At 40.9% G+C, this 118,501-nt stretch overlaps 4 protein-coding genes across 10 annotated transcripts; 2 read left to right on the top strand and 2 right to left on the bottom strand.

Moving 5' to 3' along the window:
• Positions 1-17,748: 17,748 nt before the first annotated feature.
• Positions 17,749-53,881, bottom strand: LOC131250885 (uncharacterized). 6 transcript variants are annotated; one of them, XM_058251264.1, is made up of 20 exons: positions 53,662-53,881; positions 53,497-53,569; positions 52,295-52,417; positions 47,996-48,165; positions 45,233-45,382; positions 44,369-44,515; positions 43,486-43,546; positions 39,344-39,669; positions 37,963-38,094; positions 30,168-30,284; positions 29,518-29,604; positions 29,278-29,406; positions 29,074-29,194; positions 28,839-28,964; positions 23,404-23,538; positions 21,628-21,779; positions 20,953-21,093; positions 20,151-20,474; positions 18,732-18,875; positions 17,749-18,135 (listed from the first exon to the last, which is right to left on the bottom strand). In XM_058251264.1, exons 1-19 carry the CDS (start codon positions 53,722-53,724, stop codon positions 18,741-18,743), a joined length of 2,712 nt encoding a protein of 903 aa, XP_058107247.1. In that variant the 5' UTR covers positions 53,725-53,881; the 3' UTR covers positions 17,749-18,135; positions 18,732-18,740. The 6 variants fall into 6 exon arrangements, with proteins under 6 accessions (XP_058107247.1, XP_058107248.1, XP_058107249.1 ...); XM_058251265.1 differs by lacking the exon at positions 37,963-38,094; XM_058251266.1 differs by lacking the exon at positions 44,369-44,515.
• A 3,179-nt stretch (positions 53,882-57,060) lies between these two features.
• LOC131250886 (chromatin-remodeling ATPase INO80) lies at positions 57,061-86,996 on the bottom strand. Its single transcript, XM_058251270.1, has 22 exons — positions 86,648-86,996; positions 86,367-86,454; positions 84,859-85,736; positions 83,585-83,785; positions 83,338-83,448; positions 81,429-81,856; positions 80,669-80,777; positions 80,324-80,404; positions 79,667-79,839; positions 79,454-79,579; positions 78,714-78,875; positions 78,559-78,616; positions 77,828-78,058; positions 75,716-75,862; positions 74,713-75,273; positions 73,856-74,113; positions 73,236-73,343; positions 70,745-70,839; positions 70,450-70,606; positions 68,939-69,139; positions 60,694-60,846; positions 57,061-57,913 (listed from the first exon to the last, which is right to left on the bottom strand). The coding sequence occupies exons 1-22, from the start codon at positions 86,705-86,707 to the stop codon at positions 57,581-57,583; spliced, it is 4,719 nt and encodes a 1,572-aa protein (XP_058107253.1). The 5' UTR covers positions 86,708-86,996; the 3' UTR covers positions 57,061-57,580.
• Positions 86,997-106,239: 19,243 nt separating this feature from the next.
• LOC131250884 (putative disease resistance protein RGA3) lies at positions 106,240-109,940 on the top strand. The gene has a single exon (XM_058251263.1). The coding sequence runs from the start codon at positions 106,421-106,423 to the stop codon at positions 109,634-109,636; it is 3,216 nt and encodes a 1,071-aa protein (XP_058107246.1). The 5' UTR covers positions 106,240-106,420; the 3' UTR covers positions 109,637-109,940.
• A 2,638-nt stretch (positions 109,941-112,578) lies between these two features.
• LOC131250883 (putative disease resistance protein RGA3) lies at positions 112,579-115,626 on the top strand. 2 transcript variants are annotated; one of them, XM_058251261.1, is made up of 2 exons: positions 112,579-114,060; positions 114,759-115,626. In XM_058251261.1, the coding sequence occupies exons 1-2, from the start codon at positions 112,860-112,862 to the stop codon at positions 115,451-115,453; spliced, it is 1,896 nt and encodes a 631-aa protein (XP_058107244.1). In that variant the 5' UTR covers positions 112,579-112,859; the 3' UTR covers positions 115,454-115,626. The 2 variants fall into 2 exon arrangements, with proteins under 2 accessions (XP_058107244.1, XP_058107243.1); XM_058251260.1 differs by having other exon boundaries at positions 114,693-115,626.
• Positions 115,627-118,501: the final 2,875 nt, after the last annotated feature.

Below are 118,501 nucleotides of genomic sequence, written 5' to 3'. Positions count from 1 at the left end.
GTTGGATTTGACCTTTCTTAATGAAAAAAACCGTTTATTTAATAGGGGCTACTTGGATTGAGGGAAACATAAAAAATTATTGCATTGATTATTTCAATCCTCTGATCATACAAAGGTAATGGTGACTGTTCATTTTCAATGCAAAATAGCCAAATTATAAAATGGTTAAATAATCCAATCGAATATTTATTTTTGGGTGTATTTCCATAGAAAAAAGTTATTTTTGTCATATAAACGGTTTGGATCGATGGATGATAACTCAAATCCAATGGGTAGAGTCCCGACGTGTCGTATTAAATACATCCGCATGTGTTCGAGCAAAACTTCTTTTTTATTTCCTGATAAGGTTAGCTCTAATACGTCTCCAAGTAACCGTTGGACATGGATCATGTTCGGTGATCCAAGCCGTTGATCTTAAATTTTATATAGCTGATGGGAGTTACTTCGAAAAAATTCAATATTTCGATAATCTAAGGACAAATCCAGGGGCCCACAAAATAACGATTAAAGTAAAAGTCCATATTTTTCAAATGATCAAAGATTTGAAATATTCCAATAGAGAATTTTTAGTTATTCCCCATCCACAGTGAGGCCCATAATATAGACGGTTTAGATCATTGGAAATAAGCCCAGATCCAACGGTTATAATCCTGAGATACCCTATAACGGTCCGTCGGGACGTGTCGTAGTAAAACCTCAATTTATCATCCATGTAAGAGAAAGGGTTCGATTTTTCACGTTCTTCGGTTGGGCGGTGACATTAAATTCGGATGTTGCCAGCTTCCAACGGTCTTTATTGCTGTCTCGTGCCTTTTGCAATTGCTTTTCTCGTGGATACATGATCGACTTTTGTCTGGCCCACCTAACTGACACGTGGAGCCCATCGCAGATGGAAGATGTCCCAAAAAAATCTCAACCATCAGATGATCCTAGCCATCGATCTTGATGCAATTGCTAACATTCTCTATACGTACATCCTACTATACTCGATAGTACACGTGGCAGACATCTAAATCAAACTAAACCGTCCATTTCGTGTGTCCCAATTTAGATGCGTTGTAGAAAAAAAATTACACTAAACCAATGTTCTCAGTTGCTGATTATTGGACATTCAGTGGACGGCGAAATGAAAATTATTCAAGGGTCTATTTTTTCAGAGGGTAGGAGCCTCGAATCGATCTGATTTTGAGATGCTGACCTATCTGAAGTGGGTCCCGTAATTTGAACGGTTTGATTTGAGTTGCATCCATGCCACCAGCACAATCGAGTGCAGGCATATGCTACAGTATAATGCCGACGTATAACAACCTAGCTGGACAGGTGTACAGAGCTTTGCCAGCCTCACGTGCAACATGTGTACCCGCAGTTTGACATGCAGCACGTGTGCCATCTGGCACGTTTAAGACATTCAAATGACCACATTTTCATGGCTCAGATTTAACACGCTTTCATCGATGGCACGTGTGCGAAATGTAGTGGTGTGTACGGTAGGGATGGTGCAGGACTATCTATTATTCTTTTTCACGGACACGTGTTGTGTATTAATCACCACGCTATGGCCTAGAGAGTAAACTCTGTGGGCCCACCTTTATGTATGTATCATTATCCACGCCGTCCATCCGTTTTTCCAGATAATTTTAGAGCGTTATAACAAAATTGAAGTATATCCAAAGCTTAAATGGACCACACCACAGGAAACAGTGGTATAATGATCTCTACCGTTGAAACCTTTCCAGACCCACAGTGATCTTTATTTGTAATTCAACCTGCCAACAAGTTCACAAAGACAGACGCAGATAGCATCCTACCCGCCCATATCTGTTGGCTGGCACACCGTAATGTATCTATCTATCCATGCTGTTCATCTCTTCTCTCCTATCGTTCTAAGCTATGAGCACAAAAATGAGGCAGATCCAACTGTCTATTATCAATTGGACCACATCACAAATAACTCTTACATTTATTGGAACATCCGTTCAACTATTAGTGCATTTAATGCAATCCAAGCTTGTTATTTAACGTGGTCTACTAAAGCGTTCGACCTACTTCATTTTTACCTTCCTCATTTTTTAGCACATGCCTTAAAATAAAATAATCTAGTAGAAGGGATGTACCGCGTGGATAAACAAAAACATTACGGTGAGCTGGCCCGCAAAAGTAGCAGGACGCAATCCGCTGCTACTTTTCTCAAGGAGAAAATAAGAATAACTGTTTAATCCAAAAATTCGTCAACTCTATAAAGTTTTTCAACCGTAAGCATTTACTTTTCTTTCTTGTGATGCGGCCTACTTGAGCTGGGTATATATTTAAATTTCTAAAATGATACAGAGAAATGGGATGACCTAGATAATGTACATTGATCACGGTGGGCCCATATGCGTGGTGAGTTACTACACAATCCGCATCCCTACACCTGTCATTGAGGGAACTATGCAGCAAAAAGCACTGGGTCCCACCATGATGTATGTGCTCGATCAAGTTCGTCCGTTGCTTGCAGCATCTCATGTTTGGCCGTGATAAAAAAAATAAAATTAGGTAGATTTCAAACTCAATTGGGCCACACCATAGGAAAAAGTGGGGATATAGATGGCAACCATTGAAACCTTCTTAGGGCCACCGGTATTTCGAATCTGCTAATATTCTCCTAGCACTCAACCTTTTGCTTGATCAAGTCCATCCATTGTTTACAACATTTCATGTTAGGACGTGATTTGAAAAATAAAAAATAAAATAATAATAATAATAATAAAAAGACAGATTTCAAACTCAACTGAGCCACACCATAGGAAAAAGTGGGGATACAGATGTTCACCATTGAAACCTTCTTAGGGCCACCGGGATTTTGGAATTGATGATATTCTCCTAGCACTCAACCTCTTGAAGGGGTCGGATAGTATATCAACATGACAGAAAAATCAAATCGCTCCAAAATTAAGGTGGTCCACTGCATTAAATCATTCCATAAAATTTCTCATGGAAAGATAGACTCGAACACACAACTTTTCGCTCTAATACCATGTCAAACAAGCAATTACTCTAAAAGCTTAAGTTATCAAATGATTGCATATCAAAGTATATCAAAGGACCTTAATACTCTAACACCATGAATAATTTTACTGCATTTTCTAACTAATTTATCTTGGGTTTAACAGATGAACACTCCTATGATAATTTACCACCATTTGAAAGATCCTAGACGTTTGATTAATTATCCATAAAAATAAAAATAACGATAAAAAAGTCGACGTTTAAACCAAGAGTTAAATAAAGAAAGAGTTGAGTTATTTCAATTTGAGGATTCTTTTATTCTTTAATGGGTATCGACCATCCACCAAAGTGCCATCATATAAATGGTTCGGATTATTGAAACATGACCTAAATCAAAGGGCAATAATCTTAGGGCCTATTTGGGAGCATGGATTTGGAACCCATGGATTTGAAATCCTCCTATTGTGTTTGGCACCTGATTGGAATCAATTTTAATCCAAAAGTAGCTATGCCTGCTATATTAATGGAGATTTAAATTTAATTATTAAAGCAACTTTAATATTTTTAATTAGTGACCTATGTAATGTTTGACACAATGGTTGTGATAAGCCCACTGAAATATATGCTTTGCCATAAAATGATGAAATTCTAAGTCTCGAATGGGCCACAAGCACAAGATCATGTCCGAGTGACTAACCAACGATTTTTAACTGTTGATTTACATGGACAATGTTTAGATAGTGTTGATCATCATATTAAAGTAATTATAGTGATGCAATTGAAAATCTAATTATTTTTTTATATCATTAGTGGGCCATGTGCCCAATAGAATAATAGTACGGTAACACACATGTTACACATGCAATTATTGAATGGATTTTAGATGTAATCCAAGCTCTCGTGGTGGATTTTGAAACCTCATTTACTATATGTTGCCAAACAATAAGGGATTTGAAATCCCCTCAAACCCCTCCAAATCCATGGTGCCAAATGATTACCTAAGTTATAAAAATATTTAGAATTATTACAATAAATTTATCGACAAGGCAAATTAAAGAATATGATTATTATTTTTAACATACATGCAATTTAAATGATTTAAATCGACATAATATATTCCCACAAGTAATTCATGAGTGAGGATATATACTCATGACCCATAGTAGACTATGTGAGTTTCAACATTGAGGTCATGGGTTTCGAATGCCCATGGGGGGTACACCAATATCTTGCAACACATTGTTACAGGAGATTGGCCCTAGCTTAGCTCTAAGCTTTGGCTCTAGCTCTAATTGAGCTGAAAAGTCCCTATGGCTAGCCAAGGTTAACCTTATAAATAAAAGAATTAAGTAATCAAAGATTTAAATAGTGCAATCTTTTTTATTATTATTATCCTCATCCACAATAAGCCTCATCATGTAAATGGTTTGGATTACTAAAACATAACATGGATTCAATAAATGTTTTTAAACTATACATGTATACTAAATAGAAATTTTGCATCGGTGTCTTTGAACTGTCTATTTATTTTATATAATTATAACCCGAAGTAGATTCCGTCAAAGGGCCGGCCAGGCCATCCATCATTAGCAAGTGACAATAAGACTATATTTCAAGTTCGAGTCTATTCCTTGTATTAAGATTCTCGTTGCTAAGTTCTATTTTAAGTAGGATATTTAGTTATGAAGCAAAATTTAATTAAGTTAGATTAAGAAAGTGATTTGTTAAGACTTTTTTTTTAATATCAGAATTGTAGTGTTGGTAAGATTAGAAGATAAAGAATTTTCTTCTATATAAGCGTGGGTTAATACAAATATTGTAAAAGTTTTCTCTTACTTTTTAAATAAAGTAGTTTTGTATTTTAGTTTTTCTTTTTCTTCTTTTCATTATTTTCCATTCTCCTCCGTGGATGAAGAGACTACTCTTCATAACTTTTGTTATTTTTTTAGAGTTTCCAGCCCAAGTTTTGGGCAATAGTAGAAAACCCGCCTCCTTGGAATAGAGAGAAAAGTGGCTACTTGGTGGGCCACATCTTGATGTCCATGCCAAATCCACTCCAACCATTCAATTCACCATCTCAAATTAACCGTACATCACAAAAATCAGAGCGGTCCTTGATTCAGCGGCCCGCATTGAAACTGAGGTGCTACCTTTGATTTTTACATGGCCCATAACCACAAAAAATCAGGCACAATAGTGATTTAGGTGGGCTACAGTAATAAAAACTGTTTTGATAGTAGCATTGCCCTGTATTCTTTTCGACTCGTGCGTTCACTAGAATCACAAATTGATATATAGTATGGTCCCTAGCCTAAAATGGCTTGAAAAAGTGGTAGCCCGGATGGATTTGACATACATCTCATGGTGGGCCACCTCAAATTTTAATGGAGGGAACAAGTAGGCTTAATGCAATCATGAGGTGGTTGCAAAATCTTTTGGTCCATTTTGGATGATTGTTTTTGGGGATGAGCCCAAACATAAGGTAGATCCAAATCACAAGTGGATCACATTATAAAAAATATTAGTGATTGAATGACAGTATGTTCTCTTTGTGTTATTGGATTGTTATCCTATTTTCATCTTTGTGTGCTTCTGCGGTCTCCAACATACTCAACATTTCAAAATTTATAGGGCTCCTATAGTAGTAACCTTTACAGGTAAAACCGCTTCGAATCTAAGTTGATGGTTGTGTTTTACCTTTTTATAAATGTGTGACCTAATCAACCGGTTGGATGGCAAAACAAATATTACAATGGGACCCAAGTAATTTTTTATGGTATGTGTTCAATTGACACTATTTTCCTATTGTGGGGTCCACCTTATATTTGGATCGTCCTAATTTTCTGGCCCATCCATTGACAAAATTATTCACGAATGATGACGGTTATGATCAAACAAGGACATCATTGTGGGGCCACGGCAATAGGTTCGGCATCCATCCCTAGCAGGACATACATTGTTAATTCATTTCAAAAGTAGGGGTAAAATCAGCTTTTCATAATGAGCCGTTATCATAACCATTTTAAAATCGTGTACAGGTATTTGAAAAGGGTTTAAAAGCAAGCGGTTTTTTGACAATGGCCCAAAACTTAGGTGGCCTTGTGATAAAAGCTTTATTTTCTACACCTCTTGCCCAGTAAAGGGTCCCACACATTCGCCTTACAAGTTCAGTTTTAAAAGAGGAGATACGAAGATGTTAAAATGTAAATGCAAATGCACGTGAATGGAGAGGAGAGGAAGAAGACAGATATATCATATAAGTTAAGAGTTATCATTTTAATTGAGATTGTAGAAGCCCTCAGCAAGTGCAATAAAGCTCATGTACATGCCACATATGTGCCAATATTACACATTCATCCATCAAGTTGGTCCAACTTACACCTTTTCCAAAAATAAAATATGGTTCAATTGGTATATGGCCCCCAATATTGAAAACAAGGGATGGGTTAGATTGCTTTAGCGATTTTTTATTTTATTTTATTTTTTTAAGTCATACATTTGTTTTGCAAACTATAGCCACCTAACCTTTAATCAACGTGAATTTTGGGATAAGACGTTGATATAAGGATGTGGTTTTGAAGCATGGATTGGATCTTAGATATCTATTGTGGCACATGTGTGGCATGTATACAAGCTTCATTACACACATGCAGGCTTGTCAAAGCTCTTCCACTAACACATCAAAAATATAAAAAAGTAAGAAAGGAAGTGAGAGAAGTTTTGCCAATCTCTTGATAATATTAATTTATCAAAATTTTATAATATTATCTTGAAATTTACAAAATCTCAGCAATATGAGACGGAATTTTTTATTTTTTATTTTTAAAAAAACACTTAAAATTAATATAAAATTTACATTTCAATATAATTTTTTTCAAAAACTATTTTATTAATTGATATAATTATCATTTCATTCCACTTACTTCCGTTAGGTTAAGTGGGTGTGTGAGCAAATGAGTTAGTTATTTGGATGGGCCCATTGTGATGTTTCCGTAAAATCCACTCTAACCACTTGGTGGGTCATCTCATTTAAGGCTAGGGGCTAAAAAATCATCCCCATTTCATGTTGGGCTAAGGGCCAAAAAATTATCACCATTTAATTGATTTCAGTGGACCAAATGATTGGAAATTGTGTATGGGACAATGATCATCATCCATACCGTTTCAGTATGACTCGAATCACGAGTGAGCTTGAATTTTAGGCCTCATGCTTAAAATTTGCCGTGCCCAATGATTGAAGTGGATTTGACATAATTATCATGGTGGGCCTCGTAAAAAATCAAGTGTGGATGTCTCTTCCAGGGTATTAGATGGAATTAGGAGGTATAGAATTGCATTTGGTCCCGTGCAATTCCATCTAGCATTTGGAGAGGATGGGATTAAGTGGGAAGTAATTGCATTTAGTCTTATGGAATTGCATTTGATCCCATGTAGGATTTTCATGAATTTTCTAATCTAGTACACATGTGGGCCCCACATTAATGCATGAGTTTATCCATGTTGTCCATCCATATACACCATTTACACAGGACATTCTGCTTATATATGTGTACAAGTGAGCGACATCTATTGCAAATTTGGTCCGTTGATTATAATTCCATGGTCCACAAAACATGATTTTGCTTAATCCCATGTTTTCCCATAACAAGAATTTTATCTGAAATATGGGATTGGATGGCTATAATACCATGGTAATTCGAGACATACAATCATTGAGCAATAATGATGTTAATCTCATCTAATACCATTCAATACCATCCTGTTCCACGAGCCAAACACGCCCTAAGTCTAAACTAGGATTGTGCATCTAATGTTCGAGGTGTATTTTGCATACACATTGCAACGGACACCACCAAAAATCAAATGTGGGCAACCCTCTCCAACTAGATAAATATATTATTTAGAAAACAAGATTGTACGGATACTCGGCCTGCCATGTGTTTACCTAAATGGATAATGAAGGATACAGTTTGGAGAGAGACGTGCACCTTTGAACCTTGCAAGGCCCACCATGATAATTGTATAAAATCCATTCAAGCAGTGGATTCCATAAAGAGATTTATACACGTGGGCCAAAAATCATACTCATCTAGCATTCACACATGGGCCACATTAATGAAAACAATTTAGAGTGCAAGCATCGCCTTCTATACCATCTTCAATCATGTGGTCCACCTAAATCATAAATGAAGAGGATTTTTTAGGCCATTGGCCTAACACATGATTACCCATATTTGCTCCCCACAACTTTAGTGGTTGAAATTTCTCAGGAGATTATCAAAATTGGAGGTTTTTTTATTCTCGCATGATGTTACTTGAGAATCTGGTCAAAATAAAATATTTATTTTAATTTATTAAATTAATTTAAAATTTAAATACATGTTTATATAATAATTTTATTATAGTATTTACTATTATTCTAGTTAATATCACGATATAAATGCAAAAATACAAGATTTTAAAATCTGCAGAGATTTTCAAAACCTTGCAGTAGTATCATGATAATATAGTTTAAAATATCGGCAATAATTATTACACGGGTCCATATCTATCCATTTTGCATGGACAATCTAGACGAATACGTTCCCAAGAATGCAGATTGTTTTTTGTTTTTTTAAATTTTATTTTTATTTTTCACACACGCGCACACACCCGCACACACTCACACTAGTGGAATGCAGATTGGGTCACTGAGATCGAAATGATGGTGTATGGTCTGCTGTTATTGTGCCCAAGGTCTGTACTCTTTCTATTTGGATTTCGGTTTATACAAGTGGGACCCATTTTCAACTGATCCAAACCGTTGAATTGATAGGCCCCACTCTGGATGGACGATACACCAAATATCTCTTAGATTGAAAGATCCCATCTCTTCAATAGGTGACCCGAAATGTAGACGGTCAGTAACTTCACAATCGTCCATATTCAACTGGTTTGGATCAGTTGAGGGATTCTTTTTTGCATGGGCCAATCCAGGTGAGGACCATCACACCAACCATGCCCCACCGTTCAGGCTTTCAATTTGCACACGTGAGGCCATTTTCAGCTGTCCATGTTCCAACAAACAACCAACGAGCGGAACACGGGCCACCCTGATGGGTTTTATCCACACCGTCCATCCATTTTTCATGAACATTTTATGGTATAAGCCCAAAAATGAGAGAGACTTAAGAGTAAAGTGGACCACACGGTATGGATTAAATGATTACCGTTAAAAATTTCTTGGGCCATAATCAAGCTAATATTTGTGTTTTTCCTTCTTCATTCATGCCTGTTTATTCTCATGAACAGTTTGGATGACAAATAAATATCACTGCGGCCTAGGAAGGTTTCAACAGTGGATGTCATTATCACCATTGCTTCATATGATGTGTTCTACTTGATATTTGGATCTATCTTATTTTTTATATCATACTCTAAAATAATTTGAAAAAATAGATGGATGATGTGAATAAGACTGATATATTACAGTGGCCTAGGTGGACCACAAAGTGGGGATTAAACTTCCACCATTAAAAACTTATTGAGAGATGAAGAAGTTACGGATCAAGCTGATATTTGTGTTTTACTTCATCCAGTCCACGTGACGTTATGAATATGTTGTATGGTAAAAAAAACATCAGGTTAGCTATTTAGAAAGGTTTCAATGGTGGGTGTCATTATCAATGCAGTTTCCTTTAGTGTGGTCCACAGTCCACTGGAGCTGTGGACCTGCCTCATTTATCGGTTCATTCCTTAAAGTGATTTGAGAAAAGTAGTGGACAACGTGGATAAAACACTTACATCAAAGTGGACCCCACTGGGCCCTGCCTTGATGGATTACCATCCGCGCGGTGTAGGACGCAATCCGCGTCCCCTCAGCCATTAGGACGCTGTCTGCGTCCTACCCTGCCCGTCTGGGCAACGGGTGAGAGCTCTGAGTTTCCACTTTGATGTGTGGGTCTTATCCACGCTATCTAATTATTTTTTTCCATCATTTCAAGACATGAATACAGAAAATAAAGCAGATCTAAGCCGACTAAACATTTGCAGTTGAAAACTTCTGATAGTTATAGAATTTTTGGATGGAGCTGATTTTTTGTTTTATCTCCGTTCTGGTCTACGTAACATTATAAATAGGTTTGATGGAAAATAAACATCACGGCCGGCCCTATAAAAGTTTCACCGGTGAGCTGCTTTCAGTGGTGTGGTACAGTTGATGCTTGGATCTGCCTCATTTTTTAGCTTATACCTTAAAATGATTTTATTTTTATTTTTATTTTTATTTTTATTTTTATTTAAGTATGGACGGTGTAGACAAGACCCATACATCACAGTGGTCCCTCAAAGCTCCTGCCAGCTGGTGACGGCAGGGGTATGACGCAATCCGCGTCCCAGATATTAATGGTTGGCCGACATCGAAATGGTCAAAAGGAAATGCAGCAACGTCTCCATCGATCAATCCCATCACATGAACGCTTTGGATCACCGAACTGTGGGCCCCACTTCTACGAAAGCCCATTACTGCACAAAAACTCGCTGATAGTGGTTCTATACAAATGCTTCTTCACTACAACATAACGGCCTTCCAAGTGGTGGTCACAGATCAGTCATACAAACCATTGATATGGTGGGCCTCATGATAGATGGCCACAGCACCAAAAATCTCCTACATTGAAAATTCCTAACTCTATAGCAAGCAGCACAACAAATAGACGGTTATGGATTCACCTGCTCAACTCAGCCAAAAACGTCATATATTCTATATCAAGGATCCTCCAATGTGGGGTGTTTTTGGTGTGTGGGCCATCAAGAGAGAGGCCCCTCATATCAACGGTTTGGATCACTTGAAAATTTCAGCGTACTATACAAACTCTGGAAGGGAGCATTGCACAGTACCTTTAAAATACTAAATGCTCCCATCTGCAAAGAAGAGGCGGTAATAAATGAAGATTGCTATGTCCTCGTTGGTATGATCCAATGCTGGTGGGGCCCATAGATTGAATGGTGCGATTCGTATTTTCAATTTTCCCGAGTAGTGGGCCATGCTTCTGTAATCCAAGCCGTTGATTTGATGGGACACATCACCGACGACCAATGCACAAAGAAACCTCCAGATTGTGGAAGCGGATTGCATCCTGCCCGACCTGGAGCCTACCGTGATGTGTGGCTCTTATCCACGCCGTTCATACATTTTTCCAGATCATTTTAGGGGATGGACCCAAAAATTAGATAGATTCAGACATGAAGTGGACCACACCTCAGGAAGCAGCGGTGATAACAACACCAGCTGTTGAAACCTCACTAGGGCCCACCTTGATGTTTATTTGCCATCCAACCTGTTCGTAAGGTCACATAGGCCTTGATGAAGGGAAAACATAAATTTCATCTTGATCCAAAACTTCTGTGGCCGTGAGGAAGTTTTTAATGGTGGTCATTCAATCCCCACCGTGTGGCCCTATTGAGCTTTGAAAATTCCTCACTTTTGAGCTCATAATCTAAAATAATCTTTAAAAATAGATGAACGGCGTGGATAAAATCCATACATCACGGTGGGCCCCACAAAGTCCCTGACTGGACCGATTCCAACCAAGCCGAGGCAGGACTCAATCTACTTCCCCCAGATTGCGAGATCATAGCCGTAGATAAATTCGGCCTTTTTATTGGTTGAATGGAAACCATTCTTTCTAAGCCGTTTCTTTGGTAGTCCGCCTTTTGGGAAGGTTTAAATTTTTGTTGTCGGTCAGATTTTTGGCGCATGGACCATTCACAGGGACGCTCGTAATATCAACGGTTTGGATCAGTGGATGATGGGTCCCACTTGTAGAAAATAGAATAGACGAGTGGGCCCACCATCAATTTAAGTGCATGTGTTATCCATTTGCCTCGAGATGGACAATGCAACTACAGTCGCTTTCTTCGATCTAAATGCTAAATTGATGGTGCATGATGGGCTAGGCTTATCCACCGAGGACGGTGGATCCCTGTGGGGCCCACCTTGCTGTATGTACCTTACATCCACGCTATCCATCCATTTTTCACAGATCATTTTAGGGCATGAGCCCAAAAATTAATCATATCCAAATGTGAGGTGGACCACACCACTGGAAAACTTGGTGATTGACTATTTAAAACTTATGTGGGCCACAAAAATTTTGGATCAATCTGAAATTTTTTTGGTCCCTTCATCCAGGTTTTTTTGACCTTATCAACAGGTTGGATGGAAAATAAACATTCCGGTGGCCTCCAAGAAGTTTTTAATGTTCAGTATTCAATCACAACCGTTTCCCGTGGTGTGGTCCACCTAAGATTTGGATCTGCTTCATTTCATGGATCATGCCAGAAAATAAATGATCTGTCAAAACGGATTGAAGGCTTGGATGTAAGGCAGATACATCAAGGCGGGTCCCACAATCAGGGATGCACCAAACACATGGGCCACAGGCACCCGGTTTGTCTGGGTGACCCAGACTTGCGGAAAAGGCGTTCTTTATGGGTAGAGCACATGACGTGGATAAGACGATCTGAACCGTCTGATTTCGACAGTCGAATTTTGGGTACGGTCCATCTTCATTTTAGCCATCCATTTGATCGACACCAGATGTTTAGAAGCACTCCATGATTGTGATCTCGGTTTACGATCCATCCGATGTGTGACCCATGATTTGGATGGTGTGGATTCGGGTTCAAGGATATATGATCTTCCATCCGAGGATAAGTACGGTGTCCTCAGGTCCTTAGTTTGTACAAGTAAAGTCCATGGTTTGCTGATCCAGACCATTGATAGTGATGGGCCATTCCAACAAGATCTCCTTAATCAGATAAATCTAACCGTTGGATTGGCTGCCTCTATACGGTTAGATAAACAACGGTCCCACATTCAACTTAAAGAAGCCAACGATTGGATGAGATTTTCTAACATCAAACATTTCGTGGCAGGGCCCCATGAGATCAACGATCTGGATCTCTAAAGCATGGCTCCACTCCTACAAATTGAAAAACCGAGCATGGTGTACGAATCCTCGGTGGAGGATCGTATTCCTCTATACCGAAAACCCGGCATATCCTCGCGCATGGGATATGCTAACTATACTCTGGTTTTCAGTTTGTAAGCGGGGGGCCCACAGTTCAGTGATCCAGACCATTAGTTTGTTGGAAACCAATATGGATTAATCATGACCCAAATATCTCCTCCAAAATACAATCCTAAACCTTTCAATTTATGGCCCACATGTAGATAATTTAGATAAGAAACATCAACCGTCCATATTCAAGTCTATGCAAATCCCTGGATCAAAGGAGTACACGTGACTCGGTTACCGTCCAATCAGGACCGTACAACTAGTGGGCCCTACTATGGACGGAAAATGTTTCAAAAAATACAACCATTGCTTTTAAGTACTTCTGTTTTCTGCCATTGCTTTAAAGGCTGATTAGATGGTTAGGATCATCCGAGAAACTTGAATTGTAATTCATTAGACATCCAAAATACGACCAAGTAGATGGGCGGTCCCGATTGATAAGTCACCATGCCACGTGTACGGTAGGGTTCCGGTACTACTGACTCCACCGTTTCATCTGCCTCCATTAAGTGCCCCATCATCTTGAAACTGACGGATTCGGATTGGGTGGTGACCTCAACACCACCCATCTAGCTGGTGGAAAAGATCTGTGGGCCCTACCATGACTCATGTGTTTTTATCTACTAACTGTGGGCCGTTAACTGAATTTCGTTCTAACCGTCCATGAGGTGCTTCCTAATCGGCAAGTTTTGCAGAATCAATTCAGTGTAATTATCGGTTTGTCATCCATTTATAAGTGGGAACACTATTTCTACGGTTCGAATTGAGTTTCGTATACTTCATATGAACAGTTTCTAGGTGAATGAGTATGAACTATCATAGGTCGGCAGAGCACCAAATTTTTGGTGCGTGTGTTAATTTGCTTTAGGTGGCATTAATACAAGCCGAAAGTGGTTTCTCCATAAGAAAACGCATTTATAAGAAAAATGATACGGTGCATGCGTGTATGGAAACCTTTTCCGTGCGCCTAGTTGTATTTGGACGCTTTGGAACTCACATCACCTATCCCGACCGTCCATTAGGTCAAATATGCTCTTTACAGCCTTCTTAGTAAAATCATACTCATCTGATGATCCAAATCTTAAAGTCAGTGGCATGAAAATATGGATGGACAAGATCACTCTAGAAGATAGGTCCAGTCACGGATGTTTAGGACGGTCGGATTATTGTGATTTATATGAAAGTCGAAGAAGAATATATTGAATCTAATGGACGGCTCAGATAGATGAATTGATGCCAGATGGTTCAAATGCAACGAGGTGCATGGGAAGGTTTACATACCATGAACCAACATGTCACTTCTCCTGTGCGTTTGTCACAACTTACTATGCTTGCAGGTTTGCCTTGGAATGTCCAAGCCATTCTTCTCAAATCGTGAGGATGGATCATAGCCTCAAAAAATAATCTTAACGGTTTGATTCGTCCATTGTGTTTCACATGGATCGCTGGCCATTTTCTTTTTTAACTGCTAGTTTTTATAAACTCCAACTGCACGGCCATGATCATTCACTCGGTTAAAACTAAATCTGTGGTCCATCCACAACCCGACCTCTGATTTGGACAGTCCAGATTACTTGCATGTGTGCTGTGGCTGTAATGAATGAGTTGAAACATCTTTCTTAATTGTGGCAACTATACTACTGAAAGAAATTCCTCCTGTGGTATTGTCTAGTTTTAGGAGCGTTGGACACGTGCAATGCACGTGGAGAGAGTAGTGAAGAGATGGAGCAAAAGGGTGCACTGAAAGATTTTAATGGTAGGTGAACCATCTCAACCTTTTCCTGCATTGTGGCCCACTCGAGCTGTAGACATGCCACGTGTTTCAATTCACGTCTCAAAAGGACAAAAATGCCCTCCTCAAAAGGTCCACACGCATCTCATTTCACGCCCCCTCCCACGACTAATTGCAAGGATAAAATCGGGACACACGCTATCACACGTTCTCTACAGTAAGGATGCGCCGCCTACGTCTTTTCCTCTACAACTATTGTAGAATACGGACGCGGCTTCGGTAGATCCCTGTGGGGCCCACCTTGATGTATGTCTTATATCCACTCCATTCATCAATTTCGCCAGCTCATTTTAGTACATGAGCCAAAAAAAAATTGCAGCAGATCTAGATCTCAGGTGGACCACACCAAAAGAAACAGTGGTGATTGAACATCCACCATTAAAAACTTTTTGGGGGCTACAAATGTTTTAGATCAAGCTGATATTTTTGTGGTCTCTTCATCCAGGACTATCATGTTAGATAGATGGAAAATAAACATTAGAGTGGCCTGCCCATGAGAGGCTTTTAATGGTAGGCATCCAATTACCACTGTTTCCTGTGGTGTGGTCCACATGAGATTTGGATCTGCTTCATTTTTTAGATCACTGCTTAAAATAAGCTGTTAAAACGGATGGACGGTGTGGATATAAGGCACATACATCACAGTGGCCCCACGAATTGGATCCACCAAAACTGCCTAGGTAGAATACGAGGTCATTCTACAATTTTACGTGGACCTCATGATGATGTAGCGACCACGTCCCTTCAGCAAAGGTAACGGTTGGGATGGTACACCCACCATTAAAACCTTTCAGATTGTGTATGAAAACCCAAATACCATTAAATCCCTTCATATATGAGCCCCACCATGATGAACGGATGCCAAAAACACAGGCCATTCAAAAAATCAAGCGGTCCACAACACGTGGATTTAGAGATTTTGGCCTTTGGTCATGATTTTGCATCGAGTGGCCCACCTTAGTTTTGGATCCACCTAACAGTGGGGCCCACCTCTGTGTTAATTATATATCTAAGCTGTCCAACTGTTTATCCAGCTTATTTTAGGATAAGATACCAAAAATGAAGCAGAATTAAATTTTACGTGGACAACACCAAGGGTCTGTTTGGGCGGTGGGATTAGAGGGGATTAGGTGGGATGGGATTTAAAAAACATAATTATTACCCATGGCAGGGATTGTTCCCTAATACCATGGGATAAAATTAATGCCATGATTTGTTAATAATATGGTGGTATATTGAATGAATATACCCACCATCATTTGAAATTACTAAGAATAACACATCGTGTTATATCTAAACTATTCATTTGTTTTGTAACCTCATTTTATGGCATGGGCCTAAAAATGAGGTAGATCCAAAACTTATGTGGCCCCAAAGAAGTTTTCAATGGTAAGTATTCAATCCCTGTTGCTTTCTATGGTGGGGTCCACTTGAGCTTTAGATTTACTGATTTTTTGGCCCATGCTTTAAAATAATCACCATAAATGGGTGGACGGTGTGGATATAGCCCACACATCATGGTGGGACCTACACAACTTGCTAAACATTGAGTGAAATTGGCACAGGACCCAATGCAATTCCATTTAATGTAATTCCAAGCTTTCCCATTCCTCCCAAACATAGAGTGGAATTGGCACACGACCAGATGAATCCCATCCCACCTAATCCCTTCTAATCCCACTGCCCAAACAGACCCCAAAGGAAACAGTGGTCATTGAACGCTCAGCGTCCATCATAATGTTTATTGACCATCCAATCTGTTGATAAGGTCACACAAACCTGGATGAAAGTAAAAAAACAAATATCAGCTCGATGCAGAACTTTTGTGGCCCACAAAAGGTTTTTAATGGTCAATAACCACTTTCCTGTAGTGTGGTCCACCTGAAATTTGCATCTGCTTCAGTTTTGGAAGCCTGGCCAAAAATAATCTGGAAAAACAGATGGACGGCCTGGATATACAATGCATACATCAGGGTATGTCCCTACGGTCAGAGTCTCACCCACATTGCTGCGAGAAGTGCAAAGATGATCTGTGGCACTCGTGTGAACATGGAACCTCTGTGCGACATCTAAGACCATTCATCTGGTGATGTTCCCCTTGGATATGTCGTAGAGCAACAATTACAATCGTTTACTCATTGGGTGGGCCACAACCGTTGGAGAAAAGTTGAAAGAGTATCATCAACCATCAATAGTCGGCGAAGGGTGATCCATACACGAGTACATGACCATTTTACATTTTTCATGCATACAGAGAGGGTGGGCCCACATGCTCTCTGATCAAATCAACGGCTCCGATAACCACCATGTGTACAGCAGAAGTTTTGATGCACCATACCAACATACCTAAAAAGCAAATCCAACCAAAAATTCCTGCTTTCATGCAGTAGAATTCACCAAAAAGGGCCATCGACGACAGGTAGTTCCTGTTGGCTGAAGTTACGTGGGGCCCACTATGATGTCCGTGAGAAATCCACTCCGTCCATTGTTTTCGCCAGCTCATGTTATGACATGAGCCCAAAAATGAGGAAGATCCAAAACTGGGCCACACGACAGGAAGTGGGGATGAAAATGCCCACCATGATGTTTATATGCCATCTAGAGTGTTCATTAAGGTTATTTCTGCTGGAATGAACTGAAAACACACACATGTTAGCCTAATCCAAAACTTCTGTAGCCCCACCAAAGGTTTGAAAGGTGGGCATTTCCATCCCCACTGTTTCCAGTCATATGGCCCAATTGACTTTTGGATCTGCTTCATTTTTGGGCTTGGATCCTAATATGAGCCAGAAAAATTGATGGACAAAGTTGATTCCTCACGGCATCATGGTGGGCCCCACATAGCTTCCATTAACAAGAACTTCCCGTTGGCTGGGGGCACAGGCAATTCACGTCCACCTTTTGCAATTGCTAACGAAATATAACTTACGACTATAAAACCAAAGGCCTCGCCCATCTGACTATTTGGCTTGATGGGCCATCTACTCCTATCTGTTTTACAAAATTTTCAAAGGACCAAGCATCCCCCCTTTCAGCAAAGCAATACACAGCCCTTCAAAAACCAAAGTAAAATGGGAAAAACATGTACCTTATGTTCCTCTGATCGCTCATTACTTGAAAATTTACATCCAGCTACCGCTCAGCTTTCCTTAGAGACTCTGTGGCAGGGTTTAATGATGTTGGCAGCCCACCCCATTGCACCTCTGCCAGCTCCCCCTTTCTGAAGTAAAAGCCGCTGTCATTCTAATTCTCTCTCTTGGCCAGGGGGTTGCATCCTTCCATCATAACAATGATCTGAATTAACAATATTGGCTTTATTATTACAATAGCAGATATTTCCGAATGCTACAATGATTCACATGGGGAAAGATTGAAGTGGTGAGTCATGGTACATGTGCGTGAGATCTGGACCAATGGTTAGGTGTGCCAGATCATGAACATTATCTGGTGCGTTAAGTCCGGCCAGTCAAATCATCAGGTAGGCAGAACTCATGAAGAAGACAACCAGCGACTTATATTTAGCATACACGCATGTCCCTAAGCTTAGTTGACTCCATCTCCATAAGGGAAGCATGGTCCATGAGATTTCTTAATAAACCTCAATAACGCGAGATTTTGTGGCCATGATCCTAACAAGGTAGCCGTACTTTACCTCCTTTTCAGGGAGATCTAATGCTTATTTTGGTTTGAACTGCTTCACACCTAAACAGGAGTGAGCTAGATTTGAGCTAAACTTGGAGATGGAAAAAAGTTCTATGATTGGCGGCCCACCAGACATCAACACTCCTCTCTTTACCCAGGCTCTTGAAACCAAGGCGTTCCAACAATGCACATAGAAATGCAGTAACTGCAAGAAATTGGAAAAGAATGATAGCAACTCGAAGGCTCACACTGATAAGTCATTCCACTTCTGAAACTTTCTTAAGATCATCAGCATCCCACGAGTGTAATCTATCCGTTTCAGCCCTCAGCCGGTCAAATGCAAGCTGTATTTTGTGTCTTTCTCGAAGAGTCATATTGCTTTCATTTAAAGCCTGCATTAATCATGTAGGAAAGGTTTGTCAATGACTCAGAATATAAAACTCAAACATTAAGTGCAAGATACAAACCGCAGAACCACATCATATGAGTACGTTTCGGATATTAGAGTATCAAACGACATAACCTGACACCAGGCACAGTGCTTTTAAATGTGCAATTACAAAAGAATGAGCCCCAACAATGCCCCCTAATCACAGGATGTGAATTTTACAAAAAGGTTATCTTGAAAGAAGCCACTAGCCACTATTCACTCCCACCCTATTTTACAAACGCATCATTTCTTTTTTTGCACGGTTGCATTACTGAAAGCAAAAGAAAAAAGAAAAAAAGGTGTATTCATTAAATAGAGTGGGTGCAACTAGTCCCTTCCTGATTTATTTATTTTTAAGGATAATGGAAAATTTTATTGAAGGCCTGAAAGCAAACGCCATGAGAAAAGAATAAAAGGGAAAACCAAAAGGATTACATCCCTAAGACTGCCAAAATAACATCCTGCCCCACATTTTGGGTCACAGCCCACATCCCCAATGAACAAACAAATAAAATAAAAGATATGAGAAATCTTCCATGTGCATGTGGGAAGAAGGCATGCATGAGTTTGATTGGTTCACATGGGGGGTGGACCAAGGACAGAGAGCACTGTTTCTGTGAGCCAATCAAAGCAAGTATTGCACCTTTCCCGCCTGCACGTTGGATCACCATTTGTCTGAAAGATAGAGCCATTAAAGCTAACTTCCAGTGCCCTTCCTACAGATGAACATGTGTATAAATTAAAATATACAAATGATGCAGTCTTTAATGCCCATCACAAACAGATAACCTAGCTCTGTGCAGCAAAAGGTACTCTGGTTGTCAAAATGAAGGATTTTTTTTTTGTTTAAAGATGCAAGTCCTCGACAACTTGTTGACCGTTGAAATATGTTACGCTCATGTTACTTATATTGAAATACATCCATACATGCAAATTTATTTATTTTTCCTTTGAATGATGAAGGATAAAGCAAAACACATCAAAAGGGAGAAGGCAATCCCTTGATAACTAAAGAGGGACTCTCACTAGACTATCCACAATCAAATTCAACTCTCTGCAAATCCATACATGTGTAAGTCGACACTTTTCATGATAAAGGAATGGAAAGTTAGAAGCGTGATAAGAAAGGCAAGATGACACCACATGACACCACCTGAATGGAACTTACAAGCATGATAAGAAAGGCAAGATTAGAATGTAGCTACAACACATCGTGCTTGGTGTGCAGTGGCATTACCTGTAATTTGAGTATATTCTGCAAAATACGCTTTACAGCTTCTTTACATGAAGAAATACACTGTTGAATTTTCACATCCTTATGCATGAATAGTAGGATGCATGTGACAGCATGGACCCTACTCGATGGTTCAAAAGAATATTGCTTGTTCTGGCCAGAAGGAAATGTTGAATGAAGTTCCATTATTGAGGACCCCAGCAAATTCAGCACAAGATCCAAGAGTTTCTTGCTTCTACACAGCAGGAAGATGGCAGGTCGGATGTAATATTGGAAGATGCGTTTCTGGTCGGACTCTGCAGTCTCATCATCATTCTCTGTTATGTACTGATCAAAATCAAGAGAGAGCACCGTATAAAAATTTAGCAAAATGTAAATTATTTTTGCTGAAACATAACTAAAGAAAACAGCATAATCCCAAATAGATTCCAGCAATGGCCAATTTGTGGTAAATAAAATTCAAAGAACAAAGATAATAGTCAATTCTCAAGGAAAGGGAGTGGAAAATCATGTAAGCGCTGTTTCAATAGCCCAGCAAATCGATGATGAAATCAGAAATATCCCGTAATGGTCAAGGAATAAGGCGAAAAGGATTGAGCAGTTTAATTAAGCACAAGTATGCCATCAAAAGAAATGTTACTAATGCAAGAGCATACGACGAAGAAAAAACTTCCCAGAACACCTCACAATAAATCAGGACAAAATGAAACGTTGAAATTTCATCGCCCATCCAAAACAGAGCAGCTGTATGCAGAAACTTGTCAAGAAACAGTAGCTACAGATATTGAATGGAATGAATACTCACCGACGCAGCGCTAATAAAGTAGTCAGAAAGGGAGTAGCTTAAAGTTCTAATACTCTCCTCTGTAAGTTTTGTGGGTCTGCAGTCCAGCATAACAATCATTCTCAAAATACCACGCATATTGTCTAAAGACGGCTTGAGGGACTGAAATTAAGACAAGACTATTGTAAGGGACATATTTCAACTTTGCACTAGAATCTGTAGTTGACAAATTGATATCCATGACACTTTGGAGAAGGCGGAGAAGGTGAAGATAACAAGTTTAAAAAGATTTGGTGCTTATTTGACACTGACAAGGGGTGCCAAAGAGGATTGCCTATGTTGCTTGCTTCTTGCGCCTCGCCATGTGGTGATACAAACACTGTTTGTCAGTATGTCCCATTCTAGAAGATCCATGTGGTCAAAGATCTTCACTAACCAAACAAAGAATTGTTTGAAACAACTATACACATTTCAAAACCTTTTATGGATGGCAAAGATCTCTGATCGTGGGATTTTTGCCATGTGGCATATTCATGATGGGAGATTGTAAATAAACAGTTCTGATCACCACGTGACAAGGCAAAAGAGGTGAGCAACAATGGGCGAGCTTCTCGAACATCCCTCTATTTCCGCATAAATGAAAATTGAAATAGTGATAAATGGATAACAAAAGGGATAGATAGCTGGTAAACCCACCAACACATTGACTATGACTTTCTGCAATATCTTAAGAACAAGAGCATTATCACCCATCTGAGAAAGGCAAGAGCAAACTGCATTGCTGATGGCCTCAAAAGTTCCGCGATTTGAGATCTTTTCCTCACTCTCTCGGCCAAAACAAACCTTGTCTGAAAAGATAAACAAAAATAACTTGGATTGGCATTAAAGAAACTCCTATGCACTTCTCTGATGGATATGAAGAAGCAAATGAAAAAGCTATTTCAACATAGTGATATTACCTATAACGACTTGCAGCTGAAACACTTACTCTTTCTACGTTTTCTATTTTCAAAAAGATCTTTTTAAAAAAAAATAAAATAAAATAAAATTTTTGAAAGACGAAAAAAAAAAGGATCATGTTTGTTTTACACTAATAAAGCAACTTAAGCTTGCAAATAGGAGCATACCTAGTAGTGGATGTCACTCCACTAGAGAGAAGCATACAGTGGGGGGAATTTCCATTGCATATCTAGTAGTGGCTGTGTAAATGGTGTGATATGTAATACACTGTGTGCAAGACCTGAGCTATTAATGAGGTAGGGCCCACAAAAACTGAGTGGGGAAGCTTGATTTTGGTAGGGCATGAACATACCACCTGATGATGGAGCAGATCACACATATTCAGATGATGCAATTGATGGGACTGACCATGAACATGATTGGGCCAGGAATCCTCAGGAGTATCAATTAGAGTGCCCACTATGAACATGCCCTAGCCCAAAAATGAAGCTGGAACATTCCCGAAGTGGACCATGGAAATACATAGACAATTGACCTTTTCTTCTAACTCCATTTTTTTAGTACACATAATCCACCTGATTTCTGGACCATCCTGATTTTGGATTGGAGAATGTTCCACCTGATGAACAGACCAGATCTTGCACCTCTCATGGGCACGTGCGCAGCAAATCTACAACCATTTGCTTTGCATCCTTGTGATAAAATAAGAGCGCGGATGAAGCTAAGGAAGGTGGAGGTAATTGTTTGTTTGAAATAGGGAGTTAGTTTGATTTTTTTATTTTTTTTTTGAAAGAAAACTGAAATTTTATTAAAAGAAAACAAAGAACACAAAAAACAAAAGGAGGCGCCGAGAAGGCGGCCCAAAGGTTATATGAGAAACTCAAGATTACAACCCCTTAATTTAGATACACAAGAAGCCCATTCAATAACCAACATCCTAGCCCTAAGAGAAGTGGTCTCCGCCGATTTCCTCTCATTTACAAAGCATCTAGCATTTCTTTCCTCTCAAACAGCCCACAAAAATGCTAGTAATGCCATCCTCCACAATATTTTCCTCTCTTTCCCAAGCCCCACCCTGTGCCACGGAACCAAGAGAGAATCCACTGATTCCAGAAAAGGTCACGAAACATGGAACTGACCCAACAAATCCACCCAAATCAACCCGACACAAGGGCAATGCACAAAGGGATGGTCCACCATTTCCTCATCACGCATGCACTAGATGCACATATTAGGGATCACCAAAGCCCTTTTCCGAATGTTATCAATGGTAAGGACTTTCTTTCTACCAACCACCCGAGGAGATTAAGGAGCTTTGGGGAGTTTCAACGTTTCACAAGGAGATTACGGTGAAAATACCTTTCATTTATTACAATTTAATTAAGGATAAATTGAATAGGCATAAAATCTTTTCGTAATTATCAGTAGGAAAGCAATGTTGAATGGATAGAACTACAAGCAAAGGTAATTTACAAGGGAATAAGAAGAAAAGTAGGGCGGTCTAAAACTTACCAGGAAAAACTTTGAAGCGTGCTAATAAAGTGACCAAGAAACTGATGTGCTCTGTCATCTGGATGTGTCCAGCTTTATAGGCTGAATCTAGAATCTCTATGATCCGGAATATTACATATGGATCCAAATTATCACCTAAGTCGAGTGGCTAATTAATGAGAATCCTCAAATTTTGATTAACAAACAATGTAAGCACGTAAAAAAATATGAGAGAGAGAGAGAGAGAGAGAGAGAGAGAGAGAGAGAGCATAAACAACAGAAGTTAAAAGCATGTATACCATTTTTATTTATTTATTTAACTTTAAAGCATGGCATGTCAGAATTGTTACAAATGAAAAAGAAAAGAAAAAAAGATCTAGTTGATGCATGTAATCAGGCTAATTACATTTTGTTGATCAAAAAATAAACCACATCAAAAGAAATATGGTGCTACTGAAGTTTCATAAGCAGTATTAATGGGCTGAATGCTAGGTACACTAACAAAGAATTTGCAATCGCCCCGCTGCTTGTAATATGGCTCTATGATATATCAACTGACATATATTGGAGATAGGATAAAGGTTTTCAGATACTTAATTGTTAGCCTAAGTTTTCCTGCTGCTAGTTTAGATTAGGAAAGAATGACCTACTAATAGTTGGATGGATGTGCAGGGGGGGTGCGGGGGAGCTTTCCTCCTAATGTTTGCTTGCAGAAATCTCAGTCATTTCCAAAAATGGGAGCACTCCAGTGGTACTGGGCAGAAGTGGCCCCCACACGATATATTCGCAACATCCAACCCATCCATCAGATGTGTCTCCTCACATTAACCCCAGGGACCAAAAAATAACCCAAACTGAAACTTAGGTGTGCCACACCACAAGGGATGAGTTGGGAGGGACAGCCACCGTTGATTTAGGCGGAGGGCCCAAGGAGTTGTGCATATGGAGTCCAAGCCGTCCAGACCCTTCGTCTGCCCTGGGTCAAGGATCAGGATGAAAAATCAGGACCCGGATTTCCTGCGAAAGCCTTTCACAGGAAGTTCTTGCACAAGGATTCTAGGTGGGGCCCACTGCGACGTTTGTGAGAAATCCAACCCATCCATCTGTTTTTTATCTCATTTTAGGACATGCGACCAAAAATAAGGTGGATCCAGAACTTAAATGGGCCACATGAGAGGAAACAGTGGGGATTTAGTGACCACCATTGAAATATTTACATGGCCACAAAAATTTTGTATCGGTCTAAGTTTTTGGTGTTTTCACTTCATCTCAGTAAAAATTACCTTATAAATGGTTTGGATGGCATATAAACATCAAGCCGAAGCCTAGGAAGGTTTCAACGGTAGGAATTCCTTTCCCCACTGTTTCCTCTCGTGTGGCCCATTTGAGTTTTGGATCCACCTTATTTTTGGTCGCATGTCCTAAAATGAGATCTAAAAACGGATGGACGGGTTGGATTTCTCACAAAACGTTGCAGTGGGCCCCACTCAGAATCCTTGTGCAAGAACTTCATGTGAAAGGCTTTCGCAAGAAATCCACGTCCGAAAAATCAGGCTTCTCTGCAACTTCGGTGGGCCCCATAAAAATCAAGGGTGGGCAATCCATCCCACCTTGTTCCCTATGATGTGGCCCAGCATAGTTTAGGATTGTGTTGATTTTCAGGATCTGGGGGTAACTTGAGGGGGCGCATCTGATGTACTTGTTGGATGTGATACATAAACTACGTGGGCCTCACTTCCACCCAATACTACCACAAGCTTACAATGATAATGGTACCACCGGAGTGAGCTCCCTTCCAAAATAGCCTAATTGTAAGGTCAAACTAAATAAGCCCAACTTCAACTATTTTTCCTCCTCAAGTGAAAGATTTTGGGCCTACTCATGTTCAAAATTTGAGCTTAGGAAGAAGCAATCTCCATAGCTGGAAAAAGCCTCATGGTCATTCTATCATCAATCACTCTCTATGGAAATACTTTTTTTTTTTGTTAGCTTGTTAGTACACCCCACTGTCAATTCACACTTCGTTAGCCACCCCCACTAGGGATCGATACCAAGACCTCAGTGTTGAAACGAGGTATCTTTCACTCAGTCTACCACTTGAGCTATGGATCAGGGTGTCTATGGAAATGCTTCAATGGGTACTTGTGAAATACTTTGATATAATTCTTTCTGACACATTTTGCTCCCTTTCCAACATAAAAATTCTAGTAAAGGCACCTAAATGCCAAAATGTAAGGCATTTTGCCCACTTGCCAAGTTAAAAATATTGGTGAGAGCAACTAAATTCCTATCTTTGAGGTAGGTGCCCATTTTTAAAGTTAAAAAACTGGGTAAAGTAATCAAAATAACAATACTTGAAACATTGTCACATTGTGCTCACTTTTCTGGTTAATTATCTACGTAAGGATACCTAAACGCCTATCATTGAGGCATTTTTCCAACATTCTAACTTAAAAATCTAGGGAACGGCACCTAAATGCCTATCCTTGAAGCATTTTTTATTGGTTGAAGTTAAAAATCTAGGTAATAGCACCCAAATGCCTATCCTTTAGGCATTTTGTTGACTTTTCAAGTTAACAATCAAGGTTAGGGTACCTAAATTCCCATTCTTTACATAAATTTGCCCACTTTTCAAGTTAAAGATCCGATATAGGTACCTACATTTCAATTTTTGAGGCATTTTGCCCACTTTCCAAGATAAAATTTCAAGTAAATGCACTAAAACCATGATATGAATATCAGTATTGTATCAGCCGATGTGGCCGTATACGCGATACAGGGTTGTATTGGTCCGATACGAAAAAATTGACGCCCTTTTTTTAAAAGGCGAGAAACACACACACTCTTACACCCCACGCACACATGGGTTCTCGAACCCATGATCACAGAGATGAGACACACAGTGTCTAACCCGGCCAATACACCTATAAAAGCCCAATTTTGATTTGTTTTTTTTTTTCAAAATTTCACACGTCTTCTCTTTTTTTTTCAATTACACCATAGAAGAAACTTGAAAACTTATTTTAGGCTAGATCTATACCTATTCTGGGATCAAAACAAATGATATAAATGGAATTCGACAAATCAAAGCGAAGTGGACCATTATGGGAAAAATCGAAAAGAAGTGTGAACCTTCACTTTCTTTTTTATATTTTCATCTTCTTTTTGTTGTATTTCAATGTAATGGGCCATTATTCACCAAATCATGCTTGATTGTGTTTAATTAGGGCCCATTTGGTTGACCTTCAACAAGTCAAATTGATTGATGACATTCTCATCAAAGAATAGTCCGATACACCATTCAATACATGGTCAAAATACAAAAGAGATAGATTATTGGATATATCATTTTCCCCTTAATTTTCTAATATTTTTTCATATTATTTTACTTTAAAAAATTTATGACCGATACAGCCCTGATATCAATACGCGACGCCGTATCGTATCATTTTTCCGCTAGGCCGATAAGCCGACCGATACCAACATTCAAAACCATGACCAAAATGCCAATCCTTTGGGCATTTTGCCCACTTCTCATGTTAAGTATCTAAGAAGGGCAGTGGTAATCCCTGAGGCTCTTTACTCTTTTCAAGTTAAAATCTTGGTACGGGACCTAAATACCTATCTTTGATGTCTTTTCGCACTTTCCACGATAAATATCAAAGTAAGGGCACTTAAATGCCTATCATTTAGGCATTTTTCCTACTCTCCAAGTTAGAAATCAAGGTAAGGGCATCTATATGCCTATCCTTGAGCCATTTTGCCCACCTTTTAAATTAAAAATCTAGCTAAAGGCCCCTAAATGTTTTCCTTGAGGCATTTTGTTGATTTTGGAAGTTAAGATTCGGGCTAAAGGCACAAAAATGCACATCCTTTAGGCATTTTATCACTTTCAAGTTTAAAAAAAATATAGATAAGGGTAAGAAAATTCCTATCCTCAAGGCATTTTTCCCACTTTCCAAGTTAGAAATAAGAAATAATGCACCATGAATAGGCATTTAGGTACCCTTACCATCATTTTTATCTTGGAAAGTTGGCAAAATGACTCAAGGATAGCATTCAAGTGCCCTTACATAGATCCTTAACTTGAAAAGTTGGAAAAATGCCCAATGGATTAGCATTTTAGTCCTCTTAACTAGATTTTCAATTTGAAAACTGAGCAAAATGCCAAGGATAGGCATGTTTAGATGCTTTTACCTATAATTTAAACTTGAAAGTGAGCAAAATGCCACAAGAGTTGGCATTTTGGCATTAATGCCTCTAGGATAGGCATTTACGTAGCCTTAAACAGTTTTTTTTTTTTAACCCAAGAAGTGAGCAAGATGCCTCATGAATTGGCATTTTGATGCCTTTAACAACATATTGAATTTAAAAAGTGGGCAAAATGTCTCAAGAATATAAATTTATTCGCCCTTACCCAGATTTTTAACTATAATAGTGGGTGATATGCCTCAAGGATTGGCATTTTATTTCCCTTACTGTAATTTTTATCTAAGAAAGTGAGCAAAATTCTTCAAGGATTGGCATTTTGCTACCCATTCTCAGATTTTTGAACTTGAAAATTAGGCAAAATGCCACAAGGATTGACATTTTATCCAATTTTGTAACTTGTAAAGTGGGCAACAAGCAACAATTGGCATTTATGTGCCCTTACCAAGATTTTTAACTTGAAAATTTGTAAAATTGCCTTAAGGTTAGACATTTTGGTTCACTTACCATAATTTTAACTTAAAAAGTGGGCAAACGCCTCGAGTATGAGCATTTATACATCCAAATTGTAGGCCCAAGGTTTTGATATGAGCATCATACCAATATTTAAATCACCGGGGCCCACAAGTCCAATCAGCTGGTCCTATTTACCAACTACAAGAGGACGTCCTTATTCAAAACAGTCCAGACAGGTTAAGTCATTTGTTATTTAGTAGTTTCTTTCTATATTTAATTAATAGTTTCCATTTGGTTAACAAGTAAGCGTCATGATTAAATAAGGAACTCTTATGTAAAGGGCCTGTAAATACATAGCCAATTGTTTGAACCAGACATGAACTTTTGACTGAATAGAAATTTCTTTGAGCTTCTTTTATATTCTAGTTCTAAGAGTGATTCTTCTTCTCTTTTAAGCCCTCTTAATCAAATTGATGAATATTTGCTGCATATTGGAGGAATTCAACCCTAGAGTCTGGTATATATATGCTTGGGTTGATTTTCTCTCAAATTTATCTGATTAGAGCTTCCTTGCTGCATCACTCAATAATAATTACCAAAAAAAAAACCCACATGCAGCATGTGAACCATAGATTCCTGATACCAAAGAGCATTATTTCATTCAGGTTCATGCTACATAAAAGATGTGAACACATGCATTTTGCCTTGAATTTGTTCGTTTATATCTAACAAGTTTCCCTGGATAATTCTAAAGCATTGTGAGGAATGGATTCATGGGCTTGAATACTCACATAGGCAGCAATAAGCTAATGACTCAAGTAAACATGGATCAAACCATGAGAAGTAATATAGACAGCAGATGGCAAGTTCCTGACAATCTTTGGGGAGTTTTAGAAAAGGGCCATAGTGTATTGTTCCTGCCACAACAAATGTGATTACAAAGAAACGAAGCCTGAAAGAATTGCACTGCAACTACAGATGCTTTAGAATAACAGAACAAGAATACTCAAGTGCCTTGATCTTTACCATCGTCCAGACGTAAACTGTAGAACTCTTTCAACAGGCATTGCATGTTATCATACTCCTCAGCAACAGAGGAGTTCATTGGAGCACACTGACCCAAGCGAAGTTGGAGATGCAAAACCACCTGTAATATGGACAAGCATTTTACTACTACACTGAAAATTTGGGGTTTAAGGAGTCAAATTGTAGCATGATACAAATGCATACCTTTGAAGCAGAAGCCTGTCTATCCCCTAATCTCAACAACAATTCAGGCAGCTGCCGTATCCATATAACCTGGTATCCTATGATGTCTGGGCTACTCGCATCTAATAACAGTGTATGTTGCCTTTGTGTCTAGCAATGAGAAGATGAGAAACAAAAGAAAACATATACGTCACTGAAAATCCACTTGAGGAGCTTAGAAGAAGTATCATTTCTGAAAGTTTTAAAGAAACAGGAGTTTACAGGAAGCAGCATTTCTTCTATTGCAGATAGGCATGCCAAATTCAATGTAGACTCAGGTTTGCATCCAATGAAAGCTTTAGTGAAGGCCTGAAATCCCACTTTAAATTATGTTAATAGTATCTTCAAAAACAGCAATAGAATCACTTGGCGAATGATTTCTAAATTTTACTGAGAATGAGAATTTTGAAATTTCCAAGAGTTAAAGGACTTCAGAAAGGGTATATAATACATTTGAATGAACCTCCGCAGTCACAGGCAGGCAGAAGGTTTTCCTCAATTTGATATGCCACTTGTTTACAATAGACAAATACTACTTGAGAAGCGGAAAACTGATAGCTGCTGATTCTGGTTTCATTTTCCGAGCTGCCAAAACTGCTAGGTCTTTCAAAATTAGGTTGCCCCCACTGACATATCAAACCAGACGCTGAGTTGGAGGCACAATTAATCACAGAAATTTAGATTTTACTTATTTTGCTGGGTGCATAATAACTGTCGATAAACATACAGAGCCTGACAACACCATGGCATTTATAATTTTTTGGCCTCTAAAAAAAATAAAAAAAAATAAGGTGATTTGATTAATGTTTCATACCCTGATTTAAAATATGCCAAAATTCACAAACCAAAGATTTATAGAGTTAAAGAACAACCTCCACAAGGCGATATTTCCAATGGCCTGGTGCTTGTGATACAAGTCTTGGAACAAATGGAAGAATTGAAACTGAATGCTTTTCGGGCACTCTATTAGACCGTGGATCACTCGTACTCTGCCAAAAAAGTATAGACCAAATTATTTTCCACCAAACAAGACTACCACATGAAAGAAATATACCTTTACAAGCATGTGAGAATCCAAATGATGTATTGTGTTTGGTAAATCAAGCTAAATGCATATTTAGCAACAGAGCATCTAATCAGTAGGGCTAGCATGTGAATGAAAGCTAAAATACTACCTTCAATTACATAAATATGAAAGATAAGATGTGATGAAAGGACTAAAATGAGGCATTTTATAAAATGTGATGAAAAGACATACATGACGCATTTTTCAAACAATATTTCACTTAAATTTTGTCTTACCGCAATTCCCCACTCGTTAGGCGAGCTGGTAGAGACAGTGTAGTGTGTGTGTGTGTGTGTGTGTGAGATCCATGTTTCAATCCTTGGTAAGATTACCTTTCAAAAAAATAAATAAATAAATAAAACAAACAGTCCATGGCTATTAATTCAATATTTCTTCACCATCATCGTAGTTGTCATTGTCATCATCATCAATGCCTTGCCAAGCTATTGAGGCTGCTTTCTAGCTTGGTCAATCATTACTAGTTAAGGGCCAATCATTATCAAGTGAAAAGGCCTTCATGTCACTTCTCACCCCCTCGATCCAAAGTCCCTTTGATATCCTCCCATCCTCTCTCAGGCCCTGCAACATTGATCAAAGTTTCCCCTCCTTGCCAAAACTGCTTCCGGTTTACCCCCCTTTGGGACTACTCTTAGGCGGATTTATTTATTATTATTATTTTTTATTTTTTTTTTGAAAAGGTGAAATTATATTAACAGAGAAAGCAAAGGACAGAACAGAAGCTAAAAACAGAACAGATGAAAAAGACAAAACAACCAACAAAGAGTTCCCTGAACTCTGAAGCCCCACCCAAGGCTCAAGGAGCCCAATCCTTTATACACCTCAAAACTATACATAGATCCCACCCAAAGACGAGGACTTGTCCACAAAGCATCGTCTATTCCTTTCAAGCCAGAGGGACCAACAACTAGCGAGAAAGGCAAGCTTCCATCTCTTCTTACCAAACTTTCCCCCTCCTCCAACTTCCCAAGATCGAAGATTGTCGTGAATGCGATAAGGAACCACCCAAACTACATCAGCCTGCTAAAGGATGCCATTCCAGATAGCCATGGTGAACGGACAGTGAATAAGGATAGATCAACAGATTCAGCGTCAGCCATGCACAACAAGCACACATTTGGAAGCCAAAGGCCGCATTTCTACATTTGGAAATACATCCTCACCATTTGCTCCCAAACCCCAACCGACAAAGCATATAATCCAGGAATTTCCAGTTAATGTGGTCATAAGCTTTTTCGATATCGAGTTTACAAAGGATGCCTTTTCTCAAAGCCCTATGATACAAGTCCAAACATTCATGAGCCAAAAGGGCAGAGTCAAGGATTTGCCTCCCAAACACAAAGGCACTTTGGAAAGTAGAGATAACCTTGGCCAGGACATTTCTGATGTGAGAACTTAACAGTTTAGAGATAATCTTATAAGGACTGTCAATGAAGCTGATAGGACGGAAGTCCTTGAGGCTTTTAACACCTTCACGTTTAGGAATCAAAACAATGAAAATAGCCCCCATTTTTCACAGAATCCTGCCAGATCTGAAGAACTCATTAACGAAATCTCCAACATCCCACTTTAGGAGATACCAAAAGAATTGGAAGAAAGCTAGGGAAAACTGTCGAGGTCGAGGGCTTTGTCGCTGCCAAGGTCAAACACACACCTTAATCTCTTCCGGAAGGAAGGGGCTTTCCAGAAAGGCTTTATCTTCCGGAGAAATCTGGTTGGAAGGAAGATCATCCAAACAGGGCCTATCGATTTTATCTTCAGCAAGCAGGGAAAAGTAATAAGAAACAACAACATCAGCAATGGAGTTTTTCTGAGACAATCTCTCGCCTTCCACAACGATGGAAGAAAAAGAGTTGCACCTCGCTCAAGCACTAGCTACATGGTGCAAAAATCTGGTGTTCCTATCTCCCACTTTGAGCCAAACAACTCTCGAACACTGGCTCCACTTGCTTTCTTCCTTGGCAAGTCTACTAGAATAGTCAAAAAGATACTTAGCTCTTAGGGCATGTTCTTCCTTCGAGAGGGGAGCAGCTTCCTCCTTGATATCGAAGGCATGGATCTAGGACAGCAAAGAGCTCATCTCTTTTTTCCCTTTGGCCGATGATTTAGCGGTGCCACACCTTCAACTTATCTTTGAGCATATGCAATTTTTTTAAAAGAATAAAACCCAGGTTCCCTTTCACCAAGAAAGAAGACCACTAGTCTCCAACCAAGGATCGAAAGTTTACTAGCTGAAGCCAGGCGAGCTCGAACCTAAAAAGCTTAAAGGCCCCAATTAATTTCATCTACCTCCAAAATATGGGGCAATGGTCAGACGTCGGTTTGGGGAGCCCTCTTTCCTGGGAAAACGGAAACTTTTCGATCCAATTAGTGGAAACCAAAAAACTGTTGAGAAGGGACATAGCTGGGGAACACGGCCATTGGACCAAGAAAATTTGATATCCCCCATGGGATGGTCTACTCGGTTATGCATTTGGACCCACTTAAGGAATCCTCTCATGCTCACGAAGATTTCCCCATTATGCTTTTCATGAACAAACCTGGTAACGTTGAAGTCTCTAGCGATGCACCAGGACAACTCGCCCAAAAAGCATCCCGATGAGAGGGACGAGTGGGCCCACGCACCCTAGAGAAAACACAGTGGAACTCCAAGGAGATAACGGTAAAAACAAAGTTAAAGAACCCACCGTCCAATAGTCCTTTTTCCAAAAAGTCAGGTCCCAGAGGACAAGGATGCCTTCCACATAACCCACGGCATCAAGAGCTTCCCATTTAGACCCGATGCAACTCAGATGGATCTAACCTTCTTCCTGCTCACCGAACTCAGCTTCGATTCTTGGATAACTATGAGTCGAGCCTTCTATTTGTTTAACATTTCCTTAACAATGGATCACTTTAGAGGACAACCCAAACCTCAAACATTCCATGATAGGATCTTCATTAGGGAAACCATCCTCCCCTTTCTACCCTTCCTAGTTGATCTAGGAATAGAGATTTCCCCAGATTGCAAATCAACTGCCAAGTTTACAAGCTCCCTGTTACCTTTAATTAATCTAGTTGGTCCTATTGGCGAAGTAAACTAGGAAATACCGATCCCCCTTTCTGCCATGAGGTAGAACAGGGCAATGTAGTCCTCGTCTCTTTCTCCGAAAACTACTCCAAGCAGTCTACCAACATGGCGAATCACGTCCTTAACCTAGCATTTCTTTTTTATGAGGGCCAAAAGTTGCTCAATCTAGGTTGGAGTTATACTTGGAGAGGGAAGAGATCCTGGTGGCAGAAAACTGCTAGTGTAATCAAAAGATGCTCTGATTAGGGAGACAAGCAATGCCTCCCGCACTAGATCTTTTTGAAATGACTCCAACGCCAAAGAAAATCCAATACCGGATGGGGAATTATGATGGGAGCAAGAAACTAATGCCAGAGAACCCATTGCTTTAGAAAACAGGGGTTTCGAAGCAGAAGAATCTTCAAGGATACGGAAGGAGGGTGGAGAAAAGAGGGGTATGGTATCTTTCCTGGATCTAATCTTCCAGATATACAAGAAGGGAGTGGGGAAACATACGGAATATAAGGAGAGACCTTTGGTTAGTTTTAGTGGTTGGATCTTCAAGATAGTGAGGGGACAACGCCGATGTGGCCTCATCTAGGTCATCCTCGGGGTAATCATCAGGCGAGGAAGAAATTGTATCTGAGAGATAGGCCGAGGATTCCGCATCCAATGACAAATACCCCTAGTCTACTGGCAAGCTGACGTCGGGGAACAGATTCTTGAGACCTCCGAGCAGAGAGATGGAGCCACACGTCATCAACGTCTCACTGACAGAATTCAAATGCCTAGAGCATGTGTCTTCTCCTCTTGGATGTTTGAGGCAAAGGTTCGTGGATGATAGACACGCGTCTCCTCAAGCCCCGCATCGCAGGCTATCGGGCTCGAAGAACAAAGGAAACCAAGACACGTTTCTCCTTCATTAAAGGGGGTTGCAGGGCGGAATACATGGATGGTCGACACGTATCCCCTTGAGCCCCGTGCCACTGGCTTTCAGGCTTGATGGAAGAAGAGATGTAGGACATGTGTCTCCTTCATTAAAGGAACGCTACAACGGGGTTTGGATGATCACGTCCGAGAGGTTAAATGAGGCCTGCTGCAGGATGGAGTTGTTGTCCTGATGTCTATCCAGAACCAATTCCTGATCCTCGGCCGGTATATTCAGTAATTTCCTGCCACATGATAATTTTGAGGGGAATGTGGACGACTCGGATGATGTTTGGAGGGGCGGAGGAGGAATATCAACCATCCAAAACTCTCGCTGAGAGTTTGAGGATTGCGCTACGCACGGGCGAGGATCGGGTCTAGCATCCAATTGCAAGGGTGGGCAGGAAGACATGAGGCACACATCCCCCAACATGGATGCATGTGTCTAAGGGATGGAGGCTGACACACGATAGCCATGTACACCACGATCCGCACATGGGTCCGGACACGGTTCAGATGCATACAATTCACGGTGCGAAATTAGACAGGGCATGAAGGTGGCCAGATAAGGAATTGCAACGTCCACAGGCACCGAGGAAGACCCTCCATGAACAACAGCACCCATCGACTCTCTCCTAGCTACGAAAGCTGGTGAGCCCTCTCTCAGAACCGAGATGTGGAACTTCACATTGCCACCCATCACCATTACCTCCGATGGTAGAGGACTTGAGTTGCCGACCCGATTAAGGAGCTTAGCCACCCGGAGCTCCTTCCATCTCTCTGACACCCCATCGATAACCATGGTCTCTCCGATAACAAAGTCCAACACTCATAACAAATCGAAAGACCAAAGTTCCATAGGGATTTTAGGGAAATGAAACAAAATATCAGAAAACCCGAACAAGGACCACTCCTACCACTTGAATATGAAGTCCACCAGGTCCACTTGGTGGACTTTGCTAGTGAAAATGATCTTGTCTAGATCTTCAAATTTCCTGAGGGAGACCCAAATAGACTAGTGATCAAAGTGATGGAGAATAAAATCCTCAGGCGATAAATGGCAATAAAAACCAAACCAGGTGATTAGATCCGACAAAGAAAACCCTAGGTTAATCGTCGCCACCAAACTCCATTGGAGACCTTCCGCTGCCATAGAAATCACTGAAGGTGAGACAGGAAGAATAGGGTTGGAAGTCCCAGGTTAGACAGAATGAAAGGATGTTGAGCGGTTGAGGGATGGGAAAGAGGCTTTAGCATGGTCAGGTCAGGGTCAAGTCTATCCGAGACCTCAAGGTGGGAGAGAATATGCTTACTCCCCATCAAGGCATCCCTGAAAGACAACAATGGTGCCCCTAAGGTTCTCGCGCCACCTAAACCACCCTCCAGGGGCCCTAGGGAGGTGGCGGCGACTCCTTCCCTCGTCAAGGCATGGTGAAGACAAGACCTCTTGTGGCCTCCCTATTTTTATTTTTATTTTAGAGAGATAACGATTACTTTATTAAAAAAAAAAAAAAAACAGAGGAAACAACAGGGAGGTGTACAACCCGCTAAGATAGCGGGGCGATTACCCTCCCATACAAAACAGATTACAACCCTTTAAGTTTACAAAAATAGAGGCTCACTCTACAATATATTGCTAAGCTCTAATGATCACGGACTACACCGAATTGGAGACATCGTTGAAACACCTCCCATTCCTTTCTTCCTATATTGACCACCAAACAGCCAAGAGGGCTATTCTCCAAACTGTATTCTTTTCCTTGCCTAGAGTGGACCCATGCCAGGCTTTGAGCAACCGATCCGTCGAATCGGGGAAAGACCAGGAAATACTGAATGAATTTAACACAAATTACGGCCTCCCTATTGATCTCCACAAGTCCATATTACGCTTTTTTAACACAAATAGCCTTACCCAAAAACTTACCGTTGAGGCAATTAATGACACATAATAGATCAAAGACTTTCCCCATCCTAACAAAAGTGAAACCCCATAAGGAAGGAGAGCCTTTATGTCTTGGAATTTACACTTCTAGGACCTTACCAAACCTCCTAAAACCCCTAGAGAAATTTATTTCATTCTAATCAAGGGGAAACCTATCCACATGGAGGGTCGGGAGGTCAAGGAATGGAGGATCCCTTTTTTCTACTCCGAGAGGGGTTACTATTTCTTCCACTCAACTTCGTTCACTCTTCTTTTTTCTTGATCCACGATTGCCACTTGAGGAGGTTTGCTAGCCAGGTTGCAATTAGGCAGTCCATCCGTAGGGGAAGAGGTTGCCACATACTCCATCTTCCACGGACCTAGTTTAGAATTATCTCTGTATGCTACCACCTCCCCTATGCGCAGAGGGCCTTGCTCGAACACCATTTCATTTGCAGGTGGGGGTAATTCTCTAACGACATCTTCCATATATGCCCATCTCCATATTTCTCAATGATCACAATGTCTCTGTCTTTCGAACCTTGCAAAATAATTGTCGTCTTCTCGAATGCGGCCCTCCATTTCCAGCCATTGATCTCTACGCTTTCTTGCATCAAGATCCCATCTCTCTTGATCCAATGGTTCGTAACCTTGAAAAAAATCCCATTTCCCCTTTGCAAATGAAAATAAGTAGTCAATCTGGTTGTAGGGGCATGTTTTACATAAGTCTAAAAGAGAAGGCGGGTTTGTAGACTCTTAGGCTGATTTGATTACCTCATTCTTGATGCTATCCATGCTAGTCTACTCACATATCCATTTCAACATCCTCATCTTTGCAACATGCATAGTCTGCTCATGTTGCCTCCCAGCCATAGGTTCAAATTAGGACATGACTAGAGCTTCAATTTGACCAAGCGGGTCAAGATTTTTTTTTTTTTGAGAGATAAGAAATTTCACTATTACTATAAAATATATAATATAATAATATATCATATATCATACCTAATATAATAATATATAATATATTATATATTATGTTTTTATTTTTTTCAACCATACAAAAGAGACATTCATCCACCGCCCCGTCTTCTTCTTCCACGAAAGATCCATCACAGCCATCATCACAGAAGACCCATCACCAACTTCTTTGCTTCTTCTTCTTCATGTCAAGTGTGTATGCCTTTTTTATTTTTTATTTTTGCCTTTTTTATATTCCTTTTACTATTTACCATATGATTCCTATTATTTTAATTAAAAGATAGAAGTATTGTTTAGCTTACGCTACATGCTATAGGGCGGTGATTGCTACATTTTACCCTACACACTATTTAAAACACTGCTGCATTCTTCACTTCACTAATTTAACATTGCTTGACAATAAAAAAAATGGGGGAATTGCCTAAGCAGTAAGAGGTTTGCTAGAAAGGCTCAATGCTCACCTCCATTTTGACTGGTGAAGGGCACTTGGTTATGTATTAATCAAAACCAACAAAAGGGGCAACATGGAGGATAGCATTTGGTGAACAATTCCCAAAAGTGAGTGCTAGCAGCAAACATCAAGCAATAATTCATAAACATATGATGGTGAAAATATAATAATTATGTGCTTATAATTTATAGGTGCTTATAAGTGTACTCATGCTTTGATAATAAATAGCAAGACAACACAAAGGTATATGAAAAGACCTGCAGCAACAAAACGTGTTCTACAAATCCAAGAAATTTCTCAAAAAGAACAGTAGGAGATCCAATCCATTCATTGAGTTGAAGGAAGATTTCAGTGATTCCAACATTCAATGCAAAATATCTGCGGTCTTCCTGCAACAAAGCTAAATAATTAGGGTAAATCAAGTTATGCCATCTTCAATCAGAAAGTAAAACAAAAACTAGATGAGAAAAGACAAAACATTAATAGATGGTACGGACCTAGATACTGAGCATAGGAGGAATTTACATATAATCATGATGGTCACACAGAAAGGAACAGGAACAATGACACTATTAAAGAGAATTTAGTTTCATGTTTTTCATGAGAATCCTAGCATGTTGGCACATTTGTGGCGTGCACATGAGCTGTATATGAGCTGTATTGAATACACATGTCGGCTAAGCAAAGATCCTTTTCTAGAAGGATAACCTTTTAACCAACAATGGAGCTCAGCATATTCATGAAAATCTGGCATTCACCAACTAAATCTTGAGAAAACAAAATGGATATGAAAATAGAACATTGGCATGGAATCAGAACTGGATGAAACCCAGACAATGAAGCTTTGGTGGCCACCATTCTAGGTCAAGACCAGTGTTTTAAATAGCGGTAGCGTGATGCGTAGCGGTCGTGTAGCGTAAATATGTAGCGTGAAGCGTAAGCTACACGATACTTGTATTTTTTAATTTAAAAATAGGACAAATATAATAAATAGTGGAAAAAAAAAGGAAAAAAATATAAAAATGCCCAAAAGATGATTCATTTTATCAATTATAAGCATGTTCAAAAAAGTTATTAGTTATCATTTATCAAAAGCCAATCCACATATATAAGCCAAATTAAATAATTATCATGTCAACGACTTTCTAAGCAAACCACTTTAATTAATAATGTCTAATTGAAACCACAAGTCACAATTATGAAAAGAAATAAAAATCCAATAGGTTAAAAGTATCAAGTACAATACAAGCGTTACATTCCTCAACATTAGAAACAAAGAAAACGTGAAAAAAATAAAAATAAAAAATAAAAAAATACATTATAGTTTGCGCTGTGGACGCTACGCGCTACATAGTTGTAGCGTACGCTACGACCCCTGTAGCATACACTACAGGGCATTTACGCTATTTGGGAAACTACGTAGCGCTACAGCCACGCTACGCTACTTAGCGTACGCTACGGGCGCTATTTGAAACACTGGTCAAGACACACAAAACATGTTTATATTCTAACCAAATTGGAAGGAGTTGCAACAGTTACAAAGAGAGTTGCATCCGAAACTGAATTTCTGAAATCTTGCATAGCAGAGAACTTAAAGCAAAAGGAAACTAAAATGATGAAGAAGAAAAAAGCACCCACCTTTTCTGCAGAGTGATGCACCGGGTAAAGGGGAAAGACTTCAAACAATTTCTTCAGTTTCACAGGGATGGAGCTCTCACCCCACGTTGTCATAACAGGTCCTCTACATAGAGATGGAATAGAAATTCCAAAACTTGCACGAAGATTATTTGTCGCATAAGTGAAAAACTTCACTACAAGGTTGATGCTCTGAAGTATGCATTGCATACAATCAAATGATTGACTTTCAACAGTGGGCATGTTACGAACCAGTGGAATGAATTCATGGAAACAGTTTACTATAATTGGCAAAAGATCTTCTAATTTTTCAGTGATAGAAGAAACCCCTACATATACAAGGAAACAGAAGAAAGCAACCAAGCATTAGTATATCAAAATTCAAAACGAACCAAAAATTATGTCCAATGATCACAGAAGTAAAGAGGCTGTTGTGTAGCAACACGTCCTCAAAAATGAAGCATGAGTTTCTCTATGATCCCTGCTATGGCTACTCAGGAGAGTAGGATTTTGAATCCTACCCTCTGCAGAAGTGTCAGTGTGCACGTGTTTGAGCAATATTAGGAGACGTTCAACAGATGGTCCACACCATGTATGTTCTGTGCCCCGAAAAGCAGGTCAACATGAACCACATGTAAGTTGAATGAGGATCATCTGCCAATCTTTATTCAACTGCCTGTTTCTTCTTCTTCTTCTTCTTTTAAGGATTAAGCAGACCCAGATATGGATATAGATAAGAACACAGAAATGGGAACAATGATAAAAACTCTCCACTTCTAATCATGATGTTTACAAACAATGATAAAAACCCAGATACAAATACACCTCTCAACAAGGTTATCCCATTTTTACCATAATCATTTGACATGGTTTTTCTTCAAGGGCTTGTTTGGACTCGGTGAAATGGTGGGAAAGGAAATAAGGTTTCTCAGGAAACCACCTTTCCCTTGTTTGTAAACATCAAAATCATAGGAAAGGAAGGGAAATTCAATTTCCCACACATCCAATTTTCCTTCTAAATTGCCTTTTTATTTTCTTACCCAGACCCATGAGAAAGGACATTTCCTTTCTTACGTTTTCTCGGTAGACGATTAGGTGCGCCCCACCTCACCCAAGACGGCCCACCTTGATGTATGTATTCTATATCCACACCATCCATCCATTTTTCCATATCATTTTAGTGCACAAACCCAAAAATGAAGCAGATCCAAATCTCAGGTGGACCATTCTATAAGAAACAGTCGTGATTGAACGCCCCACCATTGAAAACTTCCTAAGGCCCACTGTAATGTTTCTGTAAAGTCTATTTTCCATCTAAACTACTGATAAGGTCACACAATCTTGGATGAAGATTAAAAATAAAAAAATATTACCATGATCCAAAACTTTTATGGCCCACAAGAAGTATTTAACGATCAGTCACTACTGTTTCCTATGATATGGTCCATTTAATATTTGGATCTGTTTCATGTTCAGGATCATGCCCTAAAATGATCTGAAAAAACAGATGGATGACATGGATATAGAATAACATCAAGGTGGGCTCCACGGTAAAGGCCGCACCATGAGGCCATTGCCGCAGCTAATCTGCTCCCTGTTTTATGGGAATTGGATTTGTGACTGCTCTGTACCCATGTGGTGCAAGTCAATGCTGGAAACCCTATGTGGGCCATCATGATGTATGTGTTTTATCCATGCCATTCATCCATTTTTCCAGCTCATTTTAGGGCATGAGCTAAAAAATGAGGCAGATCCAAATCACAGGTGGATCACACCATAGTAAACAGTGGTGATTGAATGCCCACCATTAAAAACTTTTTTGGGGCCACAAAAGTTTGGATCAAGCTGATATTTTTGTCTTCCCTTTGTAAAGGTCTATGTCACCCAATCAACAAATTGGATGGCAACTAAACATTATGGTGGGCGATCAACCACCATTGTTTCCCATAGAATGGTCCACCTGAGATTTGGATATACTTCATTTTTGTGCTAATGCCCTAAAATGAGCTGGCAATATGCTTGGACGTTGTGGATAAAACACATACATCATAGCTGGGCCCACAGATCTTTTCCAGCACCAACGTGGAACAATGTATCCCACTGAAATAGGGAGCAGATTAGTTGATGCTTCGGCCTCACCCAAGATAGTGCAGCCCTTATCGTGGGGTCCACCTTGATGTATGTCATCGGGATCGTCCCTCAATGTAAGGCAGACAAAAAATCAGCCCGATGTACAACTTAAGAGGGCCTATCCACAAAAATCTACGTGAACGGGATGAACAGAGGTCTGTATGTGAATACCAGATATTTCATCTAAGTCGTTGATCAGGTGCCCTTAGAGTGAGGCTCACATTGCTTACTAAATACTTTGAGACTTGAAATTGCAACCAAAAGAATTTCTCAGAAAAAAAATTATTTTGCCAAACATGGTTTGAAAATAAATCTCAATTTTCTAAAGAAAATGTTGTTGATAAACAAACATGAGAAATAGTATTTCCTTTCCCACGCTTTTCTGGAAATAAGGTTTCTCGAGAAATACAATTCCCTTTCCCACCCTTTATGCAAATCCAAACATGCCCTGATGTCACCACAAATATTAATAAAAGAAAGACAAACAAAGAAAAGAAGGAAAAGAGAGGAGCTGATATATCAAACTCCACTTATAAGGATCAAGAAAGGCCTCACAAAAACCTCAAACTATCTTCCCTTTTACAACTCCCAAAAAGGTAAGCACCAAAGCCCAAGATACCACTATACCTTTCAACATGTGGATCACTGAGTGCAATTCAACTGACCTGGTGTTGAACATCTGGTTATTATGTTCGTTCCACATAGACCATGTAACTGTGAACATTGAGAAACAACACAGCTCTCTTTCTTCTACCCTCGACCCCCCAATTACAGGTTTGCGCTGGAGCTTCAAAAGAGCTCAGCATTAACCACTGCAGATCAAACATGGTCAAAATCATTCTACAGATTCTGGCCATGACGTCACAATGGGTGAATAGAGAGCTATCGTTAAAAAATATGGGTGAATAAAGGGTTGACTGACTCCACATGCTTAAGACACATAATGTATACATTTGCAATCAGCATCACCTGAATGTGCAAATGATCGATAGTTGACACATTATACAAACAAGACAACTCCCAGAGGGCCAAAGGAATGGGCTTTGAGGATTAAGACCCCCTACAGCACCACATCAGAGGGATTGGTAGAATGAACTGAGGATGAACATTCTTGAAGAATCAAACTTCTGCTTCCAACCATGTGGATCTTGAGATGAAAGGGAGATCAACTCCATTAGATTAACCAAAATCATAAAAGCCGTTGTCACCTCATCCAAGAGGTTCAAAGACCACCAAATCTCTTACATGACCACAACAATTACTAATCTTATCCTTGTCGATCAAAGTGCCATAAAGCATGAGAAACACTTGAGAAAGTGGATTGTCTTCATAACATGGGTCAACCTGAAACTTTAAATGGTTTCCATCTCCTACTACGTACATCCCATCAGAAAATTCTTGGACCCTGCTCATAATTTCCATCCAAGTACCCAACAATCTATATAGAGATGAACCAAGCGTGAATGAACTGCCTTTCTGAGTTGTGAACCCTGCATTTGCTGGATATAAGATACAGTAGGGTCAACCTAATGAATTCATCAGGTCTTGCAAACACATTCCACATAGGAAGAGTAGAATCCATTATCCTTCTCTCCTAAGTACCCATCACGTGTCATTTCTCTTAACCAACATAGACAAAGGAAGTGCATTGAGTTTCTTTAAGACAAGTAAAACCCTATTAGTGATATAGAGAGTAAGGACAGTTTAAGTATCGACATAACACAATATCAATGGATATTTTGCAATTAAATAAGAACCAGTTCACCCAATAAACATTTTTTGTTATTTTCATCATGTGTGCTACAACTCCATGCCATATATGTAACTATTATTTTCTGCAAGTATTCACACTTGTGAGGTAAACCACAAAACTATACTCCAACCTGCATGTGTTAATATTTTTTTAGAAGAACATGTGTTTAAGAAATCCTATATACTAAAAGTGCTGGGATGAAAAAAGAAACAAGGAAGCTGGATGATGCATTTTGGACATTGCACGAGATTAGTTCACCTACCAATATGCTCTTGGGGTAGCTCAGGCTCAAAAGCATGCAATGTTCCCCGGACATCAGGAACCTATAAAGTTAAAGAATGAAACAGAGAATCAAATCAGAATACAAATAAAATAACATAAATTTTATAAAGGTTCTATGAACAATATAAAGCATAGAAATGCCAAACAGGCATAAATAAGATGAGCACGAAAAAGGAGATTATACTATTTGTGGCAGTAAAGACATAACGGGCAGATTCTCATGAGTAGATTGTTTTACTACAAACTAATCTCAAAAAATTCTGCAAGATCCCTAGCCTCCTCCCAGAGTACCTTATTTATTGAGAATCAATTCTGCACTTGCTAGGATCAATTGCTGCAAGCCCTAACCAAATGTATCTAATTCTTCAAAAGTGCTGTTTGCGAATTATGTGCACTTAAAAGCACTGATTTTAAATCCCAAACAGGCTCTAATGGTTACCAAATAAATTGTAAGCATGCCCCCAAGAAACAAGAACAGTTGTGCAACCATGGAATTGTTCACAAGCCTATATTACTTATCTGCAGAGAACCAAATGAGAAAAATGAATGTATGATAAAACCAAAATGCGATGGCAACTTGAGAGTAGGACCTCAAACCATACTCCCCCTAAACGTGCTGTGCATGAGATCAGGTGTCCCATTGTGTTTGTTCCATGGCCCAACAAAACAGGCAATCTGGTCATAATGTTGGCCAGCCTGATGACCGCACTGGCCTGATTTTCCAACCACAACAGACAGTAAGGCTACCTGATTAACAGACCATATCAGCTGCCAACTGTATAACCAAATTGGCATGTTTAGGGAGAGTGGAATTCATCCTACTCTTGCAAGTAGCCACAGCATGGCTCATGATACAGAAGTACCTGTTTGTCTGATGCATCAACTTTTTTCTTATCACAAGCCAACAAAGACAAGCAGCGAACCAGCCCAACAAAAGCAATCTTGAGTTTGCTCTTGTCTTGTAAATAGGTCTGGCTGTTCCGTAGAATATCTCCATAATTCTGGAGAACCTGTAAAATGTAGAACCGTTGCAGAAACCTCAGGACCTCATTAAAGATTCACATGTTGAAAACCAAGCAAAAGGAAATATCTTAGATACAGAAATTAAATACAACATATTAAATTGTTTTGCCATATGACTCAACAAACATAAACCAAACTTAGGCCAAATCGAGTAGATCATTACAATATCAGTGAATACACCATCACATTATCAGTGTGTGTGCTGTGTGCTGTGTATGTGCCCAATCAGGTAGATCATATTACAATAACAGCAAACACGTCATTGCATTATCTGTGTTGGCGTGTGAATGTGCAAACGTGAGTGTGTGTGTGTGTGTGTGTGTGTGTCTGCAGGTGCGTATGCGTGGGTGTTTGTGTTGCCAATACATGATGTACAAAGGTCATGAATTCCAAAATGCCATAAATAACTAAATAAGTCAATGTGAAAATTTGAATAATGTACCAGATAAAAAAACTTCAAGGAAATAATGGAAATATGCATCTAGATCTATAATTCCCCATTGTAGAATAAACAGTGCATATTTACAATGTTCTGCCATTGGAATTCGCAAGAGCACTAAATCATTTAATAAGATTGGATAATTGGAAGTCTCATTATCATTATACTTTATAATCGAACACCAGGAATAATAAAATAAATTAAATCAGCAAGAAAAATGACGCTAGTAAAAACCAAAATAACTGCATTCCAATGAATAACATACCTTTCCAGAATACAAGAAAAAGGAATATGGATAATGCAGAATGATAAGGTCAAAGAACTTGAAAGCCATCAACCGAATATCAATTGCTATATGCGTCATCGCATTAAAAACATAAGCCATCATCAAGGAAATAATAGGTCCAGGGATATCCTGCAAAAATGCAGGCAAACAATTAATAAGAACAAAGAAAATGCTGTGTCATTCAATTATCTCGCAAAAAAAATTACAAGCCAACAACTAAAAAGGGCATAGAATCCAAATATCTTGCTAGACAAGAAGATAGATATCAAAATTTTTATCCCAAATAGAATAAAAGAAAGACTCAATAATGATGCCAAGAAACCATGAGGACCATAATGATGGAATAGCATATTGAATTGATAAAAGTACAACCAATGAGTGAGAGAAAATTACTTACTACAAAATGGATATTAAGGTTTTGCCTTGGACACAGCCCACAAAACCAATGAATTCATGGATGCACCTGATTGGTGGAAGGACCACGATCTCAGGATTCGATGGCCTCGACTTGCATGGCAATGTGAGTCCCACCCTGACCAAGGATGAGTTGGGACCTCTCCCCACCAAAGTATGAAGGACTACTCATAGGTGGACACCCATGTGACACATAGGGGCCATAAATGGTAGAGAATAATATCCCCATCTCATAATTTAAGGGGATCTTTTAAGGACATTACTTAGAGGTAAATTTACATTTCTTATCTAAATAAAGATGTGGGGATATAAGTAAGATATTATTGGGATTGGATTAAGATTGCAGGATTTTCTTTGTTTTTTCCGTTTTAGTATTCTCTCCATTTATAAAGAGGATGAAAGTCTCACCAGGTGAACAGATAGCCTTGAGTTTTGTTTTCCTTTCGAGTTTAGCATGTTATCTCCAATTACAAGCAAAGGATAACTTGCTGATTTATTCGAGTACATGTGCAATTATAGTTGCAGCCTCCTATAAGCAGAATTCACAAAATAATAAAATCTGGTGAAAGCTAAAAGGGTCAAGATGAATGAAATTGTAGATATGATACAAAGACAGATCACACAATTTTAACACTCAGAAGAAGAAGGCAGCAATTAATCACAAAATGGCAAAAAACAAAAAAAAAAAAAAAGTACCACTAGATAATGAAGTACATCACATACATTTTAAAAGACTGAAATGACATTTCTAGCATTTTGTACTAACAATGAATTGATGCCAGATTCAACATTATTGATTTATGTAGACACGCTGTTCTTTTCCAAAATATCTTTCGTGAAGGAGGACAGTGAAAGGAACTTCCATCAAGAATTCACTTGAAACCACCTAACAGAAGATCAGACAACTTCCTCATTCCATGAGGAACAGTAGTAGCTCTCTGATCCCCTGCACAACATCATCAACCTTAAGTTCTTGAAACTATTTTGACATCTCACCTTAAAATATGACAAGTGCTCTACTTTTCCCTCTCACAACAAAAATTTGAAACTTCAGAAAACTTGTTACTAAGTTCTTTCCAAATTCCAAGATAGCCAAGAGACAAAACCCCTAGAAAATTTGCCCCTTGGCAGCAGAGGAACTGGAAGGCCATTTCTCTGAACAGGCATGATAATCACCAATGTAACCCACCAAAATCCAAAATGATCCATAAAAAAATATATAAAATCCTATAAGAAACGTTGAAGCATTTAGGATAGGCTTCAGACACATCCTAGAAAAGGATATAGGAGACTTAGTTTCCAAGGTAAAGGGGGAAAAGAAATTGAAGGGAGTCCATCAGACTACAATATCCAATTCACGATGTCCAAGCCAGCAACATAGGGGATGAACAGCCCATCAAGTGTCTGCTAGAAAGCCATGAAATCATCCAGGATTTCAGGGAACAATACTTGGTGGTGATATCAACCGATGCAACAACCTTTTCCACTAGCATGTGAACTATTCTATAATGGGATGTGCCTTACAGTGATACTATATGTGAGCATTTCAAAATCTATGGGCAGGGTCACTGATGATGCATAAACTGAAACAATGAACAGCATTACTATGTGTAAACACTGAGAACTGAGAAGAGTGTCAAAATGTCACCTGACCAGTGTCAGAAAAGCATTAAACTGCAGGTACCTTCAAAGTGGCTATACGGAAACATAACAAGTAAATATTCACTTTTCATGCCATAATCATATTGTGTGCCATACTTATATTGTGCCTAGTCTGCAGCTATGTGCAAGCCTTGACAAGGCCAGAGGGCCTCTCCCTAGTTTGGAATGGTTTATGGGTATTTCGGCTGCAAATTGTCAAACTTATGAATCTAAATTCATCCATTCAATATCCAGCAAGCTTGTGAAAAAAATATTATTATAACGTGGAAGGATTTAATCACGACTAGTGGTCCACATCAAGTTACTAGCACAAATCAGAGTCCTCAAAACCTTATTTGACCCAAATGGGATAAGGTGACAATGAGCACAGGATGGCACATCTGAGATTGCTTATGTTGCTTGGACACAAAAACATTGTTAGTGTTGAATATGGAGATGAGGTGTCAGCGACATGCCAGCAGGACTGTATAAACTTCTAGTGTGTGTATGCACAAGATATGAAAAATGTAAAAAAAGACAAGCATCGTATCTATATAAATACTAACAAGAGTACAAGAGACATCATAGTTTTTTTCTCTAGTAGCAGTGTTGATGTGTCTGAGACAGGCGTTGGACAAGATAATTCTTTGAGAACTGGTGTGCATGTTACACAGAGATCTCATATACCTCTTTAGAACAAGGGAAAATCACTGACTTCAGAAGTTGATACAGGGTTTCGCGGACCACTTTATCATCGTCACTGATGCGCTCACGCAGCTTCTCTATTATGGCAAGTTTGTGCAACCTGAGTTCTGCTGGGTATTTAAGGGCTAGATCTCTGACACCAATCAACGCATCTTCATCAAAAAAAAAAATACATCAGCATCTTAGGCTTCCAGAGTACTAGTACTAAGGCACCAGTCAATCAGAGGAAGCGACAATTAGACAACAACATTACCATTACAGAAACATTTTTTCCCAAGTCCTAAATTTTAATCTTTTCATTCAACTAATAAAGGAGCTTACTAAGCCCACACATGTGCAATAAAGCTCAGGGGTATACCACACATGCGCTGGCATGGTATGATAGGCCCAAGATGCAATCCATCCATCAGAACGGAACCACCAAATTGATGCCCTAGCCCGAGAATCAGGTTGACCACTGATGAGGGGGGGCACAGTTTGCAAAACAAATGTATGGATCTGAAAAACTTGTCGGAACCATCCACCACTTTCCAATAACAGGGCCCACTGCTGATTGGACCAGATAGTATTCTTGGCTTGGGAAAACATAAATGAGGTCAGACCAACCTGATGGATGGATTGCATCTAGCACATATGTGCCATGCTGGCAAATGTGTGGCATTTATACAAGCTTTATTGCACATGCGTGCACTTGGCAAAGCTCTTGATAAAGATCAGGATTTTTTATACCTGCACCTGCCATGATTAATTTGCATACTCCCATTTTCAATATTTTTCCAATTACTAAAATGAACACTGGGTGTATGCAAAATAAAAGGGTGGGTGTAATGTGTAAGTGGTGGATATTATCACTGTTCAAACAAAACTGAATAAATTGTAGAAGAAAGACAAATATCAAATGGTTTGGCTAGTCCTGCAGTTAGAGACATGAAATCTATTGTTTTGTGAAATGGGAAATGGCATCTTCTGCAGCTGCAATAGTTAGTTATAAAAACATAACCTGCGCATAGCTTCACACAAACAGCTGATTATTAGTAGTGCTTTGCTAGGTAAAGCAAACTGTAACATTTCAGCAAGATAGTTTCTACAAACCTTATGTTCTCCGGTTAGGAGTACAACATGATCTATAGAACTGTGGCTCAATAGTTTTATTGGACACTATTCTGCCATAAATATGCTTGTGGCGTTTGATCAGTGTGAAGCAGCAGTTCTCCTTGATCCTTCATGCATCAGATATGCATTCTTTCTTCCTGATATTTGAGAATGGAATCCTTGGGCTTTGCTATTCCACAGTTCCAGTTAGCTGAAGACATTATAATGTGATTATGTGAGGCTTCTCAGCATCAAGCCTTCATTAGAGAAATCTTTCAATGCTCGCACACTATATACTTTTTGTGGCTGAATTTCAGAAAGTTACATTGCAGGTGTGGCAATAGGGGAAGAGCTGGTGAATGGGTTAACAAGTTAGATGAGTCACAAGTCAAAAGTGCCCCCCAATGAGATATCTCAAGTCAAAAGTCCCTTCCAATGAGATATCTCAATTTTCCACTGGCCACAAAACCGAGATCCGATAATGATCATCATCATAATAATAAACATCATATGGACATCCAACCTAAGTAGTGATTTGTTAGGTAGAGCAGATTTTTATTTTTATTTTTAAAAAAGGTAAAGCAGATTGTCAACCTTTTGGCATGATAGTCTCAATAAACCTTGCGTTTCAAGATAGGGAGTGGCACACATAAAACTTATGTTTTGTGTGCAGTCAAGATGCCAAAACTGTCGATCACCTTTTCATATTCTGCCTGTTTACCCAAAAGATGTGGGATTATTTCTTCGATGCATATGGGGCTTCTTGGGCACTGCTGGGGTCAGTGCAGGACCTTCTTCGGGCTTGGCATGGAGGGATGAGGGGGGAAGCAATCCCAATCAACTTGGCTTTTGACTCTGCCTGCGATTTGGTGGTCCGTTTGGGGAGATTGGAATCGAAGATGCTTCTGTAATCAATCCTAGCCTCCTCAAGCAGTGGTGATGGGGGCGAAGTTGATGTTGTCTGAATGGGATGCCTTGTCGTGCCCTTGTTGGGTAGTGTGTTTGCTTCCTGCTTGGTTTAGGGCGGTGAGTTCTTATTTATTTTTCTTGTTGTATTCTTTTCCTGTTCAGTTTTGCTGCCAGGCTTTTAATAAAATCTCATCACTCTTCAAAAAAAAGGGAGTGGCACGCAAATTATAAAATCGAGGCTTGATGGTTTAGCAGGGCACTTCTCTTTAAGAGCTTGCATCGTCTATAAATATACTTGTTCTGCTTGATCAGTATGAGCACAACTTCACCTTGACCCTTCAAGATCGGATATGGGTTTCTTTTGATAAAGTGCAACACATGAGTTTTGCCATTTTGCATTTACAGTATGCTGAAGATGCTATTATTTTAGGCTTCTCAGCTCTGAGTATCATTAGAGGTATGTGAGGTATCTTTTGGTGCTTCGGGCTAATTTCTTATTGCGGGAGAATTTCAGAAAGAGTTACCTTGCAGGTGTGGCCGTAGTTTGGCAGGGTTCATGAACAAGTAGGCAAGTAATATGGGTTTGCAAGTTGAAGTCCCTATCGATGAGATATCTCAATCTTCCAATAAATGGCAACCTGAGGACCAAGTGGTGGAGATATTCCAAAGGAGTTTGTCCATGTGGTGAAGGTTTTATATTTCTGTTGGGGGCTGTACAATCGTCATCAAATCTGAACCAGCTAATCTCAACACGCATCATCCTGTTTTTCTGGCTAAGGTGACAAAGAGACATGAAAAGCTCCAAGGAGATTTCTTTTGGGAGGGAAGAGGGTGTCATAAATTTCACCTCATTAATTGGAAAGAATTTCAAAAGCCTAAAAAGGAAGGAAATGGAAAGATGGTCAAATGCACCCCGCATTTGCACAAGAGACTTGGTAGGAAGTCCTAATGCTTTTCGGTGTGGAAGTGGGTCATGCTGGCTTCCATTGACAACCTCGTTAGAGCTTGGCACGGTAGCAGAATGCGTTGCAAAAGTAAGTCTTCCCTATGATGACTTCCCTACTTGCTATTTAATGGGCAATCTGACATGAGCGAAATAGCAGGATATCTCAGGACAAGACATGCTCTCCAGTTGCAGTCTTCCAAAGAGCCAACATTCAGTAATCAACAGGGCAAGATCATCCAAGGCCTTTGTTGATAGCCTTGAGGATTTATTCAGGGGTTTTAGGGGGGCTCCTCTTTTGTAATGTTTGATGTCTTCTCATCCTTTTTGTAAGAGGACATCTTTTTGCTAACAAAATTTTGTTGTTGCCCCTAGAAAAACAAAGAGAGAGAGAGAGAGAGAGAGAGAGAGAGAGAGAGAGAGAGGGTACTGTTTTGTCTAAATGGTGGTGGAGGTTGGGAGGAGCAAAAGGTATTGTGGTGAACTGCAATCACATGCAAATATGATGAGGGAGTTGGGAAAAGGGATCCATTGTGTCAAAGGGCTATGTCAAAAGTTTGAGGATACTTCCAAAGGAGTGGAAGGTGTTTTCCAAGGGACTTAGGTTCAAAGTCAATAGAGGGAAGAGAATCCACTTTTAGGAGGATTTATGGGTTAGTGATAATTTGCTTGCCCACAAGTTCTCAAATCCTCTCTGATCGAGGATCAGTTTGATTAATGATTTCTTTCAAGCTTTGGTTGGGAGGGCCATGTGAAACTGGTATTTCAAGAAGAGGTTATGGAATTGCAGAGTTGACTCCATGGAAGAACTCCTTAGGGAGCTCGATAGGGGAGCATCTACCTCTTGATGAGTGTGATGAGCACATTGGTACTCCTCACATGTGCCATCTTTTCCTCTAAGAGCTCCTCGAGGAAATTTGTCCTGCAGACACTATAAAGACCCATTTGCTTAGTACTTCAGGACAAATCCAAGTGCCCAACCCCGCCCCGGGTCCATGACCTAGAACTGTAGTTGCGTTAAATCAATATCCTACCTTTGATTATGAAAATGTACCATTGACTTTTCCCCCTCCATTAGTAGGCTCTTAATCAACTGTTTGAATTCTCCAACAAAAGCAAATTTGAACTATGGCCAATCAATCATGACATCCACAAGGTGGAGCAAACATGTAGAGTTTGATGGGAATCAAATTAATTAGGATTCTGAAGATTAATACTATAATTTCTATTCATGATAAGAAAAGAACTTCAACCACTCAATATCCACTTAACAACATAATAGTAATTAGAAACAAAGCAATTGGTCGATGCTTCCAATAGCAATTAACCAAAATTACCTTTGCGAACTCTGGCATTGTGATGGGATGTTTGCTGAAGAAGCTCTTTCAATGTCAACCCCTTTCTACTCACAGCCAAGCCCACCCTCTCTGATGCAACACTCTGTTCGGGAAGAACAATAGCTGCTCATCTCACACACGCAACAAAACATCAAATCCCGTCATCAGAGTCATCACAATCATTCATATTACATGTAATGAAAATGATCCAGACTAGACTATGACGTGAGTTAACTATAGTGTAAGAAACATACGTGCCAGTCCATACTATACAAATCATGGTCCCAATAGTGGATGAAGCATAACCCGAACAGAAGGGACGCAGAATGCGTACTGAATAACTTGGTACGCTATAGCGTACTGAGTAAACTCTGTAGGGCCCACTGTGATGTATGTCTTATCCACGCCGTCCATCCGTTTTACCAACTCATTTTGGGGCATGAGCCCAACATTGAAGCATATCCAAAGCTCGAGTGGGCCACACCACGGAAAAAAGTGGGGCCATAGAAGTTTTGGAAATTCACCATTTTCTTTTTCTTCCTAATCCATTTGAAAGCGACCGAATCAGACAGTGAAGATCATCCTACCAGTGTACTTTCAGGCCACACCTCATCCACAATGAGTACCATGATTCGGATGAGCTGGAATGTACATGCCAGTATTGCTAACACCCAACTAAATGCTATTCTGCCAGAGCATGACCAAAGAGAAGCACGCACCCGCCCCCTGTAGACACAGCCCATACACTTCAATCCAAACATTCAAAACCATGGTTGAGCCATTGCACAAAAATTAAACTGACCAAGCAATCCTAACCGTTCAATCAGCAACCATCAAACATATAACTAAAGAAAATATAAAACAGTCACCGGCCCAAACTAAGGAGGAGAATGTCCATCGATCAAACGGTTAGGATCGTCTGATCAGTAAGAATTCAGTATACGCGCCCACATGCAGCTCAAAATTAGCACTCATCAAGCAATCCTAACCACTCAATCAGCAACCAACAAATAAATAAAATGAAAAAAAAAAAAAAGAGGTTGACGGCTCAGACTCAACAAGAAAATGTCCATTGATCAAACGGTTAGGATCTTCCAATGAGAAATTCAGGTTACACCCCATCCATAGTGCTGCCCGCAATTTCAACGGTAAGGATTGAGCAGGTTCCTGCCACGTGTACGGTTGATGTGTCCATTCCTTACCTTTGGATTTGACTTGGGTGTTGGTGGCATTTTTCGGTGGTGGCAGTTTCCGACCGATCTTACGCTTTATTTTCTGAGGGATAGAAGCAAACAGAAATTCAGAGAGTGGCTGAAGGATGTAAATTCGAATCATGAGAGGGGTAAAAGTGGAAATGAAAAAATTACTTTGAAATCAATACTGCCGCGATTCTTCGGTTTCTTGGAAGAAGACTGCTTTGGACGGACCATCGTTTACTGCAACAGATGGAGATTTTGATTCTGGAAATGGAGTGTTTGGTTGAGATGGGAATCGCGAAGTGGCAAATCGGAGATTTTGGAGGGAACGAAGGGCGAAAATAAGAAGAAGAAGAAGCGGGAGTGGGAGAAGGGTTTTTCGTAGCAGAATCTCAACAAACACAGCCGCTTTAGTCACCGTAACTTAACTAAAACAGATAGACGGACCCGGAAGCGGATTGCGTACTGGGTAACTCAGTACGGTAAGCGTACTGAGTAAACTTCGTGGCCCCCATTTTCATTCATGCATTGTATCCCTCTGTCCATCTCTTTTAATACATAATTTTAAGGTTATATCCCAAAAATGGAGTATATCCAAATCTCAAATGGACCACACCACCGGAAACAGTATGAATTGAACGTCTACCGTTGAAAAATTCTTGAGGACAACAGAAGTTTTAGATCAAGCTGATATTTTTGTTTTCCTTTCATCCATGTTTTTTTTATCTTATGAACAGGTTGGATGACAAATAAATATCACTGGAGGCCTTAAAAAATTTTCAACAGTTGAAATCAATACTTCCACTTTTTCCAGTGGTATGGTCCGCTTGAGTTTTATATATGCATCGATTTTGGGTTGAACCCATAAAATGATCTATAAAAACGAATGGACAGCGTGGATAAACCGCATGCATTCGTAGTACGCCCAACTGAGTTTACTCAGTACGATAAGAGCGTACTGAGTTACTCAGTACGCAATCCGATTTCGATGGACTCTGCGGTTTTCTAATTCCACGTGACAACCCAACCCATCCGCAAGCAGGCGCACGTGCCAAGAATAGGTACTTTCACCAGAAACGGATTGGCTACTCCCCCTGCCACCAGCCCGGTGGCTGGTGGCCGGTGCTCTGTGGGCCCCACCATGATGTATGTGTTTCATCCATTTTTACAGATCATTTTAGGGCTTGATACCAAAAATGAGGGGGATATAAATCTCAGGTGGACCACACCACATGAAAACAATAGTGATTGGATATCCACCATTAAAATCCTCCTAAGGCCCGCTGTACTGTTTATTTGACATCCAATCTGTTGATTAGGTCATACAGACCCAGATGAAGGAAAAAAAACAAAGATCAACTAGATCCAAAACTTTTATGGCCCACAAAATTTTTTTAATGGTCGACGTTCATTCAATGATGTTTCCTGTAATGTGGTCCATTTAAGATTGGAATATATCTCATTTTTTCTATTAAGGCCTAAAATGATATGTAAAAATGGATGAACGTAATGGATGAAACATATACATCATGCTGGGCCCACAGAGCTCCAACCATCAGCCATTGGCTGGTGGCCGGGGGAGTTGCCAATCCGTTTCCGCTTCCACGCCCCCAGACCTAGCTAGAGACGGTCACGGTCCTGACAGGGGCTCTGTGGTGCCCACCACGATGTATGTGTTTTATCCACACCGTCCATCCGTTTTGAAAGGTCATTTGCGGAGATGAGACGAAAACGTAGCCAGATCGAAGGCTTAAGTGGACCACACCACATGAAGCCGTGGTGACAATGATGCCTACCGTTGAAAACTGCTTAGGCCCCACCATGATGTTTATTTACCATCCAATCTGTTCATAAGATCAAACGGACCTGAATGAAGGGAAAACATAAATATTAGCTTGATACAAAACTTTTGTGGCACTAAGACATTTTCAATGATATGCATTCAATTCCCACTGCTTCCAATGGTGTGGTCCACTTGAGCCTTAAATCTACCTTATTTTTGGGTAGGTAGCCTAAAATGTACTTTCAAGATGGATGGACAGAGTCGATAATAAACATACATCACGGTGCAGGACCGTCCATCTCTCGCAAGGTCTTTCATGGTGGGGTACACAATCGCCTTCCATCATAGTGGACTCCACAGATCCCTTGGCAGGACCGTCCGTCTCTGTTAAGCCCATCCATCCATTTTTACCCCTCATTTTAGGGGTTGAGCCCAAAATTGAAGCACCTTCCTGGTACCTATAGTGATGTTTATTTGTCATCCAACATGTTCATATGATCGAAACCATAAATATCAGCTTGATCCAAAACTTCCGTGGCCCCCACAAAATTTGCAACCGTAGACTTTCAATTCACACTGTTTCCTGTGGTGTGGCCCACTTGAGCTTTGGATATGCTTCATTTTTTGGGCTCAAGCCCTAAAATTATCTGGTAAAATGAATTGACAGAGTGGATAAGATACATAAATCACGGTGGAAGGGCTATGTGGTGATTCAGGTACACATGCCAGTACATGAAACACGACATGATACCAGGCCAGCCTATCAGGTCAGGAGGATCTGCATTTGCTTGTCATGGGTGGGGATAGCCTAGGGTCTCAACCTGAGCCCATACAACTCACTTATACACAACACTGCACATCAGGACCTTGTTCACCATCCACAGCTGCAGCACAGAAATGATCTGAATCACCAACTTGTGGCCCACTTTTAGATGGGATGGAATTGTATTTGGTCAAAAGTGGGCATTTGGCACATGATATTTAGACGGGATGGAATTGTATTTGGTCAAAAGTGGGCGTTTGGGACAGGATATTAGATGGGATGGAATTGTATTTGGTCCCATGTAAATTCCATCCAGCATTCAAAGAGGATGGGAAAGGTTGGGAAAGGTTGAGATTATGTGGAATGAAATTGCATTTGGTCCCATGCAAGATTTCTTTGGATTTTGAAATCCACTACACAAGTAGGCCTCACATTGATGCATACGTTTATCCATGCCATCCTTTTACATGTGACATTCTAATTATACATGTGTACAAGTGAGCGACATCAGTTGTGAATTTGGTCTGTTGATAACAATTCCATGGTCCACCAAACAGGATATTGCTTAATCCAGTGTTTCCTGTAGCAAAAATTTTATCCCAAACATGGAATTGGATGGCTAAAATACCATGGTATTTCCAAACAAGCAATCATTGTGCAATAATGATGTTAATCTAATTTAATACAATTCAATACCATTTAATTCCATGGACCAAACACGCCCTTATGCTCCTCGATCACTCAAAGAGAGGTCAAATCACAAGGGACCCACATCCATGCAGCCCATCTCCGGCAAGGACTACCGAATCTGGGCCCACGTTACTACAGCTCTTTCTTAGCCCTGTTGCCCCACCATGGACGACCCCAGATCGAAGTTGAATCATCACAACCCTTGCAAGAGCACCAACTACTGAATTCGGCGCAGCCGACAAGGCATCGAAATCCACTCAACATCTTTCCACCTCACCACTGGCACTAAGAAACAAAGATTATCTAATCAGTCTAGCTTATTAAACAGCAGGCCTTGAACAAGTCAGCTATTTTAACACCCATATAATACAAAAGCTACCAATGCCATTCGCCTGGCCCGGTTTAACATTTCGATGGCCCATCCACACCGCAGCCAGGGACCGTTAATAAAACCTCAATTTACATAAGGATTTGAGTCCACAAAGAATAGAGAAAGATAAAAATTCTACAGACCTGTCAAGAGAAAGCTAGGGAGGATCCTTACCAATTGATGATCCAGACTGTACATTACCCATGTCCTGGCATTCTGCCGATCCGCCGGAAAAGGCAACTGATCTGTACGTACATCAAAATGCCAGGTATAAACATTAGCGTACAACTCTGCTTGCATCCTGGTGCTTTTGATCATGCGGTCTCATGATCAGCCCCAGCCCACAAAATCAAGTTGCCATTGTTGTGGAATTCCAAGCTGGAAATGTGTTTCATTGCTGCAAATCTGTAGGAAATGGCCCCTCAATCATCATGCCAATGCAATTTCCATTTTCTTTTTCCCTTTGTATTTTTCCTTGCTCTTATCAGGTTGGAGGATGACTATCAGGTGGAACCTCCCTCTCCACTGCTTCTTGGAAATCAAAGGTGCTAAAATTATTGTATTGAAGTGGGTATTCGGCTAGGTCCGGAACCATTGCAATGGGAGCGTCGAATGCCGGTTCAATATTCTCATTCACGCTCTTCTTCGGCCTCTTTAGTCTTTTTGGTTTCTGTTGTGGGTCCACATCCCTGATGACATCATCCCCATAAGTCATCAAGCTGGGATCATTCACCTCGGCAAACAACTGTGCATTGCTGGGCGGTTTTGGAGGATTTCGTGGTTTCGGAGTGGTTTGCTTGTCAGAGATTGGTTTTCTCTGCAAAAAGATTGCATTAGTGTCAGTAAATCTCAAAGCTCAAACAGCATTTAGGACGCTCATCGACGCAGCTACAAGGAGAAAGGTTTGTCTTTTGGTCGTGCGATTATATGATACTCAGGCTGGGTATGATGCTTGATATGCAGGCACTAAGAAATTGTATACATGGCACATACAAAAATAAAACATGACTAGATTGCGCAGAAAACTGTTGCCAAGTCAGAATCCTGGATATGATTGGTTGAACAATCCTAACCTGTGATTCACAGGCACTTGTCTGTGGAAATAGGACCATCAGATATTTTTCACTTTTAACTGTCCCATAAATGTCCGTGAAACAGATAGTAGGACAATCAAATAAGTCTAATTTTTGTTTTATGATCCAATCTACAATGAATACCATAATTTGGAGGATTTAATTTGACTAGTTGTATGCCATGCATGCAATTCCCAAGTAATTTCTAGGTGCCTGCATATAATTCATCACTCTGCCAGAGTATCAAAGTTTTTCTCTTAATTGTAAACGTAAGTACCCGATCTTCCCTTCTGGCTTTTGAGGGGATTTTGGCTGGAGGTGGTTGTACTTTTGTATTTATGTACATTTGTAGGTTTTGGCTTCGGCCTTTTTATATTATATCATCATTGTTCAAAAAAAAAAGAAAGTACCAAGTTTGGATGCACTTGTGTCTGAGGAATGACTGCATGCTCCTGGTGGAGGTCATTTAAGTGTCCACCCCAGCACTAGTGCCCATGCAAGTGATCTGACCAGTGCATAAGGTGGGCCCGGCCAACAGTGCACTCGATGTGCATGCTAGAGTAGGAGTTAACTGAAAACCTTTGAGGTATATCTGCCTATCTGGTCGATCCTCGATATTTATTGAGAAAGTCTTTTATATATGAACTTTGCTGTTGGAATGGCTTGCCATACACATAGCAGAGGAATATGGTTATCCAGGGTGGGCCATAGCTAGGGGTGTACATCGAGTCGAACCGCCACTAGCTGACCTCAGCTCGAACTCGGCTCAGCTCGGTCCTCGAGCCTGACTGGTCAGCTCGGCTCGGCTCAGTTCGGTCAGCAGCGAGGGCCAGTTCGAGCCAAGATCGAGCTGAGTTTGCCTGTGCAGCATTTTCACAAACACCTAAACTGGACCTTTAAACTCGTAGGTGATTTTCTTGGTGGGGCCTACAAAAGTAGCACATCAGCATGAAAGATATTACAGCAGCACAAGTGGTGCTGGCCGTTGCCTGTAATTAATCAGTTCTCATATAAAAATGGAGTTGCCATCCGCTACTAAGTTGATAGTTGTACTGCTCAAAGTACTGAAAATTAGATTATTGAATATCCAACTGTCCAAAGCACACAGCTGGAGGGCCTTTGTACTTTAAAAGTGAGACATTTTCCAACAAGGTGATTGGCCGATTCGCAGATGGGTCCTATTGGCCAGGACAAGGATTGGTGAGTCATTTCATACCTTCCTTAAGAGTGAGACATACCTTCCTTGCCACCAGCCACACTTCGTTGAGTCATTTCATCAAACACTTGGTGAACAACATCAATATCAAAGTGACTGAGTCACTGAACTGGTTCAATCCGAGTTCGATTCGAGCTGGGTTCGATCCGAGTCGAGTCGAGCTGGGGCCAGCTCGAACTCGGCTCAAACTCATTTTCGAGCTCAAAAAATCAGCTTGACTCGGCTCGAACTCAGCTTCGAACCGAGTTGAATCGAACTTTTTCAAGTCGAGTCAAACGAGCTAACCGAGCTAGCTCGGTTCGTGTACACCCCTAGCCATAGCCCAAAAGTCACAATGAAGGGACCAAATGCAACTGGTAAAACTAGCAGCAATCGGACAGCCAGGATCAGCCAACCACCCTGATTTTTGGGCTGTCCATCCATGTGGAGGCCCACCAGATGAACGGTTACATGTACCGTGTGCAAATGGACAGAAATAGACAGGGAGACACAGTTCCATTGCCAGAGGGAGCTATGCAAGAATTTTCTTTAAATGTTTTATGCTAAAGTCAGATAATAATGTCTACTTCCATACTTCGATGTGGCCTAGTATTGTCAATATTTTCTTAATATGCTTCTTTTTTTTAACATCTATTTTCTTAATATGTTTGTCATTTCAAAAAATACATTAAAAGTATATCTTTCGGTATTATTATCCAATGAGTTCCGATATAGTGTGAAACACAAATGTGGAGAAAACAGATTCATGATCCCACCATCCTTGCATCTTATGAGATCCCACTGTTAAAAACCCTTTGAAAAACCATTATTCTTTTTTTTTTTTTTGGAAGGGTTGGATATCCTAAACTCAAGGGTGGTGGAATCATAAAGATGGTTACTCCATGTATGCGTCTCATGCCAAGAACCTCTAAAATGAGAAATTCCACTATCGCTCACCCCTTCCGCCCCTTTGTTTATCTAGACCGTCCCTCTAGATTCTAGAAGGGCCCACCATAGATGGGACACTTGTCAGAAATGTAACCAATCAGAGATCATACCTTCCATAAAAAGTTCTTAGAAACAATGATCCAGAAAGACGGTTTCAATCACACCCTCACACTGATGGGGAGAATCACAGATCGGTTACATTTTTTTACATGTGGGCCATATATGGTGGGACCGTCTAGATGAAGATCCTGGATCATCATTTGGTGGGGCAGGAGGGGCAAGGGAGCGAGCCTTGCTTGCCACAAGTACCTTCATCTGGAGACATTTTCCATCAGTTCTTTCAACCAAGGCAACTGGAAATCAGGAGATATTTTGGCATACCTTTTTGATGTTGGCCTTCCCACCATCCAGCTCAGGAGCAGGTTCATTTACTGCAGCCTGAGCGGCAAGGTTGGAGAAATCTTCCAAAGATGCATCCCCTTCGGCATCTATCCGTATGCCCTTCGCCCCGCGTTTCTTCTTCCGATCCTTACCCTGATAAAGGATTTTTATTAAAAGAGAAGGAGAGAGAAACAATGCATGCAGTGTTATGAACCAAAAGAAGGAAGAAAGAGAGACAGCAAAGAAGTCAGATGGGCAGGGAATACAAAACAGAAACCCCAATTCCCAAAGAGAAATGTGACGGCTACTCACAGATGCCAACATAGGATGAGTGTGTGAGATCGGGGTCATTCATACATTGGTCTCATCATGTATGTGCCATGGCCCGAAAATCGGGCAGTCTGGTCATCAAGTGGGGCACATACGTAAATAAATGGATGATCCAAAGAACTCAGCAACTGAATTTGGCGTGCACATGCGAGCCGCCTGATGACATGATCGGCCTAATTTCAGAGTCAGGATGCATACATGGTGGGGGCCGCCTAACTAATGATGGGAGAGCAGGATTTGCAGTCCTACTCATATCATTGGCCATAGGTGTTGAAACCCAAAAATACACGAACCAAATGAGTTTTTGACATCATGCTCTTCAAATCCATTCTAAGTGGAAGGGTTTTTACAACACAACAAAGAATGAGAGCAGGAGACAATAATCTACAAGCATGTGTGCAACTGAATTTGGCGTGCACATGTGAGCCGTCTGATGACATGATCAGCCTAATTTCAGAGTCAGGATGCATACATGGTGGGGGCCGCCTAACTAATGGTGGGAGAGCAGGATTTGCAGTCCTACTCATATCATTAGCCATAGCAGGTGTTGAAACCCAAAAATACAAGAACCAAATGCGTTTTTGACATCATGCTCTTCAAATCCGTTCTAAGTGGAAGGGTTTTTACAACACAACAGAGAATGAGAGCAGGAGACAATAATCTACAAGCATGTGTGCAAGATTCTAGTATACAGCTTAGGGTAATGTGGATTGGCATTAAGCCTTTAAGCCTGAATCTACATTACCAGATTGCTGTGTCTAAACCCACTTGGAAGAAGAAAAAAGAACTTGACCTAAAGCAATATGGCTTAGGAAACTAATATTCATACCCATGTCTTTTTAAGCATGCACCCCCTTAGGAACAACATGTTCACAGGATTGAGTGTAGTTGAAAATGAGGATGTTGAGATGGATGAGTGGCAAACAAGGATAAGGATTAGAAATGAATGCATTTGAGGGAACTTTGGACTAGCATCAATTTGATGAGGGAAAGTAGACTTAGATGATTTGGTCATGTGCTACGGAGACCAAAAACTGCTCCAGTTATGTGTGAGTTGGTGCAAGGTGAAGGCTCTAAAAGGGTAAGGGGAAGGCCGAGTAGAGGAAGATGACGACGACGACGACGATGAGGATGACCGACAAGAACAAACGTGTTGATGCCATATCGAATAATAATCTGGCTCTTGACAGAGAAAAAGGGAAGGGACCCCCATTAGAAGTGGGTGAGGTCATCGGAAAGGATGACAGGGAGTGCAATCTGATCGAATCGAGAAGACGGAATCGGAACACGGTGGGCAATAATCGCAGGAAACACGCATCATATCCCACTCTCCACGTTAAAGGATATCCTCATGGATGGGTTCCTATCAATCTAGAGAAAATTTTTGGGCGGGCGGGAGCTGTTATGGATGTAGTCATGCCTAGAGACAGAGAGAGCAGTGTTTATCGCGGCTTCGCTCTAGTCCGCATGAGTAGTGAAGCTGAACTGGCCAGGGCGGTGGCCATGCTGCACGGAGTCAGCTACAATGGGAAAAAAAATGCTGGTGCAAAGGGCTCATTTCGGTCCGAAAACTGTACCCGCCTCAGCTAACATGAAGCGGCCCTCCCCACAAACTTCCAAACCTTCCAATTATCAAACCATTCCCCCAAGTCCGGTTAATCCACCTCACGCTCGCTCGGATGACCATTCTTTCAGAGATGTTTTTTTACATGGCTCAAATGGTCTCACCCCAGCTAATCGGATGCCCGATGCGATCCCGAAGGACCCGATGATCTCTGCCTGTAATGACGGATCAGACGAGGTATCGGATTACACTGTTACAATAAATCAGGAGATTTTCAACAAAAATCGAACTGAATTGGCTAAATTAGTGGTGATCTTAACGAGAGAGGGCGCATCGATATCGGCAGTAAGGGCATGGATCAGAGATTGTACATGCTTCCAATACAGAAGCTCCGATATTAAGCCCCTTGGTTATAACACTCTTTGGGTTAGAGTTTGTCCATGCCTCAATCCAGATATGTTAACAATGGCGGGATAGCTACATGCCTCTGGTCCGATCGTAAAAATCATGGCATGGGATGAATTTTCCATCTTTGGTAAAGAAAACATCTGGGTTCTCATCTAGGATATCCCAATGGAGTGCTGGTACGACAATTTCTTCATTAAAGCAACATCTCGCCTGGGTTTTATTCTCGAAATCGACACTAAGACGCAGCTGGGAGTGGAACTTGGTGTTATCAGCGCTCGGGTGAGAAGAAAGAAAGGTTCCCCTCTCCCGATCCACCTTCGCGTCAAGGTGGACAACCGGACCATCCTGCTACCAGTTCAGAAGGAACACCCAGAATCGTTTCAACCCAGATGGGGAGATGTGTGGAGCTCTAGGGAAACGGCAAGTCCTCTCCCGGTGCATTCGCAGGAGAGATGGAGGGAAGGAGTACAGGCCCCATTCTCCAGGGGTCTACCGGTGCATCGGGCTGCCTGTTCTCCTGCAGCTATCATCAATCAAGACAGCATACAGCTTTTTCAGGGGGTACGTGGCAACTTCTCCTCTACTCTCGCGTCACTCCTGCCAGATGATATCCCTGGTTACGGCGGGAAGATCTTGATGGCGCCGGAGAACACTCCACGTGTCTCGGAGTCAGAAGCTCCTGCTCGGATGGAGGACCCCTCTCCTCATCGGACAGCGATTGTGAAGACACGTAGCCTTCCGTATCATCAGAATCAGAGAGCCATTGATGACAACGTAGCGTCTGCTGCAGGATCTCGACGCGTGTCGCCCAGTTTCTCTATCGACGGTAGCAGATCCATCCACATGGACGAGCAGGCATGTTCTCCTAGACTGACGTCCCTAATCGATTTAGAGTCTGTCGAAGCGGGTCCGTTCTCGACCCGAATCCGCCTCTCCTAACAAATGGGGATCGATTAAAGTACCTAAACCCGTCCCTATTAATCCCAACCTTAATCCACACCACACCTTCAGACCCGATCTTCCTCAAGCCACTACCCGCACCCAACCTCATTCCCCCGTCCCAATGCCCTCTTCCCGTAATCTCCCTCGCTCTCGCTTGACTCTGGGCGACGACACCTCAAGAGGAGATATGTCAGAAAACCTGCTGTCCGAATCTCATTCCGCATCATCCGTCCCTTCTTCTCTAGCTAACTCTGCGTCCCAGAGCAAGGATTGGGCAAATCTGGGCCCCTTAACCCTCTTTCAGGAGGAGATTCCTAGCGATGTGATAATCGCTGAGCCTCTACAGATGTGCGCTGAGTTTCCACATCAGCAACAGGAACACACCTTGGCGGGGTCAACGGAAGGTAAAAGCAGAGATGAAATTTTTGAAGAAATCCGAAACAAAAAATGGATCAGAGACGCGGTGGGTTGCGTGGGTCGTTCATTGGGCCTCTCTTTCGGCAAGAGAGTAGAAGATCATACTGGCCTCTTCCAATTCATCGAAAACAGGGGCAGACCCCTCCCTACGACAAAGACCCCGGTCAAACAAGTAACCCGGTCTGTTAGCAACAGAGAGCTTCTCAGGCTTTCAACCTTCTCCGGCTTCAGCCTCCACGTCTACTGCTAGACGCGGATGGAAGGGTACTCAGGGAAGCTCAGTTCCCCAATGATCATTCTCTCTTAGAACGTTAGGGGTGTCGGCTCCAAGCAGAAGCGGAGTCTGATCAAACGAGCAATCAGGAGAAAGAATCCCGATGTCATTTGCCTTCAGGAAACTAAAGTTCCTTTGTTTTCTGGCTTTGGGGAGTTCAGGACGAGAAGTTCGTGTCTTTAGACGCCATTGGTTCCTCGGGAGGCATCCTTATTGCTTGGAAGTCCTTCAAGTGGGACTAGCAGTATTCCTTGACGGGGACCTTTTCGAAAGCGGTCATTCTCCAAGATAAGTCCTCCAATTTTCATTGTATAATTATCTTTGTTTACAGTCCTAATGATGACTCTTTAAGGCTAAACTTTTGGGACGAGCTGACTGCCATTAGACAGTCCTTTTCAGGCCCGTGTTGTTTTGTGGGTGACTTCAACGTGATCCATTTCGCGGAGGAGCACTCTCGCAAAAAGAGAACAAGTCATGCTATGCAATCTTTCTCCGATTGGATGCAGGATCAGGAGCTCGTGGATCTTCCTCTGGCATGTGCTAAATTTACATGGTCTAACGGACGAAAATCTCAGATTCAGTCGAGACTAGACAGGCTTCTTTTATCCACGAACTGGATTGAGGAATTTCCCTCAGTTAATCAGATTGCCCTTCCTAGAACGACATCTGATCACTGCCCTATCCTTCTCTCCATGGTTGATGTAAATTGGGGTCCCAAACCATTCAAATTCAACTCCGCTTGGCTCCGCATCGACGGCTGCAAGCAGAAAGTATTGGAGTGGTGGCCCTCCTCCCAGGTGGATGGCTTCGCTGGTCATAGTTTGATCTACAAACTCAGATCCCTTAAGGAGAAGATTAAAGAATGGAAGGAAGAAGAACTTTGGAAGAGACAGTTCGAGACAGAAGCTTTATTTGCAGAACTGCAACAAATCGACTCTTCTGTTGAAGGCAAAGACCTCCCAATGGATGTTCTATCCAAACGCATTCAGATCATTCAATCCTTGTCGACTATAACTCTTGAAGATGAACTATCTTGGAAGTTGAAATCAAGGGCTAGGTGGATTTCGGAAGGCGACAGGAACACTAAATATTTTCACAGCTTAGCCAACATGAGGGCTCGGGCAAAAGCCATCCTCAGCATCTCTATAGATGGAAGACAGGTTGATGATAGAGACGAGATATTTGATCTAGCAGTGGCTCATTTCAGATCCGTTCTTTCTTCAAAAGGTTGGTCCAGGCCTCGATTGGACGGGATCCCTTTTCAGTCTCTTCTGAGGTCGAACGCGGATTTTCTGGAGGCTCCATTCTCAGAAGAGGAAGCAAAAGCGGCTATAGACGCGATGGAAGGTGACAAATCTCCATGGCCTGATGAGTTTCCCATCACTTTCTTTCAATCCTTCTGGGACACTGTTCGCCCAGATGTCATGAATTTCCTAAATGAATTCCACTCCAGGGGTAAGTTATCTAAGGGTATCGGTGCCTCTTTCATTGCCCCTATCCCCAAAGTAGTTGGCGCAAACTCCTCGGATTTTAGGCCCATTAGTTTGATTGGCAGCCCATACAAAATCCTGTCCACTAGATTATCGACAATAATAGGGAAGCTGATCTCGAAGTATCAGAATGCATTCATAAGGGGCAGACAGATAATCAACGGCGCCCTGATAGTCAATGAAGTTCTTCGCACTTGTCACAGGTCGGGGAAGAAAAGCATATTTTGCAAGCTTAACATTGAGAAGGCTTACGACCATGTGGACTGGGGGTTCTTACAGTAAATGCTTCTCCGTATGGGTTTTGGAGAAAATTGGAGGAAGTGGATTAAGTCTTGCATCGAATCGGCTCATTTTCCGGTCCTTCTCAATGGCGTTCCGAAAGTTTTCTTCCCCAGTAGTAGGGGTCTTCATCAAGGAGATCCTCTCTCTTCTCTTCTTTTTCTTATGATTGGTGAGGCCCTCTCTCAAATGCTGCTCAAGGGTCAAAGCATTGGGCTCTTACGTGGGATCTCAATGCCAGGTGTTCTTATGCCAATACCCCATATTCAATTCGCTGACGACACCTTCATCATGGTTGAAGCAGATACAGAAGCCATCAACAATCTCCACAAGACTCTAAGATGTTTCGAGGCAGTCACAGGACTGAGAATAAACATGACCAAGTCAAAGGTTTTTGGGGTGAATATATCGGACCAGGACCTTTCCACATTCGCTGATTCCCTGGGTTGCAAGTTTGTTATGCTCCCGACGTCATTTGTTGGGCTGTCGCTCGCTATTGGTTCTGCTTCGGATCGATGTGGGATAAGGTAGTGGAAATTTTTCAAAAGACGCTGGCCACTTGGAAATGTAGGTACTTGTCCATGGGGGGGCAGGCTCACCCTTATAAAAGTTGCCTTATCCAACATCCATATTTACTTCATGTCTCTTCTTAAATGTCCGCCTTCAGTTTTGCTTCGGATCGATAAGCTGAGAAGAGATTTTTTGTGGTGTGGCAAGGACAACCAGAAGAAATTTCATCTCCTGGACTGGCAAGAAGTTTGCAGCCATTTCCAGTATGGCGGCGCGAGCATCAAAAAGCTGAAGGTCATGAATAGGGCCCTCTTAGGTAAATGGTCATGGAGGTTGGGATCGGAACCGGAAGCCTTATGGTGTAGCATTGTCAAAGGAAAATACGGGTCTTCCTCGGGGGTTTGGTGGAAAAAGGATTCTTCAGCTTATAGAGCTTCACACATTTGGAGAGGTATTCTTCGTTCCAAAAAAGCTGTTGTTGAGAACATTGGTTTCGATCTGGGGAATGGCTCTGCGATTCGTTTCTGGGAAGACCACTGGCTGGGGGAAGGCGAGACTAAAGGACAGATTCCCATCTATTTACCGCCTCGCCGTTAACAACCAAAGTCCTGTTGCCAGCTTCTATTCTCATACCGTTTCAGGCATTGTTTGGGACATTCCTTGTTGCAGGAATCTTCACAATTGGGAGGTTACTGAATATGCCGATTTACTCGATTGTCGTTCTAGCATGTCTCCGATCCAGGCGGAGCCTAACAGAATCACCTGGACGAGGGACAAATCATCTCGCTTCTCGGTTAAGTCCCTGTACGCTGTTATTGCCCTCATTCCCTCCCCTACATCCCCGGCCTCTCCATTTATCTAGAAATATCCAACTCCCCACAAGTTCATCTGTTTGGCCTGGCTTGCGTTTAAGAATCGAATCCTTACGATCGACAATTTGAAAAAGAAAGGCATGCAGCTGGCCAATATCTGCCTTTGCTGTATGCGCAGCGAAGAGTCTGTCAACCACCTGCTGGTCCACTATCCGTTTATCTCCCAGATTCGAGCAGATTTTTCTAAGAGATTTAACGTCAGTAGGTATGTGCCGGCCCCCACTTTCCATCTGCTGGCATACTGGCACGGTTTCAAGTTGGGTAAAATCAGATCCCGAGTTTGGAGAATGGCAATCATCGCAATCTGGTGGGTGGTCTAGAAGGAGAGGAATGACAGATGCTTCAACAACTCTCAATCTTCGGCTCAAGTAGTGGGCTCTATGGGGAAAAAATTACTTATCGAATGGGTTACTAATGTCTCTTCTCTTAAGGATTTTAATTTCCTTTTCTTAGGCTTATAGTTTTTGTTTTCTGCCATCTCGGTAGCCCCCTGTTGTTTCTCTTCTTCTTTTAATATAATCCCGTTGCTTTATAATTTAAAAAAAAAAAAAAAAGAATGAATGAATGAGTAAACGTAGTAAGAAAAGACCTGATGACCTATGGTATTAGTATAACTGAAGGTACGGCCTTTGATAGAGTGGAATGGTGGAACGATATTCATGTCAAGGTATCCAAAAATGGTTACGTAATGGCCGTTACCATTACGTGTTACAGGACCGTATCAGCCTTTATGGAAAAATGGCCCGTAATGGCCATTATCGGGCTGATACAGTACTTTCTAGAAAGAAAATTTTTTATATATATAAAGGATGTAATGGCTGTATCATAATGGTAACAACGATGGCCGTTACAGCCATCATTCCATTCCTGAATACCTTGATTCATGTAGCCAAACCCAGTTAGTTGCATACGCCTTAGATGATGATGATGATGATGATGATGATGCACCACCCCCTTTTTCTACATTTGGTGTTTGAATGTCCACTTCCAGTACTATTCTAGTAAGAACTCGAAAAACGGAGGCATGCATCAAAGGAGAGTATGGTCCCTGTGGTTTAGTGAGAAGTTCAAGACATATACCACTCTGTCGCCATGTAACAGATGAATGCAATGTAGAAAATGGAGAAGGAAAAAAAAAAAGATTTTTCAGGGGAGATACCAAATGCAGTGATGCTTCTTTTAACTTCTGCTCCAGCTGAGCATCATCAAGAAGTAAAGAGACAACATCCTCAGGTGCCAAAAGGTCGCCTTGAACATGGCCACCTGTCATGACCAGCTGCTGCACAGTATTTTTCTGACTTGCTCTTTGCAAGATCTTCTCTTCAACCGTCTCCTTGCAAATCAATCGGTACACCGTGACCTACAAAGCAAAACAAGTAGGTCACTAGCAGGCGGAGAACAAAAGATTGAGAAAACAAAAGGACCATAGCATAAATCTAATGCTTGGAGTTTCAATGTGTCCTCCATGCATGCAGAAAGGCAATGGTTGCCAGGAACATTGACTGATAACAGCTGCATGAGAATGACCACACATTCAATCATGGGGAAATAGAAAAACACATCACACACCACCACATGCTCATCTAGTCCAAGCACAATGACAAATCTCATTCTCAGCAATTTCTCGGGAGTTTTCAGATGGTGACTTTTTTCCCCGTGATTTTATCAGAAAATCTTGCTCAAAATAAAATATTCAAAAATATTATTATAAATTACTAAATAATTTTAAATTTTGAATATGAAAGTACAAACTGGATTATTTTAACTTCTAAGTCTTTTTCCTTTTAAATCACAGTAATTTCGTGATAAAATCACGAAAAATAAAACACTGCCAATATTTTTAAAATCTCAATATTGCAATAATATTGTTTAATCAAAATTCCATTATAATATCACGAGATTTTCAAAATCTCGGCGACATTTTTCACAATGAGCCCCAAGTACACAGTCGCCCACCCTCGCACATGCATACCCACACATTCATGCAAACACAAGTGCTCCAATTCATGCACACAGAGGCACCCACCGATTAGAGCAGTCAATAGAAAGGGCTCAGGCCAGCCCAGGCAACCAGGCCAATGTCAGCTGAAGCCCAATCCATTTATTTTTTGGGCTAGAAATTTAGATCCAACTTGGCCAACAGGCCTGAAATTAGGCTCAAACCTAGCCCATGCAAGCCTCAAACATGCATAGATTTGGGCTCAGCTGTGCCTCAATAGAGAGTTGTTAAATCCAGGCCAGGCCCACCCAAAGCCCGTGTATTTGTTGTGTGGCAAGGCCTGAAATTAGGCTCAAACCTAGCCCATGCAAGCCTCAAACATGCATAGATTTGGGCTCAGCCATGCCTCAATAGAGAGTTGTTAAATCCAGGCCCACCCTCAGCCCGTGTATTTGTTGTGTGGCCAGGCCTGTTGCGTGAACTGTCAAGATGCTCAATGGCCCAGCTGCCCAATTCATTGATGGCCCTACAACCCGCACAAGAATATGCATGTGATAACGCATGTTGCATCCCATGCATATGCAAAATGATATTGATGAATAGTCGATAGTGGAGCAATTTCCATCACAAGCTTCCAAAGCAAGCAGGTAAATCAACGAAGCACCATAACAAACAGCAAAAGCATTGGGATTGGTCGAGCCAACATCTTAGTATCCATTAAGCTCACGAACCTCCTTTGTCTGGCCCAAACGGTGGGCCCTGTCCATGGCCTGTAAATCCAAGGTAGGATTCCAATCACTTTCATAGAATATGACAGTGTCAGCAGCTGTCAAGTTGATACCCAGCCCTCCAGCTCTAGTGCTCAATAAGAAGACAAAAATATCATTCCTGCAACAAGGGGAATGGATTTTCAGTCAAACTCATCCTTGAAGGTTAGCATGTTTTCATCCCTGACGTGTAAAAAAAATGGCAATTGCAAAGCCATTAAAACTCAGGGAAATGCATGTGAGGAAACTGAATAACTACCGATGCTGGAAGTCTCTGACCATGTCGCGTCGATCCATAATAGTGGAGGAACCATCAAGTCGGAGATACCTGTATTTCCTATAATTCATATAGTCCTGCAAATAATGAATAAGTCAGTGCCCAATCCAAATGAGAAATGAGAATGAAGAATAGCTTACAAGAAGAGATGAGAACTGTTAGTTGCAAGAGGTTGCATGCTATTCGCGTCACCTTCAATCTTGGAGGACACATAAATGGAACATTTGGGTGCTCCCACTTCCCAAGGTATGGTTGCTTGCACTTAGGGAAATAAATATGTGCCCAGTCCCGCAGGTACCCAATGGAACCAACCCAATTTTAACAGGTCCAGGTCCCATCTTTTGGACCCATTAAGAAATCAGGTGGGGCTTGAACCTCACCTTTGAATCCCCGGTTAAGAATCATGTCTTGTCAGGTTTGTTAAAATCAGGTCAGGTCCAATTCAATTGAATAGTACAATCATATCGATGATTTTAGTAACAAAGTGAGGTTCCTAAGCCACACACATGTAAGAAAGCCTATTTGCACGCCATGCATGTGTGAAAAATGGGACATGTGTACCATCTAATCCATTCATCGGGTGGCCCAACAATAAAAACTACCTTAATTTTCCCAAACTTGAAACCTATATCCAAATACCAGATGGGTACCAAACCTCAATCGGATCCAGCTCTGGGGATTCAAAAACTAGAACCAGACACCGCAAGACCCAAACCCGGTTTGCTTGAGAACGGGTACTATAGGACCTAACCCAACCCCAACCCATTGACAGCCCTACTTGCCCTACACTCAAATCACAGATCACACACAATGAAAAGGACCTTCCCATTCTGGTATCCTGTATGACATGGTGCAGGAAAAGCAAGAAAATAGAAGCCCACACTTACGGATTCCAATTTTCTCACCACCACAAAGAATGAGGATTTTGCGCCTAGTTGGGAAGTGCTCCCAACCATGATTTTGCAGGACTCAAACCTTGGTTGTATTATTATACCAAGGTGCCACTCCTGCTTGTGCTTCACATCGGGCTCTTGCAACTGCTTCTTGGGCTTCTACACTTTATAAAATTTTGAAACATGTGCTTCATGGCTCCTGCACCCAAATTTGCTTAGCTTCACACCCTAAGGTTGTGGGGTACATAAGGAGTTGTTTTTCCACAGGAGTTAGTTTACTGGTTTTGGAAAAGAAACTATATTGGGGCATTACGAGACCCACTAAGAAACAAATAACGCATGCCAGCATCAAATCATGTAACATTTCAGGTGATAATTCCATAGTTTATCAGGTGATCCTTACACAACTGAACCCATGTTGGAATGTTTATGACTACTGACCAGCCAAGGTTGATTTTTTAAATGAAATAAATGTTGAAGTGTATAATCCTAAGAAAAACTATAAATTTCTAAACCAGAAGTTCAACGGGAGTCAATAAGACGACCCAGATCCATTGATTGTGGCAGAGTTTCCTAATGGAAGAGATTAGGCAGTTCTATGTTATGTTTTCATCATGATTGGGGTGTTGGTGCCATTGCTGCAAAACTCCTGAATCCTAACTGCCAACTAGGCATTTTACAATTTGCATTTGACGTATGGACTCATCAACAGTCAAAATCACCTGATAAGAAGGAAGAAATGCCACCAACATGGTGGCTTTTTAAACCTTGATTATGTTTTGCAGCTACTCAGCCAAGTGGCATCAAACGAGGTTACCTGGGTTGCATGTCACTCAAGTATGTGGTGCGGGAGTGGGCATGCAGTGCACTACTTACCCAGCATGTGGTACGCCGGGGGTATGATCATGCGGTCTTTCTACTACATACTCGTGAGTACACAAAATAGAGTTACGTATGCAAATTTTGTATTGTAATTTATACCTAAAATGATGAATGTTACTGTTATTATTCCTGCATGTTCTGAATCCTGCACGTGTGGTATTATGTTGCATATGCTTGATATTATTACATAAATGAAGGAAACAAACCTGACATTCTAATCAAATTTAAATTACAATAAGAGTGTAAACAATAATTTCTGGTCAGTTAAAAAAAAATCCGGAGTCCGGATAATAAATGACCCACAATCTGGATTGCCAACATGGAACAACAACATTGGGAGATTTTTGACTTGATAACATTTCAATGAAATCAGGAAAACCTATTGTCGGTCATCAGGCTAGCTATGAGATCATCTATAGTTTCTTTATTTTTTGGGACAGAGCTACTGTAATTTGTGGCTCACCCCTAACAGAGTTCAGGCTTTTATCCTTTCTCATGATTAGATATCTTCAATTTACTGAAGACATTGATGATATTGATATTAAAGAGGGCAATGGATTGAATTTTATATATGAAGATCCTTTGGTCTTTATCTATAAAATTATAAATTGAAATTGAGGGCGGCAGCATACAAGAGTGCAAGAGACGCAACAGATACCAACAGTTCCCATGAAAGAAAGAATTTAACAACAAAATACCTCTAGAATGTTCAGCATTTTTGTCATTTGAGCAAACAACAGCACGCGGTGATTTTCAGCTCGCAGCCTCTTTAGAAGTATATCCAGAGTTTGAAGCTTCCCAGAGTCCTAAAAAGAAGATAAGCATCCTTTAAATCACCCATTTGTAGAAGACATGTAATCTTCAGAACAACTATATGACAAAGCAACAAATCACGGCAATTTTACACAAGGCATTGTGCATGTCCAGGGCCAACATGTCTACCAGATGCAGATGGGACCAAGCATCTGCCATCCAGAATGGGAGGGGAATCTTAACAGGTATGAACTGTTATCATCCCATCCTTATTTGGGGCATCCAGCCATCTGCATTTTGCAGCATGAGCCAAACAGCTCCATTTCCATATAATGCAAAGATATAGATTGTGTTGCATTTTACTCCATTCTCCTTCTGGGATGCTCCCAAACAGGCCCTTGTGTCTTATAAGGATTACGAAGGGACAGGCAGGAAGCATCTTTCGCTCCAAATGCTTTCTTACCTTACAACACTCCCTTCATCATGCATGAATACACCATGCTGGAATCTAGATCACAACCAACAAAATAGAAAAAGAAACCATGAAAGATGAACATTAATGTACCGTCAGCATTTTTGCAGGATCGAAGCTCCGCACAGGTGGGGAAGACCCAAAAATCTTGTATGTGAGTTGAAGAACAGGCTCTGCAGCAGGCAACTCTGAATCTATCTCTTGTATCAAATGATGAGGACCACTGGGCATTCTTGGGCCATTACACTCAGACGTACGAGCAAATCCAAGAAACATCCGCTTAAGCCATGGATGGTGCAGTTCCTCAACCATTCTATATGCAAAGTTTCTATCAGAGCAGTGCGCATGAATCTGACAGGGGGAAAGAGGAAGAAAAATTTAAAACCTGAAACCAATATGAGCAAATAGAAATGTATTTACTGTAGATGCAAAAAAGCCAAGGGCTCCAAGATAACAACTAAAGGGGCCAGATTACTCTTTTTCACTATTCTTAAATGGTGGTGACTTCTGACTCATCCATCATAAGTGTAGCTCGCATGTACTCCAATACAGACCACCTAAATCATGGGCCCTATTGTCAATGGAGCATATCCCAAAAAAGTCAACCAGTCATTCAAGCTTTGCCTTCTATATAGCCCGTTGAATTTAAACCGGTTGGACCATTTTCTTTTTAACCCATCATTTGACGGCACAAATTAGATGGTTTGGATCATCCTAGTGCTCCATCCACAATGGGGTCAACAATTGAGACAGCCAGGATTGCCACATTCTTTTGGCATGTATAAGGTGTATAAATCACCACTATCTAAGCCATGACAGAGCATGCTCATTGTACCCTCAAAAGAACAATTTGGAATACGACAAGTCAAACAGTTGCTATCGGTAATTCAGTATGGCTACAGACCATCCGAAACAGCATTGCTCTAATGCATGATTCTAGTCAAACTTACAGGTGGAGCTCGACTTCGTGGGATGAAAGCATATATTGAGTTCAGAAGGCTGATGTTGGATGTAAGCCTGTCCTGGTGAGAGACCACTAATGCCTGATACAGGGCATCGCCAGGACCCGCCACTAGTTTCCTTCTGAGTACATTCGACTCGGATTTTGTCGGCAATAGTAACATTCGGGTGACAGCTCTCACCTTCCCTTTGTCCAGATGGTTATACTCAAGATCATCCCCTTCGGCTTCCATTAACAAGTCCAAGATATCATCTACAAATTGCCGGTCCCACCTCATAACAGAAAACAACAGCCTCTCAAATACAGAACCCTTTGCCAGAAAAACCACCTCCTCAGGAGACAAATCCATCAGACGGGTAAAACCAAAAGCGCCGCTATTCACCGCACGCTCTTCTGACCATTTATCTTGGGGCAGTATAGATCGATAAACATTCTCTGGAGAAAATATGCTAAAAAGCTTCTCAAATGATTCTTGCGGAACACCATGACCATGTGCTGAGCAAGGCATTTCAGCACTTTCAACGATTTCTCGATAGAGTAGCTTTGGTATCTGAGGTTGAAACCAGAGAAAAAAACAGATCCAATTAATCAACACAACAGAAAGTAGAACATGGCAACAAAGAATTGAACTGGTCAAACAGACAGAGGATTAGTACTTGCAAGGGATCATCTCCAGGTGCCTAACCCCACACGTGTCTAAGATCCCAGCAGTTGAACAGGCAGGAGCACAGTGGATGTTCCCTAGCCCAAAAATCAGGCCAGTCCACTCTTGAATGTGGAACTTCAAGCTATTCTTTTTATCGATCCATTTTTTGAACATGTGAGGCCCACCTGAATAGCGGACTGGCCAGAATTTTGGGATGGAGCCCACCTGATGAATCACCCATATCTGGAACACATGCCACATTGACATGTACCAGGTGCTTGGATTCGGCATTCGCCCATTAGTTCTTACAAGCAGCATTCAGATAAAAGCAGCCATCCAAAAGTACCTTGTACGTTATAGGATTCCGACCTCCTGCATAGTGTACGTCTTCCAACTCCCCAAAGGGAGGGGGGGGAAGAGAATACAACATATGTCCGAAGTACAGATACGATCTACCTTCATTGCGTTCGAATAACTCTGGATGGTTGCACACCTACCATTGAAAAGGAAACGTCTCCAAATCAGATTCATCACAACGAAATGAAGAAAATCCAAACCAGGTCAAGTGACAAACAACTATGGAGCAAATCTCTAAGGGCCCATTTGGATACTACCAAAAAAGTTACTTTTTAACTTATGGTAAGTAATTAAGTTACTTTTTTTTCACTTAAGTTAATTTGGTAAGCATCATTATAGAAGTAACTTATTAGCTAAAAGCTACTTATCTTAATAACTTTTTTTAAGCTTTTCAACTTATGACTTTTCTATTTCTCTCTCTCTCTCTCTCTCTCTCTCTCTCTCTCTCTCTCTCACGGTCCATATCAAAGTAGGCTCCACATGGTGAGTGTCTACATTAGAGGTGTGAGCCCCACGGTGGATGGTCCACATAAAAGGTGGGCCCCGCATGATGGACAACCCCATATTAATGCCGGCCCACATATGGATGGTCCACATCAAAGGTCGGCCCATAATGATAAAAAGCCAATAACCAAGCGGGCTGATATGATGGACAACCCACTTCAAAGGTGGGGCCTACATGATGGATGATCCACATCAAAGGTGGGCTCCACATGATAGGCAGTGGAGATTGAAGCTAGGCCCCACATGATGGATGCCCCATATTAAGGTGGCCCCACATGATGAATGACCCACATCTAAGGTGAGCCCAGCATGATAGGCAAGCCACATTGAAGGTGGGGCACGTGATGGATAGTCCACATCAAAGTTGGGCTCCACATGATGGGCAATTAATAACAGTGGGCCTCACATGATAGATGGTCCACATCAACGTGGGGCCCACATGATGGACGGTCCATATTAAAGGTCGGCCCTAATGATGAGTGGCCCATATCCAAGGTGATCTCTGCATGATGGACGGCCCACATTAGCGGTGGGGCCCACATGATGGACGGTCCACATCAAAGGTGGGCTCCACATGATGGGCGGTGGATATTGAAAGTATGCACCACATGATGGACAATAACATTAATGGTGGACCCCACATGATGGATGACCAACATCAAAGATGGGCCCTCAATGAATGGTGCACATAAAAGGTCAGTCCCTAATGATGAATGGCTCACATCCAAGGTAGGCCCCGCATGATGGGCGGCCGACATCAAAGGTGGGGCCCACGCAATGAACGGTCCACATCGAAGGTTGACCCCAAATAATGGATGGTGGATGTGAGGGGGACCAAACAGACTTGAAGGATAATTACTTAAGATGTTGGAAGCCAAACATGCTTTTCTACTTTTTGGCTGATAATTATGCTTAATAAGTAGAAACCAAGATAAGCAACTTATGGCATAAGTAGCTTGTCTTAAGTAACTTACAATCCAAATGCCCCCTAAATGAAAGGCTTCCATCAGATCCATGTGATAGAATGAAGCAACCACAGGCTCCTGATATATCGGGATGCAAATAGTGTCCTGATGCACCCAGTGCGTATTGATGGGGTCCACGTTTCAGTAATCCAGATTGTTGACATGATCAATCCACCATGGGTGGGGACATACCTGGGAACTCCTAGATAAGAAAGATCCTAACACATTGATCATGGCCTACATTAGACATTGAGAATTTTTCCCTCATTGAGAAAAAACAATTCCTGTAAAAAAGGCCAAAGATTAAACGGTTAGGGTCTCTATTCTAACTTCTTGGAGCATCCCCACATCCACTGTGGGGTCCACCATACAAATAGTCTGGATCACCATGACCTGGACCCCACCTACGTGGAAGGCACATCATGATGTTGTTGAAGTCCTGATGCATCAGGACTCAGCAATGCCTCTTTACAACGAGGATTCAATAAACCATAACCTGCCATGGGACGAAATTAAAAGAATAACCCATATTCCATATCATAGGAAAAGGAAAGAAATCAAGAAGCTACTTATTTCCATAAAAGGAAAGGCTTCAGCCATCTGGGGGACCTGATACGAGAACAGGAGAATACCTTCCTCAACTGGATAACAATGTTCATCAAGTTCAGAATTTTCTTCTCATTAAGATGACCGCGGCTTCCATCAAATAACTCAGCAAGGGATATTTTGTTCTTTATAGCTTGATAAAACGCTTGCTGTCGAGAGCTAAGTTTACAGTGCACCGTCACTTCAGTTTTACCTGTCATCTCTGTAATCACATCTTTCTTAACCCGCCGCAACATGAAGGGCTTTAGAACTGCATGCTGCCAGGAACAACCGACAAAACATTAGTCAGGGTTGAATAGCTTAGACTCCAAAGTTCCAATCTTGTGTTCAGTTCAATAATCTGAATCTGATAAAGCCCAGAAGCACCAAAACACAGCCACATACATGGCGCATTCGAACCATGCATCACAACAGCCCAACTGCATTAGATGGCCTAGCCCAAAAATAGGCTGTCCACTCATCAGGCAGGCCAGATAGGTTGCTGAATGTGGGCCATTGGCAGTTTTTTATAGCAGCCCATTAGTACACATGCCCCACCTGGTTAGTGGTTGGCCAGATGCTCGAGCCAGGTCATCTAAACAGCTGGGCCCACTTGACGCAAAGCTCCAATAGACCACATGTGCCAGATCAGCAAATGGATTTGGCAAAGGTCCAGAAAATACCATAGTCAATCATAGCCTTGTCCCAGCTAATTGGGTTGGGCTTGAAGCTCAAAAAAAAGGAGAAAAAAAGGAAAGAAAAGAAAAGAAATTCTTACCAGTCTGTTGAGCTGATGTTCATTCAACGTGCCACCATGTTCCGCATGGTTCTCAATGCTGATAATATGAAAAGAAAGGAAGAAGGATTGGTAAATGAACAGTGGAAATTTCATAAAAGAAAGATTGGAACTGACATGATGAGCTGAAGGAATACCCCTTTGAAAACCATTCATTGAATTGCTCATGACTGTCGAACAAGGTGGGCATGATGAAATGGAGAAGAGCCCATAGCTCAGCCATATTATTCTGTATGGGCGTCCCCGTCAGAAGCAAGCGGTTTCTACAATTGAAACTCAACAGCGTTTTCCACCGTATACTGCAAAATAAAATTTAAAAAATAAATAAATAATCAAACATCAGCAATGACCAAGGAATAGATAATGTTACCGAGCACAAACTGCTGCAGCAGTAATGTGAAATGGAGAAAAGGAACCAAGTAACGAACATGTATTCTATTCCAGTACAAGTAAACACCCGAACAAGGCATTATGATGGCACCTTTTTCAATTCAAACCAGCTATAGTAAGATCCGTGCATATTGCAATAACCTAAGCTATTGACCTCACAGTGCGCTCGATCATGGGACAAGCCATATGTTAACATCACCTCATCAAACGATCCTATCTATCTGATGAGGATGCAAAACTAAAACCAGTGGTGCACACTTAATGAGAGCCCAAGCGGGCAGATGATCAGTATTATCTGATGGGGGAGATTCCCAATGTATCTCCCAATCACCACATGGCCAAACATATAAACGATTTTGGATCAGGAAAATGTGGTACATGCATGTACAGCCTTTGTTGGACCGATCAAATGCTCGAACGAACATTGCATATTTCCTTAACACATAACAACGAATAAGGGCTTGACTTGGTGCATGCGTTAAGCTACCTGTTTGAACTTTTAATTGCCTGGGCTTCATCTAATACCATATATTGCCACTTCACACGCCGGAAGTACTTCTCATCAGACACCAACAGCTGATAGCTAGTAATCAGTATGTGGAATCCAGACTCTCTGCAAAAGAGACAATTTGTAACCCTTAAGGATGATAGGTGATATATTCTGTCAGGTCTGACCCAAAGAAATGCAAGCACAACTTACCTTCTATAAAGACGCTTTGGATTGATGTTTTTCCTAAGTATCGTCCTCTCTTGCAGCCCACCCCAGTATGGAAGTGTTTTCAAATCGGGACAGAAACGGCTAATTTCATCAGCCCAATTATTCAAGACGGAAGCAGGTGCAACGACCAGAAAGGGGCCCCATATATTTTTCTCCTGTACAAAACAGTCAATCCAAGGCATAAAAAAGATGAACATGCACATTAATATGGATAGACTACAGTGTAAAATACATGTATGATGTATCTAAGTTAGCTATCTGGCACTCTTGTCTGTGTAAAAGTGGCACAAATGGGCAAGATAAAAACCATTCCGATGCTAGGCCCTACAAAACTCCACAGCAGTCGGATGATCCCTAGCTGCGATTTGAGGACTTCCAACCACTGTATTTTTCCATTTGCTGGATTTCTTTTCTCCAGTTGTCCATTTCTAATCCTGAATGGTGCTTCAACCAGTGGCTAGGATCATGTGATCTGTGTGATTTTTGGGTACTACCCATCCACAGTGGGCCCCCACAAATGAATAGTCTGGATTTTATGTGTGGGATAGTGTGCTTGATAGCTAAAATAGATGTAAGTGACAACTTCATAGGCTTATAATCAGGGTGGGACACTTTCAATTTAGAAGTAGGATCAATCACCTCAGCTAAATGCGCCAAGAACGCCATGGCTTGGATTGTCTTTCCCAGGCCCATCTCATCGGCAAGGATTCCATTCAAACCCTGAAAGACAAGAGAACGGTTCTGAAGTCAGCAACTGGACTGCATACAAAATCAACTGAGAATCATAGGATACTGATGAATCAGCACATGTATGATTTGCCCACCCAGTCCGTACGAGTAGGCCCCATGGTTCAGTGACCAGACTGCTGATATAATAGGACGCACCACTGGAAAAGGGATCGCCCAGAAATATCCCAGATAGGAAAAGTTTCCTACATATAGACTGCACAGTTTATAAGAGTTCCCTTCATGGATAAAGATTACCTGCTCATAACAATTAACTAGCCATTGGAGACCTTTTAGCTGGTATTCTTTAAGAGAACCTTTAAACAGTTCTGGTGTCTGCACTGACGACGTTACAGGCATAGTTGACCTGAAAGTAGGAAAGAGGAACAGTTCAAATTCTGACCAGGTTAGTTGAATGATAAATCTTTGCCATCTGTTGTTAGAACAAAAATAGAAAACTTCGGTTTGCCTCAAACGCCCACCACGTCAACTCAAAAACTAAGTCGAGTGTCATTTACACAGATTTGATTTCTGAAATACTATAGAAGTATTGAAAACCCCTATAAATAACAAAATTTCATTTGAAAAATGGAGTATTTTCAAAAACCATTTAATAGAATTTAATGAAAAACTACCCTACGTAAAGAAAATTAGAAAGATGTCCTTTTTGGCATATACAAAACAATAAAACTCAACTACAGCTGGTGACTAGTTACAGAGTCAAACTTGTGATTTTTTTTCCAAGTCCTTAAAAAAAAAAAAAAAAGCTTGTTAAATCGAGTTTTACGTTGTGTTGACTAAAATTCTGATAGAATTAAAGTTGACTCAACTGGCCGGATTAATGACTGTTATTGACTCTGTTTTTTGTTTTTGTTTTACGTTGTGTTGACTAAAATTCTGATAGAATTAAAGTTGACTCAACTGGCCGGATTAATGACTGTTATTGACTCTGTTTTTTGTTTTTTTTTTTTTTTTTTGAAAAAGAGGTACAATGTTAACTTGAGAAGTTCCGACTTACGGATTTAGTAGGTCTATGTTACTGGAACCTGCAATCAAGTTGTCATTTGGCTGGCCTTCAGTTTCGACAGCTTGACGCAGCTTCATGCATTCACTGTCAAATGCACTAGTTATCTTCTTCTGCTGGGAGACTGCGAGCTGGGCTGCTCTCAAAGCCTCTCTTTTCAATGCAGCCTCCTCAGGATCTTCTTCCTCTTCTGGCTTATCCTCTGCAGAGCCAGTTGGCTCCTCGAGATCATCAGATTCTCCTTCAGGCAGCGCCGCAGTTTCAGAGGCTGAGGTTGACTTGTTCTGCATGAAATGGCTATACAGCTCTGTCTGCGATAGTAGAAAGTTGAGCCTCTGCTGCTGTCTCTTTGCCTCACGGAGCTCTTCCTCACGCTTCAGAGCTTCCGCCGCCTCCCTCTCCTCTTTCTTCCTAATTTCTGCCTGCAAGAAGACATGCCAGACAAGCATGTTTTATGAAGTCTGAGGATTGAATTTCTAAAAAGACTGACACATGTATTTCTTGTTTCCTCTATTAGTGTTGTTTTGTTCTTCTTTTTTAATAAAACTTAGTTATCCTTCAACAATAGCAATTATCTTGCATGTGGCAAAAAAAAAAAAATTTGTAACATGTAGCACCACTCACATTAAATTCAAGTTTTAGGTATAGTTGCAAGAAGCATTAATTGAAGCACCAAGAATTTTGGGTATGGGAGCAGGAAGCATCATTTTCAGAATGTAAACAAGTATAACTTGGTAGGAAGCAGGACTGGGAGCAAGATTTCGAAGCATGATTCTAAGCGGTGTGGCACCTAGTTAGAAGGATCCTGCAACTGAGATTAAGGCACCAAAGATGCTTTACATGATCTTAGGAAGGCAGGATGTGGAATTTCAAAGAATATCAGTATAACGCATGAACTATTAAGAAGAAGAAAAAGATGATCTTTCACTAATATGTTAGGAATGTATTCAGCATAAGAATGTCAAAATGCTAATACACAAGAACTACAGTCTTAATCAGACAGCAGATTTTCAACCAAAACAAATGCAGTTTTTAACATAGTGACAAATTGCGCTCTCAGCAATTTCTTGGCCCAAAATTTCTCAGGAGATTTTCAAATTTTGAGGTTTTTCTTGGGATTCGTCAGGAAAATCTCGCCGAAAATAAATAAATATATATTTACTGTGAATTAATAAACTAGTTAAATTTAAAATATGTTTATATAACATGGGGGAGGTGTGGTAGACACTGTGTTTCAACTCTGAGGTCATGGGTTCGAGAATCCATGTGGTATAAGAGTGAGTGTGTGTGTGTGTGTGTGTGTGTGTGTGTGGACCTTTCCAAAAAACATGAGGAAGGTGTGGTCAAGTACTGTAGGACCATATGGCATCTGATTTTTCCGGCCATTTGGTGGGTTGTTTGGGCCGAGCGGAGTAGACGTCGATTTCAGAACACTTCAAGATCGAGCGATGCAGTGGTAGCTTTCATCACAGTTTTTGTCACTGAGTAGGCTTCCATTCTCAATGTTAAGCATGATCTTTTAGTGTCTGTTTTAGGGCTGTAGTCCCTTTGGGACACTCTTCTTGTTTTTTCTCCATTTTTCTTGCAAGTGATCCTTTAATAAAATTTCCGTTACTCAAAACACACACACACACACACTTACACTTTTTAAGGTTTTTACTTTTTTTTTCTGGTTAATATCACCAAAAAAGCATGATACTTTAAAATTGGCCGACATTTTGAAAACCTTGCAGTAATTGTTTAGTATATTTTTGCCTCTCAAAAAAAATTTGTTTAGTGTATTTTTTGTGATAGATTTTCAGCATCTCAGAGATATCTTTCCACACTGCTTTTCAATAGTTTACTTTCAGTTACAAAAGAAATTAGCATATATTCCAGTTGAAACACATAGAGAGAACCGTACCTGCTCCTTATCCACTCTTTTCCAGAAAACTTGCATATCTCTAGTTGATCTTTTGGTGCGAACTCCCGCCCCCCTGCTAAATTTGCATGACCTGTTCGCCTTAAATCTCACCTGGCAAAGACAACAGATCATGCTCAAGTTCAATATAAATCAAAATTCGGCATAACAAAATATTCCACCCATGATGTGCAACAATGAAAAGGAAATAAAATCGAAAAAGCACATAAGCAAGATAAAGTATACATGCCTCTCTCAGACAGATCTCTGAGAACCTCTTGGCATCGGCTACTTGTTTCCTGTGAAAGTTAAAGAACACCTTGTGATGCCTTGGGATGTCCCTTCTCACAATATTCACCCAGAACTTCCCAATCTTCTCCTTCTCCTCTTTCTCAATCACAGAAGGATCTTTCTTCACCTTTTGCTTCTTGGGTAAGCTGCGCTTGATAATCTGCAGTTGAAAGCTTAAAGAAATGAGAACACTAACCTTCAAGCATGCCAGCATATAGAAAAGGAAACCCATAAGTCATAACAGAATTCACCAAAGGCTGTGTCAGGAAGTGCATGGTTTCCAAAGGCCTACGTAACACGATATTGCCAAACTGGGAGTGAGACATGATAAAGAACCATCCATGCATATTTCACTTTTTGATTTAGAGTGGAAAGAGCAGGCAAACAGAAGCCTGGGCAATGCAGGTTCCCTTTTCCACTCCACCCCAAATGCCATGCTGGTCTTGTTGGGTTCGAACGAAGTCATGCCAACCATATTTTGCAAATACATCCAAACAGACCCTAAGGGGAAGTTTGGACAGCCGTTTTTTTTCTTTTCTTTTCTTTTCTTTTTTAAACGATAACATTGGATGAGAGAACTTCATGGTAAAAGAAATCAATTCTGCAATGATTACAATTTCCTTTTCCACCATGTATGAAATGTCTTGGATTGCTTTTTCCTCAAATCCAGCGCAATGCTTACAATCCGAACAGAGGAGGATTGTAAACTTATCACTTGTGATTTGATTTACCACAGGAATCTCTTTATCCAACGGGTTACCCATTGGACAAGCTCACAAGAGTTCCATGGTTTAAAAAATATGTTCAGCGATTGCAATTTCCTCTTCCACTCTGGGAGATGTCCTAGATTCCCTTTTCTTGGAAAAATCAATTTTCACAATACAAACAGAGGAGAATTGTAATCATATCACTTGTGATTTGATTTACCACAGGAATCTCTTTATCCAACTGGTCTTCCATTGGACAAGATCACAAGAGTTCCATGGTTTAAAAATAATAATAATAATAATTAATAAATAAATAAATAAAACTGCAGTAATTACAATTTCCTCTTCCACTCTGGGAAATGTCCTAGAATCCCTTTTCTTGAAATAATCAATTTTCGCAATCCAAATAGAGGAGAATTGTAATTATATCATTTGTGATTTAATTTGCCACAGAAATCTCTTATCCAAACTGGGCCTAAGCAACTAAAATTGAAGTGATATTGCTCGGATGGATTGAAACACTGACCTCATACGTATCTCCTTTTTCCAGGACTTTAACATAATAAATCTGTAAGGTGCCTGCTTCGGACATAATCGTCCTCTTTGTTCCACCAGCTGCCCCCTCTGGTATGGATGGATCCAGCCCATTATCAAGGACTTGGAGATTGAACTTCTGAATGGAATTACAAACAGCCGGGGACTTTAATTTTGCCTGAAGTGATTCAAATTCAGGTTGAGGGTCGCCCATTCCCATGCGGCTCCGAAACCCAAGCCTCCTATCACTGGCCATCATCGAAGCCAATGTACCCAAATCAAGGGTCCCCTTCAAGATACATTCCTCTATCCGAACATCGGCCAAGCTCGGCAACTTCAGTGATGTCACGAGCTTATCATAAGTGGGTGGAATTCTATACGTGATGCCCTCACCAATATCCAAATATGCAGCATCGAGTGAGGACAAAAACCTGTCGCTGCAGTAGTCCGAACCAAAATCCGCGTCATAGTAACTCCCCTGCTTGAAGGGAGTGATGTCAGCAAAAAATTCAGACGGAGTCTCCATTCCGTGAAATGCTTTCTCCTCCTTCACGGGGATTAGAGACTCGGCCAATTTTCGGCCTTTAGAAGAAACATGGTTCCGTTTTGAGGCCGACATTCCTGTTCGGACAAGAGCAGGCGCAAGGGCAGGGGCCGGGCTTGATGATTCTTTGAACCTCACCCTCCTGTACTTCTGAACATGCTCCCCAAGCATTGACCGGTACCGCTCCTCAGAAATGTGGGTCCCATAATCATCACTGCAGTCTTCATCGTTGCTGTCCACATCTCGCCTAGCAGAAGAATTCGAACCAGGCTCTGCCTTGACAAAAGGCCTCTTCCGCTTGGTCAGGTCTGCCATTGCTCCCCGACCTGATTCACAATTACCCAAAAGCAACAAAAATGTATATGAATTAATCACAACGGACCGCCCCGAATCCTCCACCCACCACCATAAATTCAGGAGGAAATACACGATCCTCGGCTTGAGCATGCAGTTGTCCTTGGATCCTAAGCCCCTACAAGTGGGGTCCACGGCCTGGCAATCTAGACTGTTGATCTGTCGGGCCCCTACTGTGGATAGACCATGGCTGAATTATCACCCCAAATAACAATCCTAACCTCTGATCATAGCATGCACATGCACACATAGGAAAATAAAATTACAGCCACGGTCCACATTCAACTGTGATCTTCCAATCACGGAGAATCTGGGGCCCTCCATATCAAAATTCTGGGTTGCAAACCACGGGCCCACACGTAAAGTGTTCCTCCATGCGGTGCCCATATAATTCCTCTAAATTCTACTAAAACAAACAACATATTGCCCAGAAAAAAAAAAAAAAAAAAAAAAAAACATAAAATCATACTTAAATCCTAGTATCAGTAAATGGGCACCTCAAATTCTCATTCAAAATCAAAACCCAAAAAAAACAAGACTTCAAAAAAAAAAAAGTACGAAAGAAAGAAAATTCCACAGTATTGAATGGTGAAAACGCCTACCTCGGCTACCTCTGCTCTCATCCTGACTACTACTCCCATAATTATCAAAATCATCATCTTCTTGGGGGAGTTGAAAGTTCATCAAAGACTACATAAAACCCAAAAACACACACAAACAAAAAGAAATAAAAATACTTAGAAAGAGAGAAAAAAGAACAAGCAACATGACAGAAAGTCCTACAAAATCGAATACGAAACCAATCCAAACGGCTACAACACCAAATCAAGATCCGAAAGCAGGGAGAACCCAATTGAGAAAAGCAAAAACCCACATCAAATACCTCGAGATTGAAGAGATTGGCGTAGGATAAGCCGTTCTTCGACTGGCGCTTCTGCTCCATGCGTTAGGGTTTCGAGAAGAAGGAGGGGGAGAAAGAGAGCGGAAAAGAAGCGGAGAGAGGGCTTAGGGAATGAGGGAGGGTAGATAAAGGGGGTGGGCACGTGACCTTGGCACGTGAGACGGGGATGGGAGGAGGGTTTGGGAGAGTAAGGAGGAGAGAAAGGGCATGATTTTCGAGGGGTGCGTAGGATAAGAATAAAAGAGGAGAAGAGAAGGGAGGCATCGAGGGGAGAGAGACAGCCGGTTGGCAGGAAAGAGTGGTCATCGCTAACATGCGCCGGGTGGGTGACGTTTAGTAACGCGCGCAGCGGGTTGCCTGTTGGGACTCGGAAACCATTCCAGAAACCGGGAATGAGAAGAGCAGAGGCGAATTTACCAAAATAACCCTCTCTTTGATAGATTGACCATTATATCCTGAACTGAGTGATGATGGGCAGGGCTGGTTTATGATAAAACCATCTCTCCCCGTACACGTGGCAGGTCGATTTATAGATCGGGACCGTACATCTAGTGTTGTCTGTCATGGATGGCCAAGATTTTTAAAATGACGCCTACAAGAAAATCATAGCCGTCCTTTACTTTACTTATCACCACGGAATGTCGACCATCTAATTTTTTATTTCCGATGTTGCACTGAAGGTCATTGATCAGAGGGCTAGGATCGTCAGATCTATGTCTATTTTTAACCATTTTGCACCAACAGGAAAGGGGATTTGACGAACGGTCCTGAATAGCATGACCCCATGCCACGTGTACGGTGGATGAACCAGCTATACCATGTCCTGTCCTCCACAAAAGTATTGAAAACGAGAACACACAGCTGATGCACTCTTCTCTCACGCGTGAACTTGGTACGCGTGTGAAAGATCTAGACTTCATCAGGTGGATCCTATATACCTCATCTAAAAAAATGAAGCTTGTCTGATTGTTTTGGACCGTTGGTTATTTTCCCTTTACCGTCCATTTATTTTCTACGTGTGCCGCCCATCTTATAATTAACAGTCCTGATATTTTACACAAGGCATCTAAAAACTGGCTAATCTGACCAGCACTATTTAACACGTGTGACATTTTTTACGTGTGTGTGACAGGGATAGTACCTGGCATTGGTAATGGCTCCCCAGGTTAGGAAAGGGATTAGCTAGATAAAACACATGCATCATGGTGGGTCCGAATAGCACCGGTCAGGGAAGCAGATTGGCTAGTGTACCTCACACCAGCTAGATAGTCGCTGTATTGACGGCAGCAAGTAGTTTGAGATACGTATTATATCTAAAGTATCCATCCATTTGGCGAGCTAGTATTATAGCGTAAGATATAAAATAAGACAGATCTAACTATCAAGTGGACCACACTCCAAAAAGTAGTAAGGGATTAAACGTGTACCATTGAAATCCTTTTTGGAGTCATGTAAGTTTTGGATAAAAATGAAATTTGTTTTTCTCTTCATTCAAGTTTTTGTGACCTAATGAATAGATTGGATGGAAAATAAATGTTATGGTGAGCCATGTAAATTATTTAATGGTGAAAATCATTATCTCTACTATTATATCAGAATTATCTCTTCCTATCTTTACTAAGTTATCATGTGCATTACCACTAATAGATGGTGAAGTAGCTACCTTACACTGTCGGCACTAGGACAGCAACACATCATAATAAACATGAGCGTGTCTAGGAGTAAGCCATGCACATAGGTTAAATATAATACCATCATATAACCATAGATTTACCGGTATGAGACAATCCATGTAGAAAGTGTTTTCAAAACATTCATTATTTATTTTATTATTAAAATATTTAGTTAATCAAATTTGAATCTTATAAATGTACTTTGAATGGGGATTACAACAGGGAAAAAGAAAGAAATTCTCGAAGTGAATTTCAGTTGAGTTTTTTTCCCCTTGATATATAAGAAAATAATTAATAAAAGAGAAAGTCTTACAAGACATACACAATAAGACAAACAAGTCAATATGAACATGAGATGGAAGTGAAAAAATTAAGACAATTAAGAACATGGATATCATTTGAACAGTTTGTGCGACTCGGAGCCCGAGGAGCGTCAGTGCTCGTCTTCATACGACACGTACTTACAGCAGGTATTCTGTGGCTGGTGGCAGAGTCATACTGTTTTCCATGATGCGATCCCTACTTCATTCTTAGGATCAAAGGCATCGCAGGAAATTCCTGCATGCTCGGTAGGGCCTACCGAGATGTTTGTGCGAAATCTACTCCGTCCATTCCATCCGTCCCGTGAATTTATTTGAAGACGTGCAACCAAAAATAGGATGTTTATAACACTCAAGTAGCCACACTAGAGGAACCAGTAGGCATTCAATGAGCAGTGAAAACCGTTGAAACATTCCTATGATGATAAAAGTTTGGTATATAAACATCAAGGTAAAGCTTAAGAAGGTTTCAACGGTAGGAATTTGTTTCCCCAATTTTCCCTCTCATGTGACCAACTTGAGTATTTTATCTTACTCAATTTTGGTCGTACTTTCTGAAATGAGCTCGGTAAAACAGATGGAAGGATTGGATTTCTCACATACGTTACAGTGGGTCCCACACAGCATCCTTGGGCAGGAACTTCCTGGGAGAGACTTAGGCAGAAAATCCGCGTCTGGCCACAGGACGGTATTCTCCTGAGTTAGAGATGTAAAAGTGAGTCCCACGTATCAGTGATCCAAACCGTTGATACGATGGTCCATGCGTTGGAAGATCCCAACCATGGAATCTTTTGGCCTTTTTCGGTTGAATGTGGACTGACGCGGGCTGGGTGCTACCCCCACCATGACCTAACTAGAGATGGACGGTCTTGGAGGGGCTACGTGGGTCTACATTGATGTATGTGTTTTATCCACGCCATCCATCCATTTTGAAAGATCATTTTTTTAGGGCATAAGCTCATTTAAATGAGGTAGATTGAAGGCTTGAGTGGACCACACCGAAGGAACAGTGGAGATTGAACGCCTGCCATTGAAAAACCCTTAAAGTCCATGGAAGTTTTGGATCAATCTTATATTTATTATTTGCTTCATCCAGTCTATGTGGCCTTATGAACAGATTCGTTAGCAAGTAAACATCACGGTGGGCCCTAGGAAGGTTTCAACCGTGGGGGTCAATGTCACCAACAAAGCGGATTTCCCGCTAAAGCCTTTAGCTGGTGAAAGGATTCTGGATAGGGCCGACTGTGATGTTTGTGAGAAATACAGTCCATCCATCCATTTGTGGAGCCTGTTTTAGAACATGCTACAAAAAATAAGATGATCCAAAACTCAAGTTCGCTATTTAGAGATGAAATAGTGGTAGGAGATGAAATAGTACAGATAGAAATGCCTACCATGAAAACCTTCCTGGGCTCCACCTTAATCTTCATATACCTGCTAAACCCCTTATAAGGTCATTTTCACTGGGATGAAGAAACAATGCAGAACAAAGTGAAACTTTCGTGGCCAATTAAATATTTCAACGGTGGTCACTAAATCCTTACTTTTTACTCTCGTGTGATCCATTTTAGTCATGAATTGACCTTATTATTTTATTTGATTTCCCAAAATGAACTCAAAAAACAAATGAACATATTGGATTTCTCACAAATACGACTGTGGGCCCATTTAGAATTCTTAAGCAGGAACTTCTTATGAAAAGCATTGGGAGGAAACCAATTCAAGCCTATGATCTGCCTCCATTTTTACTTAAAATGCTATGTAAAAATGAATGGACTGCTTGGATAAACACATACATCATTGTGGCCCACAAAGTCCTTGTGAGGACCAATAGTCTCTAGTGATGTATGGGTCTGTCGAAGGGATTTCTCATTCTATGTATTTTCATTTGATCATTTCACTGGAACATAGTGCAAAAATGGTGTTTGACCTTTGTTTTTCTTTGTTACATCTTAGTCAAGCGAGGAATATATTCTAGTGGTATATTTACTATTTTCAGTATTCAAACACTTAACCTTCCACTCTAATACTATGTCAAACAACCACTTTTTTTTTCTAAAAGCTTGAGATGCCGAAGGATGGAATATCAGTGTATATCAAGGGGCTTAACACTCCAACATACCCATTGTCTTTTGACTTTACGATGTAAGGATAGGATCTCTTTTATTTTTCTTTTTGCTTACCCGGCCCTCTCAAGCATGGCTACATGATTAACATGTTTACAGGTACCACAATTCCTTTATTTATAACATATCCCTTAAAGTAGAGACCACACTTAAGTACAGGTATGAGAGGGTGCCTTACTCTTGCTTGGGTGGTAGACTCTTAGGAGTTTCAACTCCCGGTCAAGGGTTCGAGTACTCATAGGTGGTGAAATTCCACTAGTGTGAGTGTGTGGGGGTGTGTGTGCATGTGTAAATTATAAAAATTAAAAAAAATTTAAAAAAAAAGGTATGAGAGGGTGTCTAATCCCTTCCTCTTTTGTAACTAATGTCCTTACTCAAAACTTACGGTCGTACACCAGCAGCAGGAGTCACTTGAATTAGAGAATCTTATGATTTCTCGACCCTTAAGTGATTTTACAGTTTCTAGGTGACAGTAGATCCCAAGCTTCATTTGTAACTGAACCCACTATTAAAAACTTCTTAGGACCCACTGTAATGTTTATCTGCCATCCAGCCTACTGATAAGGTCATATAGACCTAGATGATAGGAAAACACAAATATAAACTTGATTCAAAACTTTTATGGTCCACAAAAAGCTTTTAATGGTGGGCATTCTTTCACCACTCTTTCCTATAGTGTGGTCCATCTGAAATTGATCTGCTTCATCTCTTGGCACATGTCTTAAAATGAGCTCGAAAAACAAATGGATGGTGTGGATATACAACATATACAAAGTAGGCCCCATGGTCATAGCCTCACGGAAGTCTATGTTTTTCCCGCCTCACCGAATTCACTCTCACAATTCCCCAATTGGATAGTTTGGATCACAGGAGTAGATTAGGTGCATCCCATCCTCACCCAAGACGATGCAATGCTTACCATGGGCCCCACCTTGATTAATGTATTTTATATCCACACCATCTATCCATATTGCCAAATCATTTTATAACATGGTAAAAATGAAGTAGATCCAAATTTCAAGTGGACCATACCATAAGAAATAATGATGATTGAATGTGCCACCATCAAAAACTTCCTAAGGCCCATCGTAATGTTGTTTCCACGGTTGTTTTCCATCCAACCTATTAATAAGGTCCATAAACCTGGATGAAGGGGAAAAGAGGTTTTTCCATATAATCGCCTGCCTCTATGGCCATCGGCCAATAATCACCCTATTTTAAAATATTTAAATTAATAAGCTTATGCTTTGCAAATACCAAAAATAGCTGCCTCTTGGACTAGTGACGAAAAAACAGCCTTAAGGTGTAAAAAAGACATATTTGCCCTCACGCCCTTTAGTATTTACGGTTATAATCTGTTACAAGGAAGTGGGCATGTAAAAGATTTGATGGGGCTCACCTTAATCTATGCGTGTGAGGGACACTATCCATCCATTTTGTTAATTCATTTTAGGCCATCAACAAGAGTTAGATCCACATGCGATTCAAATCTGGCTCATGGGGCCAACTGTTGAGATTAATTTCCTATCTAACCCGTTGATAAGCTCACAAAAGATTTGGATTAAGGTAAAACGAAACTATCAGCTTGATCAAAGCCTTTTGTGGCCCCAAGAACTTTTCAAAATTAGGAGTCCAAATCCCACTTTTTTCCTATGGTGTGGTCCACTTATATATGGATATGGCTTGTTTTTAAGTTCATATCCTAAAATGATCTAGATGGACAACGTGGACCTAAGAAATACATAATGGTGGGGCACATGTAAATTTCACACCTCAAGAAATTCCATTGCTTATGTGTGGCACATTGCGGGAAGAGAGGAGAACTAGAAGTGTTGGCATGTGGACCTTTTGTCTCTCTTTCATAATGTATGTGTCAGATCCACATTGTACATCCATTTTCCCATATTATTTTAAGGCACAAGACAAAAAAAAGGTAGATCCCAATCTCAAGTGGGCTACACTACAAGAAATAGTAGGAATTGGACTCTTATTGTTGAAAAATTTTTGGGGCCACAGAAAGCTCTAATCAAGTTAATATTTGTGTTTTCCTTTCATTGAGGTCTATGAGACTTTATGAAGAGATTAAATGTCAAATAAATCTTATAGTAGATAGTAGGAAGGTTTCAACGGGAGTTGTTAGATCCTCATTGCTTTCTGTGGTGTGGTCCATTTGAGCTTTGGATGTGCCTCATTTTTTGGGCCAGGGCTTCTTTAGTCCATTTGGGCTTAGCTAGGCTAGGACCACAACTAGGGCAGGGCAAACCCAGCCTAGCCCATTGCTATTATTACCTATAAGGCCTAGAATCGCATCCCAAGCTTAATCCATAATAGGCCAAATCCAATATATTGACTGAGTATGTCACGCCTTGAAAATTGGCCCGAATACAGGAGCCCTGGTCCCGAGTTCCGGGGTGTGAACCAAGTGAAAACACATACGTGACCTCATTCAGATTCACATTCATTCCACATACGAATAATTTGAGTGACGCGATTCAACTTAGCAGATCCAAAGTGAGGTAGAGATAACAAAAATTCATAAATACATGACTAACAATCAAAGTACAATTCTAATAGTGGTGATCGCCCAAAATGGGGATTATACAAGCCACGAAGATAATACAATAAAATTAACACAGAGTACACCTAGTCAGAGACTCCAACATAAACATACACAAAAATTAAATAAAAGCAATGTCTTCCAGTTCCCGACACTTCCAAGACATCACAACAAAAGTATAAGCTGATCCAAGCCTACCCACTGGCGGCCACATGCATCAACAACATTGCGTGGTTGATATTTAAAATACTGTCCCAGGTGGGAGCGAGTAGCTAACATAATGGTTCCATTAGTTATAAGTTACACATGTTATCGATACAATCAATGAATGTAGTGATAAACAGGTAAACAATTACTTTCAAATACTCTTATTAAATGCATTTATGAAATTATGACATGATGCATGCCCTTACAATCCAACACTCCCTTACAAGCGACTTTAATGCCTATTTCGTGAATGCCAACACCCCCCTTAAAAGTGACTCCACCGCCCAATCGCAACATCATATCCTATACAATGCAATTGATGCATATGTTAGTCGAGTAGTTATTAAATTCTGTTCATCTGACATATTGGGGAAGCTAAGGTACCACCATTTTATCATGGTCTTAACTGGATCACAAGGCTCGGGGTAGCCGCAGCAGCTCCTCACATGTCCCTTAATTCATTTTTTGGATTCATCACCCAAGCAACGACTCCCTAGCCAATGCGAGACTAACACTGGCCCAACCAATCTCAAAAGACCCAAATGGCACGACCCATATGACACAGAGTTAATCACCTCATCGACATGGTGAAAGACAACCACAATTGATGTAAGAGTCATCACCCCAAACGCAATTGTAGTGTAGTTGCGACATTCATTCCATTTATGATATAGTAGGCATGTAGCCTTCATGATTGCTCATTGGACACGATGTCCCATACTACCTTGTCCAGCTCATGAGTCTTGTTAATCATACTTTTAATAGTTATAAGTAGACTCGTTCAATGAGAATGGGGTATCCTAATTTTCATTTGGTCTTGTCATACATTATAAACATAAATGATCAGATGACTATTAGACTGATTTGATTGACTTGAGAGAATCCTGACACAACCGGCATTGGGTGCAAGCATTCTACATAGTCCAACTACTGTGCAGTTAACTGACTGTCCCAACATTAAAAGTAATTCTAAACATCACTACAGATTAGTCATTCGTCATGCAGTCATAGCAAAGTTTCATATGAAGCATAAATTCAATGATACTACTACTTAGGCATTTCATCAAACATGTGAGCATCAATAGAAACAACATACTCACTTGAGTATTTCATCAAACATGTGAGTATTAATAAAATCACACATTCACCTAAGCATTCCATCAAACATGTAAGCATCAATAGAATAACACATTCAATCACTTAAGCAGTTTATCAAACATGTGAGCATACATAAAGAAGTAATAAAACATGTTGCAATCAAAATGAAATGTGATCGAATATGTTAACATACACCAAGTTATCTATTAAAAAAATCATTAATTAAGACCCTCAATGGTCAGTAAATGGCAACTTAGGAATAATGGTCCACACCTTAAGAATGAATTTTTAATCTTTGGCCTCCTATAGTTAGATTTTTGGAAAAAATGATTCATACACTAAATTTGAATGAATTAGGTGATATTCATGTAATTCAACATAGAAAACCTAAGTTGGAAAGTAGGGTTTGTTTCTTACCTTTAATCGCGAGTGGGGTGGATTCGACGACAGAAAATAGCCGAAGTTAGGGCTTTGATTAAAGGGAACCCATCAAGAATAAACTCTAAGATCTCCCTCCTAAGCTCTCCCTCATATTTCTCTCTTTCTTTCTAGGGAAAAATTTAGATGGGAGCAAGGGTTGCCCCAAAATGCTCTATTTATAGAAAACATAAATGGTGCAAATGACGTTAAAGTCTAGGTTTTTATTATACTAGCCTTATGAGAGGGTTTTTCTAACCTTTGGGGTCCACAATAGGGTGTTGGGATCAATATAAATCGCAGGATAGTCGGCCCTAGTGATGATCTACGTAGAGATATGATCGGCCCGCCATTTGGATGCGGCGATCGACATGAATGATAAAAAATTAGTTCAATGGCTACCAATCGTCGATCAAGGCCACTACTATACAAATATATGTATGGTATTAACTTGGTTTGTTGCCTTAGATTTGGTCATGATCTAACGGTCTATAAGCCACAAATTGAGCAAAGACCAAATACAAACAATTAACTTAAGTTCCTTACAGACTTTAAAAGTATTCACATATCTCATGCATTGACCTTGTGAGTCTAAGTTGAGTGATTCAATACACAATATTGGCTCGATGTCCCATGATGAACATTAAGTCTGATAACACGAACGTCTTTCTATAGTTTCGGTTTTAGTGGCCTACCACAAGTAGTTTAGAGCTTGTTTGGATAATTAAGATATTTTTAGAATGAATTGGGTAATGAGATTTCTTATGCGTGATGATTAAGGTTTCGATTAGCTAGGTTTATAGTGTGGCCTATTTGTAATTAGAAAAAACTTGTGAGACCTGTATCCTAGCCCGTACCATTCCATATGCTTCCGCGGTCCTCCCGGTTGAATTTCGGCGACCCGCGATTTGTTATTGACATTTGCGCGCAATCCTGAGTTGTGTCCCGTATATCAGAGTCAGCTCAACCCGAGACTTGTATCCCTGCAACCCGTCGCTGCGGTTCCAATGTCGCGTCTCGCGCTGAGGCGATACCCGGGCCAGGAGATATGGGCCCGCGTTCAATTCGAGAAAAACGCCACGTGTTGCAAATCCCAAGAGAATTCATCACATCAATCCCATCAATCATTCAATCAGGTACACATCACTCCCATCGCTCACACCCATCCCCAAGTATAACTACCCATCCCTAAAGTCAACTCTCTCTCTCTCCACCCATCACTCCTTGTGACTCTCTCTTACAATCCTCTCTCCCTCATTCTCCAAGCAACCAACGTCCAACATTTCCATGGGAGAGAGGAGAAGCTAGTGTGGCCCACCTTTCTACCACTCAATCCCACCATGCAAAGACCACCTCCACTGTTGAAATGCATCCATTGGAGCTTTAGGATGCGTTGATGGAAGAAAAAGTCCATGATCAAAGGTGAGTGTTTTTATGGGCCTAGATTTCATGTTTTTATAATGGGTCAAGTGATGCTTACTGATTGATGGTATGAATCTCACTTTGGACCCTATATGTGGCCGATGGTCCACCCTGATTCTCATGATAGGGCCATTCTCCTGGACCCTATTATGATGTTTATTTTTCTTGCATGGATAGGGTCATCTAGACCTTACATTTCGATGGAGAAATGATCTCCATCGTTGATTTTAATCGGTGGGCCCATATGTAATGGGACCCACTTGATATATGTTGTAAATCATGGAAGGGAGGGCCCCATAGAGCCGGGGTCCCTCCATCACTCGATCTCTCTCTTTCTCTTTCCCTTTTCTCTTGATTTTGGCCCCTTAATGTATGCAATTCATCATTATCATCCACCTTCCGTGGGACCCACTTGATAGACGTGTTGGATCTACATCGTCCAAGTCATGTGAGCCCTACCTTAATGGATATGGGAAAAACACAAATATCAGATTGATCAAGTGGGCCACGTCCATGTGGGACCCACCTTGATAGACATTCACATGTCCAGCGTCCCTGGACGCTGGACGTGGTCTAGTGAAACGTGAACTGACAGTGGGGTGTACTAACAGTAACAATAAAAATATATATATATATATATATATATATATATATATATATATATATATATATATATATATATATATATATAAAAGCTTTTTATTTTTGTTTTGGCTAGTACGAGTTCTGAATGCAGATGATTTTTGGTCCCAAGGCTTAATATTTTAGGAGTTGAGCCGAAAAATGAGGCCAATCTGACTATCTGGCGGCCATAACATAGAAAATAGTGTTTTCTACTGTTAAAATCTATTTTGAGGTTTCTATATGCCAAAACACATCGAATATTGGGCTTGATGGATCTGTCTTGAGCCGTAGAAGCCAATGGGTGGGGTGGATTCTTCTGATGCGGGCCCCACCTTGGAAAATCTTTAAGAAAAAAATTTAAAAAAAACATATGTGTGCAACAGGCGCTGCTACTGTCTAGAGGACGCACAACGTCCTGCTGCGCTGGGACGTGAAGGGAGGGGGCAGGGACCTTGGATCCCAACCGTGGGCCCCACCGTGATGTGTGAGAACATCAACATCGTGCATTCTGTGGGCCCCTTCTAGTAGTGGGCCCCCCAAAAATCAGCCGTATGTGGGACTAAGATGGTCCACACTACAGGAAACAGCGATGAACGTCTGCCATTGAAATCCTTTTTGGATTTCACAGAAGTTTTGGATCTTTATGAAATTTGTTTTTCCTCTTCATCCGGGTCTGTGTGACCTTATTAAACGTTATGGTGGGCCCCACGTGGGATCCACTGATGTATATATTGTATTCCACACGTGTGGACCCCACTATGAGGTATGTGATTTATCTATGTCGTCCATCCTTATGGGACCCACCATGATGCATGTGTTGCATCCAAACCGTTCAACCATTTTAAAAGACAATTTTAAGGCTTGTGATGGAATAAAAATCAGACAGATCTAGGACTAGGTGGACCACATTATAGAAAACAGTGGGATTGAACATCCACCATTAAAACCCTTGGGCTACAAGGTTTGGACCAATATGATATTTGTTTTTTCTCTAAATCTAGGTCTTTATGACCTTATGAATAGGCTGGATGGGAGATAAACCCTATGGTTTGGCCCATTGGAATTTAACCGTGGAAATCACTATCTCCACTGTTATATATGGTATGGTCCAGTTGATCTTTTGATATGATTCATTTTTTTTTTATAATACCCTATATTGATCTCTAAAAATAAACGAATTGTGTTCGGCCCATTTGAATTGGCCCATTAAACTCGGCCCATTCGACTTGGCCCATTGATTCGGCCCATTTGGTAAAGCCCGATGTGATGTACTTGGGGCCCATTTGATAAGGCCCGATGGGATATATGAGGCCTATTGTTGAGGCCCACCTTGATGTATATAAGGCCCGTTGTTGAAACCCACCTTGATGTGTTGTATATCCTCACCATCCATGTGTATGGGACGGTGGGTCCTGATGAATGTGGGGCCACCTTGATGTATGTGTTGGTGGTCCACGTGTACGTGGACCCCACCTTTGATGCATGTATTATATTCCACGTCATCCACTTGTTTTATATCCACACTGTCCATCAACAAAGGACGGTGGGACTCCACCTGACGTATGTGTTCTATTCATACCGTCCATCTGTTTGATAGAGTGGGCCCACCCCACATGTGTGACACGTGTGGGCAGGTGGGACCCACCTTGATTATGTAATGTATTCCACACTGTCCATCTGCCGTGGAGCACACCTTGACATTATGTATTTTCAACCACGCTGCCCATTCTGTTTGCTGGACAGGTGTGGCCCACTATGATGTATGCGTAATGTTCTCACCACTCATTTGACGATGGGACCCACTTTGAGGTACTTCACAGCCACGCTGTCCATCCGTTTTGGCTGCCACGTGAGGCCCAGATGATGTGTATGAAGCCCATTTAGAATGTGCAAGGCCCACCCCGTTATGATAAGGCCCTTTTGTAAGGCCCATTGTGATGTATTCATGGCCTTTGAATTAGGCTCATGTGATGTATTTATGGCCCATTGATGTGGCCCACTTAATGTATATTTGAGGCCCATATGTGGTGTATATCACGCTGTAACGCCCTGAAATTCGGGGGTCGAGCATAACTCAGCTCCCGAGTTCCAAAACATCACTTATGCAACATATTTAATGATGAATGTATGTTGACTGTATTAGTGCATAAAACATGGAATAGATTAAGCCAAAACACAGATATGATTCAGGGACAAGTGAATAAAGCAAGCGGAAGACTTATAGTAAAATGTGTACAAGTGTAAATCTCTGAATTACATATACAACCAGATCGTGTAAAAGTGTTATTTATCAAAATTTAAGTATCAAGTTACATCATTTTAGATCCCAAAAATAATCCCAGAGATCCCGCGCAACAGACCGAGGCTCGCTAGAACCCGTCTGAAAACTGCATATAGGAGAAGGCAGCCTCGTCGTCATCCAGCTCCTGCTCTGCCTCAGACGTCGCATCCACATCTGCAACATCAGGGCCTAAGACAGAGTCTGGTGGGTGTGTAACACCGCCCCAGAAACGTGGGAGTGAGTGATCAACTCAGGTCGTTACACACGCCCAAGTGGTGAGGCCCGATGTGATGTATGAGGCCCATTAGTGCAGCCCGTTGATGCGGCCCACTTGGAGTATATGAGGCCCATATGATGAGTCCTGACTTGAAGAACATGAGGCCCCTTATGATGTGTATTAGGCCCTTATCGTGTGGCCATTGTAATGTGTATTAGGCCCATGACACATGGTCTGTTTGATGTATTTGAGACCCAAATATGTGGCCCATTTGATGTATTTGAGACCCAGATACGTGGCCCATTTGATGCATATGAGATCCATGTGTAGGGCCCACATGTTGTATTTGAGGCCTATGAGTAGGGCCCACCTGTTGTGTATATGAGGTCCATTGGTGCGGCCCATTGATGTGGCCCACTTGTTGTATTTGAGGTCCATGGGTTGTGGCCCGTGCAATGTATTTGAGTCCCATGTGCAGGGCCCACCGGTTGTGTATGTAGCCCTTGTATGAGGCTCATTGCGATGTATATTAGGCTCTTGTATGAGGCCATGGGCCCACTTTATGTTTGGCTCGATGTGGACCACTCCTTGGGAGCAATGTTGGTTAAATGTCCACATTGATGGGCAATAATGGTTGAACGTCCACATTGTGACTTCCTTTAGGCATTGTTAGGCCCATTTTCATCAAAGCTGATTCCGATTGTCGATACCGATTATGAGTATGTGACAGCATAGCATCATGTACATGCACATACGTATCATCTGCATGTTTATTATGAGATGTGGTTAACCATTACATATGTCGTTGGACAGGTTGTTATGAGACTCCCTGATATGCAGAGATTGTCTAACATGAGCGCACGGTATGCGCATGATTGATTCATGACAGGATTGTACGACTCATACATCTTTCATTGTGTGCTGTGATTACTATATGCCCTAGCAACATTAGGGCCACAGGCATGTCGTGGATAGCTAGATGGGACACCGAAAATGTTTGGTTCGAGCATCTGGGCACTTTGGATGTCCGTGGGTGAAAGTTTCAAACCTCCGTGGCCAGGAAACGCCCCAACGTCGAGACCGGGTGGATACATGAGCGCCCGAGTGCCGAATACCAGGAGGCCGCGTTTTTCACTGTGTCGTAGTCGGTTGGGAGGGGGTGTGGCCTTACCCGCCTGAGAGTAGGGGGCATAGCTAGGCTAAGTTTGATCAGCTCGTGAATGGGTCCGCTATCGACGTGCCGGGTAGATATTGGCTGACTACTGGTCAGGTGGATAGTGAGGTCTCTTCCACTTGCATGATCGCGCGTCAGTGGGCGGCGATTTACATGTAGAGTGTACTAGACCCCAGTGATGATCCCAGAGATGTATAGTACGGATTAGTGGAGTAGGCGTTGCATTTTCATTCATTCATTCACTATCCATTCGGGCTGGTGGTGCACAACTATTTGTTACGTGTGTCTTCGCAATGACTAGGATTTTGGTTGGGGCGCACGACTAACTTGAGATCAAGAGTTTACCACATTGAGTCTGACTATCCAAATTAGGTATGAGACTGGTTTGGATAGAAGTCCCTTGTAGTGGACCCCGTAGCCTGCTATACTACGTACTATCATCCCGACTTCACACTCTAGCATGGTCATCCCATTCACACCGTATATTGCATTACATTCGCGGTATATGGTATTTTGGGTTACTGTGTTTCTGCATTTATATGGTTTAGATACGACTGACGGTATTCGTGAACTCATCAGGAATTGTATATTGCATTTCATCCTCGACATCTAATATTTGGATTTTTATGGCTCCTCATTTATATAGTCGATTTGTATTGCGTACTCTGAAATTGTATGACTTATGGATTTGTCATTATTTCTACTTACTCTGATATCGTATGATTCATGATCTTGCCAGTATTGCTGACATTATATGATTATGGCACTGTATTGAATACTTGACACTTGTGCATACACGTACACCACCCTCTAAGCTTTCTATAAGCTTATGCACGATAGATGCGTGTAGGTAGTGTTAGGTTGCAGCAGCATTGAGCTTGGAGCATGCAACGGACTTCTGGAGCTTGATTTTTGATACATGTATTTCCCTTTCGGCACTGTACTCAAATATTTATATTAGTGGATATGTGATGATGATGTTGCCTTTGTGATTTGGGTAAACTTGTGGTTATGCTTCTTACGAGATAAATGTACGTTGGAAAATCCTCCTTCCAGGATCCCAGGATTGGAATTTGGTGTATATGCGCTGGGAGTCGAGAATGGGGTACTACGGAGGCTGTCGGCACCGGATTCGGCAATCGAGAATTTTGTGAGCCTGATTTTCGGGTTTGGGGCGTGACAAAACGACGATTCAATCATAATCACCCTAAACCGTTGGTTCTTAAGTTAAATGAGTAACATAAACTATTGATTTATTATTCATTAAAAACTTAAGATTTATTTATTTCCATTATGACACACATTAAACTATTTTGTAGAGTACATACACCAAAATAAGCCACATGTGCTAATGAACCACAGGCACCATCATGCATTTTTAAGCACTACAAAACGTGCCACATTAGCCTTTAAGTGCCATTTGAGTGCTACATTTGGCAATGTGCCAATTACACATGTTAACAAAAATTACCATCATATATCCTCATGCCATCATTACATGTACTTGTATACATCTCCATGTATCCTATATATCATATATGTCATCCTACATTTTTAAGCACCTTGCATGACTAGTATTTTAATGTACACACCTATTAAAAAAAAAATTTAATTGAGGATAGCAATTTGCCAAGTGGCCAATCCTTTAGGGCCAGGTGGGCCCCTCAACTCAATAAAGGCCAAGCCAAGGTTTGAAATCTAGACCTAATGCTCATGCCTAGGCCAATGGTGAATAGCTGTCAACAAAGAGCATGTTCAGCTGGGCAACTTTCATTCGGAAGTTGGGATTTTCCAATCAGTTATATAATTTATCCATGGACACTCCATTCATAGGTTCCACCTTAATATCGGCTGGAATTCATCCATGCCTGCCACGTGTTCCAATTTTGCATCATTTAGATAGAATCACCCATTTATGGGCAATATCTCCTGTGATTTGTGGACTTGATGGCAACATCTCAAGAGGAATTATCAAGCCGAGAATTTATACAAATTAGGACCATGTTTCAGTGATCCAATCCATTACTTTGAAAGATTTATTAACTTACATGGACCTTGCCCAATATTCCGTATAGAATAATCCTACCCTCCAATCTTGGGCCTTTTCAGTTGGATGTGGACGGCTTTTGTACTCTCTTCTCAACTGTTTAATTTCAGGCCATAAATTGAAAGGTCCTTATTGTCTAATCAATGATTCTTGAGGCAATATTGATCCATGTTGGGCCCAACACACAATGGTCCAGATATTTAAACTGTAGGCTCCACTTGTACATAGAGTTGTAGACGAACCAAGTTAGATCGGTTAACTCGTGACTTGACTTGAAAAAGCTTGATTCGACTCGGTTCGAAACTGAGTTCCAACCAAGTTGAGCTGATTTTGGGAGCTCGATAAAATTTCGAGCTGAGCTCGAATAGACTCGGATCGAACCTCAACTCAAATCGAACTCGGATCAAACTAGTTCGGTGACTCGGCCATTTTGATATTGATGTTGCTCACCAAGTGTTCGATGAAATGACTCAATGAAGTGTTGCTTCGGGCGCATATATTCTCCGTGGGATCAGCTAGTAGTGAGGAAAGTATGGAAATTAAGCAAATCACTATAAAAAAAAACATTACATGACAAAACTATCTTTGAATTTTGATTTTGATGTTCCCTACTGAGTGTTTGATGAAATACCTAAAAATTGTTGCCGTTGTGTTGCATGCTGTGAGAAATTGAAGGTGCACTCCATGTGTTTGAGAAATTACCGCATAAACTCGAACTGGCCCAAGCTGCTGACCGAACCCAACCAAGCTGTTGAACGAACTGAGCCGAGCTGGCCAGTCAGGTTCCAGGACCAACCCGAGCCGAGTTTGAGCTAGGGTTAGCTAGCGGCCAAGCCAAATCGAGCTATGCCAAGCTCGACTCGTGTACAATTTAGCTTGTACAAACTACAAGATGCAGGATGGGGATTGCATAATGACCTTGCCAGTCCCCACGTAACTATTGGTGGATTCTTTGTGGGCCTCATTATGAGATATGTATTTTATCCACACCATTCTTCTGTTTTGTTTGCTTATTTAAGGGCATGAACCAAAAAATGAGACATCCAAATCTTATAACAAGGATCCTTGGATTGCCATTTTTTTAGTCTTTTTGAATATTATTTAATCCTTGTTAGGTTTTAGGGATTCATTTTTTTCAAGATTATTATTTTGGAAAGAATTTTTTATTATATTAATTTTTGATGTGAATACACCATTGGTGTAATCTTTATTGTCTTGGTTGCGAGATTCTTTCTCAATCTGAAGATACTTTTGAATTTATTCCAAGGTGAACTCTTCAAATTTATACATTAGTTTTTTTTTTTTTTTACTGTAATCTTTCTAACTTAGAGGCACCTTGGCTATTATGCCCTTTGCTTAGAAGGATTTAGGGAATCTATTTTTAAGACATTTATTTTATTAATGATCAAATGTAATTCTTGAATTTGTGTCAGTAGAAGCTCATTGTCTACCACTGTGAAATCAAAGTTCCTAGCAATTATGAATTTTTGTGTTCCATTTTTTCCAGCCTTGTACTTGAATTCTAGATCGTTCCAGATTTCTTTAATCAAAGATGTTCATGTGTATAGGTCATATAAGTGATTAGATAGGGTGTTCAAGATGTGACTACAACACAATAATTTGTCTTCACAATGCTTGGTTCTGACAATGATCTATTCCGCAAAATCATTGTCAGTCGCTTGGTTCGGATCCAAGGTGTAGTAAATCCTTTTGGGGGGGGTGGGGAGGGATGGTTAAGAAGGAGCTTCAACTTGTCTCACGCCACCTAGTGAAGTTGGTATTGTTGAACCGGTCGAGTCTAATCATACCTTGGCCCATCATCTTGAATATTGACGTAACACTTTCGGTATCCATGTAGAGAATCATGCTTTAAAAATGCTAAAAAATATTCCAAAATAAAGAATTTTGGACACTAATAAATAAATGAGCATTTACCAGCATTAGTTTTTAGCCATTCTTTGCAATGGATGGATCTAACCATTTCACATAAACCATATATGCTTGCCATTTTATACGCACATATGAAGTGCAAAGTGCACCACCATCACCCTCCATAGCCACACCATGCCCTCACAAAGGTGTGAACACGCAACCCTGAGCTCCTCTTGAATTTTTCTAAGTCATTCTCAAAAACATTTATAAACCTAACAAATCTCCCAGCTTTAAATGATACGGGACAAAAGAAAAAACACATTTTTTTCTTCACAAAATTTGAAATTAGATTTGAAGGAAAAACAAAAACATTTGAAAATTTTCATTTTCTAAACGTTTTTTGATTTTTTGATTTGTGTTATTTTTCAATTCAATCTTTAGAACTACCTTGCAAAATGAACCGGGTTTGGATATAATAGGTACACCAGCCAATCCGCTTCCATCGCTACGTTGTGTCAATGGGCCGGGCTCGGGCGTGCAAAATCATTGTTTTGAATAGGGCAAGCCTGACGGCCCAGATAGAAACAGTTCAAATCCGGGCCGAAGCCTACCCGGGGCGGCGCGTTGACAGCCCATCCTCTGACCACTTTTACTGGTTGTTCTCGCGTGGGAGCGTACCGTGCCATGTTCATGTTAGTTAGAATGGTATATTCGGATATTCCAATCGTTCAATCTGAACCGTTCAATAGGTCTGTATAATAAATTTTAAGGGATACTATTAAAATCGACACTGAGTGGATGGTTTAGGAATTTTATAAGTTTTCGTCCTCTTACACAGCTGTTTGTTTTCTAAGCAGCGAACAGAACGGGTAGGATTGCCTGGTAAAATAATTTCTTTTAAAAAATAATCAATCCATGATGGTCTCCAACAAATGGATGGCTCAGATTTTTTATTAGACACAGTTCCAACAATCTCAGCCGCCCATTTCTAAGGTAATGGCCCGGAATTTAGTATTTTAGACATCTGAACCATTCGGACCTGAGCATGCTTTGTCGTCTTCTATCCTTCTCCATCCTCTCCTTTCCTCGTAGGCAGCGGATTAGGTGCGGCCCCTGCCGTACCAAAGACAGTGCGGCCCTTACGGTGGGCCCACCTTGATGCATGTATTCTATATCCATGCCGTTCATTCATCAGATCATTTTAGCTGTCTGAGACCAAAAATAAAAAAAATATTTCAATATCAGGTGGACTATAACATAGAAAATTGCTGTGATGGACTGTTAAAAACTTATTATGTGCCAAAAAAGTTTTGGATTGAGCTAATATTTGTTATTTACATTAATCCATATTTATGTAACCTTATCAAAAGGTTGGATGGCGAGTAAACATTACGGTGGGCCCTAGGAAGTTTTTAACGGTGGAGCGTTCAATCACCACTGTTTCCTATAGTGTGGTCCACCTGAGATCTTGATCTCATTTATTTTTGGATTCATGCCTAAAATGATCCCTATAAAAGGATGGAAAGCGTGGATATGGAATACGTATATCAAGGTGGGCCCTACGGTTGGGCCGCACCATCTTTGGTGAGGCGGGGGCCGTACCTATCGTGCTTCCCTCTTTCTCTCTCTACGACTGCTAGAGCTCTCTTGCACATCAAATTCCTATCTTCTTCTCATTCATACATAGCAAAGGGAAAGGAGAAATAAATAAGAAAAAAGCATGGCTTATCCGCTGGTCTCGATCGTAGCAGAGAAGTTGAACAACCTCTTCCAGGATGAGGTAGCTTTGTTGGTGGGTGTCACTGACGAGATCAAAAAGCTTTACCGTTCGTTCACCTTGATACAAGCTGTGCTTAAAGATGCTGAAACTCGGCGATCGAAGGATGAAGCTGTGAAGATCTGGTTGCAGAATGTCAAAGATGTGGCCTATGATGTAGATGACATACTAGATGAATGGATGATAGAAGTTCTCAAATCACAAGCACCTGATGAAGGTGTTGGGTCCTCTTTCAGCAAGAAGAAGGTAATAAGCTTCTTCTCCTCTAGCTTCAATCATCTCAAGTTACGCCACAAAATTGGGAATAGTATAAAGGAGGTGAGGGGTAGATTAGGTGATATTGCTGAAGAGAAGAACCAATTGGGTCTTAGAGCAGATAGTGGGGAGGGTGAGAGAGTGGATTGTGAATTGAGGCGGGGTGAGATCAGAGAGCGAGAGACAAGCTCCCTACTCGACCAAACATCAGTGATAGGTAGAGAAGGTGAAAAGAATGAAATCCTACACTTGTTGCTGCAGGAGGTAACTGAGGTGCCATTTGTCATTTCTATCGTTGGAATGGGGGGATTGGGCAAGACCACCCTTGCTCAGCTCGTCTACAATGATGAGGATGTCAAGGGGCATTTCGACATGAGAATGTGGGTTTGTGTTTCAGAAGATTACGATGTGAAACGAATTACGAAATCAATAATAGAATCTGCAACTGGGACTGGTTGTGAGTCATTAGACTTGAACCTGTTGCAGGATCGCCTATGTTGTATATTGCAGGCAAAGAAATTCTTGCTGGTGCTTGATGACGTTTGGAGCAAAGACAGTGAGAAGTGGGACAAGCTGAGAACTCCCTTCCAAGCTGGTGCACCCGGGAGTCGAATCATTGTAACCACTCGTTTGGAAGATGTTGCAGGCATCATGGGAAGCACTGATCACATGCACAAACTGGCAGTCTTATCCGATGAGGATTGCTGGTTATTGTTCAGAAGTAAAGCGCTGGAGCATCGGAGTGAAGAAGAGTGTTCTGAGCTGGAAGAGATTGGAAGGCAAATTGTAAAGAAATGTGGAGGGGTGCCTCTCGCTGCAAAGACAATAGGGAGTGTCATGCAGTCGAGAAGGACTAGAAGCCAGTGGGAGCTTGTCTTGCGAAGTGAGATGTGGAACTCAGGTGATGTCTTTGAAGGCATTTTACCGGCTTTGTTACTAAGCTACTATGATTTGCCTCCAGCTCTAAAGCAGTGCTTTGCATATTGCTCTGGCTTTCCGAAAGATTGGGTGATAAGGAAGGATAAGATAGTCAAGTTATGGGTGGCACAAGGTTTCATCTGCTCCACTAGAAGTGGAGACATGGAGGAAATCAGCGAACTGTATTTTGATGATTTGCTAAGGCGATCACTGCTCCAAGATGAACAAATCGATAGTGATGGCAGCATATTATTGTGCAAGATGCATGATTTAGTTCATGATCTAGCACAATATGTTGCAGGAAGTGACTGTTCTATGGTGGAGATTAGAAAGAAAGCCTCGTTAAACATAAATAATGTCCGGCATTCTTTTTCATTTGGCAATAATGAAGCTGATAAATTGGCTTCCATTTTGGTCACCGTGCATAAGGCCCACAAGTTGCGGACGTTGCTACTACAAGACTCAAGAATCTCCAAGGTGGACAAGTTATTTCATCATTTGAGACGCTTAAGAGCATTGGACTTGAGTGGCACTGACATCAAGAAATTGGCTCAGACAGTGGGACAGTTGAAACACTTGAGATATCTTGATTTATCTATGACAGACATAGAGGAGTTGCCTGAGGAATTGAGTAATTGCATTAATTTACAGACCTTGAGACTCAATTACTGTCAGAAGCTAAGAAAACTGCCTAGTGGGATGAGGAAAATGATTAGCCTGAGACATCTTGAATTTAAAGGTTTAAATGATCTGAGGTACTTACCGCAGGGTATAGGGATTCTAACTGAGCTTCGGACATTAACAAAGTTCATTGTGGGTGGTGACGAACAAGGATGTAAATGTGGAGAACTGAAACACCTCAATCATCTTCAAGGTAGTCTTCCAATTACCGGCTTGCAAAATGTCAGCAGCAGGGACGAAGCTAGTGAGGCAGAACTGCATGAGAAGCAGCACGTTCTTGCTCTATCCTTGGAGTACGATAATGAAGATGGTGAACTGTTGGATGATGAGGTGAAGAGAATGGAGGATGTGCTCGAAAGCCTTCAGCCTCACACAAACTTGAAAGAGTTGGAAATATGGAATTACAAAGGTTCCATGCTTCCCAAGTGGATAGGGAATCCAATGTTCTCCAATCTGATTGAGGTGAAACTCTCCCATTGTCTCGAGTGTAAACAACTTCCGGGTCTTGGGAAACTACCGTCCCTTAAATTCCTTTTTATTAAGGGAATGGTAGAAGTGAAAAAAGTGGGTGGTGAGTTTAGTGGGGATGATCCAAATGATGGAAGTGGTGGTGGTGGTGTCTCATTCCCCAAGCTGGAGACCCTCCATTTCCAGGAAATGCCAAATTGGGAGGAGTGGGAATTGAGAGTTGGAGATGGAGAGGTTATGCCATCACTTCTTGAATTAGCAATAAAAGACTGCACAAAGCTGAAGGTGTTGCACTGCAACCTTCTACCTCTTCTCCGGAAGCTGACTATAGGCAATTGTAACAATGGGATGTTATCAGGAAGGCTCTTACCTGTGCTCCCCAACCTTAACAGTTTGGAGCGCACATCACTACCCAGTGATTGGTTGGGACAACTAAGAGCCCTCCAAACGCTGAAGATCTCTCATTGTTCACAGTTGGAGTCTCTACCAGAGGAGTTGGGACAACTCAAAGCCCTCCAAACTCTGAAGATCTTCTATTGTCCACAGTTGAAGTCTCTACCAGAGGAGTTAGGACAACTCAAAGCCCTCCAAACTCTGAAGATCTTCTATTGTCCACAGTTGAAGTCTCTACCAGAGGAGTTGGGACAACTCAAAGCCCTCGAAACTCTAAAAATCTATGATTGTCCACAGTTGAAGTCTCTACCAGAGGAGTTGCAACACCTCACCATGCTTCAACGATTGTATATCAACAACTGTCCACTCTTAAAAGAGCGCTGCCGAGATGGAGGAGAAGATTGTCACAAGATTGCCCACATCCCATATATCGAAATTCAATGATTTGAAGGATCCACTCCAATACGAGGAGAGTTGGAGAGGAAATCAGCAACAGCTTTTCATTTGGTTTTGTTTCAAGGAATTGTGTACTTTTTATTTATTTATTTTCTTTTTCCTTTTTTTTTTTTAATGGATTTACTTTTAATACATGTCAATCTATAATCTATCTAGGAAGACTAGTTTGCTGGGTTGCTGCCTTGTTTTTCTAATAAACACAAGTTGTTTGTTTTGGAGGTCAGGTTCTTTGCCCCCCTCCATCTCATGTAATTTTTCCTTTTTAATAAAGCTTGCATTGGTACGGTCCAACCTCACACACACACACACACAACAAAAACAAAGACATAAATAAAGATCATGTGACCAACACTATATAGTTTGCCTTTTCTTAAAGGTCAGTTATATAAGAGCATGAAATGGGCCACATATATATTGGATGGTCATTTTCTCTTAACCGTTCATTTATTCTGACATGTCAAAGCTGGTCCAAAAAATGTGTCCAAACTTGAATACACCGAGCATTCACTGTCATGTTAAACACTTAAATTTAGTGACAGAGTCCTGGCCCATTTGATGATCTGGCTTGAAATTCGTGATTGAGCTTGGACCATTAAGTAGAAATGAGCTTGGGCTCAGCCCTGAACAACAGGCATCAAAGATCCTAGACAGTGTCATGGCGAGCTCTTGAGCCTTTCTTGAAGCATTAATAGTACCGATGAAGTAAACTGGCAGGTGAGAAGTGTAATGGGGCACTCAGTCTGGCCGGAAGTAGGATCCAGTGTCTATGAGAGAAATGCTCCCGTAAAGTTTTTGTGAAATAAGATGTGATTAGTGTGTTAATGGCATCCAACCTATCCAGCATGGTTTTCATATAAGAAATCCGGATCCTCTACTTATCACAAGCAGGAAAATCCTGTTTGTTACAATCTAATTGGGCCACATCATCATCACACTGCATTTAATGTAGCAATACTAACAACGTTAGTGATGACATTGTCAGCGATGATGACATGGACCAATACAATGCAGGAAAACATGATTTTTCTAGTCATGGCAAGCAGATGATTCAGATTCCCATTTTTTTTTTTTTTTTATAAAAAAAATGAATTGTAACGTTATGGATTTTCACTATTTTGGATTTCGAAAAACCTTTGAAAATTTTCATTATAATTAACTTATGTTATCGCTTATTGGTCCTTAACGCTCAAAGTGAGCCTATACATGGGTAGTACCAGTAAAGAACAACACAAATCCGATCAATCAACCGTAGGAAGCCAACGAATTCGTCCGATCACTTAAACATCGAGTTTAGCCTCGGGATTTGTTTATGTAGGGTCTAAATCTAGTCGACCTATCACTAACTAATCGAGACAACCGTAACTAAATAAAGATTTACCCAAAGCCGAGATAAGTAGGGATTAGATCTTAATTAACAATCAAATCAATCAGTTACCCCTTTAGCCTAAAAACCAACAGCTTAGACTGACTTTAACCAAATCGGCATTTTCGCTAATTGTGAATAGGCCACACTACAAACTTAGCTAATCCAGACCCTAATTATTATGCACGAGAAATCTTACTACCCAATTCATTCCAAAAATGTCCCGATTATCCAAACAAGCTCTACACCACTCGTTAGTGGGCCACTAAACTCGACGCTATAGAAATATATTTGTCTTAGTGGGCTTGGCGTTCATCGCGGGACACTGAGCTGAGATTGCGTATCGAATCATTCAACTTGGACTCGCAAGGCGAGTGCTTGAGTTGTGCAAATACCTTATATAAAAATCTGAGACTTAAGTGAAATAAGTCCATTATTCTTTCCAAAGTTGTAACTTTCGGACCGTCGGTTCGTGGTCAAATTCAGGGTATCAAATAAAGATATTTGTCCACATATATCTGTATAGCCGCGGCCCCGATCGACTATCGGTGACCGTTGAATAGACTTTTGATCATACCCGTCGATCGATGCATCCAAATGACATGCCGATTGTGTCTATGAGTAGATCATTGCTATGACCAACTATTCAACAGTGGGTGTCGACTCTTACGCCCCATAGTGGCCCCCAAATGGTAGAAAAACACTCCCCTAGGGCTAGTATAGTAAAAACTCAGCCCTTAGGGCCATTTACACCAAATCTGGCACTATATAAAAGCCTTATTTGGGCACCCCCTCCTCCCACACGAATTTCATGCCTTAGAGCAAAGGAAAAAAAAGGGAGAAAGGGAGGAGAAATAGGAAAAAGGAGAAGAGAGAGAGCTTGGGTTGTGGGTGTTGGTGCATCTCCGCCCTCACATCCCATATCTAGCCGCCTCGCCGTAACAAGAGTTGTCGCCGAAGTTTTCCCGATAATAAATGGAGGTAAGTGTTGAATTCCGCTTGTAATTTATGGTTTCAATACTTGTTTATCCCCATTCTCACAAGCTTGCATGCCGCTTAGGTATTTCAATGATCTTTCTCAAAACTCTAACCCAAGGAGTGTCATGAGTTGGGTGAAACGTTACAAGGTACGGACCATTATTTCTAGGTTTCCATTTATCGACCCTTGAGGGTCTCAGTTAATGATATCTTGTGTTGAACGAGTTGTAATAGTTAACATGTTCATATTTCATGTTTGATTGTATTATATGTTATTAGTTGGATATGGATGCTTACATGTTTGATGAAATGTCTAAGTGGTAAAATGTATTGATTTGTCAATGTTCACATGCTTGATTTATTGCCTAAGTGATTGTATTACCCTATACATGCCCACATATTTGATTTAATGCTTTAGTGAATGTAATACCCTATGGATGCTTATGTGTTCGATGAAATGCCTAAGTGGATGCGTCGTGAAATATATGCTATAATTATGTGAAATAATGTTAATCCATAGTGATACTTATGATTATTATGATGTTGGGTCAGTTGGCTAACTGCCTGAGGGCCCAAGGGGCATTTCGACATGAGAATGTGGGTTTGTGTTTCAGAAGATTTTGATGTGAAACGGATTACAAAATCAATCATAGAATCTTGTGATTCTGGGGCTAGTTGTCAGCGTCTAGACCTGAACATGTTGCAAAGTCGCCTCTGTCGAAAGTTGCATGCAAAGCGATTCTTGCTTGTGCTTGATGACATTTGGAGTGAAGATAGTGAGAAGTGGGATAAACTGAGACTTCCCTTCCAAACTGGTGCTTTAGGAGTCGAATCGTGATAACCACCCGTAGTGAGAAGGTTGCATTAGCAATGGGAACTACCCGCATGTACAAACTGGCGGTTTTATCCGAAGATAACTGCTGGTTATTGTTTCGCCATAGAGCGCTCAAGCATCGGAGTGCAGAAGAGCGTTTGGAGTTGGAAGAGATTGGAAGGGAAATTGTAAAGAGGTGTGGAGGGGTGCCTCTCGCAGCAAAGACAATAGGGAGTGCCATGTGCTCGAGAAGGACGAGAAGCCAGTGGGACCTTGTCTTGGGAAGTGAGATATGGAACTCAGGTGATATCTTGGGAGGCATTTTACCAGCTTTATTACTAAGCTACTATGATTTGCCTCCTACTCTGAAGCAGTGCTTCACATATTGCTCTGTTTTCCCAAAAGATTGGTGGATCAACAAGGATGTTATAGTCAAGCTATGGGTGGCACAAGGTTTCATTTGCTCCGAGAGAAGTGGAGAAATGGAGGAAATCAGCGAACTGTATTTTGATGATTTGCTAAGGCTCTCCTTACTCCAAGATGCGGAAATTGATAGTGATGGCAACATATTCAGGTGCAAGATGCATGATTTAGTTCATGATCTTGCGCAATCTGTTGCAAGAAGTGACAGTTCAGTTGTGGAGATCAGAAAGCAAACCTTATTTAACGTAAACAATATCCGCCATTCTTTTCTAATTGGCAGTGATGAAGTTAATGATGAATCTGATGCAGTGGCTTCTATCTTGTATAAGGCCGATAAGTTGCGGACGTTGGTACTCCACTCAAGGATCTCCAGAGTGCCACACAATTTATTTCATTTGAGACGCCTTAGGGCATTGGATTTGAGTCGAACTAGCATTGAGGAATTGCCTCCAACTGTAGGACAGTTGAAACACTTGAGATATCTTGATTTATCTTACACACACATGAAGGAGTTGCCAGAGGAGGTGACTAACTGCAGAAATTTACAGACCTTGCGACTCAATGGCTGTGCTAGGCTACGTAAACTGCCTATAGAGATGAGGAAAATGATTAGCATGAGACATCTAGAATTAGAAGACACTCACATGCTGAAGTTCTTACCCCAGGGTATAGGAAGACTAACTGAGCTTCGGACGTTAACAGATTTCATTGTGGGGGGTGGCGATGAAGGATGTAAATGCGGAGAACTGAAACAACTCAATCATCTTCAAGGAAGACTTCAAATTACTGGCTTGGAAAATGTCAGAAGCAAGGATGAAGCTAGTGTTGTTGCAGGTAAGCAGATGATAAAATTAATCAATAATAATTCGAACCCCAAACCCGTTTGGAAGAATCAGAATCACTGAATATAGATTAATGTTGGGACAAGGCGTGGACTATGTTACTCTATTTGAGATAGTTCGCACCCCTCGGTTGATTTGTCTGATATAACAGGTTCCCCAACATGCTACGTCTAGGATACAATGCCCAGCGTGGTTTTTTCCAATTTGCACAGACCATGAATAAACCCATTACCCAACACCACTTTGGAGTATCTTTGTATGCCTAGGATAGAAGAGAAGAGAAAACAGTTGTTTTCTTTTTACTATGTTTTTTTTTTTTAAAAAAAAAAAATTCATAAAAAGCCTCCACCTGTGTCTTTATATAAACCACTCAAGGGATGGATTGTTACAGGAGATTCATTCAAGGATGGACTGTTTCTAATTGCAATTGATGGGCCAGCCATCATGTGACACATTGCTCACAATGGAAATGATCCATCCATCATTGGGCCTCATCAAAACAAAGGAGAAACGATAAAAAAACAATTATGTATTAACTAATAATTTGATTTTTGAATTTGAGTTAGAAAACACTAATTAAAAAAACATTTATTTATTTATTTATTGTTTGAAATACTTCAACAGCTAGGGAGGCAGAACTGTATAAAAAGTGGAATCTTCATGCTCTAATATTGGACTACAACTCCATAGGTGGTGAACTGTTGGATGATGAGGTGAAGATGATGGACGATGTGCTTGAAATTCTCCAGCCCCACAGAAACTTGAAAGAGTTTGAAATATGGAATTACGAAGGTTCCGAGCTTCCCAAGTGGATAGTGAATCCGTTGTTCTCCAATCTAATGAAGGTGAATCTCATGAGTTGTTGGAATTGTAAACAACTTCCTGGTCTTGGGAAACTAACCTCCCTTAAATACCTTGATATTATGGGAATGGAAGAGGTGGCATATGTGGGTGGTGAGTTTAGCGGGGATGATACCAATGACAGAAGTGGTGGTGGTCTCTCGTTCCCAAAGCTGGAGACCCTCATCTTTTCGAAAATGCCAAATTGGAAGGAGTGGGAATTGAGAGGTGGAGATGGAGAGGTTTTGCCATCTCTCCTCCGATTAGAAATACGTAATTGCCCAAAGCTAAACACATTGCCCCGCAACCTTTCACTGCTCCTCCAGAAGCTGGCTTTAAACATAACTAATGATGGGATGTTGTCTGAAGGGTCCTTACCCGTCTTCCCCAACCTTAACCATTTGGTGATATGGTATAGTCCTGAGCTGACATCATTCCCTTGTGGTTGGTTGGGAAAACTCAAAGCTCTCCAAACTTTTCAAATCTACAAGTGCCCAAGGTTGGGGTCTCTACCAGAGGAGTTGCAACACCTTACAATGCTTTGAGAATTGAAGATCACATGCTGTCCACTGTTAGTAGACCGCTGCCAAGACGGAGGAGAAGATTGGGATAAGATTGCTCACATCCCTTGTATTGAAATTTTTACTTGAATGATCTGCCTCAATAAGAGGAGGTGGAGAGGAAATCAATGACAACTTTTCTTTTGCTTTTGTTTTAAGGAATTGTATTGCTTCTCAGTTTGGGTGTGGATTAGGTGTGCCCGGTCCTCACCCAAGATGACACTTACCGTGTGGCCCACCTTGATGTATGTCTTCTACATCCACGCGGATATGGCATGAACCCAAAAATGAAGCAGATCTAAATTTCAAGTGGACCATACTATTGGAAACACGGGTGATTCAACGCCCCACTATTATAAACTTCACATGGTCCATAGTAATGTTTCCAGTGAGGTCTCACAAACCTGGATGAAGGGAAGCTTGATCCAAAACTCTTGTGGCCCACAAGAAGTTTTTAATGGTCATTGGTCAATCAGAACTGTTTCCTATAGTATGGTCCATCTCAAATTTGGATTTGCTTTATTTTTGGGCTCATGCCCTACAATGATCTGGAAAAAAACTGATGGGCGGCATGGATGTAGAATACATACAGCAAGGTAGGACCCACGGTAAGGGCTGCACGGTCTTGGGTGAGGCTGGGGCCACAGCTAATCGGCTCCCTCTCATTTAACAGCTGTACTCTTTTAGTAAGTGTATCTCTCTCTGGTTTAAAAACTGTACTCTCTCTCTCTCTCTCTCTCTCTCTCTCTCTCTCTCTCTCTCTCTCTCTCATGGATTTACTTTCAATATATGCCCTTCAATCCACGAAGGCTAGTTTGCTCGGTTGCTGTCCTGTTCCACTGCACCAAAGCTGTTTTCCGACACATTCTGTTTATAAATGTTGAATGCCTTGTATTTATTCCACGTGATCTTTTTCATTGTTTCGGAGTTCAGATTCTTTCCATCTTAAGTAATTTTTTTTGTTTCTGTTTATAAATGTTGAATGCCTTGTATTTGTTCCACGGGATCTTGTTCATTGTTTCAGAGGTCATATTCTTTCCATCTTGTGTAATTTTTTCGTTTCTGTTTATAAATATTGAATGCCTTGTATTTGTTCCACGCGATCTTGTTCATTGTTTTGGAGGCCAGATTCTTTCTATCTTATGTAATTTTTCGTTTCAGTAATAAAGCTGGTGGTACCGTCCACCTCAAAAAAAAAAAAAAAAAAAAAAAGAAGAAGAAGAAGAAGAAGAAGAAGAAAAGAAAAGAAGAAGAAGACTCATGTAATTTCCAATATGAGGAAAAACTACATGAAATCCTTTTGAGTGTACTTTGAAAATGCATTCACCTCAAAGATGGAAAAAAAACTCGGCTCATTTTATCCCATCTTTCGTTTTACATCAACATCTTCCATCTTCTATCTTCCATTCTACACTGGCAAAACAAAATCCCAAAATGACTACAACCCATTTTATCCTACAAGAAGCCGAAAGGAACCATAAGACATCATGAGAAGCTGAATCAACTACTAGTGCATAAAACTGATCCTTTACACAAGCCTATTCAGTATTCATGGTGGTCCTTTTTTTTTTATTTAAAATTTGTAGAAAGGTGGGAGCATGTCACCTGTAACTTTGTTGATAACAGGAAAAACACGTACATCCATTCGGGTGGGCTTCACAAAAAACCAGGCCGAACCTATCGTATAGGGACAACCAAAGCCCAAATCCAACTCCATTTGATACCTAGGTACGTGCATCCTAGCCTCGAGATGCTGGAAAGACAATTGGTAACCTAATGTCACCTTGACATAAAGAGATCAGCCCGATAAAATAATTCTTATGGGCCACATCAATTGGAAACTTGTCAAATTGTACCTAAGACCACATAGATATGAGTTTCGAGTCCGGCTGATCTTGTCTCATCACTTCATTCTGGTGATTTACACCTGATGATCTGGTTTGATTAAAAAATACAAACATGTGGGCCCGACACACAAACCTATAGTTAGCATCCCATCCCAATTGTTCCCTGTGGTGTGGCCCACTTATGGATCTGTATGATATTTTGGGCATAGAATCAAGTTTATAACCTGATGGATGGAGTGGATTTTACATATACAACTGGTGGGCCACATAGAACTTGGGTATTTTACCCGTTGCATCGGAGGAGGCATCAGATCTGATTCTCCAATGTCTCAGTCTTCTTTTATTAAAGGAATTCCTTGCCCACATCAAGTATATCAGCTTTATTTGATTTGAATGATCCACTCCGATACGAGGAGAGGTGGAGAGGAAATCAACAACAGCTTTTCATTTGGTTTTGTTTCAAGTAATTGTGTACTTTTTATTTATTTATTTATTTTCTTTTTTCTTTTTCAATGGATTTACTTTTAATAAATGTCAATCTATAATCTATCTAGGAAGACTTGTTTGCTGGATTGCTGCCTTGTTTTTCTAATAAACACAAGTTGTTTGTTTTGGAGGTTAGGTTCTTTACCGCCCTCCATCTCATGTAATTTTTCCTTTTTAATAAAGCTTGTATTGGTACTCTCCAACTTCACACACACACACAACAAAAACAAAGACATAAATAAAGATCATGTGACCAAGAAAATATGGTTGCCTTTTCTTAAAGGTCAGTTATATAAGAGCATGAGATGGGCCACATATATATTGGATGCTCATTTTCTCTTAACCGTTCATTTATTCTGACGTGTCAAAGCTGGTTCAAAAAATCTTTCCAAACTTGAATGAACTGAGCATTCACTGTCATGTTAAACACTTAAAATTTAGTAACAGAGTCCTGGCCCATTTGATGATCTAGCCTGAAATTCGTGATTGAGCCTGGACCATTAAGTACAAATGAGCCTGGCTCAGCGGCAGGCTCTCAATCCTTCATTGAAGCATTAACAACCCTAATGAGGTAGACCGGTGTTGATGAAGAGTTCTCCAACAAAAATCTTTTGGATTCAAACATCATAGCTGTTCATTTTCTTGCCTTTCCATGGTTGATTGTCTTTCCCTTTTGATTTCCAAACATCCTCTGTTCAAT

The sequence above is a fragment of the Magnolia sinica genome, chromosome 7 (assembly GCF_029962835.1).
Source record: "Magnolia sinica isolate HGM2019 chromosome 7, MsV1, whole genome shotgun sequence".
Taxonomy (NCBI): domain Eukaryota; kingdom Viridiplantae; phylum Streptophyta; class Magnoliopsida; order Magnoliales; family Magnoliaceae; genus Magnolia; species Magnolia sinica.
The sequence above is the reverse complement of the archived record's forward strand: the minus strand, read 5'-3'. Positions and strand labels throughout refer to the sequence as shown.

Coding starts and splice junctions, on each gene's coding strand:
- LOC131250885 (XM_058251264.1), bottom strand. CDS start 53,724: ATGGTCCGTCCAAAGCAGTCTTCTTCCAAGAAACCGAAGAATCGCGGC. Junction 23,539..28,838: donor ATTAGCTTATTGCTGCCTAT/GTGAGTATTCAA, acceptor CACTCGACTTAG/GTGATAATTTGGATCCATAT. Junction 21,780..23,403: donor ACGCTTCAAAGTTTTTCCTG/GTAAGTTTTAGA, acceptor TTATCTTTTCAG/ACAAGGTTTGTTTTGGCCGA.
- LOC131250886 (XM_058251270.1), bottom strand. CDS start 86,707: ATGGAGCAGAAGCGCCAGTCGAAGAACGGCTTATCCTACGCCAATCTC. Junction 78,059..78,558: donor AACATCAGCTCAACAGACTG/GTAAGAATTTCT, acceptor TGTTCCTGGCAG/CATGCAGTTCTAAAGCCCTT. Junction 69,140..70,449: donor GTTTGGGCCAGACAAAGGAG/GTTCGTGAGCTT, acceptor TTTGCTTTGTAG/GTCACGGTGTACCGATTGAT.
- LOC131250884 (XM_058251263.1), top strand. CDS start 106,421: ATGGCTTATCCGCTGGTCTCGATCGTAGCAGAGAAGTTGAACAACCTC.
- LOC131250883 (XM_058251260.1), top strand. CDS start 112,860: ATGGGAACTACCCGCATGTACAAACTGGCGGTTTTATCCGAAGATAAC. Junction 114,061..114,692: donor TGAAGCTAGTGTTGTTGCAG/GTAAGCAGATGA, acceptor ATACTTCAACAG/CTAGGGAGGCAGAACTGTAT.